This window comes from Periplaneta americana, chromosome 3 (genome assembly GCF_040183065.1).
Source record: "Periplaneta americana isolate PAMFEO1 chromosome 3, P.americana_PAMFEO1_priV1, whole genome shotgun sequence".
Taxonomy (NCBI): domain Eukaryota; kingdom Metazoa; phylum Arthropoda; class Insecta; order Blattodea; family Blattidae; genus Periplaneta; species Periplaneta americana.
Window position 1 is genome coordinate 150,244,378 of NC_091119.1, and position 144,179 is coordinate 150,388,556.

Genomic DNA, 144,179 nt, shown 5'->3' on the forward strand with positions numbered 1-144,179 from the left:
TCTATTCCTATTCCACTTCCCTTTGACATTTTCTTCTCCTATCCTGACTTTGAATCGTTGTTTCTAAAGGTTGGAGAATAGCCTGATATCTTTGCAATCCAGACCCAATTTCTTCAGGATCCCCATCAGTTTACTCCAATTAACTTTGTTAAAAGCCTTTTCCAGGTCCACAAATACTACAACATACATTTATTTATCTTTCGCAGCAGTCTAATTGCATCTCTCGTACCTTTTACCCTCTCCCCAATATATATATATATATATATATATATATATATATTGGTTATTTAACGACGCTGGACCAACTACTGGGTTATTGAGCGTCGATGAGATTGGTGATAGCGAAATGGTGTTTGGCGAGATGAGGCCGGGAATTCGTCATAGATTTAACTTTACGTTTGGGGAAAACCTCGGAAAAAAATCCAAGCAGGTAATCAGCCCAAGCGGGGATCGAACCCGCGCCCGAGCGCAACTTCAGACCGGCAGGCAAGCGCCTTAACCGACTGAGCCACGCGGGTGGCAATCTTATAGCCATAAATGTGTACGTATGCTTTTTAATTATCACTAACAGTTCAGCTATCCGGAATTAATGAATTTCGGAGGAATGACTTTCGGAATTTGATTTCCGGAAATTGTAAAGTAAAATTACAGCTTTTCGCAAAAATGTACGGGAATCAATAATAATGGCAGTGAAAAATCAAGAAATTTGCTAACAATTTCTTTGTTCACATACAGATATCGGATATGCTTAGGCCTACTATTACATCGTAAATTCGCGGGTTCAAACCCGGTCGAGGGCGATGGAGATTTTAAGGACGATAAAAATAATGAGAATGGCTTGTATGAAAGGGAAGTACAGCTGGAAGGTTCGTGTCATAAATTTACAGCACATAGAAGTCCCTTGTCCTTAGATCACATGGCTCCAGACAAAATTCCCGGTCATTTCTTGTTCACGAACAAACACGAAGTTATAATGGGTTCATAAGAGATGCTGAAGTGTACCATTGTGGCCGAATCCTACTTTGGTGAAAATACTTTAATCTAGAGAACCAACCAAGGATTCTGCTTATCGTTTAATCTTACCACTGTGATAGACCTATTTACGCATAAGGAGAGGGAGTGCGCCTCCGGTGTACGTACAGGGTCTCAGTCACTTCCTGCTGCTACATAAAACCCAGTCCATGCACATGGCTAGTCGTCAGTGCGGATTGTGTTGCGGTTGTGAATGTGCTGCGATGATGTAACCATCCTGCAGCAGAATCCGAGGAAAGCGTGCCACTGAGTGAAAGAGGTGAGCGTAGATAACTCCTGAAGCAGAGTTAAGTGATTAGCGGTGCATATAACAGTGAGATGCAGCGAGTAACAGATGAATGATAACCTATAAGAACCAATTCCGTGGTGAAGTAGGCCTAATTAGGGAGTCTCAAGATCTCATCATAAAAAAACATGGAATCGAAATGAAAAGTAGGATTTTTGTTATAATGTTGTAAATTTACAAACAATCTAAAAAATGTAAAATATATCTAATGAATTTTTATATTTTCAAACAAATTCCAAATATTGCACAATTACGTGTAATATGTTGCAGGCCATTCTACTGTAAATTTTTACTCCCTCAGGTGGAGTATAATCAGAAAGTACATGGTGTGATGCTCTGCAAAAATAAAATCGATTCCGAGCTTTTGAAGGAAATATTTCAGCACCCTCAATACCGAGAAAATATTTTATTTTCTAGCATGTCTTCAGTGTGGCCTATTGCGATTTTCCTCAACTAACATTAAGAATTTTGTTTTATATTCAGTGTCTATGCGTTAATCATTAAGTGCTATTATTTATATTAAAATAATGAGCCTATATTTGAGAAAGTAACATAAAATGGTGACCGATTCTAATTATTATTTTATAGTTTTGATTAAACATTTTATAATTACAAAGATGAGATAGAGAGATATGGATAAATGAATGAATGAATGAATGAATGAATGAATGAATGAATGAATGAATAAATAAATAAATAAATAAATAAATAAATATACAAGTAGGTATAGACAGACAATTAGGTATAGACAGACAGACAGGCAAACAAAGAAACAAATGAATGAATGAATAAATAAATAAATAAATAAATAAAAAAAATATATATATATATATATATATATACTCATTATTGCATTACTGTATATGCATATAAGCTCAGCACTTTGGATAAAAGGAATAGAAATAAAACCGTGCTATTGCCTGGGTTAATTGCAATCTAGAAATATTCCTCCGGATAGAGATGGTTGCAGGGGTGTAGTTGTAAATAAAATTGTATCAAGGCGCTTGGCGTTATGTATTTATTATTATTATTATTATTAATATTATTATTATTATTAGTCATCTTATTAGTAATGTCATTATTACTATAAGTTACATATTACTAATCCATAGTCTACTTATAAAATAAGTTGGGTTCCTTCCCAGGCAGGATTCGAACCACGAAAGTTTTAATTACCAGCCTATCGTGCTCTGGAGTGAACAAGGCTCTGAAATCAGCTACAAGGGTCGGTCCGGTTTTTTTTTTTTTTGCCATTACTGTACAAGAATTGTCAAATGATATTCGTGATATTCCACACAGTTTATTGTTGGAAATGTCAAACCACATCTCAGCACATGGATATTTAGGTTCTACTATTATTTATTATAGTAAAAAAAGAGTTACGTACATATTATGTAACACGATAGAAGTTTCTAAATCTGGCGGATAGTTGGCAACACTGAAGTCCCGGCATGAGTCGCGCCATTAAACTGATTTCGTTGCGGTTCAGAGCTACCCGCTCACGAAGAAATTCAGTATATATGAGAGCGTTAATGGTAACATTTTGACTAGCAGCAAAAATATAAAATGTAGTTTGCAAAAATTTTGTAATGAATTCAATCATTTAAAGAAATTATTTCTTTTTAAAACAGGGATGTCCAGCGCTGGTAATTCTAGCCCTTAAACGAGGTGCAACAGTGATGTAGAATATCTCTTAAGCGTGTGTCTGCACGTGACTCTGAGATTCTACGTCACTATTTCACCTCGTTTAAAGGCTAGAATTGCCCGCGCTGGGGATATCTGTTCTAAAAAATAGTGACTCGGCTATTCAAACGTTTTAATGATATTATTAATGATTTGCTATAATGGTAGATAAGTGCAATGGATTTAGAACCTTTATATACAGTTATATACAGTTATATTACCGGTTGTTCTGTATGGTTGTGAAACTTGGACTCTCACTCTGAGAGAGGAACATAGGTTAAGGGTGTTTGAGAATAAGGTGCTTAGGAAAATATTTGGGGCTAAGCGGGATGAAGTTACAGGAGAATGGAGGAAGTTACACAACACAGAACTGCACGCATTGTATTCTTCACCTGACATAATTAGGAACTTGAAATCCAGACATTTGAGATGGGCAGGGCATGTAGCACGTATGGGCGAATCCAGAAATGCATATAGAGTGTTAGTTGGGAGACCGGAGGGAAAAAGACCTTTAGGGAGGCCGAGACGTAGATGGGAGGATAATATTAAAATGGATTTGAGGGAGGTGGGGTATGATGATAGAGACTGGTTTAATCTTGCACAGGATAGGGACCGATGGCGGGTTTATGTGAGGGCGGCAATGAACCTTCGGGTTCCTTAAAAGCCATTTGTTGTTGTTGTTGTTGTTGTTGTTGTTGATATACAGATTTTCTATAATCAGTTTAAGAAAAATTTTTGGATTACTTCTTGTTTTTATTTTATTAATTATTTTGTTATAATTAGTGTACCTTTTTGACTTTATTGAAACAAAGTTCTTGGTTATATCCTAGATCATATATACCGATATTGCTCGGCCTTATAGGCTTTGATGGTAACAACTTTTGTCAGGTTTACTATGCTGCCATCTAGTTGTTACATAAGGAGTCACGTCATAACTCCCATTTGAGTTGCATTAGCGACTGTACTGCCATCTTGTGTTCGTTTACGGCGGACGGGTGGCGATCCTGGCGGTTGTTCTCTTCAAAGTGCTACCGATTTTAACATAGGGATGAGCAATCTATATAATGATCTAGGATTATATTCATGTTCGTAAAGATCCTAATAAGGCCCGTAACACACTTGAAGAGTTTTCGCTAGCGAGAAATGTGTTGCGAGAAAGAGGCGAGAGCCTTCCTCCACACACTTGGCGAGTTCTCGCTATCACAGATCACACCTCGCTATGATCATCTATGCACTGCCTTCATGGAGAAAGCATGTATCTGATTATAGTAATGACTCGTTGGGGGAAATATTATAGGTTATGTATTTACGTATATTGTCGTACTTAAATATATAACCTGTAAGTATATTGTCGTACTTTACAAATTACGTACGAGCGCTATGTTGAATTCTAGTATTCAGATGATGAGGAAATGGAATTACATGAACATATTTTGTTCATGAAAAGAAGAAGTAGGCCTAAAATTAAAGCCAGAAATATCTGAAAATCACATTGTATCTTACGAAAATAAGGGTGAGTTTTGGACACTGGTTTTTATTTGAATGATGATACGTTTAGGCGTTATTTCAGGTTCAGTGGACCACATTTTTTTTTGCCATTCATGATATGATAGAGAATTCTTTGCTATATTCTGATTAAAATTACGTAAACTGTTAAGACATAAAGATATATTATTTCAAAAGTTTAATCAATACTATTAAATCCCATCAAAATAAAATATAGCCCTATTTATTTTCAGATAATCTGATATTTGTCTCCAGATTTCTTCTTTAAGTTTCGTGTTTTTATAGTTTTCATCCCGTGTATCATATATGCCTACGGGTGGCATCGTACAAGTTCGATAGTTTCTGACTGCAATTGTCAGCCATCTTTCCTCATTTTCAAATAAAAACAATACAATTCATCGCCACCTGTGATATCTTTTTCTACATTCAATCGTCATAAAGAGTATAAATGTCAAACATCTTTGATAAATGTGTCAAGAAAATTCGCTGAGCTACCGATTCCAGCTAGAAACTCGCGCGAGGTTTTTGCCTCGAGCGAGAATCTCTTCCAGTGTGTGGACGTCCATTTGAATCCATGTTATCAATTTTTTAATTTCTCGCTGGCGAAAACTCTGCAAGTGTGTTACGGGCCTAAGGCTTGTTTTATTGAGAAGCGCCACGGGAAGAAAGCTAACCTTTCACACTACACATGCTATCCAGTAACAATTGAAAGACGAAATGGCGATAGTAAATAATGATGACATATCATAAGTAGAAAACCGAAATAATCATCGCATTGGCCACCACAAAATTAATCAGTTGTGTAGCGATCATACAAGAAGTTGTCAGTTGACCGAGCTGAGGCTGGGTGTGCAAGACTGGGTGCATTTAGTGACAAGATCCTACACGAGAGAGTTTACTTCATCTAGATCAGGAAAATATGTCTTGAACGCTTCCTCCGTTCTATTCTTGTAATTTGCTGCGACTGGCTGGCGCACTAGAGCGGGGAAGCACCGCACCGATTCGTCACTGACCACTTTTCACACACTCGTGGTGTTGTTGCCTTTGGCGGCAGCTGCTTCTCCTTTACTTCTGCTGAATCACTCAATTTCGCCTCCGTTAACACATGAACAGGGTTCTCCAAACTGCGACCATTCTACGCTACAACACAACGCGTAAACTCATACACTTTAATTTTATTTCGAGTACACACACGTGCTTACCCAACATATGCAAGCATAGTATGCATACGTACAGTACATCATAATATACAAGGTGGAAATGAAAGAGCCTTGCAGATTTCTAGAGCGAATAGTGCATGTTGTATGTAACAAAAAACTATAATATCATATTGGTGGAAAGTTCACAGTTTCCCCCCCTCCCCCAAATGTTTAACAATCTCTTATTCAGTAACTATTGCGAGTAGGATCGTGATTTTTTGTCCATGTCGATAGGAAATCTAACGAAGAATACTTTGTCCCTCTGATGTATTTCAATAGCGTGCACGGTTTTCGTGTAAATTTAATTTTAAAAACCCCTAAATTCATATCATTGCACGAAGCGAGCGAGTGGAACGTCTTGGCAGCTTGGCAGATTACGTACGGAGACTCACCGAGTACGTTGACCTCTTACATCTGTATCACGAGTAGAGTGTATTAGTGACAATGTTGCCAGACTGCTAAAATTTAAAACTGTGCATTTAATTACAAAATATAACATAGGTTTTCTATTTATGTACGTGTACCCTATCGTCCCTTTCAATCTGCAAGGTTATTTTACTTCCACTCTAGGAGTCTATACATATATAGGCTACAATACATAGTAGATACATACAGTCGGTCTGGGTAGCGCAGTCGGTATAGCGCTGACCTTCTATGCTCGACGTTGCGGGTTAGATCCCGGCCCAGGTCGATGGAATTTAAGTGTGTTTAAATGCTACAGGCTCATTTTAGTAGATTTACTGGCATGTAAAAGAACTCCTGCGGGACAAAATTCCGGCACGCCGGCGACGCTGATATAACCTCGGCAGTTGCGAGCGTCGTAAAATTAACCATAATTTATAGTACATACAGTACTATATATATATATCGATGGTGTGTTGTAAGAAGGGCGTTATCAACAATTTTGTGGCTTTACGCTAATAAATGGTTATAAATCATTTATCCATCGACTCATTTCCTTGGTGTATGAAAAATTAAAAAAAAATAGTGAAACGGGATAAAGTAACAGATTTTATGAAATGATGGATCTTAAATATATTTTTTTTATATTACCTGATTTTGTTGATAGTGCCCTTTTTACAAAACAACATCGATATATATTTAAAGAGGAAGGCAGAAAATAGAAAACACTGGAGAATGCTGGACTTGCAGTGAAAGACCTGCCCTTGGGCAGAACACTATGAATGAATATATAGCCTACACACACATATAGTCGACCTGGTTGGCAAGTTGGTATAGCGCTGGCCTTCTATGCCCAAGGTTGCGGGTTCGATCCCGGGCCAGGTCGATGGCATTTAAGTGTGCTTAAATGCGACAGGCTCATGTCAGTAGATTTACTGGCATGTAAAAGAACTCCTGCGGGACAGAATTCCGGCACATCCGGCGACGCTGATATAACCTCTGCAGTTGCGAGCGTCGTTAAATAAAACATAACATTTTTTTTAACACACATATAGGCCTATATCATCATCATCATCATCTGCATTACGATATGGACCATAAGATCCGTTCCACTCCAATCAAATCAAATATATATATATATATATATATATATATATATATATATATATATAGCGAATGGAAGCATTTGAAATGTGGATATGGAAAACAATGTAACGTGTGAAGTGGACAGAGAGAATAAGAAATGCAGAGTTGTGTTGGAAAGAGTGGTTGGAGAAAAAATGATGCTGAAACTGATTAGGAAGAGGGAAAGGAATTGGTTGGGTCACTGGCTGAGAAATAACTGCTTACTGAAGGATGCACTGGAAGTAATGATGTACGGGAGAAGAGTTCGGGGTAGAAGAAGATACCAAATGATAGACGACATTAAGATATATTATGGATCAAATGAGGAGGAAAAGAGGAAGGCAGACAACAGGAGAGATTGGAGAAAGCTGGGTTTGCAGTTAAAGACCTGCCCTTGGGCAGAACACTGAATGAATGAATGAATGAATGAATGAATGAATGAATAGGACACATACATACATACATACATTACATACATACATACATACATACATACATACATACATACATACATACATACATACATACATACATACATACATACATACATACATACATACATACATACATGTCATCGAATTGAATTATGTTTTATTGGATAGTTTGCTGGCTGTTGGCTAGCCTGTTTCCTCTGAGGATAGATCAGCAACACTTTTATTAATCTATTCAGTTCCAGTAACTGGTGAGATATGATTCCTCTATTACATCTTGACAAACACTTGACTGACAAGGTCAATTCTTACTCGAGGTGCAGTGCAAGACACCGATAACGCTGTTAACAGAGGAAATGAAAATATCCCGAGTTATAATGTCACGTAGCATGCATTTCAGTTGGATTCTTCTGTGCTGCGTGAATATGGGCCTAGGACGTAAGAAGACGAAGTATCTGTTTGACCGATAATGTGCAAAATAACTAAATAAAGATACAAACAAATAACAGATGCTAACTCTTCGCAGCGGCTATGTTCCTAGAAAAAAACCGTTGATACAAAGGACGCAGATAAGGGACCGTCCATTCTATGGGAAAAGAGGAGTTTAGATTGCTGTTGGACCCTGTTCACCATACACTACTGCCATCTCGGTGTTGGCGGAATTGTACTTGTGATAGACAAACTCAATGGTTGGGGTTCTCCTGTTTTGCCTCGTTATTTTACAGACACTCAACACAATTCCCTTTCGTCATCATAATCATCTCCGTCTCCCACAACAGGGCACCCTTTCTGTTTGCGTGACGTCGAATCGATCCATCGCCATAGTAGTTTTCCTTGTGATTTGTCCAAAGATTGGAAGATGGCAGTAGTGGTGCAATCTAGTTGACTTATAGATCTGCTGAAAAAATACACGAGCCTCTCAAACTCTTGCTTTCCTGGCAGGGACATAACGATGCATGTAGATTTATGAGGTACGGCAAACCACCTCCAGAGATATGGTAGCGTATACAGGCTTGGTGGCTGGAGAGGAATACGTGGTCAGGCGGATAGTGGAGTCGTCCTAACGAGGAGCGCAATTCATTGTCATGGGTGCATAAAAAGTTATTAGGGCAGATCCTTAGAGATGCTCCATGTTCGTCCGATAAGTACTTCTACCTGTACCGTTCTTGTGAAGAACAGCTTTCTTATTGTAAAAATAAGAACCTAGGAAATATTTTACGGTAATAACAAAATAAAAGCCATGGAAATGTTTTGCGATAGTAGAAAAATAGAAACCATGGCAATCCTTTGCGATACTGTAAAAATAAGAACCATAGGAAAGTTTTGCCGTAAAAAAGTAAAAACCAATTTTTTTGCGACAGTAGAAAAATAGAAATAATGGAAATGCTTTGCAATTCTATAAAAATAAGAACCATGCAAAAATTTTCCGGTAAAAAAAAAAATAAAAAACCGCGGACATATTTTGCGGTAATAAAAAAATAGGAACCATGGGAATCCTTTGCGATACTGTAAAAATAAGAAAAATTGAAATGTTTTGCGGTAATAGAAAAATAGAAACCATGAAAAATTGTTTGCGATACTGTAACAATAAGAACCATGGACAAGTTTTGCGCTAAGAAAATAAAAACCATGGACTGTTTTGCGATAATATAAGAATAGAAACCATGGAAATGGTTGGCGATACTGTTAAAATAAGAACCATGGAAATGTTTTGCGGTAATAGGAAAATAGAAACCATGGAAATGTTTTGCGACACAGTAAAAATAGAAACCATGGAAATGGTTGGCGATACTGTAAAAATAGAAACCATGGAAATGGTTGGCGATACTGGATAAATAAAAAGCATGGAATTGTTTTTCGGTAATAGAAAAATAGAAACCATGGAAATGTTTTGCGATACTGTAAAATAGAAACCATGGAAATGGTTTCGGAAGCGATATATTTAACCTAAGGAGAAAATGTTGTATGTGTCGTGTGTAATTTCAGATTATTACGAACTAAGAAGTACTATTTTGAAAGGCACTGTAATAGTAAAGCACATAAGAAAAATGTTGAACGCAATTCAAAACCATGGAAATGTTTTGCGATACTGTAAAAATAGAAACCATGGAAATATTTTGCGATACTGTAAAAATAGAAACCATGGAAATGGTTGGCGATACCGGAAAAATAAAAACCATGGAAATATTTTGCGGTAATAGAAAAATAGAAACCATGGAAATGTTTTGCGATACTGTAAAAATAGAAACCATGGAAATGGTTGGCGATACTGTAAAAATAGAAACCATGGAAATGGTTGGTGATACTGTAAAAATAGAAACCATGGAAATGTTTTGCGATACTGTAAAAATAGAAACCATGAAAATGGTTGGCAATACTGTAAAAATAGAAACCATGGAAATGGTTGGCGATACTGTAAAAATAGAAACCATGAAAAATTGTTTGCGACACTGTAAAAATAAGAACCATGGAAATGTTTTACGATACTGTAAAAGTAGAAACCATGGAAATGTTTTGCGATACTGTAAAAATAGAAACCATGGAAATGGTTGACGATACTGTAAAAATAAGAACCATGGAAATGTTTTGCGGTAATAGAAAAGTAGAAACCATGGAAATGTTTTGTGATAAAATGAGAATATGAACCATGGAAATGGTTTGCGGTACTATAAAGATAAAAACCATGGAAATGGTTTGCGATACAGTAAAAATAGAAACCATGGAAAGTGTTTGCGATACTGTAAAAATAAAAACCATGAACAAGTTTTGCGGTAAAAAATTAAAACTACGGACTTTTTTCGATAATATAAGAATAAAAACCATGGAAATGGTTTGCATTACTGTAAAAATAGAAACCATGGAAAAGGTTGGCGATACTGGATAAATAAAAACCATGGAATTGTTTTGCGGCAATAGAAAAATAGAAACCATGGAAATGTTTTGCGATACTGTAAAAATAGAAACCATGGAACTGGTTGGCGATACTGTAAAAATAGAAACCATGGAAATATTTTGAGATACTGTAAAAATAGAAACCATGGAAATGGTTGGCGATACCGGAAAAATAAAAACCATGGAAATGTTTTCCGGTAATAGAAAAACAGAAACCATGGAAATGTTTTGCGATACTATAAAAATAGAAACTATGGAAATGGTTAGCGATACTGTAATAATAGAAACCATGGAAATGGTTGGTGATACTGTAAAAATAGAAACCATGGAAATGTTTTGCGATACTGTAAAAATAGAAACCATGAAAATGGTTGGCGATACTGTAAAAATAGAAACCATGGAAATGGTTGGCGATACTGTAAAAATAGAAACCATGAAAAATTGTTTGCGATACTGTAAAAATAAGAATCATGGAAATGTTTTGCGATACTGTAAAAATAGAAACCATGGAAATGTTTTGCGATAGGTACTGTAAAAATAGTAACCATGGAAATGGTTGACGATACTGTAAAAATAAGAACCATGGAAATGTTTTGCGGTAATAGAAAAATAGAAACCATGGAAATGTTTTGCGATAATATGAGAATAGGAACCATGGAAATGGTTTGCGGTACTATAAAGATAAAAAACCATGGAAATGGTTTGCGATACACTAAAAATAGAAACCGTGGAAATTGTTTGCGATACTGTAAAAATAAAAACCATGGACAAGTTTTGCGGTAAAAAATTAAAACTATGGACTTTTTTTTCGATAATATAAGAATAGAAACCATGGAAATGGGTTGTATTACTGTAAAAATAGAAACCATGGAAATGGTTGGCGATACTGTAAAAAAAGCAAATTAAAGGTAGTTATTTTAACACAGATTAAATTTAACATTCCGAAATAACATCTCACATTCCGAACCCCCAAAAACACCTGTGATGGACTTCTTCTTGTTGTTAAAGTATACTATCGCGAAATGATTAAAACATTTGGATAATTCACTTAACACACAAAATAATCATTTTTAATGTTGCATTCAATTAAAAACAATTAGCACCATAAAGCGCTGCCCGATCAGTAGTGAACATAAATTTCTTTCGAGTGAATAGATGAGTAAAAGAATGAAGCTGATCTTGATGACACACATATGTAATGCCTTAGATTTTTTTATCTTTCTCGAGATTTAAATTTCAAGGAAGAGATTTAATCACGATAACGCATTTATCTATGCCAAATGACACACTTCAAATACCTTGTGGTTCGCGATATTATATAGACTATACTTAGCAAGAATTAGGTATTTATCGTAAGTGAAAAAAAAAAAAAACTCATCTGGGTGCAGTAACGGCCGATAATGATTAGGCTCTACATTCAGGAACTTACAACATAAAACATGAACAAACGAAGACTAGATTGCGAAAATTTCAGATCGAATAAGATTAAATGCGGAAGAAAGTAAGCATTTTATCAAGTCGTTGCAATATTGTGATGACATAGTAATATGAATAATCACGACTAAAATAAGAATGTGTGTACGAGATTGCAAAGAATGGAAAGAAGAGTGTCGAAGAGCATTTATGGCGTACGAAAGGCAGTATTATTACAGATCAATCAGTACAAGAGTAAAAACTGATTAGAAAAATAACACATACATGAAAAAAAATAGGGCGGATGCAAAAATTGCTATAGATATTACGCCGAAGAGAATGCTGTTTTATGCAGTTAGTGTTCTACCCAAGGCAGGTCTTTCACTGCAAACCCAGCTTTCTCCAATCTTTCCTATTTTCTGCCTTCCTCTTTGTCTCCTCGTATGTCTCTATATATCTTAATGTCGTCTATCATCCGATATCTTCTTCTGCCCGTCCACCACTCCTTCCAGTGCATCCTTCAACAGACAGTTTCTTCTCAGTCAGTGACCCAGCCAATTCCTCTTCCTCTTTCTGATCAGTTTCAGCATCATTCTTTCTTCACCCACTCTTTGCAACACAGCTTCATTTCTATTCTGTCTGTCCACTTCACACATTCCATTCTTCTCCATATCCACATTTCAAATGCTTCTATTAGCTTCTATTCATTTCGTTATGGCTGCTAGGCCTATAAGCTAATAATTGCGGCAGAGGAATATAGATTGAGAACAAGGCATAGGACTGAATACTGTTTCAAAACGTTGCCGTTCTTTAATTGCATATTTTTGCTAAGGGTCCATGAAAAATTTGTTACTTGAAGGGTCTTATCTTAAATTCAGATATTTTTCTCGACCAGATATTAGACCAATATTTAGTGTTGTTTAAAAGTCAGGAAATATTATTTTTCCACTACTTTATATGTAACATTCGGGCCGAAATATTTTTTAGTTGGTTATTTAGGTTATTTAGCGACGATGAGATTAGTGATAGCGAGATGAGGCTGCGGATTCGCCATAGATTATCTGGCATGCACCTTACAGTTGGGGAAAACCTCGGAAAAAACCCAACCAGGTAATCAGCCCAAGCGGGGATCGAACCCGCGCCCGAGCGCAACTCCAGACCGACAGACAAGCACCTTAACCGCTGAGCCACACCGGTGAATGGACCGAAATATATTTTCAATTGTGAATATTCGAATTTCAATCTTTTCAAGAACTTATATCATTTACTTCTAAACTCATTTTCACTTTGGTAAAATATATCTATTTATTTTAGAACGTTAATTTAAATATTCAAAACTCTGCAAATAGAAGTAGTGAGCTTTGGTTTTAACTTTTTGGATGAAAAATATATTATGAAACAAAAAGTAGGCCTATCTAGAATCTAAGTGCATTTTACTTACTGTAAGAATAATCTTCTGTTGCCCATAAGGTGACTTTAAAGAAATATTGTGTTTGTTATTAAATCCAAGTGACAGTATATTTTGTACTTGAGTAGCATTCTCATTGTTCAGTGCCTATAGGAATAAGCAGATGTAAACATACGAAACTTAGCGGGAAGACGAGTAAAAGCTCTCCGTTCCAAGCGAAGCTACGTAGTAGGCCTATGATCATGGATGGGCAACTCGTGCTCCCAAAGTGCTAAAAAAATCCTTGAAAGAGAGAAAAGCAGACGGAGGCAGCCGCAGCAGTTACAAGTTGTTTGTAGTTTCGCTGCAAAAGCCACGGTGCGCTCTGGCGGCTCATGCAGTTGATCGTGATATCTATTCCATGATTTGAATTTCAGAATGACGCATGGTACAATAATTGTAGTAATTTTAGACAGACTATACCTGAACACATAACAAAATTATATTATTTTCTAGCTTTGTAAATTAGTTTAGTATTGGAAACACAAACTGAATACAACCTTTTCAAGATACAACAAATATAGCTGCAACACTTATTTATTATTACAATATTTGTTAATATTTCTTATTATATGTCTTATTTGAAACGTAGAACGCTAGAATTTACAAGTCTTTATACATTAAAGAGTATTCCTCTGTTCTCAGAAAGGTAATAGTCTGTATTCGCAAACAATAACAAATTGAAGGACGTATTTTTTACATGTCACGGCAGATGAAATAAACTTACTTCTGAGCTCTTTCTTTACTTTGAGAGCTTTTACACTTCTTTCTTGTATTAAACTCTGCCTCAAGCACATATAATATATATGGAAGCAAAGAGTTTATTTGAAAATTCTACTTAAGCAACATTACGAACAGTTCGATTCCTGATTTTGCTGGAATCTGAGTGGCGTGCTGTTCTGTAGATTTATTAATTCAAGCTATAAATTTTCAGGATTTTCTATCGGCGTAAGCCTTTTTGGCTTTTCAATTGTCACTGTTTCTCCAAACTCAGCAGTGAATTCTGCTGTAGGTTTGAAGTAGGGTCTTATATTTTATAGGAGGATTTTATCACTCTTCAAGATAGTTTATAGTCAAAGAAAGTGAAGTTCTCTATGTTCTACATCATACTACCACATTTCAAATTTATCCATAAATGTTCTCAGCTAGTCGATTATATGTCGTGCAATTCTGTAACTCGCACGCACAACGTGATAATGATAACTTATTTGATATGTCTCACCTTGTTGATATCTCATTTTTACCTTTAGCTGTTTTAAAGCAGATGCAGACAGTATTTCTTCACTAAAATCTTCACTGTTTATTTGTAACATAAAATGTCATGCGTAAGAAAGTGTAATAGAATACAAGCTTTACCTCTCCTCTTAATAAAAAAAATTCTCTTTTTACTCGTAACTAAAGGGAAATGATCTGGGAATTATATTGTTTTTCACTTAAAACGAGACGCCACTGACTGCAGACGCGATCGAACTTGTGTCTTGAAAGAACCGCACACAGACAGTACAGCTAGTACAGAGTCCGTTCTACCTGCATTGAGATTGTGTTGACACTTTCAGAGCACGAGTTGCCCACCCATGCCTATGATCCATGCATACCTTAACTTGTACTCATAGTAACCAAACGCAGGACTCTACTTACAATGAATAGAATGAAGGTTGTTGATTTTTTTTTTTTTTTGCAAATTCATAACAGAAAATAATGATTTGCCTCTACAAATACGAATTGGCCTTATTCAGTGTTATAATGAATACAATGAAGGTTATTCCAGCGCACTGAGAAGATCCATAACTCTAAATGGAATAAGCAAGTACTAGAGATGAACAAAACTAACTGCCGCTCTCGCTCGCTGTGTTAGTTGCATTTGTCTTTCGAGTCTGTTCTCGTCATTCTCGTGCGCTTCGAGCCTCGTTCATCTTTCTCGAAATAGCATTTGGTCGGGGTGGAAAGATTTCGTAACTGCGAATAACATACATCTTTGAAATAAATAATATTATAAATGTTTAAATGAGACAAAAAGACAAAACAGAACAGTATCTTAGTTAACAAAATGTTCTGGTTCTATTATTATTATTATTATTATTATTATTATTATTATTATTATTATTATATTACCTATGGATATATAAATAGAAAAAAAACAATATCAAATAAATTTGCATTTCTAAGAAACATAAAACATAACGTTCATATCTTTTTACTTCAGATTGCACACTTGATCTCAAACAATTATGAAAATAAAATTCCTAGCCTTTTAATAAGGGCCTAGTAATTATAAATAAAGACTGGGGAACGGATTATTATACACTGAAAGGTAGAGATGATGTTCCAAATAGGCTACTTGATTGTTTATACGTACATAGTATAACAGTTGCCAAAGAAGATAAAAGTTCAGTCAGGTATAAACAACTGTGGCGATTCAAGGCTGCTTGACATTCGGGACTTCGGGAGTGATCAATCTCGACATCTCGAAACACTCACAAGCAGTGTTTACGTCAATGACGCGACGTATACAACATTGTCGTGCGGGTTTTCGGCTTTGCAGGCGCTGTTAGTCTTGCTTTCTCGATCGTTGTTCATCTCTAGTAAGTACCGTGCAATTTGTCGTCATTGTGGAAGCTTTCAAAACAGAAGATATTTCGCAAGATTTTCTTCTGACCGCTGTTCACTTCCTAGAAAAGAGACTACAAATGATAAAGGAGAAAAAAAGACGACCACTTTCGAATGCTTTGAAGTTTGTGTACACGTGAATAAACTCCATTCTTTTATGAGCAAAACTGTGTAGTTATTTTTCTATAAATTGACTTCTAATAAAGAAAGGGGTCTTTCAAATCTTTCTTGATTTTTGAATAAGCCTATAATTTAACGTTGGATCTAGCCCACCTGAGACAGCACATATCACATTACAAACGGGCAAATGTCTTATTTCCTTGTAGGAATTCAATCCGCAACTTTGACTTTCAAGCAGAATTAAAACTACGCCATATCCATTGCCTAAACCACGCCCAGCTGGTGCACAAAATTACATACCATACATACTTTTTTACTTGGACTGCATAAACATGGCAGACTCGTTTGGTCAAATACTTCTGTTTTATGACGTGCATGCTCTGGAAATTCAACTCTCCATCCCACGTGAAACTTATTTCGAACAAAGGATTATTACCCACACTGGACATTGGTGAACCCTGCGCAAGGAGAATGTTTGAACGTGGGTGACAAAGCGGTTACTAGGGTTACGTCATGGTCACTTGACATGGCACCCAACTAGACCACAAGGCCTCACTGTCCATACACTCACCTCACTTAGCACCCTCTCCTCCCGCTACCGAGGCGCATCGTGACAAACTCTGCATGATAATTGCTGATTACCTTGTGGAAATCACAACAAACATTTATTATTCTCGCCTAGCCGATCTAATGGTTGCCCATGTTTGCTACTATATGTTAGTTTCGTGGATTCAGACCTGGCAGAGAGCGATACAAATTGATATCACGGCTTAATTCGGGAGAGAAGTAAAGCTGGGAATCCCGTGTTTGCAGATTGACGGCACGAAAAATAGTTCTGTTCCTAAATTAGGCTTACCAGAATTTTTATGATCCAGTAGGGGACATCGGCAATTTCAAGAAAAATCTCAAACGCTTACCTAGTCACTCTCAGTTGAAAAGTTTTAGAAAATACATGTAACAGTAGATACAATGATAGAACTTTTCACACTAAATTTGTAGAGTATCTTAATTTTCTGAATTAAATGAATAAACACACGTAACTCTTAGGCCTGTACATAATTATAACCTCTAAGAATTCAATTTGAGTACTGATGCATGCATGGAAGTCTTTCACACAATATTGTACACGCTGAACTCTAACACACACATTTTACACATCACACTACTAGTAGCTGTTATTCAATCTTAGCATGAAAATTGGCTATTCAAACATTCAAGCCGCAATGACGATGGAGAGGCACAATGTATAATGTGTAAAAAAACACATTATTTGTAAGAAATTTATTGTACAGCGACTATACAATGCAAGTTATAATATAATTTCTATGAATGTAAGACAGTCGCTGAAGATGACAGGATGATAATGATAGATGATTATAGAAAAAACATTTTAAACTATAAGGAGTCCAGAATTTTACTAAAATATTGAAAATCTAACTAGAAGTTATAACGCTTTGTTGATAACAATGCTAAACGTTTTACTGTGGTTATTATTTATTTGTTTAAATTCCATCTCGCTAATAGCCAGAGTAGCTGACGCGCCCTTTTTAAACCCCACTATCTATGCATCTCGCTCGAAAGTTTGCAGATAAAGTAATGTCAATATTTGGACTTACAGGTGCGAACAGATTTTTTACAAATGAATCTCAAACGAAGACCACGTTTGACAGATTGAGGATAGTTTCCAGCAAGACTGACATTGGAAGAATTATTTGTAGAAAAGATCACAAAAGATTGAAACTTTCACGATTAAGAACAAACCTGGATGTTTGTATATGTGTGTAAAAACAAAAGAGATTTGAATTATTTTAGCTTTATTTTGAAAAATTCGTCCATATATAAAAATTTTGAAAAGGTGTCAGGATATAGCCTATTGCGCTTTTATTCATGAATGGGTAGTATCATTCAAAATATAGTAATATTTCAAATTGTTTGTGTTATAATGTGAAATAATTTTGATTAAGACTTATTGTCAAGTATACCTCCAAAGAAATATTATTTAACATGTTTGTCGAAACAGAAATTTCCTAAATAAATGATCGTAGTAAGACTATATATAGCCAAGTATTAACTTTACATTGCTGTAGTAACTTATTCTCTGTACATCGTACATCCATGACTGAGGGTTTCTCTTAACGTTCACTCAAACCACAGTTCTCGCAAAGTGCACTCTGATAGACAACAGTTGCCAGTGTCCTTGACATGTCTGCTCTACATGTAGGCGTATCTCCCCAGTTTTCACAAAGGAGTTCCTGCAGAGTTTATAAGAGAAGATATTTCTTTATATGGTTTATAGTTCTAAAGTGAACAGATAAAAATCACACAACTTGAGGTTGCGAGAGGGATTTCCAATTGCATCCAACTTCTCTTCCGTTAGCAGCTGTTTCCGTTTTGTTTTAAAATAGATTCTTACAGTCCTACACAGTGTAGTTCTGTGGAGATTAGCGATATCAGCAAATGCTTTGTGACTTATTCTATTTCCTGTTGTCAATGATGCAATTTTAAAATAAGGATCGTACATGCAAAATTATTCTCTATTGCTTATCGAGTAGCCCATCACTGACATCACACTCATCAACTGAATATTATCGACTAACATCTTGTTCTTCGCATCAAATTGATATAAAATATTGTTTATTTGAACTTTAACTGTAAAAATTGTAAAATATTGTAAAAATTGTAATTGCAATTGTAATATTGTAAAATTTTGACTTGTTCCACATTTAAAGCTTCATTGCTAATGTAAGATCTATGGAATATAATAAATGAAAAGAAAAAGAAAAGCACTTGGCTTAACAGTATGTGGATTATTTTTTTAAGTTATTGCATTATCCAGAATGGCATGTCGCGTGTTTCCAGGCCTATGTGAAGGTCTGCATAGCTATGCGATCTCCTTGCAGCTGTTGTGTAATTCTGAAGACGCCTGTACACTGAACAGAAAAATTTAGCTAATTCGTCTTTTCTAGCCAAGCTACTCTACCGGCTTGTTTACAAGCAGGAGAATTTATATCACAGAGAGCAGAGGTAGAGTACCATTATTTCCCGTAACTATGGTCCACGATATAACCATTCAAAGAACATTGTAGAAGTAACATAGACCGTTCGTAGATAGCTGCAGCGACTTAAAACTACAGTACAACAAAAATATAGATAAACGAGGTACTACGTTATTGAGTACAAAATTTGAATGATTGTATCGTGGACTATAGTTATGTTCCAGGACCATAGTTATGGGAAATGACGGTACTCCTAGGGAAATTCTAACTAGATCGCTCTACGACCTGTGTACACTGGAACGACCTGTGTACACTGGGCTACTAATACTGTGGTAGAGCTATGGTAATGGCTGAACTATATATAGTAAAGGAGGCAAGACCTGTCCTGTGACCTTATCACGCGCAGTGACTATTTTTTTATTTTATTGGGTTATTTTACGACGCTGTATCAACATCTAGGTTATTTAGCGTCTGAATGATATGAAGGTGATAATGCCGGTGAAATGAGTCCGGGGTCCAGCACCGAAAGTTACCCAGCATTTGTTCGTATTGGGTTGAGGGAAAACTCCGGAAAAAACCTCAACCAGGTAACTTGCCCCGACCGGGATTCGAACCCGGGCGACCTGGTTTCGCGGCCAGACGCGCTGACCGTTACTCCACAGGTGTAGACGGCAGTGACTATATTATCAGTGGATATGGAGGAGGAAAATAAAGTTTCAGTCTGAATTGAATTTCCGTGTTGGTAGATTCGTCTAATATTAACCAAACCGAAACAAATTTTGTTTCTGAGCTCCCATTCTTTTCCCTCTTGCGCAGCTCACATGCCAAGTCTCGCCTCTCGATCTGTATACTGTAAGCATCATGCCAGACCGGAGAAAACGCGTCGCTGCTACTGTTGTTTTGATCAGTTTGTTAAAGAAGCAAGATTCAAGGAGAGAGAAGAGGTTATGGGCGCGGAACTGGAGCTCAAAAAGGGAACAATAAGGGGCACACGTAAAGTTGTTGAACGAATTAACTACGAAGACACCAACTCATACGTGAATTTCGTACGAATGTCTATTAGCCCCTAACGATTTAAAGTGTTTGTTGGAATTTGTTATTCAAAAAATTAAAAAGCAGGACACTGCTAGAAAAGTGATTTCGCCTTTGGAACGATTGCCAGCAACATTCGACATCGAAGATAATGTAATTTTCTTGTAACTTCATCGCACATACTTTCAAAGATTTCGCAGTAGTCTCGACCGTCTTAGCTTCCTGTTGTCGGTCCCTATACTCTTTTAGCGAACAATTCCACATGTCAGTTCACCGCTGAGGAGTAACTATTACCACGTCTGACCGTCAAACGAACGGGTCCGGTTCAAATCCTGGTGGGGCAAGTTGCCTGGTTGAGTTCTTTTCCGAGGTTTTCCTCTGCCAATTGAAGCAGAATTGCTGGATAAATTTCGGCGTTGGACCTCGGATTAATTTCGCCATCATAATTACACTAATCACACTTTCATCATCATCATCATCATCATCATCATCATCATCATCATCATCATCATCATCATCATCATCATCATCATCATCATCATCATCATCATCTCCGTTTCTTTCCTAGGTTTCGGGCTTGCTCCGATGTTGAGTTGATTGCGTGCAGCCCTCGAACTTGGATCCCGTGGATATGTGGTCAGTCGATCGTTGTTGGTGGTTGAGGGACCGCGATGAGGTGGTTCTCCACTGGGCTCACGCCTCAGGGCATACACACCATTTCATCGCGGGTTGTATTGTATTGTATTTATTAACATTCCATGGTATTCATACATGCTTACAGCTAGAATATGGAACAAGTCAAAAAACTTAATACTATTATAAAGTCTTAATTTATAGTCACAGTCTAGATGAAATATATATATAGACGAGATTTACAATATAGTCTACTAGTACAACAGAAAGTTTTAGTATCAATTTCATGAAGTGTTATTGAATGTCATGAATTCACCTACAGAATAGAAGGCGTGAGAAATTAGGTACTTCTTTAATTTGGCCCTAAATAATTTTATGTTTTGAGTTTCATTTTTTATATCGATAGGGAGGCTATTAAAAATTTTTACTGTCATATAAAGCACTCCTTTTTGATAGCACGATAGACTTGTCATGACTTGTACAATGGGCCCGAGTGAGGACAGTCCAAACCGTACTCTCTCCTAAAGGGGGTATAATATTCCAAAATTCAGGATGTGATTCAACCAGTGCTGATAGTTTTCCGATAATTTCATTGAGTTTAACGAATGTTTCTTGTCATGATAATTATTTCGAAGCCGAAGGTCGAGAAATAATTAGCTAATGACAAAAAACATGAGTTTAAAGTGAAACGAAATTATCTATAGTAATCTCAGACCACGAGTGACATTTATTAGGAATATTTCGTGAATAAAATAAAAATGTGAATAATATGTCCCTAAAATTCGCTCACAAAATGTTAATAATTGTATACTTATGAATATTTAACCTATTCAGACATTGTGAAGTCGAAATAGATGAATAACGATTACTGCAAGAAAGAAATTGAATGTTATACAGTAATGCCAATTGAGAAAAGCGAAATACAGGTTTAAAAATCTTAATTACATGTACTGCGCTTTTCTCTTCTTATTATAACAGAAATGCGTTTTCATTATCTGCCGAAATCATAATTTAATTTAAACATTTTATAGTATAATTACTAATAATCTGATTAATACATTAATTAAATAAACAATTGTTATGAAGGAGTATTATTTTCTTGAGATACAATGGACATGGAATTAGAAGATGAAGATATAGATGTGGAAGTAGGATTTCGCACTTTACACTTATGCTCATCGATTTACGTGGAAACAGTTGGCGACACTGACTAAACAAAAGAACGAGGTGCAGAAATTATCGCGATGTATGACTATGATTGGTTGGAATTCAAAATTTCATTACACTTCATTGGCCGAAAATGGAATGACGTCATATAAACGAAATAGTCATAGAAAACTACACCACGAGTGGTTTTCCGATAGATATTTAATTTCCACGTGAAAAATTAAACTTATTACATAAGTGTATTCCCTTATTATTTTTTTTTGACAAAGCAGAGGTTATAAATACATAACTAAGCCTCGGATGAAAAGCTTCCAGGCAAAATTTAACTACCATTTTTCACCCACATCTAAATTAAACTCTACCGACTATCAGACTATTATCAGTTCTGTCTATCACTCTGTCGTCGGGGTAAAGAATTTTGCATCACAGCTGCTCCGACCTTAGAAATGGAATTCAAATTACCAGCGTAATATAGTGCAGTAAAGTATTTATCTATCATACTTCAGAAATGTTTGCCGACCAACCGTAACTAAAATATTCCCATTACAGATGTCACGTCATTTTCTCAATTTTCCTCTTTCTACAAACATGAAAATACTTGTTTCTAATGCACGTCTCTTTTTTCCAATGAAATTTTCACTCGCTGACAACAAAAGGAAACGGGCTTATCAATTTGACGCTCCTTCAGAAAAGGAAGCTTATTTTCTCTCTCATAAGATAAGAGAAATAGGAAGGAGGAAACAATTCTCAACTCGGGGGATCCACCACTCTCCTCTCTTGCCTACACATCCGGTCAAGTTTCATGAACACCCTGGGAGGTAAAATAGAAGATTTTTATATATCTGAGGTATTTGAAGACATAACATTCTAAATGTGCTAAGTGCCGAAAGCAATTTTCTGAGATACTTGATGAAAAAACTGCGAAATTCATGTTGAGATACCTACAACACCATCTTTTGGCTCACGAATGAGTTACTTACAGTTGAGCTACGACAAAGACAATTTAGTACATCGTATACAACCCTAACATAATAGACAACATAATACGTAAGACAAAACATATTCACAAAAAATATAAGAATACAACACAAGCACAAAAACACAAAAAATACATCACACTAACATACGAAAACAAAAACACACACAAGATTGCAACCTCATTCAAGAAATTAAATTACAATATCGCATACAGAACAAATAACACTCTACAAAAACATCTCAACACACAAACAACGCAAACAAACAAGTACAACCACACAGGTGTATTATAAGCTCAAATGTAACACTTGCAACAACTTCTACATAGGACAGATAGGCAGATCATTTTAAACACGTTACAAAGAACACATCACAGCCATAACAAAATTATAAAACACCTCCAAAAATTTCACAGCAAAATCCATTTTTATCATTAGTCTTTTTGGTCAGGTTAATGCACACAAAAAGTTTCATTTATTTTGGATGAACATATTAAAAAAAATGCACCGGAATAACTTTTTCGCAGTTTTATACGTTCCATATTAAAAAAAAATATATCTCAATACCTGTTAACACTTTTCAATTTGTAGTAGGTATTATTAAACATTTTCTAAAAATCCTGTTCAGATACCTGTAACAGATTTTTAGTAACGTGCACCCAAACTTCAAACTTCATGAAATTAAGTAAATTGAGCTTCCAGGTATAACTCCTTGTAAAGTTGATTTGAATAATTTGGAGAAAAAATTGTTCCGGGGTCGGGTATCAAACCCGGGACCTTTGGTTAAGCATACGAACGCTCTACCAACTGAGAAACTCAGGAACTCTACCAGACACCGATCCAATTTTTCCCTCTACATCCACAGACCTCAAAGTGGGCTGACAACCGTCAACCAACCAACATTGAGTGCACACTAACTCTGTGTGACTTAAATTGTGGTTTTCTGTTAACGAACAGTGACGTGTATTATGCAAATCGAGCTTTCAGATATAACTCCCTGTAAAGTTGATTTGACTAATTTCGAGGAAAAACTGTTCCGGGGCCGGGTATCGAACCTCGGATATAATAATAGGCATAGTAACTGTTCGATCACTGAAAACAAACGAAAAGAACTGTTCTATTGTTGAGACTGTCACTATTGTTGTTAATTAGATGACGTATGTAGATATTATTGTTTTGTTATGAATATGATTTTGGTAATGAATGAAGCAGGTGATATTCAGGGATGTTGTGGCCCGAATTTCCTGGCATTTGCCTTACGGTTGAGGGAAAATCGTGAAAAAACTCAACCAGGAAATGCAACCCGACCGGGAATCGAACCCAGTGCCTCTCCGTAAGAGAACAGCATGCTAACCTCTCTACCACAGAGGTGGTAAAAAAAATGAGGAATTTGCCTGACAGACTCTATGTAAAACTCCAGACTCAAACTGAATTTTGTACAGAGTTGTATCATCATTCGCAACGAGTAAATCCCCTTGCAATAGCATGGTCATCATGTGACATGGTGCAATATGATTAATTTTAGACAACAGGTTTTCACTTGTTACGATCTCAAACGGATGGAAGAGTCTTAAGTCATATAAAATGAACGTGGGAAGAGCAAAAAATCTGGTCTTGAATCATGTACGAACTATGTGATCACTCAATTTAGAAATGTTGCGAATATATTCTGGAAGCGAAATAAAATTCTTGGTATTGTACTGTATCTCAGTCAGTAATCATAAAAGTGTTAGACCTACAGTTTCCACGCGTTTCCTTGTTCCTTGTCTAATAATTGCAGGAGGTTGGATAGTAAATGGGCGCCTCCAAAGTAAATATCATGATAATATGTTATAACAATGTGCAACATAACTTTCTTTCTGCGGTATGCAGCTACTGCGCGATAATTACGTAATATTGCATGCTATGAATCTTATCATAATAATAGTCGAAAAATAATGATTTATTAATTAATAATATGTTAATTATCTCTGCTTGAGATTCTGGCTGATATGTAAAGTCTTACACAAAAAATGAACGGCTGCCATATGCTAAGTTCCCTTCGGAAGACTTCGGTTGTTTCCGTGAGAGCTTAGGTTTACTTACTTACAAATTACTTTTAGAGAGCCCAAAGGTTCATTGCCGCCCTCACATAAGCCCATCATCGGTCTCTATACTGAGCAAGATTAATCCAGTCCCTACCATCATATTCCACCTCCCTCAAATCCATTTTAATATTATCCTCCCATCTACATCTCGGCCTCCCCAAAGGTCTTTTTTCCTCCGGTCTCCCAACTAACACTCTATATGCATTTCTGGATTCGCCCATACGTGCTACATGCCCTGCTCATCTGGATTTAATGTTCCTAATTATGTCAGGTGAAGAATACAATGCGTGCAGTTCTGCGCTGTATAACTTTCTCCATTCCCGTGTAACTTCATCCCTCTTAACCCCAAATATTTTCCTAAGAAACGTATCCTCAAACACCCTTATCTCTGTTCCTCTGTCAAAGTGAGATCCAAGTTTCACAACCATATAGAACAACCGGCAATAAAACTGTTTTATAAATTCTAACTTTCAGATTTTTTGACAGCAGACTAGATGACAAAAGCTTCTCAACCGAATAATAACAGGCATTTCTCATATTGATTCCGCGTTTAATTTCCTCCCGAGTTTCATTTATATTTTTGTTACTGTTGCTCCCAGGTATTTGAATTTTTCCATCGCTTCAAAGGATAAACTTTCAATTTTTATATTTCCATTTCGTACTATGTTCTGGTCACGAGACATAATCATATAATTTGTCTTTTTGGGATTTACTTCCAAACCTATCTCTTTACTTGTTTCAAGTGATATTCCCGTGTTTTCTCTAATCGTTTGTGGATTTTTCCATAGTAGGCCTACAACAAATAATCTGATATGTCATTCCCATCTAACCTAACCTCCTGTACTCCCACAAAGTCTATTACTTTTGCTACTAATGTTACCCCTTCTGTTCTATAAAGAGTGACATTCCAAGTAAGTTACCAAATCTCAATCTTATTCCTTTACTGTGGCGTGCCAAAGAATCAGTTCCATTCCGAGGTTTATGTTGGGGTTTCGTACCAAGCTCTTTTCTTTACGGTGATGGATTTGTTAGATTTTCGCTCAAGCCCCAATCTGGAGAATTACCTCTTATCGGCTGTCCGTGACTACTTATTCAATATATTCGCAGTTACCCTCCATATTTGGAGGCCGTCTCCTCTGTCCGCAAGGTGAGGATGCGTCATGCCGTGGTGATAAGGACCCACAATACATAAGGGCGGAGATTATACATGAAAAAGTTTCTTATGCAAGACTCCTCTCCGTTTTTCCTTTGTTTTGTTTGTTTGTTACATTTTTTGTCTGTTTATAGGTCAAGTGTTATCTACAGTGTGTCCCACTCGAAGATAACCCCATTAGTTTGAAGAAAGTACAAGTACAAAAAAGTACAAACGTATCATGAGATTGTCACATTAGGTGCTGAAAATGTCCTCCCTGAGTGTTAATACACAACTGAACACGACGTCGTATGTTTCTGAAGGTTGAAATCCTTCAAATATTTGTAACAGGAAATTAATGCTATCGGGGCTACCTTCGAGTGGGACATCCGGTATAATGAAGATATATTCAATGAGTAAGTTAGGTGCAAAATAAACATCATTTTCCACGTATTATCAGATAGTACATCTCACTTGCCGATATGTGTCAGAGCAAGAACAATAGTTTGTATAGGTCTACATCTGAAGTATGATTATACTAGTCAGCGATATATGCAATGGAGGGAGGAAGGAACTGGCCAGCCTGCCCATTATCCGCCCTGGCTTAGTTGCCTCACGAGTGATGTCTCATTAGCAGCACTTATGTGGTTGCAATAGGTCTGCAACAAAAACAATATGTTAATATTGTTAGTTAATTTAAATATAAGGAGATCCGTCCATTTTCTTTTAATTAATCAGTGGATCAATTTGATGTGTTGAAAATTCAGGAGATATGCCTATAGGTCTACTGAAAAATCAGTAGAGTTGGCAACAGTGATTAAATGTGTAAGCACTTCCTGTTACAGAGTGAAATAGAGAAACTGCTCGAAGGAAAGATAATGCCTTACATCAAATCTCAGCAGAGCAATACGTCGCGTCTCGTCAGAGGAAGTTCCGCACACAACATAATGTCCTTGATGGTGAAGTTTACTGTAGGCAAGCAATCCCAAATATAGCTCGCCGGAGCTATTCCTCTTACGTTATATCATTCCCTGGATTTGAGATAGCTCGATGCGGTAAACCTGTTATCAAATAAATGTCTATTCAATGACGGAATCTCTCCATATACGTCTCATGGCTAGTCTCCTTCTCTGCCTTTCAAGTGGTGCATTTAGTATAGATTCCAGGCGTTTTCCCGGTTCTAGATAACTTCTCCGTTTCCTATACCCTGTGTGTTGTCTACATTCAGGGCAGTTCAAAAACTTATTGATTGCCGCTTGTAGATGTACAATAGTGGCAAAAAAAACCGGACTGACCCTTGTAGCTGATTTCAGAGCCTTGTTCACTCCAATACTTTTCGATTGCAGCGATATTTTACTACTTAATTAACTTATTATTCCCAGAACGTGAATTTTACCCGCAATCGAAAAGTATTGGGAATAAATTTGAATAAGGAACAAAAAAAAAAATTCCTTCCCAGGCAGGATTCGAACCACGAAAGTCTTAGTTACCAGTCTATCGTGCTCTGGAGTGAACAAGGCTCTGAAATAGCTACAAGGGTCGGTCCGGTTTTTTTTTGCCACTACTATACAGATACGGAATTAAAATTTGGAGCGAGTCTTGATGGCAGTTCACCTGTATGCAATAATTTCGCACACGTAGCATATATATATAGGGGCTCTTGTTTACTGCACATACGCAGTGTGTTGTAAGCGAAATTTAACAATAAGGGAGGTCAAAATTTTATTTCCGTATCTGTACATATCAGCCAGATTTAAGGACGTAGATGGGTAAAATTTCTAACTTCTACAAATTTTTAACTAGAGTATTTTTTTGCACATATGTTCCTCTTGGAATACGTAAACATGCTACAAAATTTTATTCATGTCACTTGCTTTTTAGTTATACATTTTTCTAAATGTGACATACTTTCAAAATCTATCTTCTTTCACAAATTTTAAGTATATGATCCGCAACTTTGTGTTTAGTAGGCCTATATTTAGAAAAACGCTGAGATTTCATATTTAAAAAATATGTATGAGAAAAAATAAAGTAAATATTTACTCGCTCAAGACATAATTTTCCAGTTTTTTTGTGCCTATTGTACAGATATATTCTATTAGAAAAACTTACTGAAATACAAAAAAAATCTCATATTGTATTTAATTAATCATAGGCTACTTTATAGAGCACAGTAAGAAATTCAGCCCGATAGTTTTAAAATTGTAGAACCCTTTAGATTCTGAATATCTAGTGATATGCTCAAAACATTATTTGCCGAAAAATCACTTTCGAAGTATAGTATAGCAAACAATGAAGTATTTAAAGAGCGTGGTGTACTGACAATTCCAAGTGTGGTAAGGTTTAGAGAGCTGCAGAATAGGGATTAGAACTGGTTTACATTCACCGATCAGAGAACATCCCTCAAAGTCAAGCACCCTACCAAATGTTCAAACTTGAAGCGGTTACCCCTAATGTTTTACAGGTTAGACAACACTAAGCGCACTTCGTACGGGAACACTGACATTTTCCGAGTACACAAACGGAGTAACAATAAATTGAGGGAACTTTACTTTCCGTAACTAAAAAAAAAGTGTTTCAAATTCAAAATTCAAATTCAAATTTATTTACAATTTACATTTGAAATGAATACATATGTATGGATACCCGAAATGAGCATATGCTCGTGCTCGGGTAGAGTCCAGTAGTCTACATAAATTTTACAGGGATCAAATAATAATGCTGATGATAGAAATAATAGTAACAATAATAATAAAATAATAATAATAAAATAATAATAATAGCATAATCGTGACAGAAATGATACAAAGATTGTAATACAAAATAATTCATTAATAATAATATTAATAATAACAATAGTAATAATAATAAATTGCTTGAAATAGATCTACAGTTGATTGGATATTATTTTGAATATCATGTAATTTCATAACTCTTAATAAATGAACGAATGGACACCGGTAATAACAAAGGAAATAAACACAGACCTAATGCATAATGTTAAGTATGTTGTGTAAACATACATAAAAGTATAATTAAATTACAAAACAAAACAGCAAATAAGAACACACATTCCATTGTAACATTTATGCTTTAAACTCAAAATATATTCCTAAGAAGTAAGTAGTTGTTCATAATGCTTCTTAATTACTCTAATGAATTATTATGTCATTAAGACTCATTTTTAAGAAGATGGAATGTTATTTTTGACCGGAAATATTTACTTATTAATTTTTTTTCTGCCTGCAAATGATTAAAAGGCTAGAAATTATGAGAAGTCTTGGAAATTAAGATTAAAATTTAGTTTGTATTTTTAACAAACCAGGGGCCACAAACGTAAAAAAATATAAAAATAAAGACATTGATAAACGTTATCACCCTTTGACACAAATGTACAATCTAGAGCGTGCATGACCACTTAAAAATAATAACAGAATGACAAGCTATTTGGTGTCATATTATGACGTGGTTTTTCTTTAATGATAATTACGTAGATTTAGCGATTTTTTTAATACAAAAACTAAATTTGTTATATTTGTTACAATTTTGTTATTTTATATAGCTATGAAAACACTAATTCTTTTTGTGTTTGTATTTGCAAATAATTAAAAGGCTAGAAATTATGAGAAGTCTTGGAAATTAAGATTAAAATTTAGTTTGTATTTTTAACAAACCAGGGACCACAAACGTAAAAAAAATATAAAAATAAAGACATTGATAAACGTTATCACCCTTTGACACAAATGTACAATCTAGAGCGTGCATGACCACTTAAAAATAATAACAGAATGACAAGCTATTTGGTGTCATATTATGACGTGGTTTTCTTTAACGATAATTACGTAGATTTAGCGATTTTTTATTACAAAAACTAAATTTGTTATATTTGTTACAATTTGGTTATTTTATATAGCTATGAAAACACTAATCTTTTTTGTGTTTGTATTTGCAAATGATTAAATGGGTAGAAATTATGAGAAGTCTTGGAAATTAAGATTAAAATATTAGTTTTAATATTCGGACAAACTAGGAGTCATAAAAGTACAAAACAAAATCATTAAAGTACTGATATAACCAGGTTACAAGAAAGATAGGCTCATATCCATAGTATAAATTCCCCCATTGTATTTTAAAACTACTTTTGTTTGAAATAATTTTTTATTTGGCGCGTAAGAAAACATTTATTTTGGGCAGAAATATAAATAAGTCAGTTTGTATATATTTTATAACTCAGACAATAAATATCTTAATTTTGAGTTACTGGCGTGTCTTTCAAATGTCAATGCCAGAACATAGAGCGTCAAATTATTTCGAACGCACAAAACGTGTAATGAGAAAATATGTAATCCTCGTGACAATCATCCTGTAATTTCCTATGTTGTTTCTCAACCGGAAAGTATGTCCGTTCCCGGACAACGAAGCTGCGACACAGTCTGCACGACTCCACTGTTGCAATATTCTCAACGTTGAATGGTTCCTGAATTTGTCACGGGATTTAAGTGACCCTGAAGTCTTCGCTATTGCCGTTAACCGCATACTGATCCAATAACAACCTATTGAAACTTATACTTTCGTCACAGCCGTCATAGTTCAATAAAAGAAGTTATTTTGCGGTCGAGAGGTTACGACATGCCGACTCAGAGCGCCTTCACTTTAGGCTACCAGTCAGGCTCGCGGTTACGAGGGAAGTACAGTTACCCTGAAAAAGAATGAGACGATTCTTGGTCGTCGGAAGTTAAAGTTCTACAGCGCGGTTCACTCGATATCGACGTAACGATATATAACATGACAAATAGTACAAGAATTGTTACAAAGACCACAACAAGGACAAGGATCAGAATAAGGATCACGAAGAAGACTGCCATTTAAGGCCAGGATTTCACAACATAGCTCGAGTCACAAAATATCATTGCTTCACTGCACCGAATGGCAAATGCCTGCTAAGGGATCTACATTCTGGACTGCTGCTGTCACTGTCTTGTCTCGTTAGCTCATATGGTTGCGTGTCGGTTCCACTGTATAACCGAAACGTCTCGTGTTCGATCCCGGGTAAAACTTTTTTTTTTTATTGAGGTGTAATTTTATTAATTTACAAATCCTAAGTGTTTCCAATGTTACTGAACAATTTCAAAATATTAATTTAAAAACTAAGAAAGGATCGTAAATGCTGTATCTAGTGATTATTCACATTTATGTCTACAAAATGAATCTTGGAAAAACATATATGATACTGATAATACTGATATTAAGAGTAAATGCATTGAATTTTTCATTTAATGTCATAATCATTTCAGTGGATGTTCTCCACTCAATGTTGTGAAAAAATTCAAAAGTAAAAACATGTAGATAACGCAGGGACTTCAAAATCTCATGTATTAAAAAGAAGAATCTATATGTAATGTGTTGCAATGTAATGATCCTCATGTTCTTAAATACTGCAAGAAGTACAGTGTAATTTATAAAAAATTATGGAAGAGGGAAATAGAATATATTTGAATAGAAAAGTACAAAATTCAGATAATACAATTAAACCTATTCGGAATATTATTAAATTTAAACTTGTAGATATCCTAAGAAAGAAAATATTTTTTCATTAAAACCAATGATTATAAAGTCCCAAATCTATTGCAAATTCTTTTAACGTATTATAGTATATAGTACAGAAATATTATTGGCAACTTAAACATTCAAGATTTTGCAAAAGATACTACAATTGGTTACTTAACAGATGCATTTAATAATTATTATTAATATATGTAATTAGTCAATAACTGCAAGAGTGCTTTTTCATTCAATCATAACATGAATAAAATTGAATGCACATTAAAATAAACACTGTTGCAAACACGTAGATAAAATAGTTAAAAATAACTGAAGGGGTGAGAATGAAATAATCCAAAGCCATACTTTTAACAAAAATTGTTTTGTGCGAGTGCATTTCTTACACATATGGGAAAGCTATTAATAAAATATTGTAATAATTACTCAACAAATGACTTAGCCTAAGGACTCTAAACCTTTGTAAAAGTTTGTCTATTATTACATATATATTTTAATTTCTTTTTAATTGTTAGTTTTTAATATTTAGTGTATGTATTTACATTGTATATGTGTGTATAAATGCATTCATTAGATTAACGTTTATAATATTATAACTTGTAATTTTGTATTGTTTGCGATCATTAACACTTAATCTCAGGACTTTGTAAATCTCTATTTCAACGTTACTTAGCTATATCAACGTTATTTAGACAAAAAAAATCGTCGTGTAGACTAAGAATCGAACTCGCACTCTTCTACACAACACGCAGAAGTCTTACCGTCTGAGCTATTGAAACGACATGAAAGCGTTCCTTTCTGTGCGGAGTGTCGATCTAGTCATGAAGGTCCATTGTCGATTTAACTACACGATTTATGTATATATTTATCTTTTATTTACGTAATATTATCATATTTTTTGCAGTTTTTGAAGTGAATTTCGGAACGATGCTAGTAACAAACCAAATAGCCTGAATTTAAGTAACCCAATATTCGTTATCTTGTGTATCAGTGCTCTGGTCTCCGATCATGCGCAGTGTCTTACATCTGAGACTTAGGAATATTCAATCGTCTCATCCTTTTCCAGGGAAACTGTACGTTATGAAGAGCGCCTATGGAATTTAAAGTGGGGAATTAAAATTTTCGTGCTTTAGTGTAATGTATAATGCTCTTTTTTAATCCAAAGGTCATACTTTTGTATGGGTCAATGCAGTTTATCAATATACTCGTATTGCTAAAAAGAAGTGAAAATGAATTACAGAATTCAATAATTAAATTTAATAAAATAGTTTCATAGTTATATTTCGCACCAACCTGACGGTCGTCGATCAGTCAGACAGATTAGCTATTTGTAACGATCCTCACTGTAGGTTTTCATCTGACGACCAAGAGAGAGCCACTCTTCGAAACGCTGTGTTACAATTTTTGAAAATTAGCAATGGAAAAAAAGTCAAACAACTCAACCATTGAAAATAGTTCCAAAAATTTAAGGTGAAACTTCAACATCCAAAACAGTTTTATACTTTTAGAAGAAAGAAGTCAATGAGAAAAGAAAGTAGCTTGCGAAATAACATTTTACAACTAATTTATACATCTGGAACATAACATTTTTATAATCCATGGTAAGGGCATATAGGTTATTGTTTTTTTGTATCGTATGCAGTTTTATAAACGAACTTTAAGAAAACTCAATGAAAATCCTTCAGTATTCTGGAACTTAAGAAATAAATCGTTATAAATACAAATTCGTAGGAATATGATTTTTGCAATCAGTGAAACTGCTAGAATATATTGTAATAATAATAATAATAATAATAATAATAATAATAATAATAATAATAATAATAATACAAGCTGCCTCATCAATGATGTCTTACTAGTGTCACTTATGAGGTTCAAACCTGTCTGTTTACTAAACACAACACAACAAAACCACTAATAATAATAATAATAATAATAATAATAATAATAATAATAATAATAATGATAAGCCTAATAATAATGGTTTAGTTAAAAATAAACCCTTTTGAACATCCTATAGAATATCGTAATTATTCGTTTTTAAAATACAATGCCGGATTAAGGGGAGGGGGAAAAGACCAGATGGCCTCAAATTTTCTTCAGTCCATAGAGCGATTTTCATCAAAAGACAGTGCTGGATATACAAGTTCGACACAACTTCTTCATTATGAAATCACGATCATGAAGGCAGGGCCATTATTTGCACGAGTAGAATTAGCTTTCAAAGATACGAAAGCGCTATTATAAAGTGTGAGGTCATAGAATATTGCACACTTCTCGGTCTAGTGGTTCACCGCTGTGGTCACATGATAATCGCGTTTGTTGACTTTTGCAGATGGATGAACTCTGCAGTAATATCCTGTACCAGACGCTGCACTTCTCTGGCTGTGATGCGGATGCAGATCGCCCTGCTCTCTGGGAATACCTGCTGGAAGTTTTCAACCTGGACAAAGTCATACACAAGAGTCTGATCGAAGGAGCGAAATGGAGAGCGGTAAACAATATTTGCCACAATAGTTTCGTATAATTCTTGCTAATAGCCTCTTATCCTACTGTCTCTTCACGGACGTTCAATTTATTATTTATCTTAAGGTGATTAATTTCTTGATCCCAAAATAATCTCTCGCTGTCCATTCTAAACATTCTAGATATTCCATTCTTTCCTTACTCGATTATCCATTCGTTAATTTATTTGATATTTATATCTTATATTCTGAATTATAATTCTCTCTCGTAATGTTTTACTTATTATTCGTCCAATATGGCTTCAACATATAACTTCACCTTTGTTCTTGCCCTCCCTGATAATCGAACCGATAAGTAATTCCGTAACGTTGCATGCTTCTATGTCTGAACGGTGCAAACACCCAAAAATCTCGCAACACATTGAAGTCTTAAACCATACTTGCCATTAGAACCATCCTCTATAATGACTATATATATGTAGGCTACTCTAAAAAAAAACACGTAGGTTACCCATACTAAATTTACTGGACTTCTGTTCGGGAGGTCACGAGTTCAAATCTCGAGGTCTCCTATCTCATCGAATGTTCATGTTTCATCATGAAATAACTAGGAAACTAGTTCATTGAAAGAAAAATACCTGAATGTTTCTTCACTTCTACTATATATATATACACGCACACACACACACACACAGATACCTTCTCCCAAGACCTGATGCTTTACATGTCTCAAGAGTGGCCATTACATGGCAACATATAATATGAAAATCAATGTACCATTAACAACTGACAGTCGCTGTATGTTTCTGCAGTTAAGGCGACTATAATTAAAAAACCTAAAATAAGTAACAAATGTGCCACCTGTTGAACAAGGTTTAGCAAATAATTAATCGATTAGTGGTTCAAAGTATCTTCCATAAGCAGTAATGTAATTATCGGCTCTGAGCCACCGTGAAAATTATTATTATTATTATTATTATTATTATTATTATTATTATTATTATTATTATTATTATTATTATTATTATATTTGTATCATGTGTCAAGTCATAACATATGGGGCAAAAGTCGTTTGTTTGTTTTTTTTTTTTTTTTTGCGAGGTCCAAAATTTCGAAATATGCAAATGAAAGGACAGGGTTTGTGTACGAGAAGAGTAGTTAAGGTATGGATCTTCTTCTTCTATGGCTTCATAGTTCGGGATCGAACCTTAGCCTCTTTAATCATCTGCTTCCTTATAATCCTATCCTTTGCGGCGGATATCCACCGTCTGATTTTAAGAAACGTGTTGGGATCCTTTAACACTGCATCAATACAGAGATCCCTGGTCTTCCAATAGTGTTTTCTTGGGTATTCGGTTGTCTCCCATTGTATTTTTTGTAGTCGGATGGTAGTAGCTAAGTCCTGATCTTTATATAGGCTATATAATTCATTATTATATCGTATTCTCCAAAGTAGGTATGGATGAAACATCCATGAACGACACAGCATCATGCTACTCGTGTTTATTACGGTAGTTGGAATGTGCTATAAAGCACATATACCCACCCTAAAAACCCACCAGGTCATATCTATTGTGCACGGCAGTCGACTTACAGCAGCATTACGCATTAGGACTACGCGTAACATCACCCTCTCTTGCGATTACACTCACATCTAGTGATGCGACCTTATACTCGTACTATGGATGTATGGCACGGTGGTCGACTCTCAACTGAATTCATATTGCTTTCTGTGCGATAATCATACATCACACTGCCACCCAGTGATGCGACCATATAGATTCCATACGACAGACCTCGTGATTTTTTTAATTAGGGTGGAAGTGAAATAGTCCTCCAGATTGAAAGGGACGATAGGATACACTTAAATGAACAGAAAACCTATTACACATTTTGTGATTAAATGCACGGTTAATTAGAAAATTAAGTTGGAAGTTCCAGCAATCTGGCAACATCGCCGCTAACACAGTCCCCTTTCTCCTCGTAATACAGATGTGAGAGGTCAACGAACTCAGCCTACGTGAACTGCCTCCCTACTCTCTCTCGCTCTCTCTGACTACAACGTTGAAATCTGGTTGCATTGTTCAGTGGCTTGAAATCTGTGGATTTTCAATTAAATTTACGCGAAAACCGTCCATGCTATTGAAATATGCCAGAGGGATAAATGATTCTTTATTAGATTTTATATCGAAATATACAAAAAAAATCACGATCTTACTCGCAGTAGTTACCGAATAAGGTGTTAAATATTTGGGGGGGGGGGAATTTTTTTTTCTGAGAAAACTATGAACTTTCCACCAATATGGTATTACACTTTTTTCGTTACATACAACATACCCTATTAGAAAATTTGTAGGGTTATTTAACTTCCAGCCTATATATATATATATATATATATATATATATATATATATATTCGTATGTGACTTATCTCACAACTTTCGTATCACATCATAATATATCTTATTATATATCACATCACGTCATATAATATCACATCATATCATATGTTTTATCACATTACATTATATTATTATAGGACTATTTTAATAGTTTCTGTTTCTGCGTTTTTAAGGTTTCACGGTGAATGTGATCAGAAATAGACCTTTGGGGATTCCAGACATAACGAACCCTCCCCCCCTAGTCCTATCTATCTTCCCTGATGATGGATCCTGTATGTATGAGTAGTTCCGAACGTTGGAGTTGAATACCCGAAAATCTATTTATAATGATTATATTATATTATACTATTAGGTACTATTATTACTACTACTGTTATTATTAATCAATTAATCAATTTGCTGAATTAATAATATTGTACCAATTTGAAATTATTTCAGGCACCAAAAACTCTTCTTAATGTAGAGGTGATTCAAGCTAACATTCTCAAGTCTAAAGGTATGTATGTTATATTGTATTTATTTCTTTTGAGCAAGCATTTTCGGCGATGATTTCATATTACCTCCACGAAAATTGTAGGCGGCAAATAAGAGGAGAGGAAATAAAGTTAAGCCACAAGATACATTTTTCCAAATAGTATAATGCTTTTTTACTTCCATATAACAGATACAGGATACTATTCATCATCTTTTTTATCATGAGTGATACCTTATTAGTGTCACGAGATTCCAAACCAGTCTTCGGACTGCTCACTAAATAAACATCCATATCATCGGATGGATAGATTATAATTTACAAAGGGGAGATCACTTGATTTATATGTAGAAAAAAACGAGTAAAATAATAGCTAAAATATATGCCAATACAAATTTCTTTAAGTAAAGAAAAAGAGAGAGAAACATTATTATTTAACCTGACCTCTGTATGACTGAAAATAAGAGATTCGTCAATTTTTAATTCCATCTGTTTTCGTAAATCTGTCAGAAGTACGGGGGCGCCATTTCAGTTTTTGCTTGGAGAGGACAACATTTTTTAGGAAAGACCTTATAGGATACATCGCGTGGCATAGTCCCTCCCTATGTCCTCTGAAATCAACTAGTTTCCATACCGCTGGGATAAAGTTGATCATAAAAGAATTAAAATATTATATCAGATACACTGAAGTTCATTATTCTTCTCTATTTCTTAAGTATTATTTTTATTATTTTAAGTCACAAACAGGACTGATATCATGATTTAATTATTTTTATTTTATGGTCAGGTTTACCCCACGGTGCATTACTTTTCTATTCTCCCACATAGTCTCAATTTCTTATCCTATTTATACGATACATTACAATGTTGTTAGAATGACGTAGTTGCGAACAAACGAACACATACACAATTTTGATAAAGGAATTTAAATTTCAGTTAGCAAGAAAAGAAATTGTACTTTAATCTGCAATAAGTAACAATCACTAATGTAGTAAAGGCTAACGCCTTATTTCAATTAGCTAGATCTTCTTTAATTCTTAAGGGTGCTATTCATAGACATTTCGCTAGCCCGCGCTACGAGCGTGCTAAACTAGCCCTGGCTATCGACTCGTTACTTGTACAGGATTCATATCATATCATATCATATCATATCATATCATATCATATCATATCATATCATATCATATCATATCATATCATATCATATCATATCATATATCATATCATATCATATCATATTATCATATGTCATATCATATCATATCATATCATATCATATCATATCATATCATATCATATCATATATCGCTAACACTGGTTTATGAATACGAAAAACGTTAGTTCGCTGATCATCCACCGGAAGCCCGCGCTAAGAATATCTATGAATATAGCCCTAAGCGTTTATAAAAGTGAAATATCGAGTGTCTTAATATTATGAATACACTGCTTGATTTTTTTCTTTTGTAGTACCCATACTACTCAATTGCTACCTGTAATTTATTCAATATTAAACTCAGGGGGGGTAAATGGGCAATGATATCTCTGCATAAGTATCTTAAAATTAAATTTTAGACTTCAAATTTCCGCAAAGGAGGAGGGGACATTTCTTTAGCCGACCGAAACTCTGATTTCATCATAGTAAATGGTAATTCTCAATATATAACAATAATATATTAAAGTTTTATTTAAATTAAATATAATTTAACAGCGAATTCTAAGTTCATTTTTAAGAAAGAAACAATTTGTAGTTTTCATTTTACGTCACATAGGCTGTAAAGATATGGGTGCAAGAATGGAACTTGGAGTATTTACAATTTCGGTACTTTATTTTACAGGACTCAGTAACCCATTCTGCACTCTGTACCTGACATCAAGTAGCACTAATCAACACAGCACTACAGTAAAATCAGAAACATTAAATCCAATATGGAATATGGAATTCCAGATGTGAGTAGTTCACTATAACCTTTATATTTTGGTGTAACAACAGACTGAAATCAAGTAGTTCTACATTTTAGTTTGTAAAGTGAATACAATACATGAAGACCAACTGCAGTCCCCATTTATATTTGTTATTTATGTATTATATTAAATTAAGTATATAAAACAAACAAAAAAGCTGGAGTACCCGTACCGGTACTTCTAATGTTGTAAACATGAGTATGTGGTATGTAATCTTTAAGATTTTTGTGATAATACTTCAAAATTTGTACGTTTATGTAAATGTAAACAAATTAAACGGGTAAGAACTTTACAATATACAAATCTCGAATTTTATAAAAAAATTATCATACTTTCCCGATATTTCAATTAGCCTACGCTACTATGGACTAAATTGGATTTATGTCAGTATACCAACATATGGTACCTTATTATTTCTTACTTACAAGACAATAATGTTAATGACGAAAAGAAGTCTATTTACAATCCATGTATTCTTCACTTTAGTGAGAGATACAAAATGAATATTAATATATATGAAGTGAAAGAACTTCTTTTTGGTGCGAGGGAAACTTCATTTAAGTTAACCAAAACCATTCTTCTTCCTCTTAAATTTTCTAACGAGGACATTAACAAAATTTTTCTAATGGAAATGAGAGATTCATTGTCTATTTTACACAATGACTTTCATAAACACTGCATAATATTATTTACTTCATTTTAATTATTCTTCATTGTACTTTTATCTCATGTTTCTCCGTAAATCAAATTGTACTTTACTTTTATGTTTATCGTTGTTTTGTATTCTCTCCCAAAATCAAATTGTACTTTATTTTTATTCAACCTTTGCTTTGTATTCTGGATCCTAGTGGTCAGCCGTAGATGTCGGCCAGATATAGGCCTATAATTGTGGAAATAATAAAATGCAATGCAATCTGACACAGAATGTACAAGCATAAGAAATAATTATTTTGTGAAACTGTAATAGTTTTCGCTTCTCTTTGTACTGAAAATTTAATACCTTTAATATCTTGTAGAGAGAACCAATACTGTAGATAGACAGTTTTATATAAATGAATAAAATTTCATATTTGTTTAATTTATTTTCAGGCCGACAGACAGTTCAACAGATGATGTCCTTTGTGTCGAAGTCTGGTAAGTTAGACTAAATATTAAAATTGTTTAAAATTACTTACCGGTACTGCAATCTTAATTCTTAATCTTTTCTAGTAATCGACAGTATAATATAGGAACAGAGACTTTCTCTAACCCAGAACCACCATTTCAATTTTTGCTTGGAAAAGCGCAGGATTTTTCAGGGAAGACCTTGTAGGGTATATCGCATGGCACACTCCCTCCCTATTTATTCTGAAATGAACTATTTTCCATACCGTAAACTTAGGTAAACTTGACCCCTGGGGTAAATTTGACTATAAAATGGGGGGGGGGAAGATTTAGGTCTGTATCATATCAAATGCACTGAAAATATTTTTAAAGTTAGTTTTTCTTTCTCCAATTCTTAAATATTTTTATTACTTTCAGTCACAAATAGGACTCATATCATAGTTTATTTTTTACAGTATATTTACAGTTCTCACACACAGGCCTAGTTTTAACTTATTATCCTATTTATACGGTACCTAATTTACATGCACTTGCTATTAATATGATTATGTGTGAACAAATGAACACAAAATATTTTACTGATAAAAATGTTAATTTCAATTAAAAATTGTTCTTTTATTTACAATAGGCAACAACCACTACAGCATGATGCAACAAAGGGTAACGCCTTGGTTTCATTTGAGCAAAGTCATTAACTAGATTGTCTTTTATTTCTTAATCGTTTATAAAAGTGAAATATTTTAATATCGAAAGTATAGTTCTCACATTTTTTTAGCAGCTTACTATTCGTTTATTATTATTTTTAATCTTAAACTCAGGAGGGGCAATTGCCACTGTCCGACCTCCCCTAAATCACGCCTCTGCTATAACTCAAAACATTGTTCCAATTTACGAGTTTATGGAAATGTATTCCTTAATTTAGATCATGTCCTCAATAAGTGTCACGTAATTACCTAATAAATGACAACTTCACGTACATGTTTATTTTACAATTTCATTTAAATTCTGGCGTTACGTTCTCTGTTTGAATTGTTAATTAAATCATAAATAAAATAAAAACTCACAATATCAATTGTGAATGCTTACATTTAAATACATTTATTTTAACATTATTTCCGTTCTCGTTCTCGTTGTAGTTTCCGTTCCTGGTTTATTGTGAACCAGCCTTTAGGTACAGTAACTAAACATGACAATGTGAGGAGAACAGTATTACAGTGTTGTACATGCTCGTTCAATGAATATCTGATATTTATTTACAGTATAGAAGGAACTTGTTCGAAGGAACTATAGTAGCTTACATAATAATTTGAAGTATGTATTCAGACACTCCACTTAAACAACTTTAAACTTGTTAATGTGTTGTTTTACAGATAATGAATACTCCTAATTTAGAAATATGTTACAATAGTTTCATAATAAAATTGGATTAATTTTATCTTTTAGGAATTTTAAATCAGATCAGAGTAAGAAGAAAAAGGGTCTAAAAGGTATAAAATCAGCACTGAAAGACGTCACATCGCCTACTTCTCAAAGCAGACAAGACAAGTTGATGGGAAGCGTTTATATTCCCTTAAAGGTAAGTTGTGTGCAATTGATTAGATATGTTCTCTATTTAAAGATGATTATACAGAACATTAATTTCAGCAATTTAACTATAATAAGTAACTATATACGACTAATATACAACATTTTATACAACAATACAAAACAAATTTCGGTTGCATAAATTTTATACAACTTATACCACTTTTGACTTAAACATTTAGTCGTGTTTACTTGTGGGAAGGGGAAGCAACTTAAGGTTTAGACAGTTTGTGTGGTCTAAGACAAGTCAGGTATGAATAGCCGACATATAAGCCTAAGATCGCAATTCAAAACTCAGCTACTGCAATCAATTAAAATTTGTAGTAAGGGATGGGGAGGGCTCATGTCAAATAATCGGTGTATGGCACGCATAGAAGCTGACGAGGTTTCATTTGACTGCAGGAAGTCGAAGCATTTTTCTCCTTTCTTATAAAAAAATAAATTTTCATTACAATTTAATTTAAAATATATACATTTTAAACAATTTCAAAATTAATTAATACACTATTCAAATGCACCAAATGAGCGATATGAACATCACACAGAAAAAATAAATAAGAAAAACTGGAGTGTTGCTTTTAGGCAATACTATGAAGTACAGAAATAAATCTTATATAACAACTTTGAGATTCTTTTAGTTTGAAGGTGGTAGGTATAAATATGCCAATTTGGTCCGAAAAATGATTTTTTCATACACAAGTCAAGAGACTAAGGAATATTGAAAGCTCATCATATATGTATACCACCTTTTGACAGTGTTAGGTATGTAATATCAATGAAATTAAACATAATTTCTTAAAATTATTATTTATTCCTAAATTAGAATCAGTTCAATCTAATTTATCGTAAGCAATCTGATCTTCTTTCAGGACATTCCAGCAGCAGGACAGGTTCTATCATACGCTTTTAACAAAAAGAATAAAATAAAAAAGAAAGGTGAAATTAAGCTCTGTCTAACTTTTCATTATGAAAAGAACAAACAAGCTGCATTCCAAGAACATAGATATCTCATTGAGAATGTCGTTCTTCATGAACTCAAGTCTTTGAAGGTTGGTACTAATATCTACATTTATACTCTGATAATGTAATGATAGAACTTTCTGCAAGCACATGTCAGCAAAATAAAAGCAAGAACAGAAAATGGTGTTACATAATATATAAGCATAAATATATTTTAATTTAAAAAATATTCATGTATACTTTCACAATAAGTCTTTTATTCTTATAGGTGGAACCCCAAAGTTGGAATGGAAGTTTATCATCCTCTGGAGAGAAAATATTAGTTCAACATCGAGTCCAGTGCAAAATATCTAAACTAACCGAAACACTGGCACAGTGGGTTGAATTCAGTAACATCCATTCAAAGCACCCTCTTAGCTTCAGTATTTTCCTTTCGTTACTACAGAAGTTAGTAACATCCATTGAAGACAACTTGCTTACCGACGAAGAGGTGAGCATGTTTCAATTTCAATATGCTTTATACAATCATTAATTCAATTTGTTACAGATTCAGACGTTATAATTTATTTACATCATATATTAATTCGATTCAGACTGTATCTGGATTAGTGCCAATATATTATGTTTGAAAAATATTTAACATTTACTGCTTCACATTCTTTAAGCAAAAGTATAAAACATCATTCCACGCTAGAGATCTGAATTCATGATGGAGTTTGTGACAAAGAACATGTTAGTGCAGGAATTATTTTGACTTTGTCTCTCTTGTTTGTCATTAGTCTATTACTTCCATTATCATATTATTACCCTTCTATTCCGAAAAATAAGAATGACATGCTTTCTTTTATGTCTAACGAAAATTGTGCTGAAATCTCACGGAAAAACTGGAAATGATGATTAGGCCGATTTACACTTTGAAGAGAAAAATATGAGGAGCTCTTTAAAGCAATAAACTCAATATGGAAGTTTTGTGGGTTGGACCATTTGTGCGCTGAGCGCCTCAAATATGTTTACAAGTTTATTGAACCATTGATTTTGTTTTATCAAATTAAACTCTTATAAATACAGAGCTCCAAATACATTTTTAGATTAGTAAAATTATATGTAGTTTTAGAGAGAGACATATAACCATTACGAAAAAGTAAATAGTGCTAATTAACTTAGTTTCATTTTGAATGTAGGTGATGTTTTAGTAGAGCAATTGATTTCTTCAATGCAGCTAAGATTACAATCGGAATAATAGATGTAGGTATTCTAAGCCTCTTAAACACATCTTTCTTGAAGACAGTAGTGGTAACTCTTGCTCCAACCAGAAGTTCGATTACTTCAAACTGTTTTAGCAGGTAGTTTTGGAGGTAATAGGGAATGGTGGGGATTGTAGATATACTTTTTTTTTCCTTATCTACTTTTTCCAGCTTTTCCCCATTCGTTTCGAAATGCACAGTGGGATAAATTATGAATCCAGACCTTGTAGATTCCTTGAAAGCTTTCATATCTATACGTCGTGTGCTGCCAGTGACGCAAAGATCATGTACTTCTTCAAAGGTGTTGTAGTCGGCATCTTTAAGGGCAGTGGATATATTAGATCGTACTTGATGGTGTCTAACGTTTCGCAGAGCTTCGCTGTGCGGAAGGATTCCAGGACGTGTGCAAGAGTTTCAACATCGTTTTGGCAATGTCTACAACGGTTGTCCTGTGACCTCGGCACATCACGAATTGTAGGAACATTTCCAACCATTTAATGCCATCGCGCCATACAGTAATTGACTAAAACTGCTTAACGACAAAATTAATTTCCTTAGCTTTTTCTCATAAAACTAAATTAAATTTAATCCAATAAATTTATAAGAAACGGGTGAATAATTTCAGAAGTGTTATTCATGGTTTTATAAATGTATGTCTACAGAAACTACTGTTTTGGAATGCGACTGTCACATTGCTACCATCTTGCCTCTCTGGAGTTAAGAGCATACAAGTACTGACATCTAGCAACAAAACTATAAATGAATCTACCGTCATTTTAATGTAAGTTTTAAGGTTTTAAGAAACACTTTTATACAGGTCATGATTTTAAAAATGAAAGTGAGGTTGAGAGAGTAAATTATTAAGACTTAATGTTATTTTTATTCTCAATCTTTTAAAAACGTGTCTTTAATATTTTATTGCTTGTTAAAGTTCTTTAACAAAAATAAGTTAATTTTATTAAAATATTGGTAGAGTATTATTTAATGTAATTTTCGACAAGGACATATCCTGCAATGAATGTTATAAACACTGATTAAAATATTAAAAAATATATATTGTTTCAGACTTTTAAGTCAGTTAGCCGAATTAAGTCCCCCAAATGGGATAGACTTGTTTCCAGCAGCACTGCACGATCGACTGACAAGGAGAGAAAACCAGACTTATAGTGATATTCGAACTGCAGTTGTTCAAACAGCTAGTCAAGGAGCAGAAGAATGGTAGGATATTTTGTTATCATTCTTACTTAACTAAATTAACAAAATTGAGAGTGTTCAAAAAAGATTCATTAGATTTTTGTTTCTTAAATAATTTGGTTACTATCCCTCCTGGAATAATGAAAGTAGTATTTCGTACTCATCTCTTTTGTCTCTTTAATTTTGAAAGTTTGCAACACAGAAGAAATAATATTGATATAAAATGCCTCCATAATTTATTAACAAGTTCTGTAAATAGTCATCTACTGCCTAGGATAGCAATACATGTGCCAAGAGAGAACTGTAGCATCAGTAAAACATTTAATATAAACTATGCTAGGACATCTTATTATAAGTACTCTCCACTTCTTAGAATCTGTTCCTTCTATAATAAACTGAGCAATATTGACATCTTTCAGGATAGAGCCACACTCTTGAGAGAAATAAATACCGGTAGCGTTCAAAACACTCCATAAGTATTTTGCTAATAAATAGGTCTTAACTGGTTTGCATATTGTATTTTTGGTCTTCTTTCTTAAATTATTTCATATCAATTATCATTACTAACTCACTCCTAATTCTGACTTAACGTAGGTCTAGTCTCTCATCAGTTATTGTATTATTTTTACTAATCTGTGACTAGTTATTTGCATTTCGTCACTGGCTTTATTACTTTAATATAATCTAAGTTTCTTCATACTGTAAATACTTTTGTTTACCGAGATTTACATGTAATATTTGCTTGATATAATTTGTTGAGTAGTATTGGATTGTAACTGTTTAAGTTTAAGTTTAAATTACCATTATTATATGTATTACTACTGTTATTTTTTTCTCTACTCTGTAATTACATTGTTGAGTGGATTAAATAAATAAATAAATAAATAAATAAATAAATAAATAATGTAAATGATGCTATTTTCTGTCTAGAGTCTAGAGTCAGTTCCTTTTCCTCTGCCTAGAATTTGAATACATTATTGGTAAGGTCTCTATTATAAAAAAATGTACAGAAAATTAATGAAAAATAACGAAGCAATGTATTGTAGCCTACTGTGAATAATATCGTCGATTTCTTGGTAAAAGTGACCAAGTCCAAAATGCAAAATTGTTGGGAAAAGGCATTTAAAGGTTTAATGATCAATCCAAAGATAACTGTACTTCTTTAGATGTTAGTAATAAGTTATTTTGAAGGTAAACGTGCTATATTATTAGTTTTTAATATTAAATTATGTCTTAAATTTTCACAATGCTTGGAAGCCTTGGAATGTGACTTGGTCCTTTTACCAAGAAACCGACGATATATGTAAAATTTCTGATTGTTGTGCGGAGCTGATCGATTTTTTATTATTTTAGGCTCTCTAATCTAATTGAAAAACATGGGGTAAATGAATCTACAGAAGAGGAAGAGAAGATAACAGGGCTACTTCAGGTGGTCAATGCTGCGTTGGAGTCACTGAAGAAAGCTATAGACTACCATGATGCAATATTCCAGCAGTGAGTATATTTATATGTACTTTGCATTTTGTTAACGCATTTTAAAATGTTGACAGTAGCTGCAGAGTTGGTACTCACTGTAAGACAGTCTCATTGTTATTACTTAATGTATTCCTAAGTTAAATACAGTATTATACTTTTACCCCATATAGGTTTGATCCAACAAGCAATTCAGAACGTGTTATGAACTAATACCGAATATCTTTCGACGCATGCACCAGTTGTGTACGTTCTCAGAACTATATAGATCGAGATTTTAAGTTGTTGAAACCAAGTCCCCAAACTGCCAGCTGCGCAGAAGATACGACTGGATCCAAATTGAAGCGATCGCTCGCCGCCATCTTGAGGCGGACGGAAAGCAATGCTGATAGAACGCAATCGTAAAACAAACTAAGATTTATTACTATACAACATAAAAACAACCAAACATGAGCCTAAGAGTAACAAGGATAAAGACAAATATAAATAGTAAAACGTAATTACCTGCATTCTTGTGGTATAACATCAAATAATCAAAGATATTAATCCTGCAACTGTCAGTCAATAATCTTCGTCGTCTTTGTGACTTGGGCGTATTTATATTTACATAATTCATCATATCCGTAGGATGGGCTTCTGAAATATATTTCAATAACCGAGTGAGAACATTAACTTAATCTTGCACATTGTGTGCATCTTGCAGTCGTGAAAAATAGCGGACGAAAAGTAATGCTGATAGAACGCAACCGCAAAAGACACTAAGATTTATTACTATACCATAAAAAAAACAACCGAATATAAGCTAAAAGAGTAACAAGGATAAAAACAAATATAAACAGTGAAACGTAATCACCTGCATTCCTATAGTAGTCTACAACAGCAAATAATTGGAGAAACTGGAACTGTCAGTCAGTAATCGTCATCTTTGTGAACAACAAATATTAAGCTGTTATGCTAAAACTGTCAATTAAAAATTCTTGTCTTCGTGATTAGGCCTATTCATATTTACACAATTCATCAAATCTTTACCAATGGAGTTCCTGAAATATGTAATTAATCGAGTTAGGACATTAACTTAATCTTGCACACTGTGTGCATTTTGCTTAGGCCTAATAATAAATATTTCAATAAACAAGGAAATGCATCAACTGTTATTATTAAATCGAATATGTGCAAGAATGTCAAAATATTGTAACTAGGCCATATATAGATAGTATGAAAATACTTAACCAGATTTATTTTACACTCACTTATTGATTCATAAATAAAATTGATTTAGAGAGATGCTGTCTAACTATCTTCTTGTGCAAAGCAATACTGGTAGTGAATTGATGGTATAAATTTATCGCATTTAACAGCAGACAACCATTTACTGAGAAGCTCAGGCTTTTGCAATGGAAACCTAAAAGAAAGTTTGCGCTTACTCCTATAAAACATTCTCTTCTATTAACACCATAAATATGTACTAATGTTCTCAGTCATTTTACAGTATCCTAATACAATATATGTAATTAACTTACTTGTGAAAAGAAATTTGCGAATCCTTCTTACGTCGATTCGTACAGTTGTATGCGGCACAATTATGCACCATGATTCCACTTACGGAATTTATATAGGAGTACGATGAAAAAAAATGATAAAAGAACACTATTTGTACAGTTGTATGCAGCACAAGAGCACACGATGGTTTCACTTATAACAAATAAATATGATTAAAATATTATATAAACACTATTTGTATAAGCCTCATATGTAGCACAGTAGTGGGCCTACACTGTGATTTCACGTATACACAGGAGAACGATTCATTTAAACTATAAACACTATACACAGACTATTGATTAAATTAATACGCACTTACTCCTAACACATTCAATAATACTGAATAACCTTCTATGTTATTTCAAATTAGGCGGAATTGTAATGTAAACATATTGTAGTCACATGGCACTCACCCTCAAGATGGAGATGCGCGAAAGTGTTCAATGTTTGGTCGAGGAACAGCGCTCGTAGTGAGTCTAGGTTAAACTATAAAACGTCTTTGGTTGAAACGTCTCTTGAACTGCTTTTTCACGGCCTTCTGAATTTCTTCTCATCAGAGTTTAGTATATACTGTCACGAAGCTCAATACGTAGGAAATATGCATCCATAGATAGTTGCTAACCACTAGGATCGCTACTATCGTCTCATCACAGACAATGCGAAATAGTACCTGCACAGTCTATTGGTCCTAGTACCCTCATCAACTCTAGCTTCGTGACTGTATATACTACTAGACTGTGCTTCTCATATTAAAATTATGTTCATCTTTCGAACTTAATTCGTCATGAAGTATATCACTATCACCTTCCGAATCACACCGTGATCGACTATTTTTAAATTTTAACCTGTCCAGTCTCGAAACGTTTTAACCTCACATTAAACCATCTGCGCATGTGTGAGCAGTTCCTGGTCTTAATCGAGAACCAAACGCGTGTAGTATTGCGTTACTGCAATAGAGCATGTTTAATAAAAAGAAAAAAAATTCACTCGTTCCGAACGAGTTCCAAAGCACTTTCGAACAAGAAACTGGGAGTTCAGAATCGATTCTGAATCAGTTCAAGTCTTGTTGGAACACGCATTGAGCTACTGCGCAGGAGCAGAAAGTTCAGAATCGATTCCGAACCGTGCTGGAACAAACCTATTATAAAGTGTATTTGCATTCTCATTTAAACTTTGTGGGAAATTTCAATTCTCCTTTAGGAAAAAAATAATTAACTTTTGAAAATGTTTAAGTATTACAAAAGACATAGAACACAGCAAATAAAAAAAAAGGCATTTTGACAATTACTACTGCGAGAAGTTTCAGTAGAGATAGGAATTAAAACGCAGTCAATATATGGTGCAAAGATGCATTTTCAGACAATATATTATTATTATTATTATTATTATTATTATTATTATTACTGCTTTGGTGTTTTACTTAAGTTATTTAAAACATAATTCATTTTATCTTATTTTTCTTTAATTTAATACACTGTACTTATTAATGATGTCAGGATTAGCTACATTATTTTATCAGTCAATTTTCTCAACTTCTCTCTTTTTTGTTTATGTAAGCAGCAGTCATAAATTATGTTCACTCGTGTCATAATACTTGATATGAGTCATGTCGAACTACATACAAATAAATAAAATTATAATTATCCCAAATTTTGAAAAGAATATAATAAAACAAAAGAATATACAATACACAGCCACGTATTTAGGTAGTGCTATGTCCATGGGCCCGCCTATACGAATTTTCCGCTTTGGGCCCGGGCTAATGCGTACATACGGTCTTGCACAATGCACATATAGAATTAAAATTAAATTATGACAAAGTTACATATCCTAGTTTAATTACAATCAATCTATCATTTAAAACAGTGTTTAAGTAAAAATATGCGTGGATAATGTTTGGTTTATGCTTGAAAATATTCTTGTATAAACATATTACATCATAAATGGAAAAGTAATTCCTTTTAGGTTAACGTCTGAGTCTATTGTAAAATGAATTAGATATTACTCGACCAAGGCGAGTGGAGCCGCAGGCGTAATGTGAACTATCGCGATGCGGTATTACGAACGCAGGAGCAGTAGCACCACGGCTCCGGGCTGCAGGACTTCACTGGTTTTGGTCGAGTAATAAAAAGCACGCACTCATGCACACACACATACACATACGTGCATATGCAAATACATACAGACAATTCTAATGGTTCTCATTTGTAATTAATTTAAGGACCAATTTTGTATTTCGTGAGTTACTCGAAAATACTCAGTAGGTCCAATTAAGCAAAATCAAAATGGAAATGAGTATACAGTATTACACAACCGGAATGGATTCTACTAGTAAAAATCTCGTAATCAAACGTAAAGCAAAGTAGGCTATATTCCACATATTTATAATAGGCTTATAATGTTGGGACCGGTAGGATGCGTTACGGTGGTTTCAAGTTGACTATCCGTTCACCAGTCAGTACTCTAGCAAACATAAACAGTGTACCTGCTGAATAATCCGTTCGCCAGTCGCTACTGTAGCATGCGTAAACAGAGTACCTGCTGAATAATAATGCCAAAGGTTAAAGGTTCTCAGGCGCATATTTTTGCAGCGGAATTTGGTGAGTGTTTTAAAGTGAATAGCGGGAACATTATATGTAAATTATGTAATACAAACATACGAAGTGACAAGCGATATTATATACAGAGGCATTGTAGCAAAAGAAAAGAAAGGAGGAAACACAAACCCACAAATAATTCTATGCTAATTCTTCCGCACATAACGAAAAGTATATAAAAATATATGTTTGTAATGCTATGTAGCGTATATTTACTTTCAGAACTGTCCAGATTTGTTTACGTGCACTTTGTTATTCCCGTAATCGATCGCAGAACCAAGTCAATGTCCTCGTACTGGCTCACTTTTCCGGCCTATGTACCATGCTGCAGTTAACATTTGTAATCGGTCTCCAACATTACAAGCCTAATTATAAGTATCTAATTATCAGATTATGATTATGTTTGTTACTCATCAGCGGCATATTATAGACATACATGAATTACTTTTTTCAGGTATTTCCATTTCACATATGCTGCTACACTCTACAAATTAGCTGATGCAAAAGTAAGTATAAATAATAATAATACGAGTAAAATCTGTAGTCTCAGTACAGCAAGCGAGATTCGCGATGTGAGGCTGTGCTTGTGGGTTGGCTCGAATCCTGTTTTGGCTGTTTATATGGTTAGGTTTTTCCGAGATGTTCCCTAAAGGCGAGTCTCAGATAATTCCGTGGCTAGTCCTCAAATTCCCATCTCCTAAAAACCATCTTGCTATCAACAATCCTTGCGATGCTACACAACTGCACAGATCATACTGCTATGCTAAATAACCGATTAGAACTTAAACTAATTATTTGAGGAAATAAGCCAGTGTAAACACCATTTATGCCTAGAAGTGGCAAGGTAGTAGAGCTTCCACGTTTTCTGGCTCTTGACATTAAAAGAAAGCAATATTTGATTAGCAATTTTTTTAGAGGTGTGATTTTATATACTTGTTTTTTTGAAAGACAGGAGCGTTGCGATCGGAAAAAACAACTGAATGCCACATAGCGTGGCAGGCCTGTTGCTATGGTAACAACGGTTGTGTTGCCAAAGTTACATTTCCCACGTGGCGAGTGCTTAATAGCTCTCTTGGCAACATTTATTGTGCACACAATGTTAGCATTGGTACGTTTCACCTTTGATTCTCTGTCGATTTTTCTATTGCTTTCTTACCTTCGCGTCAATTGTCGATGAATGTTTTAACGTCAGCCATCTTAACGAAAATTGCTAGCTTCCATCAGCTGGCAGCGTGGTAGTCCATATTGGCAATATGACACTGTAGTTCCAAGCTCGGCCGCTTAACTGTCATGTCCCATCTTAAAAAAAAACGAGTATAGTGATTATTTTACCTTGATTCCAGTGATAAAATGGTTTAATTTCGGACAATATTTCGTAAAAAACAAGCAATTTCGTGCATTTTGCGCACTCTAAAAACTAAAAAAAAAAAAATAATAATATAGCGTTTTTAAAACTATTATTGAAACATACCCTTTGAAACTAACAGAAAATTGTTAGCACCATTACTTAAATTCACAATTCAATTTCATTCGACTGTGAGGAGGTGACGACACTGCCTTCTATATCTCACGAAGGCGGGAAAGAGAAATGACTGTTATCTGCTTGCGCTGTTCCGAGGAAGTAGTCCCTGAAACTATGCGTACATCGTTGTCAGATGTCATACGCATGTAATGCTGAACGATGAAACATGTAGAAACGTTCTTGTATATTTTATAACGAAGAAAATTTTCACGTTTTATTTGGGAGAAAGAATCATTTTTCGTGCGAATTCTACATAAAATATGTTTTTTTTTTGTTGAAAATCATGATTATGAAATAATTTCGTGAATTTCTATCAATTTCGCGAAAACTTGCAGATATATTTCACTTAATTATGGATTTCCATTAAGATATTTGCATTTTTCATGCGTAAAATTGAGTTTTTAACACATTTCGCTATAGTGTTAACGCCAAACAATCATAGCTCTAAATATGGCTCCTTTTACCCCCGAAAATATCCAATACTCAATTTTAAAGGAAGTTGAGTGAATCCCATAGTTTTCCTGGAAACTGCAGTAAGATGAAATTTCGCCTTCCTTGCGAGATTGATCCCTAGAATATCCAGCCCATGTATCATCACAAAAAAAAAAAAAAAAAAAAAAAACAGAATCATCGGTGACTGAGAAAGATAAAGTTTTCCAACGTAGGCCTACTGAGAAATAATAATATTCTGTGATGTGTGATATACGGAATGTAATACTGAGACACAAAACACAAATTAGTTGTAGCAACATGGTTACCATACTTCAGACATATCACATTTAAAGTTTCCGCCCATTACGTCGTGTGCGGTAGAAATAAGTGTTTCTAAGCACAAATATATGTTTATCAGAAAGAAGAGGAAATATTTAATTTGAAACACTTAAAATACAGGGTGGGGCATGGGAACCAAGTGTTTTTGGAATGGCTTATATTCGGTCGTTATGAAAGGGAGAGACGTGCGGCATGTGACATTCCATTCCGTGGCTCATAGCATTTCACCTGCAGTCGGCATTATGGAGCAGTGGACGCAAGTTTGCGTATGATTATTTTGTTAGGAATGGCGAGTCGGTGACCGCGATACCGCGTGAATTTTGCTACAGATTCACTATTAATCGCAATGATTCTGTTCCCTTGCGTGACACAATCTTATGTTGGGTTAACAATCTTTGAACAAAAGGCGCAATACTGAAGAATAAACCGCCCGGCCTCCAACGCAGAGTGCGTACTCCAGGAAATTTTGAGTCAGACAAGCGATACTGCGCTGCCCAGGTCCTTCTGCTCATAGACATTCAGCTGCACTTGGAATCAGCAATCGTACGGTAAGACGGACTTTGCATGATGATTTACATTTAAACCCATACACTCCACAAGCAGTATGAAAACATGATGGTTGCAATGAGTGATGAAGCCCATTTCCGTCTTAATGGAGCCGTTAACAGATAAAATTTTCGGTATTGGGATGCTGAAAATCCGCATCATTTACACGAAAAAAACTATGCATAGTCCTAAAGTAACAGTTTGGTGCGTGGTGGGACAGTTTGGCTTCATCGGTCCCTACTTTTTCCAAGAAAATAGGATTACAATTACTGTAAACTCTGTGCGTTACATTGAGACAATTCAAACCTTTTTCATCCCTTAGTTACAAAGAAGAAGCGACTAACATTCAGCCCATATCATAATTGAAGAATATGTTAGAATTTTTCGGATCGAAATTTCATAGAAATCGATTAATTTATTAAAAGTATTGCAACAGAGATCTCCTAGAAAGAACAGAGGTCAATTTTCGTCAGCGCTTCAACAATGCGTCAACACAGACGGACATCACATGCCAGATGTAATTTTTCGCTCATAATTGAAATGGTATGTTCTCACAAACGTTGTTCTACCAATAAAGTGTGTTGAAAACAAAAACTAACTATTTTATAGTTATTTTAAAAATACTTGGTTCCAATGCCCCACCCTGTATATACACGTTGGAACTTTTTACTATGGATGATTATGTGGCGGTGATCTACCCTTTGAAGCCTGAAGAGCACACATAAGCGGCTAGAGTGCATTACATTTGTGTGTGGTGTATATTTTTACTTGTTAGCACTAATAAGTTAAGTATTCTTTGACTGATTTATACTATGCAATAAATAATGGACTACATTATTATGTTAATATATTTTTCTTTGGATAGTTTTCAGAATTAATTGAACCAGTTGTTACCTCTGTATGGAAAACCATGAAGCCATTGAAGTTCAATGATAATACAGCAGAGGGCATTTACGATGTTGATCCACTATCTCTTAATTCATTGTTATTTGAGCTCTACATCTGCCTACAGAACTTAGCCTCGTAAGTAAACATCACTACATATTTATGGTGTAAATAATTCTTAGTAGGTACTCTAAGAAAACGCATTCTAGTCCTCGACATAGGGGAAGAGATATGAAGTTATGAAGTTTTCATGACAGAAAGAACTTTAGATAGAATATACACTTTCATGATCTATTGGCTTTTGATTACGGATATTTTTTAAAAGACTTTTGAAAATTTTCATCTATGGTTGTATCTTCTAAGAAAGAAATGAGAATAATGTATTATACATGTTTGCAATAGCAATTGGAACAATTCAAGACGCTCATCACTCCAATAAAAACATCAAATTATTGTCTGGAATGCAAATATTTTTATATATTTTTATTTTGATATACATCAGTGTAACATGCACAGATTTTCTAAAATTTTAATTTAGTAAAAAAAGAAATCAGGACACTGCTCCCAGAAATAAATTATTTTTCGCTATTCTCACTGTTATCACTATCACAGACAGTGCTGCCACCATTGTCGTTCTCAACAACAACGACGACAACAACAACAACAACAACAACAACAACAACAACAACAACAACAACAATAATAATAATAATAATAATAATAATAATAATAATAATAATAATAATAGTCATAGTCGTCACCATCATTAAATTCTCAATCAATTCATTTTTATCTACATATGTCACAATCCTCAATTCTTTTTATATTCTTTTTATGTTCGTCTGGAGCCATGTTTATGTAACATTTTTGATCGTCTACATGTGTGGAATCCAACCCTTAAATTTTGCCGGGTATTTCTGAAACACTCTGTACATTATACTCTTTCCACTACTTTCAATTACAAAAGTGAGGAAAAAAAGATTTGTTCTTGATGAAAACGTCTTACCCTATTATCTTAGTCATAACTGTATTAGTTATTTTTCACAAAACTTATAATCAAAATATACAATAATTATAATTCTGGATCCACAAACCATGATGAGATGTAACGTTATGAACTGAAATTTTCTAAACACTTACGTACACTTACTGAGAAATAGCGCATAACATGTTCCTTACTTACAGAGAAAGTTTATTTTCAATTTTGCCTTTTTATCAGAGCTTTTTCATATCGATAAATCGGTGTGTATCTGCTGTACAGTAATCTCACTAAAGGTTTTGATTTATCTAGAAAAAATCAAAACTCGAGTGAGATTTAATTGACACGATTAGAAGAAAGTATAAAAAGATTAGAATAAATAAAGTACTCTAACACAATAAAATATTAATTGTTTTGCGAAAATACTAAACTGTCTTGAAAGTGTATTATTGCACCATCTTATCATTACAAATATTCCGCTAGATGGCAGCGACTGTGTTATGATCTGCTGTTCTCTTGTCACCAGTTGTGCCAACTATACAAAGATTACTAGTCAAGAAGGCTTTGTTGATTCAATTTCACTTTTATTAAAACAGTTGCATTTCACTTCAATTATCAATATACCGGTATATTAAACAATCTCTGATACTTGACTATCCATAATCTCATACAGCAGAAGCTACAACATAACCTAAATAATATTAAAAAAATAAATCATAGAAAAACTTTAATTAAGGATGATGAGATAAACATGAATCATTTTAAAATGTACACTTATGTTGGTAAACAAAGAAACAAATGCTAGGAAGGTGATAAAAACAAATGCTAGGGCGGTAATAAAACAAATGCTAGGGAGGTGATAAAAATTATAGAATAAGCAGCAATGATTGGTTGAAACACGTCGTTCCGTACTGATTTATTGGAAAAATTAGTAAGAAGTAGTAAAAGTGTAACAGTCATTATAAAATTATTGTTATTCCAATATCATATTTCAGTTAACAGGGTGAAGAAACTTTGTTATGTACAATTGTTTAATTTAACAGGTTAGCTCAGACTGTGTGCTTGCCAGACCTGCTTCCCAACAAGTTTCATCTGTGGTTCCAAGCGGGAGTAATCCACTGGCTGTTTACCTCACAGTACAAAGCAATGCATGCAGTACAGAGAGCTGTAACATTGGATAACTTAGTTCCTATGTACAATGAGACCAAATATAGTTCATCAGCCTGTGATATCCTTCACATAGTCAATCAGGTAAGCATGAGCTTTTAAAGCGTTTCTTAATGTTAAAGTTCGTACCACACTACCGGTACTTCTAAGAATTTGTAATTGGTAATCTATGCTAATAAATAAATTCAGGACCTATACAAGATTCTGACATTGCCAAAATTTTAAAATTACAAATTTAAAAAGAGATGTCTTGATAATCCATGTTGAATCTTTCGTACACTACTTTTAACACTTGAATATAAATAATTGATTAAATGGCGATCTTACTCGTGTTAATTATGTAAGCAGAACACACACACACAATTTGACACAACTCTTCATCACACGAACGCACCCACACAACAGGCAGCGAAGTTGAGATGACGCCGAGACATAGAAGGCTCTGAGGATGGTGTGAAGTATCACCGAAACAGCCGTAAGCCGCACATGCTTACATAATTCAAGAACTCTCCATTGTTTGTTATGTGTAATACTTACAACTCTCTGTCTTTAAACTGTGATTCTCAATTAGATTTCAGTTTAACAGTTGAAAAATTTCATACAATATTAAAAAGAATTGTATTTCCTTAGATATTTAAATTATGAAGAAGTGTATTATAATGTTTTTACTTTAGTTTTTAAATAATTTTGCATCATTATATTGACATTTGGCACTATATTAACTGTAATATTATATTCTAGCATCTATTACCATTATGTATTTTCTTTCTTCCGTTTGTGTTGTTTGTTTTGTTTTTTTCTCTTATTATGTATTTTGTGTATAAATCTGTGTAAGCCACCTGTAATTGGAAGCCTGCTTCTGTTAGTGGTGGATTTAAAAATAAATAAATAAATAAATAAATAAATAAATAAATAAATAAATAAATAAATAAATAAATAAATAAATAAATAAATAAATAAATAAATAAATAAATAAATAAATAAATAACACGAGTTAAATCGCCATTTAATCAATTATTTAAAAAGAGAATTACAAATGAATTGGTAGACTGAAATTACACAATATTATTGAGAAATAACAAACATTACAAAGACTGAAATATTCTACAAAATGACTGAGAATGACAAAGATTTTATTGAGCCAACCATAAACAGAAATTATACAAAATAACTGAGATAAAATTAAGAATACAGATGCAATTTAGCCGACTCTTCGGAGAGTACAGAAAGGTTTCTTAGTTGGATAGTTTTTTAGCTATCTTCTAATGGTGTTCTAGTTTTCAGCATTAGTGGTGTTCATAATTTATTATGTAGCAAAGTTCGATCAGTTGTGCATGTTTGTCAGTAGTGAGCTAATCATTTTTTGAAGTTCTGAATGTGATTGTCAAATTTATTTCTTGTAGCCTACCCTGTTTATGTATACCTTTTGTTAACTTTTGTTTATCCTTGACAAATACTGTGACTTTTGTATTCAGAGAGAGTACAGGGTAAATATTTTATTTATGATAAAGAAACTTCGATAATATTCTCCATGATCCAAGTTCTATATTATTCCGATAAATTTCTTTTGTAGCCTGTTTACGTGCATCCCAGCTACATTCCCAAATTTCTAAACCATTAGGCAGATAGAGCTATATTACAACATACTAATTATTGTAAGCAAGTTTTATGGTTTTGATATTTTTTTACTTATCTCGATAAACAAATAGATTTTCTAAATTTTATTTCATATTACGTATACTGTATGGTATGTGGCCACTTCAGATTAGGTTCTTATCTGCCCATATCCCAGAAACTGATGCTAAGTAACATCCTATTTCGATAAGATTCTCCCCGATCCAAGTTGTAGGCCTATATTATTGTTGTGCATTTCTTTTGTAGCCTGTTTATGTGCATCCCAACTACATTCCCAAATTTATAAACCATTAGACAGATAGAGGTAGGCTATATTACAACATAGTAAGCAAGGTTTATGGTACTGGTACTTTTTACTTATTTCGATAAACAAATAGATTTTCTAATTTTATTTCATATTAAGCTTACGTATACTGTATGGTGTGTGGCTACTTCCAATTAGGTTTTTATCTACCCATATCCTAGAAACTGGTGCTACGTAAGTAACATGCTATAGTGTTTCCATTATTTACAGTGAAGTTCATATCACAGCGTTCATTTCTTTTAGCCAGTTCAAATGTCGTAATTTTTTTCTCTAAGTTACATGTCAAATTATTTACTTAAAATATATACAGTATTCTGCGGTATGGGCTAACAATTCATTATTTACTTTCTAACAATTTCCTATTATATACAAAATAAGAGGCGTTTGTATTATCTAGATTCAAAGATATGAAATATGAAATAATATGGGTTTGAGTACATAATTTTTTGGTGAATCTTTAGTCAACTGGCACCTTCAGTGGTAGTTTTTGAAGAGACCATTGTTCAAATTTCGAATATAAATCCAATGAATTTATCTACAAACTATCAAATTGGTACATACAGAATACTGGGATCTTTCGTTTTTGCACTCCAATATGTTGACTTTAGTATTGCACTTTGCTAACTTACTTATTTATGTTGTATATTGGTAAATATACGAACTTCTACATTCATTTCGTCAACTGTTTTTTTAGTTACGTTGCTTTATTCTACCTTACATATTTCTTTCAGATAAAAATATTCTGGAGGAAGCTTGAATGGCCAAATACTGAAGAGCTAAAAGAATTTGGAAACAAAATAATAAATGTAAGTACATCGTGGGGATTATATATGCTGGAGTTTGGCAGTAATTAAAATATATTCAGAGAAAGTACGAAGATTTCATGCAATACCCATGATGACTATTTTTTCTTTCTTTTTAGGATATCTGTGAGTGTATAATGTTCTTTGCCGAAAAAATGTGCCATAAAGTAGAGGAAATATGTAACTGTGAAAGTCAGAATGATAAAATGACTGAAGTGGTAAGTATAATACTTAATCTATATCATGAAAATTACTTACTACTTACTTAAGGTTTTTAGAGAACCCGGAGGTTCAGTGTCGCCTGTCATCTGTCCCTATTCTTATGTTAGGGTTTCGTAACAAGCTGTTTTTTACGGTGATGGTTGTTACCCCTTCACTATACCTCCTAACTGGAGAGATTTCCCATAATTTGTCATTATATGTAAGAACAAAAATATTCCTGTAGACGTGTAGAGCTTAAATCTAACATGATGGTTTGACCAACAATAAAATACTATTGTGTTTAGATAGTTTGTCCGGTGCTATGCGCAAACATTTGAGTAGGGATAATGTGGAGTGAGTCAGTTCCTCATCATATTCAATGGCGCAGGAGGGGGAAGGAGGAGAACTGCATGCATGCTGATGTAAGTTATGTTGAAAAACATTGGTCTCGTGCCCTCACTCCATGGGCGATCACAGTATTTCACTCACTGTTATCCAAACACTCATACATAACACATTGTAGTCTTTTCTTTCACTCTTCCTCTCACAATAAAGTAGGCTAAATTAGAATGTCTTTATCGGATCCGTTACATTACTAATGTTTTAGCAATAGTTAGTATACTACTCACTTGCACAAGGAAGAGAAGTGAACTCTACAGGAGCTGCACAGTGACTAACCCATACACCCCTTTTTTCCTTACAAGTATGAAATGGACTCGTCTGGCTAACTGCGCAGAATGTTATGACCGGCCAAGCCATCTAAATACAACAGTAGAGTTCGTGAGTATTCATGCCACATCAGGAAAGCAACTCTCTACTGAAGTTAGAACCAATAAGTTACTGGTTTGAAAACAACGGAAACAATTTCTTCAAAACACGATGTGAATACCCAAAACTTTTAACACGCATCTACGCACACATGTGTATAAACACACAAATGCACAGTTTGAGAAACAGAATGTAGAAGAAGAATCACACTATCATAAGAATATGATTGAAAATGTTTAGTTTCCTAGTGTATTTAGTTGTATTAGGGAAATAATTCCTTAAAGTTGTGTTGTAAATGTGATCAGTTCCTGACCTCTATTGTGTGTAGTATCATGAGTTTTAAGAGTAATTCACCGTGTCCAAATTCTCTAAGTAAAATATTACATTAGTATAAGATGCTCACATAATTCTTATTTCGTATTCTATATTTCAGAGATTAATTTCAAGAAATGTTTCTCAAAATAGGCATTTTGTGAGGTTTTGTATCGCTTCTTCAATAAGATGAGGGACCAGTATCGTTGTGTGCAAAATTTGCGCTTCAAAATAATAATATTATTATTCATAGACATAGTACCGGTATTAATATATTTTTCTACAATAATGATAAGCGATTTTTTTAGACTAAGCCTACTGTTTACAAATGTATTAACAATAAACATAAATTATGAGTTTATCTCCGTAATAAAAGTTATAAAATGTACTAGTACCTACATATGATTATCTGAAAATACATTCTTATTATTTATTCTTAATTTCATTATGACATTTATGATAAATGCATGGTATAATACAAGCAAATAATAATAAATTTATAATTCATGTATTAAAGAGAAAGACTCAAAATCGTTGCTGTATTTGTTTCAGTGTTGCATCGCAGTGACAAATATGGACTATATTCAGAAGTCGCTGTTCCCTATTATTGACGAATTAGGAGTGAATACGGTTTCTGCACCCCACAACAAAGATGTAACTGAAGCTTTAGCTTATGACAGCGAACAGACTGTGAGAGATGTTATTAACACGACGATTGAAGCTGCTAGAGACAAATTACACAATGCAGCTGCCCAGAAGGTACTGATATTCCAGAAGTTATAGCTTTTGAACGATTTCTTCTTCAGTCACTTTCATTGCCTATAACAACTATGTGATTTCCTTTCTTTCAGATAATGGCGACAATTGGTAACATTGTTACAGAAGTATTCGATAATATAGATTCAGAAGAAAGACTGCACAAACTGATGAGTACACTAGATGTAGTGTTGTACAGTCTTCAATCTTACCTCAGTCGCAGTAACTTCAATTCTATTCTCAACATCATCTGGAAGGACTTGTACAGAAGGATTAGTAATATTTTGGAAATAAACGTAAAGGTAAGGCACAGTAGGTTAAATTTATTACACGTAGTCTATCAAGAAATAACTGTAGCAGTTCTCAAACTAATATCTGTAAGATGCACATGAGTCTAGTTTCATTCATACTTTCCACAGGTATTTCACTGCAAATTCAACGTTCTCCACTCTTCCCTATTTTCCACCTTCCTCTTAATTTCCACATACGATCCATATATTTTAATGTTGTCTATCATCTGATATCTTTTTCTGCTCCAAAATTTTCATCCGTTCACCTTTCCTTTCAGTGCATTCTTCAGTAGGCAGTTTCTCCTTAGCCAGTGACCAAACCAATTTCTTTTTCTCTTCCTGGTCAATTTCAGCAATACTTTTTTTTAGCACAGTTTCATTACTTATTTTGTCTAGCCATTTCATACGCTCCATTCTTCTCCATATTCACATTTCAAATGCTTCTATTCGCCCCTCTTCACTTCGTCGTAATGTGCACGTTTTTATTCCCATACAATACCGCACTCCACACAAAGCATTTCACTAGCCTCTTCCTTAGTCCTTTCTCCAGAGGTCCGCAGAAGCAGCTCCTTTTCTATTAAAAGCTTTCTTTGCCATTGCTATCCTTCTTTTGACTTCCTGTCAGCAGCTCATATTACTTGCTCACATCCCAAGTATTTGAAGCTATCCACTTGTTCTACTGCCTCATTTCGAATTCCACGTTTACATTCTTCATTTTTTCTTCCAATGACCATGGTATTCGTCTTGTTTGCTTTTATCTTCATTCTATAGTACTCACAGCTGTCGTTTAGCTACAGTAACATATCCCTTTTATATAGTACTTACTTATTTATCAACAGTAATCCCACTAGAGGGTTTAATTTGTCTAGAGAAAATCAAAACCGAGTGGAATTTAATTGACCATTAGGCCTATACGATTAGAAGAGATAAAATACTCTAATACAATAAAATATTGACTTACTGAAATTCTATTTCACTAATTTTAGCTTCACCAAAACGCTTCAATGGAGCTGCCATTTTCAGTTAACTGTCTATGCTCTAAACAAATGATGATCGCCAAGAATATTTTATAGTACCGTAAAGAATTTGCAGTTTGAAATGTTGGAAAACAAAGAAATAAATATTAGGAAGGTGTTAAAAACAGAAGAAAATATATAGAGATAAGAAGGAATAAAGCACTCTAATACAATAAAATGGATATTATTTGAGTTAATAAAATTTTATTTCACTAATGTTACCTTCACCAAAATGTTTGAATGGAGCCGCCATTTTCAGTCGACTGTCTATGCGGGAAACAAATTACGATCGCAAAGCATGTTTTATAGTACCGTAAAGAATTTGCAGTTTGAAATGTTGGAAAACAAAGAAACAAATGCTAGGATAGTGATAAAAACAAACAAATGCTAGGGAAGCGATAAATTGTGCGATAAGCAGCCATGATTGGTTGAAAGACGTCCTTTCGTACCGTTTTATTATTCAAAAGTAGTATGACGTAGTAGAAGTGTAATAGTCAAGATAAAAATCACAATCTTAAGACATCATCTAAACATATTACTGTCTCAATGAAAAACAAGAAATTAAATTTAATAAACCAATAACGGTGAAGCAATGAGCGTTCATTATAAGTTATTATGTTACTAGAGTTCGGCATGGATCCTTATAGGATTCTAGGATTCGGCTCTCTATGTCATTTCACCTCTTGCGGGCATGGACATTCACTGTGCGAAAAATCCAGAGCTGTTACATTTTGAGAGTTCATTGAATAAGCAGTGCCATGTCAAGCCATGTCATAAAGAAGGTGGAGAATTACGGCTCTTTTACCTGATGGGTGAATGGATATAATTTCTCAGCAGACGTTGAAAGATCGAACTATAAACTGAGTCTCCACATTCCGTGTTTTAAAATTAGAAGCAACTTCAACAATCGCTATTGTCTGGTGTAGGTTGCCGATGTACGCCAACTTATTTTCGTAAAACGTTTTCGCTCCTATGATTTTTCCAAACCACTTTAAATATCCCACAAAGCATTACTTTCTTCCGATATACGCATGATCCAAAATTTTGGATGTTGTAGAGAGTAGGCCTATTGATCCATCAAGTTAATTTCAATATTCGTTTTATAAAGAAATTCTAATAATAGGCCTATCTAACAGCATAATTAGTAGCCTACAGTGTTGAAAAAAGCATTCAATATTTTGAGAGGTAGTATTATTTATCAAAATAGTAAAAATTCTTACTAACATGGGTCCTAAAATTAATATTCTCCAAGATATGAGTACTTGTTCATAATCTTAATAGGAGATGCTCAACGTGATTTTCATTCATTGTAACGCATTCTTCTGCCCTACGTATTAGGGAATCACACCTTCTTGCTATCTTTGTTTACTGCATTTCTGATATGTTACTGTATGCCCAATAAGAAACAAGAAAAGAGCTCACATTAGAAGATATGCTGTTCATACAATATCAGTTTCAAAGCCCTTCTGTCGTACAAAATTTAATTTTAGGAATTATCCTTATTAGACATTTTTTGTCTTATTATTTTGATGTACCGAAGTACATATGATATTTCCGTGCAGGAATTCTGCGTTATCATATGACGAAGGATCGGTGGAGCGGAGAAAAATTCTCTCCGGCAACGGGATTCGAATCCGGATTTTCAGCTCTACGTGCTGACGCTCTATCCACTAAACCACACCGGATTCTAATTCCGATGCCGGATTGAATCCTCTCAGTTTAAACTCCACCTCTTAGTTTCCCTTTAGTGGCCAACCCTCATGCACTGTGTCACAGATGTGTGACAGTGGCACAATGTCCGGCATCGGAATTGGAATCCGGTGTGGCTTTGTGGATAGAGTGTCAGCATGTAGAGCTGAAAACCCGGGTTCGAAACCCGATGCCGGGGAGAATTTTTCTCCCCTCCACCGATCCTTTATCATATTTTTGTCTTGTTTTGATTAAGACCATCACCTCTCAGAGTATTAAATGCTCTTGTTTAATGAACATCACCACACCACACTCCTACGACAAACACACATCTTACACTACCTCACCCCTTCATACCCTCCCCCCCACACACTTCACCAGCACGCGCGCGCCCACACACACACACACACACACACACACACACTCTCCCTCCCTCCCCCCCTCTCTCTCTCTCTCTCTTCCAAGGAATAAGTTGTTAAAATCTGCAAAGGAATTTTAAAATGTTACATTGGTTCGGATTAAATTTCTGCACATTTAAAGGACAGAACTAAAATTCTTTCAATTATTTATTATCATAATACACTCTCTTAAATTGACTGAGCATATTGGGAATTAAATCAATGGATTTCCCAAAACACGCTATAAATATTTCACATAATTTTTTTTTCTCAGAAAGGAAGCAAAAATGACGAAAATGGTATTATTTAGTGTTTGAAATATCTCAAAGAATAACCCCCTGAAATTAATAACATTAGAAAAGGTTCAACCTGTATACTTTATAGCTATATTGCAAAGCAGGCCACATATTGACTGCGGGTTATGTCACTGACACAAATGCTTTCCAATTCATGTCTGTTACACCACGTTTCTTTCAGACCTTGTAAAAAGCATTTAATTTAATAAAATAGCCAGAGCATATCGCAGTTAAAACAACACTTATATTAGGGCTAAATTATATTCATACACGTGTAAATTCTAGTTATATCCACGTAATTTTTCCATTGTAATTCCAGTTGCAATGGGAACAATGTTCAAAACCAGTGCAGTACCGTAACCTGCCTCAGAACAAGTTGACGCTGTTACTGCACACACAATGATACTAACATCACTGATACCTATTATAATAAGTTTAATATTATATTTGCTTGTTTGATGCATTAGTAAGTAATATGTATTTAATTATTTACTTTTCAGACTGAGAGAGAGCAGTATTTTTTCAAGAGATCGAACGAGATTCTTGGGAATTTAGTAGAATTCTTCAAGCGCTTGGATGGAAATATTGATATGAGCAATGTGTCAGACTTGCAACAGGTGATTCATTTAAACGCAATGGACACCTGGGAGTTAATTCATCAGTATAGGTTAGACCAACTTTCTGAGCAGAAAGCAATCGAGACACCAAAACATGGCGTACTTGCAGTGAGAATGATGTTCATAGAAGACATGCTGAAAGTTGAAATCCTGAATGCAAGAAATCTACAACCAATAAGCCCAAAAGGTATAAAAGAAATATTTCTTATTTTAGGTTGATACATAAGTCCGTAGCGTTTTTGTTAGTTAACATAATACTGCGTTGTTAGGAGATTGTTTACCGTTTGTCATTTGTCATTTATTATTTGGAGTGTTGTGCTTGTAAGTACACCTTGAATTTTGCGGATTTGAAGAAAATTTGTGCTATTTGTGGGCGAAGGAAGCTGGAGTGTAAGTGAAAATAAACGAACAGTTCCGATATAATATCCTCCTGTTCTATTTGAGTTCACTAGAAAAGCAAAGGCAGCGGGGGTGGCTCGAAACATTTGTGCTATGTACGGAGAAAATGCCATCAGAAAAACAACACCTTGTACAAAAGTTAGGTCCATCCAGAGAAGATAATATTTTGCGTCTGGTTTGTGGTCGTGTACTACGAATTGCTTCCCAGGACTGTAACCATAACTGCTAAATTTATTGCCAACAACTCAGACGCCATGTGGCCGCAATTGAAGGAAAACGACCGGGAAGACTTCATCAAGTGCTCTGCAACACGATAATGTACTCCCACAATCCGATAACATGACGAAAGCAGCTATCCAAGAGCTTGGTTGGAAAGTGATTCCACATCTCCCATATTCCCCCGATCTTGCTCCATCAAATTTCCACCTTTACCGTTTTCTATCCAACGAGCTTCAAGAGAACTCCTTTGACAACAAGGACGCTTTGCTTATTTGGCTTGACGAATCTTTAACTCCAAACTAGAAGATTTATTTCTGACGTGGAATCGAAAAACTACCCCAGCGTTGGCAAAGAGTTATAGATAATGTAGAAGGATATATTATTGATTGATTTTTGTTTTCTATTCATCTTATATAAAAACTTCTGTCACAGCCGTAAAACGCTACGAACTTTTTCATTAACACAATATTATTTACCCTTCCAACATTAATTTACTGCATTTTCAAGTTTTATACAGAGCATTCAGAAAATTCCGTCTAAGAACAGCATTGTAGGACGAGGGATTCATTGACTGGCTTCACGAGAGCTGTATCCGGGATGGATCCTTACACTTAGGCCATTTAGGCTCATTGTACGCCTGATAAGCGATGACTGTCTAAGTCCTAGGGATGGCACGGGTGGCATTCGTGAATCCGACACTGACAGGCGGGCCATTCTTTCTGGGCCCTGCAGGTAAGGTCCCATCGGCTACTGAAGAGCCCGAACCCAGAGTCCGGAGCCCCAAGCCCTTAGAACCCAGATCAGCATCGGAAACCTGTACTGCCTCCAGACATCATACCAGGCTATTTTTACTATTTCAGATAATATGGCTGAAGTTAGAGTAAAGTAGATTGTGTTGCTGAAATAAGAAGGGAAATGGGAGTATCCCGAGAAAAATCCTCTGCAACGTCTGTTTGTCCAACACAAATCCCATCCAGACCTGATAGGGGATCGAGCCACAGATGTTGCGGAATTTGGGATATAATCAGGGCCGGGTATTTACGGAGATCGCGAAAATCATGACATAATAGATATACGATAGATTTTTACTAATATTTACAAATTAAGTGATTCTGATTAAAAATATGCAGATAAAATAATTGCGACAAATCGCGAAATAGAGTTCAAATAGCGAAATACAAACAAATTCGCGAATTATTACGATTGCGTCGTTTTATAGCGAATTTCATATTCTGAGTTCTTTTTTTCGAATTTTTTTTTCACTTGAATGTGTTAGATATCCAAGTAGACTATATTACATGGTATTCCAGGTGTTCTGATTGCATTAGTGAACTCAAAAGACGGAAAATTCAACATTTCACTGATAATTTGAAAGTGTTAATTTGAGGGATGCAATTTTTTTTTTTTTTCGTTTTTAATGAATGTGTGTTAAATACAGTCTTAATCCAACGAGTACAAATCAATCTCCAATAACTTCCGCCGACACCAACATTAAAAAACACAAATGATAAAATTAATCTCCATAAATACCTGCCCCTGGATATAAGAGAGATTAATGAGAATACAATGCGTGCAGTTCTACGTTGTGTAACTTCGTCCATACTCCTGTAACTTTATCTCTCTTAGCCCCAAATATTTTCCTAAGCACCTTATTCTCGAATAACCTTAGTCTTTGCTGTGACCGTGCCAGAGAATTAGTCCCATTCCGAGGCATATGTTGTGGTTTCGTAACAAGCTGTTTATGGTTACGGTGATGGATTGTCAACCCTTCGCCCAACCCCCATGCTGGAGTACCACCCCGTCTCCTCTATCCGCAATCAAGCAAGTTTCTATCACGATTTTATATTATGTTGATCTCCTGTATCATCTCTTGTCTTCTTGGATGGAATATTTCGAAATTCTCTGTTTAATACGCGTACATTTCAGAAACAATTGTGTCTGAAGAAGTGACTATTCCCAAGCAAAAACATTCTATTATACATTTATCATGAATGATCGCATTTTTTACGTATAACTTTCATTCAGTAATAAAATATATTTATTTTATGCATCGTTACTCTTAACTTCTTTAATTGCTTACCTATTTAGAGAATAATTAACGTCACTTAATTGAAGTCATGCGTATGTTTTAACTTGTAAAAACAAAGAATCCGCTTTCATGCAATTGAGATTTTGGAGACGGCATCACAAGTAAATGATATCTTATAGATGTTATGTCTAAATGCTGGCTTCTGAAATATACATTCTTAAATTAAGCGCAAAGGATAATCTAACCCTATTTATTATTAATTTCAGGTTGTTGTTATCCATATGTTAAAATCTATCTGCTGCCTGAAAACAAATTTAAAGGTGTTCGTCAGCCAAAGACGAAGACCCACAAGAATACTGTGTTTCCATTGTTTGATGAAAGTTTCATGATGTAAGTAAATTATATTTTAATGATTGATATGATAGTGTACGTGCCTGTATCAGAATAAATAGGCCCATACAGTAAAACTCTTCATTACAAAATATAATTCAGAAAAAAAAATAATTTCCAGTGTAGGATCGGCGAGGAACAATAAGCCTACTGGAACCTGTAGTATTACTCTCGCAAAAGGTTATCTCTGTACAACAAGTACAGGGTGTTCCCGGGCTAGTGTTACAAACTTTCAGGGATGATGGGGAAGGGCACATGTATCAATTTGAGATAAGAACCCTAGTCCGGAAATGACTGAGTCGAAAGTTATAAGCAAAAATAGTTGAGTGAAAATGGAATTGTAATTTCGCACCACGTGCCCTCCTACCCTTTACTTTTGGAACAGTCGTGGAAAGATGGTATAGGCTGGATGTCTCCTACGCGGGTACTAGGCCCGATACAATCTGTGAGCTTGTCTACTGTTCCCATTGGCTCATCCGTATTCGAAAATCATGTCTGCATATTCCGCTCTCGTGTACTCCTCCATTTCACTAGGACTGATCGACTGGACACTGCAACTTGTACACATACACTGCTGTCTACAGATGTGTATATCAGGACTGACCATGTCCGTTACACATTACGCTATCTGCATTGCATTAGTGTAGTTTCCTGTCCCCACACCTCTGACAGCGCACTGAATGAAATACTATAAGTAGACAACGTAAACAACGTCAGATGAATACAGTATGTGTAAGAATGTTAAAAATGTTATGTTTTATTTAACGACGCTCGCAACTGCAGAGGTTATATCAGCGTCGCCGGATGTGCCGGAATTTTGTCCCGCAGGAGTTCTTTTACATGCCAGTAAATCTACTGACATGAGCCTGTCGCATTTAAGCACACTTAAATGCCATCGACCTGGCCCGGGATCGAACCCGCAACCTTGGTCATAGAAGGCCAGCGCTATACCAACTTGCCAACCGTAAGATGTACAGATAAATACACATACATAATGTGTACAGAGGAATAAAATTATTTCATTTCCACACAACTATTTTTGCTTGTAACTTTCGACTCAGTCATTTCCGGACCAGGGTTCTTCCGCAAAAAATCGTTGCGAGACAAAATGCTGCATTTGGTGTGCGCCCGGCCTTAGTATGATTGTGTATGTATAGTTTGTTAATTTGTTATAATAATTCTAAGTTGTATTTTGTCAAATTTAATGCTTGAAAATTAATGACGTAATAAAAAATATCATCCTTAGCTAGATAAAGACAATGTTAATAAACAATTTGTACATCGATTTTTTTCAGACAATTGAAGCCGTCGTATCAAAGAATTGAAAATGCAATGGTGATGCTAATGGTGAAAGAGAAATCATACCTAAGAAAAAACAGATATCTTGGAGAAACTTTGATCTCCTTTGATGACATTCCTAGATTTGATGGTTCCATAAAATTTTACGATTTGGAACAAATGCATTTAAAACTGAACCCGCCAACAAGATTGGGTAAGGTCTACTATATTTTATTTTTTCATAGTCATATCTTATAGGAGACAGTACAAGAAATACACTAAATTTCACCTAAGTTGTTTTTATTATTTATATATTATTTTTCAGATTCTGGAGCATTTGTAATTCTTGAACATTACCATGAAAGAATGGCAAGGGAATTCATCAAGAATAGGCAACTGAGGAAACACAAGAACAAGGCTGCATCCAAATACAGTACACAGGCTATGTCAGACGTCTGGAATTCAATACAAAACATTATAGGTTACGTTGGGAAAGGTCCATTACCAGTCAATTTTTCACTCTTCATACCTTCTATAACATTTCACAGCAGAAAGAGTGGAAATCGTTCGAGGAAATAAGTGTAATCTGAGTTACAACTAGCAGTTAATTACAACGAACTTTACTGAAAACATTGTTCACTTCTCAGAACCAATCTAACAGCTATATGAAAAAAAAATCTTTTTATGATTAAAAAAAATTATGTACGTTTTTTTTTTTTTTTTTTTTTTTTTCAAAATTCAGTTGGTGTGCAGTGATTAAGGATTTCCCACATAACTAAAAAAACCTTACAACATTCTCTGATTAAATTTTTTGTGTGTATTTATGCATGTCATATCTACAATATGATGCAAGATCACTTCTCTACCTTTGACAGATTGTCTGATAAAAATAAATTCATTTTAAAAAATGGTCAAATATCAGTATTTTCTTCGAAGACAAAATAAAAAAAAATATTACTTACTGGCATGTAGTTGAAAGATCGTGATATTGTAAACATGAGTTTCAGCAATAAAATAAAAGAGAGAGAACATAAAAAAGTTAACAAGTTTATGAGTTATGAGGGAAACGCTTCATCTCTGTACAGTTAACTGTCACAACTTTGAATTTTGAAAAAAGAAATTTTTTTTTTTCATTCGTAAAAATATGTTTTTCATTTAGAGACGGATAGTGTTTTACTCATACCAATTTTAATTACTGTACAACATACAGCGATGGAGGAAAAAAATGTTGAATATTTCCAAAAATTTTACTGCTGTGAGCTAGCTGTACTTAATCCCTTAATTGAGATTAACTAAAACTATGGAAGTTCGGAATACTATAGATCTACCTTGGATCTTACACGGAGCACACAATGGTGATTGCATATGAGGGGGTCAGAAGCAAAGGAGTATAAGTGCACTTAAGTTATTTATAAGAAAATGTGGTTGAAAGGACTAAAGCTTTCGTAAATTTCTTGAAATTTTTTATTTAAATTTCAGTGTGCCATGTGGTTAAAATATGTATACCTTTGTCAATAAAATTTCAGATGATTTAGCTTGCCCTGGAAGCACCTAACTCGTGTTCTTGGAAATGTCACTCGTACCCTTTGCCTTTGACTCCCTCATTTGTTTCTTTTTAAATTGTAGCAGAAACTTTTCACGCATTACCACTAATTTAATATCTGGACCCATAAATTATTTTCTATGTTTAAAAGTTCATATTTTTTTCAATTTTATAAAATCTATGTCTGCCGCATACTGCAATCCATATGATTATTAAGCCACAATGTGTAATCTTTCCACAAATTAAAACTTACTCTTCTTAAAAAATAACAAGTCTTTCATGATAATATCACAGTCTAGTACAGTATATACCGTCACGAAGCTTGAGTTGTGAGGGTACTAGGAACGATAGAATGTGCCGGTACTATTTCGCATTGTCTGTGATGAGGCGATAATAGCGATCCTAGCAACTATCTATGGATGCATATTCCCTACGTATTGAGCTTCGTGACTGTATACTAGACTGTGATAATATCATTATAAAATATTATTCAAACAGTGAAAATTAAATTGGTATCTAATATATTAAAATAATATTAAATCATTACAAATAAAATTATCACATTAATACATTTCAATGCACACATTTTATTTGTCAGTATGGATAAAGCTCTTAAGATTTATAACAATGACATCTGTTTATGATGTGAATTGAAGTTTTGATTATTTGAGTATTACTTGAGAATTTTCTTGAAAGTAAATATATTTACTTTCTTTAAAATGTGCTTTTGCTACATATACTGACATTGTTCACTGCATTTTAGTTTCACACGAATGACATATATATATATATTACATTCATATTTTTCTGCCCAAGAGTAGGTTTTTCACTGCAAACCCAACATTCTCCAGTCTTTCCTACTTTCTGCCTTACTCTTAGTCTCCGTAGGTCTATATGATCCATATATAATTAAATTTCTACCTGAAAAATCATTCAAAACAACATACAAATAAAATACTAGCATAGTTAGCCCAGGGAACTGATGCAAAACCACCATTTCTTTATTCAACATTAAAACCCAAAACTAGGTCTGTTGTGTAAGAGAATGGTATAATGACTGTAATATGTATCCTGTTTATTTAACACCATGTTTCAAGCATTGAGAATTTTTTTTTTTCAAAACGAATTGACGAAACGAAAGATGTAATTGGCATAGTAATAAAATTTAAAATTTTATGATTCTCCAGTACTTTTCATTAAAAAAAAAAAACATTTTTACAGTTATGACATTTTTGTATGTTAATATACAAAACGAAACTACCCACAGAGATCAACGCTACAATGTATTACAAAGTTTTCATATAATGATACATTTTAACTCCTAATGTATATATATTTTTTATTCTCTGCAAATGACGGTTTGTTACTATTAGTATGTATATAATATTGTGTTATTTGTAATTTTTATATATTAATAAAAAAACATGGAAATGTAATGTACGAGTATTGTCATTGTAGGCGTTAGCCTATGTCGCTATCATAACATGTCAATAGTTCCAAGACAATTTAGTTAAAACTGTACATGCATCATACGCTTATAGATTACTGAAAAGCATTATTTCAAGAGAAAATATATCCTGGGCGGGAAGAGTTTTTTTTTGTTTGGTTGGTTATTTAACGATGCTGTATCAAATTTGGGTTATTTAGCGTCAATGGGATTGGTGATAGCGAGATGAGACCGAGGATTCGGCATAGATTACCAGATATTCACCTTACAATTGGGGAAAATCCCGAAAAAACCCAACCAGATAATCATCTCAAGTAGAAATCGAACCCACGCCCAAGCGCAGGCAAGAGCGTCAGATTGAGCTATGCCGATAGCTGGTAAGAGCTGTTACGAAAGGAGCATAAAAAAGGGAATTCTTGAATTTGTTAACATTCCTTGTAGATGCATTGACATTAACACAATAACACTATTCTATAGTCATGTTTGTGCTGGCTATAATTTAACAAAGGGCTCGGAAAAAAAAAGTGGGACGGCCAGCTGAGAGATACGGATCAGGGTTAATCCGGTTTTCGGTGGACAGAGGTACGGTTAATGGAGGTTTTACTGTAATTCGTAATTGTTTCCAACAAGACGGTGCAACGTATTACACCACAGACGAGTGGTTCCCAAATGTTTTTGATCGCAGTTCCCTTTCGACTCGAAAAAATATTCACGGATCCTCAAATTAAATTAATTTAATTTAATCACTAGATTAATAGAAATATAAATTTATTATGTCTCCATATTTATATTCTGTACGCATTTAACATCTACAATATATTTACAACTACATAAATTATCATGCATAGCCATGAGTTCATAAACATGCAGTAGTATTTCGTCGTTGTTCCTGCAATAACTCCTATGTGCAAAATATAAAATTTTTCAGTAGGAAGAGAAAACACATTTATTCATCCTATGGCAGCCGTACATAGGAGACTGTGAAGTCTTACATTTTAGAAACAAATAAATATAATTACATATAGGAGATTTCATTATTTGCTGTATCACTATTTAAGTTATTTAATAGAGCAAAAATCTGAAAATCGATAAATATGTCACATAGGAGTTATTGCAGGAACAACGACGATTTATAAACTGCGTGTATTTTTTTAAATAATTACCTACATGTATAAATATAAAAATTACCTTCGAATTGCTAATTTCAAGAATGATGATATTTCCTCGTCTCACAAATTTCATTGTCGGTTTTCGCACTTTTCACCAACATATTCTGACACTGTTTTAACCCTTCAAGTTTAAGTTGAAAAAATGTATGTTTTTGTTCTTACGTTCGAGGTGGTTTGTTTCCAAATCAAATTCATTTTATAATTAATTAATTAAGTCTCCGAGCACATTCACAATAACTTATTCGTACACTGTTGGTCTCGAGAGAAAAAAACTGCAAACATTCACACACACCAAGCATATAACAATTAACTAATAATTCGCCATCCTCGCCAAGCAGACAAACGATTTTCAATAGAATTAACTACTTTAACTGAAAAATAGAAAGTCTTGTTTTTTTACAACAGCTCGGGCCAGCTCAAGCAAGGGTAAGATCGGATCATCTACCCTTGCCGATATACTAACTTTCACAAATACAGTCGCGTACATTACTGTACAATCGCGTCGAGACAAACGGCTGTTATTTATTTCAAAATAGGCCTATATATTAGTTTAGCAACCGCGGATCCCCTGATAAGTGTTGGTGGATACCCAGGGATCCGCGGAGCACACTTTGGGAACCCCTGCCACAGCTGACGATAGCATAACTTACGAGAAATAGAAAGTATTTTTCTGAAACCGAATAATCTAATAAAGAAGGTCAAGGTTGTTAGGTTTAACACTGCCAAACCTCTACCTAGGCAGTCTGCTTAAGCGAAAGATACACAGAAAGAAGCCTTGCTTAATTATAGACTGATTCGGAGCGTCCTCGGACGTGGGTTCGATTCTCGTTTCGACTGATTAACTGGTTGGGTTTTTTCAGGAATTTTTCCCAACTGTAAGGCGAATGTCAGATAACCACGTAGCGAATCCTCAGACTAATCTCGCCAAACACCATCTCATTATTACCAATTCCATCTATGCTTAATAATGTAATAATTAACATATCGTCATTGAATGCCAGACTAAAAACAATTGAAGATTGTGATCCCAAAACACATTCAGCTCATTTTCATGAAAGGACTGGACTAGTTCTTTTTTATCCACCGGTCTACGGACTGAGCGAGTTTTCAAGTGACATGCACAATAACACAAACTCTTAGACAAGTATTGGCTTTGTTTTGAGAGAAAGGATGGTTAAAATATATCATGATAGAGGTCTAAAAATTTGTAACCCTTTCTCTTGTCTTTGTGCCATGATAATAAAATAGCTTATCTTTCTTTGATTAATAATAATGACGCTGAGTGTCACTGTTATTGTGTGTCTGTATTTGTTGTATACGATTTTATTTTATTTTTTTTGTATCATTACTTAATATGTTAGACTACTTTTTATTATTTTCAATTTCTTCTTTAATGTTCAGTTGTTGTTTTATATCATATTCATTGTCACACGTTATTACATTAGGCAACTTGCATGATATATAATTTTTCTTGAAGTTACATTGTATTTCTGGTGGTGTGGAAGAGAAGGCCTGATGGCCTCAACTACACCACGGTAAATAAATAAATAAATAAATAGCCGTCCAAATCCTGAATTTAAAATGTCGGCATCCTCAACAGTTCAAATGAACAAAAAATGTAAATTAAAGTTAGAAATATTTATAATAATAATTAAAAAAAAAATAATGATCTACAACAAGATGTGGTAGCTATCAATACGATAAGAATTTATTGAAAAATAAATTATATACGGTTATATATTATAAAGATGAATAGAGATGGTGATTTATGATGTTCAATGAAGATTTTAAGATGGTTGATGCAATTTTGTTTGAAGAGTCTTTAATTTTCTGAGAATCTCCAATGTAAATTTGGCAATTGTTCCGCGCGCTCAATAAACGAATGAATGAATGAATGAAGAAATAAATAAACAAATAAATAAATAAGTAAATAAGTAAATAACTAAATAAATAACTAAGTAAATAAATAATTAAGCAAATAAATAAGTAAGTAAATAAATAAGTAAGTAAATAAATAAATAAGTAAGTAAATAAATAAGTAAGTAAATAAATAAGTAAATAAATAAGTAAGTAAATAAGTAAGCAAGTAAATAAGAAAGTAAGCAAATAAGTAAGTAAGTAAATAAGTAAGTAAATAAGTATATAAGTAAATAAGTAAATAAATAAATAAGCAAATAAATAAATAAGTAAATAAATAAATAAATGGATAAATAAATAAATAGATAAATAAATAAATAAATAAATAAATAAATAAATAAATAAATAAATAAATAAATAAATAAATAAATTCTGTCAAAGAATGCCACACTGCACATGGTCCGAGCCAAAAGCTTTGGTTTATGCGATGTGATATTCGTTTCGTTTTTCTGTGTAAATATTATGTATCTATGCTGAGAAGGAATTAAAATTTAGCCTCTTATGAACCGCGCTACAGATCATGAAACATTCTGCCCGCTCAACAATTATTCTGTCCCTCACGTACATTTACTGTAGCTGCAGGTAATACAGTATTCCATTCGTTATGGCATGCGAATGTAATTGTAAGGAAACTGTGTTTATCACACTGCGTTCCTTCCGGTGGGCGCGGCAGAGTCTGGGAAGCACAAGCGATACAAATCAAACCACTGAATTTCCGACAGGATGAAACAACTTTCTTCATATCGTGTTCTGGAATGGAATCTGGACTCGGATTTACGTACTTTGTTTTCAAACTTATGAGCCACTTCCGTTTCATTAACTCGGCTGTCTTTGACAAGTGAATTGAGCAACATCAACGAACGTTTTGCTTATAACTAATTAATCAGAGTAAAGGCTGGTCCACAATAAACCGAAAACGACAATGAGAACGGAAATATTGTTAAAATAAATGTATTTAAATGTGAGCATTCACAATTAACGAGAAGCTTGCCGGAGCCCGGGAACGGGAACGTGAAAATTAAGTGTGAATGCACACTTTAAAATATGTTTATTTTAACAATATTCCCGCTGACGTTGTCGTTTCCGTTCCCGGTTTATTGTGAACCAGCCTTTAGAGGAGATCCGGGACGGATTGAGGATGTAATTCCTGAAGACATATCAGAGGAAAGAAATTAATGTAGGTTTATAATATGCAATTTGATTTTTAACAACATGGGTACCCAAGTGACTGTTGAATTGAGAGTTCTGTTTTATTTTATTAGGCCTATCATCAAACTTCACTTCCTTTTAAAAATAATTTCCACATAATGCATCAAAATATAGCCTATAAATTATTCTCGAGGAAAAACACGTTCATTTTTCAGCCATATTTAAAAGACTCTCTTACTCATCTCCATGAGTTATTATTAATATTAGAAACAGTAATAATTGAGTAGTCGCCTAGAAGTAGGTTGTAACCAGTAAATACGATATTCTTTAAAAAAAATCCGGAAAAACACAATGTACAGTATATACTTTTAATTTTTTAGAGCAAGGTTGGCAATCAGATATGTGTGCTGATTTTAATACAAATACAAACAATACACATAACGTATCTTTAACAACCATTATTCACGAAAAGTCAACTTATGAGAAATGAGGGTTACAACCTTGATCCAGGTGGCTATTCAATTGCAAAAGCGAGATAGGTTTAGAAGTAACTCCGGAAAAGACAAAGTATATGATTATGTCTCGTGATCAGAATATTGTACGAAATGGTAATATAAAAATTAGAAATTTATCCTTTGAAGAGGTGGAAAAATTCAAATATCTTGGAGCAACAGTAACAAATATAAATGACACTTGGGAGGAAATTAAACGCAGAATAAATATGAGAATTGCCTGTTATTATTCGGTTGAGAAGATTTTATTATCAAAAGACGAGAAAGTTAGAATTTATAAAACAGTTATATTACTGGTTGTTCTTTATGGTTGTGAAACTTGGATTCTCACTTTGAGAGAGGAACAGAGGTTAAGGGTGTTTGAGAATAAGGTGCTTAGGAAAATATCTAAGAGGGATAATGGAGAAAGTTACACAACGCAGAACTGCACGCATTGTATTCTCCACCTGACATAATTAGGAAAATGATATCCAGACGTTTTTAGATGGGCAGGGCATGTAGCACGTATGGGTGAATCCAGAAATGCATATAGTGTGTTAGTTGGGAAGCCAGAGGGAAAAATACCTTTGGGGAGGCCGAGATGTAGATGGGAGGATAATATTAAAATGGATTTGAGGTAAGTGGGATATGATTGTAGAGACTGGATTAATTTTTCTCAGGATAGGGACCGATGGCGGGCTTATGTGAGGGCAGCAATGAACCTTCGGGTTCCTTAAAAGCCGTAAGTAAGTAATAGCAATAGCAATAGTAGTAACAGTAGTAATAGCAGTAACAGTAATAATAGTAACAACAGTAGCAATAGTAATAACTGCATCGGTGGTAATATTAACAGTGGTAAGAGTAGTAATAGTAACAATAACAGTACCAATAGTAATAACAGTAACAATAGTAACAGTAATAATATTAATACCAATTATAGCAGTAATAATGATAGTAACAGTAGGGCTAAGAATAAGAATAATAATATTAACAGTAATAAAAGTAGGTAATTACAATAATAACGACAATTTTAACTGCAAAGGTAACTTAGCGTTAAAATTCAACGTGGGCGAGAACTGGTAGACTAATTTTTCCTGACGTCCCCTACCACGACGTTGGTTTTTTCACGTGCCATTACTGTACGACACGTGATCCGAAGCGTTACTTCTCTCTCGAAATAGGCCACGCTAAGGATTTTATTGCCCTATAAAATCCAGCACTCTCGACCAGATTCGAATCCGCGAATCCTGAGTCCAACGGCCAGCATGGAAGCCGGATACCTCCGGTGACGACTTCTTCAGATGGTGAAATGGAAACTTTCCAAGGTTTCGAAAATACTTGCTAGTTGAATCTTCGGATAACATATAATTATAGATAAAATAAGCACGTCACACATATTTCGACAGTTCCTAGTGCGTAAAAGATTAAGCTATAATGTTCTAATGACTGGCGCAGATTTCAATATACGTGAATCTTTTCCGTTATCTAGAGTATTTCCCTGAAGACAGAGCTTATGAAGAGTTACGAAACGTTAAATACCTTTCATTTCATCACAGATTGTGCTGTACTACAAAGTAACACGATATTTTGTAAAATTCATATACAGAGTGTTAAAAAGTATATAATATTTTAGGAGGTGATAGTATGCATCAAACCAAGAAAAATGTATAATAAAAATGGGTCCTACAACACATACTTTCTGAGATCTGATCACTTGCTCATAGAAGGTGCTCAGTGTGACGTCTATTTATGGCAATGCATTTTTCTGCCCTACAATACATCAGGCTACCAGATAATCATACCGTAGTTGACACCCCTGGCATGGAATGCTGTTACGTCGCAAGGAATACTGAAAACAAAAGTTTGGTTGCGGGTATGAGCGGGGTTCAGCAGAGTTGGTGTTGTGAATTTTCGTAATTAGCATGTGTGGGCTGATAAAAATTTCCATGCAGTTGAAGAAATAAGGCATCAGAACCGATTCTCAATCAACGTATGGGCAGACGTTCTTGGCGATAGATTAAGGGCTATAAATGCTACTACATAGATTAACTGGGGCTAATTATCAGGACTTTCTTATTAACGTATTGCCTACCTTGCTGGAGTATGTGCCATGTCAGCAAAGACTACAGCTGTGGTTCATGCATGATGCCACACCAGCACATTTTTTCCGCAGTGAGCGTGAACACCTGACGCTGACCTTTCAGGACCGCCTGGATTGATTGTGGAAGCCTCACACCTTGGCCTGCTCGTTCCTCAAATCTAAATCCCCTAGACTTTTGGTTATCAAGAACAACCAGGTCAATTTCAAAGAGTGCGTGATTCCTTACGCCGAAGGGTAGAGGAGTGCACTGCCATGAAAGGACATCACATTGAGCACCTCCTATGAACAAGTATACATATCTCAGAAAGTATGTGTTGTAGGACCCATGTTTATTAGACATTATTTTCTTGTTTTGATGCATACTAGCATCTCCTAAAATATTGGATACTTTTTTTAATACCCTGTATATATGAACACTAACCTAATCTATTTCAAATTCGACAGTACGCTCGAGCGTGGGTTCGAAAGTTGCTTGGACTGATTACCTGGTTGGGTTTCTTCGAGGACTTCCCCAACTATAAAATGAATATCAGGCAATCACATGGTGAATAATTTCATAATGTTAACAAATTATAAATTAACAATATACGAATCACAAGTAAAAGATTACAAATGCTTGTAAACTCCGTTGTACAATGCAGTCTTATTAATTTTTAAAGTTGAGAAGTTTTGCAAAATCAGCTACAGACATTTACAAACGGGAGTTTTCATTATGCACTATCACCATCGACAGTTTGGAAAAAAGAATTTCTAAAGGAGAAGATCTAAACATATTTTAAACAATATGAAACATAACATCGCCAAGAAACCTGTAAAAGTCTCTAGATTTCGCTATACTGGCAACTCTGGAGTTCATAAGACTAACGCATTAATTGGTGTACGACTCACATGACCGCCAAATTCAACAGATTCAAAAGTTCAGCATGATTCCTTTCCAGTTTACTAATGAAAATGAAATTGCAGTTTTTCCAGAGAAAAGGAGGGGGGAAGATATCATCATAATGAAAAAAAGGGGAGACAATGGGAACAAAAGGAAGATAAGGGGTGCATGAGGAAGACTAGGAGAAAAAGAGGAGAACAAGGATAAGAAGAGGGGAACAGAAAGAGAACGTGGAAAAGACGAGCGGAAGGCAAGGAGAACAAGAGAAATAAGTGGAATAGTAGGAGAACAAATGGAATGCAAGATGAGCAAGGAAAATGCAAGAGAACAAGGCAAATACAAGGAGAACAAGGGGGAATACAAGGAGATTAGGGAGAATATAAGGAGAACAGGGGGATACTAGGTAAACAGAGGGAATATAAGGAGAACAGAGGGATACAAGAAGAACAGGGTAAATACAAGCAGAACTGGGGGAATACAAGGAGAACAGGGGGAATACAAGGAGAACAGGGGAATGCAAGGAGATTAGAGAGAATACAAGAAGAACAGAAGGATACAAGGTAAACAGAGGGAATATAAGGAGAACAGGGGGATACAAGAAGAACAGGATAAATACAAGGAGAACAGGGGGAATACAAGGAGAACAGAGGGAATACAAGGATAACAGGGGGAATACAAGGAAAATAGGGAGAATACAAGGAGAACAGGAGGATACAAGGTAAACAGAGGGAATATAAGGAGAACAGGGGATACAAGAAGAATAGGGTAAATACAAGGAGAACAGGGGGAATACAAGGAGAACAGGGGGAATACAAGGAGAACAGGGGGAATACAAGGAGAACAGGGGGAATACAAGGAGAACAGGGGGAATACAAGGAGAACAGGGGGAATACAAGGAGAACAAGGGAGATATAAGGAGAACAAGGGAGATATAAGGAGAACAAGGGAGATACAAGGAGAACAGGGGGAATACAAGGAGAAGAGGGGGAATACAATGATAACAGGGGGAATACAAGGAGAACAGGGGGAATACAAGGAGAACAGGGGGAATACAATGATAAAAGGGGGAATACAAGGAGAACAGGCGGAATACAAGGAGAACAGGGGGAATACAAGGAGAACAAGGGAGATACAAGGAGAACAGGGGGAATACAAGGAGAAGAGGGGGAATACAAGGAGAACAAGGGAGATATAAGGAGAAAAAGGGAGATACAAGGAGGACAGGGGGAATACAAGGATAACAGGGGGAATACAAGGAGAACATGGGGAATACAATAACAGGGGGAATACAAGGAGAACAGGGGGAATACAAGGAGAAGAAGGGAGATATAAGAAGAACAAGGGAGATACAAGGAGAACAGGGGGAATACAAGGAGAACAGGGGGAATACAAGGAGAACAGGGGGAATACAATGATAACAGGGGGAATACAAGGAGAACAGGAGGAATACAAGGAGAACAAGGGAGATATAAGGAGAACAAGGGAGATACAAGGAGAACAGGGGGAATACAAGGAGAAGAGGGGGAATACAAGGAGAACAGGGGGAATACAATGATAACAGGGGGAATACAAGAAGAACAAGGGAGATATAAGGAGAAAAAGGGAGATACAAGGAGAACAGGGGGAATACAAGGAGAAGAGGGGGAATACAAGGAGAACAGGGGGAATACAATGATAACAGGGGGAATACAAGAAGAACAAGGGAGATATAAGGAGAAAAAGGGAGATACAAGGAGAACAGGGGGAATACAAGGATAACAGGGGGAATACAAGGAGAACAAGGGAGATATAAGGAGAACAAGGGAGATACAAGGAGAACAGGGGGAATGCAAGGAAAAGAGGGGGAATACAAGGATAACAGGGGGAATACAAGGAGAACAGGGGAATACAAGAAGAATAGGGGAATACAAGAAGAACAGGGGAAATACAAGAAGAACAGGGGAAATACAAGGAGAACAAGGGAGATACAAGGAGAACAAGGGAGATACAAAGAGAACAAAGGAGATACAAGAAGAACAAGGGAGATACAAGGAGAAAAGTTGGGGTTGAATTTTTATGTGACAGTCAATTCCAAAGTTACCCTCCCCCTACCAAGTAAGGAGGAAAACATAGTTCAACCTCGAAAGAGGACAAAAAAGAAGAGGAAAATAAGGAAACAAAGAAGAGGACTAGGATCGGATAATGAGAAGGAGGAAACGAAAACAAAGGTTAACGCCTAAGAAGACAACGATTTATAGGAAGATGTAAAGAAATAGGGTGAAAATTAGAAAGAGAAAGCCTCTAGAGATAGTATGAGATAGGAAGATGAAGGAAAATAACACGGAGCAAGATAACTAGAAAGAGGAGAAAAAGATGTAGGAAGAGGAATAATGAGGAGGATGAGGCAGGGAAAGACTAGAAACAGAGGAAAAGAGGGCGGAACACTAGTAGGAGGGAAGGAAGCAAAAGAGGTAAGGAACAAAAATAGAAGAAGAGATGGACAGAAGAAGTCGAAACCTTAGGTATTAAATTATCTCTCAATTTCTTTACAGGAAAACGAAATTGTGGCGATAATATTAAACAATGAAGCGTGAATCAAGACTTCCACAATAAAGGGAAATCATAGGAAATATTAAACCTCAGAGGATGTCCTATTTCTCAAGACAAGTTACGTCCTGTTATCAGCATTTTCTTGCAGATAAATTGCTGCGCTTTATTTTAGATTAGTGAGTCTGGATTTGGTGTTTGCAAAATGAAGGTCTTGGCCCTCGCTTTGATATCCTGTGGTAAGTAAATGCGGCAATTAACTTAATACGATGTGTTTTAATTTGTTAAAAGCGTTAAATGTAAACTATACTATGTCATTGTATTTATGTGAAAAGATGTATGAACTTCTTCAAAGCACAGTGTTTAATAAATTGTTACTCAAATTTTTTATTTATAATAATCAGTTGGAGGAAAACGTAGATGGATATTTCAAGAAATTAAATATTAATCAAATCGACAGTTTAGAGGTGTATAATGTAGTTTAGTCAATTGTCCGAAGACAGATCTGGACCCCACAAATGACATCAACAAGGCATCATTCATGAGGCAACTAGGCCAGGATGTAATGGGGTAGGGCGGCCAGTTTCTTTCCCCCTCCATTGCATAAATCGCCGACTAGCTACATATGCAATGAATTAACAAATAATTATTGTAAGTGTCCATATCTAATACCTTCCACACAAATTGAATATTTAGAAATATTTATAGATCAGCATTTATGTTGGGTTAAACAAATTGATTTCATGTGTACAAGTCTGTGACCGGGAGGAAAAAAGTCTTAACTCAATTTTTTGTGAAAATGAGATTTTTATATATTCTGAGAGTGGAAACAATTCTCTACAATCTGGTAAAACGGTTAAAGTCAAATAATACTCCTTACTGGATTTATAGAGCGTTATCAAATATCTTAAGTACTTTTTGAATCGAACACACACAGAATACAAGCCTTAAGAATATTTAATATTTTATTCCTTACAAGCCATCACATGTTTACTTTCCATGCTTCCCTATTAAAAAGGTCTAGCTTGTATTTCAGCCATTTTATCACATACTGATGCCCTTTCCTTTTAAAACTTTAGCACCAGGGTAAAAAGTCCTATATTGTTTAAGACCTATTTTGCATTCCTAACAATTTATATTTTCCATTTTATTTTGACATGAAAAAGGTCTTATGTTTAAATAGTTCCTTCTTCTCAGTTTGGGTTCTAGTCTTAAAAGTGTTTAAGTGCGACTGTTTTTGAAAATAATCAATAAAATTGTTAAATGAGCAACATTGCCTATTTTAAAAGAAATATAAACAAATAATATGCAGGAAGAACCTCTTAACCCAGATAAGCCCAAAAATTGTTTGTGATAAAAATACAATAGCACATTAGTTACTCTCAAAAATCGGTTAAATGATGTTGAAATAAACTGAAACAAGGAACGTATATTTTCTAAAGCTAACAAATACTATCAACATTATCGCACAACTTATAAAATGTCCCTAACACCAACAATGACATAATATCCGAAGGCACAGCAACTGTCCTTAAAAAAGGACGGTGGGAAAATCTGGGTTAATTAAAAAACTCTATAATTGACACCAATTTCAATCTTTCTACTGCTCTCCTGAAAAGCATAAAATTTTTACTTGAGACCTTTTTCCCTTCCGGCCACAGAAATATAAGAAAGACAATTTAAGTTCATAATATTTCGAAATTTTATCACTAAGGAGGCATTGAGAATAATATTTTTAGCTTTAGTATAATCATTCATACAGTATGGTATAATAAATTGGGGTGGAGTAGCATCATCTATACTTAATCCATTCATTTTATTACACAGAAGATTAATAAAAATTTGTCTGACGAAAAATATAGATTATCCAACAAATTTAATTTATATAGATTTTGAAATATTAACTAATGAAGTAGCCACTGGCGTGGCTCAGTCGGATAAGACGCTTGCCTGCCGGTCTGAAGTTGCGCTCGGGCGAGGGTTCGATCCCCGCTTGGGCTGATTACCTGGTTGGGTTTTTTCCGAGGTTTCCCCCAACCGTAAGGTGAATGCCAGGTAATATGTCGCGAATCCTCGGTCTCATCTCGCCAATTACCATCTAGCTATCACCAATCTCATCGACGCTAAATAACCTCGTAATTGATACAGCGTCGTTGAATAACCAATTAAAAGAAGAAAATTATAAATATAGTTTACTAACTTACTACCACAGAAATCAAATAAAACATAAATCTAATCGACATGAATATCATACTCGAAGACAAAAGTCTACTTTCCCATTGATTGAGCCTAAATGTAATGCAAATGCAGCACTTAAACATGGTGCTAGTTTCGGCCCAAGACTTTATAATAAAATTGCAAATCATTTTCAGAATTTGAAATATTTTAAAATTGAACCTTTTAAAAAACAAATTTATAAAATTATTCATGGTATATAATATTAACAAGTGTGTGTATATTTTACCTTTTCATTTCTGTCGACTATATTCATGTTTTATTCTATGTGATAGTCAATTTATACTAAATGCTTTTTTTTCTCTCTTTTTGTCTTTCTTTTCTCTCTTGTGTGTCGGTTAATTATCGATCTAAATTAAGTTACTTACTGTATTTAGTAAACTGTCCTTGTAAATTTTATGTTATATTATTGGCTAAGACCACACCGTACACGGATGTGGCTCTTACGGTATTGGCTAAAAAGATTTTTTGTTGTATACTTTTGAATTGTACTCACTTTGCTTACTAGCTAAATAAATAAAAAATATTACATTACTCAGACTTCAGATGTATGCAAACAATTGTTCTTCCTCTGACACATATCGTCAAGTGATATGTATTGACTGGTAATAGATAGATTTATAATATGCTTTTGTTCAGTCAATTGTCTGAAGACAGGTCTGAACCTCACAATGATACCAACAGTTGTATATATAACGTAGACGTCCAATTCCTAACAGAAAATGTTTTCAGAAAATAGATAAGACAGCCCAGCCTTTACTGAGGGGCCATCAGAAACAGGTGGGGGAAACCGAGATGCTACATAACCAAACGGACGCATAGTACCTGTGCGAAAATATGATTCAATAATGAATACTCTTTCTTCACTAAAAAATGCGACCATATTTCTGGAACGTACTGTACTCACTCACTCAGTACTGTTTACTATGACCGTAAGACTGCATATGCGGCCTTGGTTCTGTGTGGATGGCGGGTGGAAGTTTACTAGTAGAGGGGATGGGAGTGAAGTACATTAAAAAACTCAGGTACAATAAAAATTGAAATAAAAATAAAATGATGTTCCTGTATATTTGAATTGAATTTAAGGGAGGGAGGCACTATGGCCCAGTACTGCGACCTAGTTCAGCTCTATTGCGCTAGCCCTCTGGTGACGCATTCCCAAACCCACACGGCCAGGTTTCGAGCAGGCAACCCCATTCGTCCCTAGGCCAACCCCCTCCATGCGTCGCCGGCGGCGTTCGGGGAACGCTACGGAATGATAATGAAATGGAGAAATGGTGACGGGATGATGTAAATTCCTAATTTGGGGGAAACGGGAGAACCCCGGGAAAAACCCCCAACTGCGATCTTGTCCGCCACAAGTGTCACTATGGATTTGTTCAATGAAAAAATGTCAGACCTAACCGGGAATCGAACTCGGGCGCCTACGCGAGTCTAAAGGTCTGACATTCAGCTACAGCAGAGCTATGTTCCTGTATAAGGCAAACATCATAGCTTTTATGAACCTTCGGCTCTCGCAGGTCGCCTGAAATCCATCATTGATGCACAGTGCATACTGTCCGTTTGTTTATAAGACAATGTAAGCAAAAAGAGAATGGGAAAAGGTTTCCACTTCCCCGTTGTATTATCCAGGGCGTCCACACCTGTGGAGTAACGGTCAGCGCGTCTGGCCGCGAAACCAAGTGGCCCGGGTTCGAATCCCGGATGGGGCAAATTATCTGGTTGAGGTTTTTTCCGGGGTTTTCCCTCAACCCAATACGAGCAAATGCTGGGTAACTTTCGGTGTTGGATCCCGGACTCATTTCACCGGCATTATCACCTTCATATCATTCAGACGCTAAATAACCTAGATGTTGATACACCGTCGTAAAATAACCCAATAAAATAAAAATAAAATTATCCAGGGCTGTTCAATGGCGTTTTAGATTAAACTTATTTTTTATACGATAGTGCGTGAAGTTGCATTTTACCCTCTGTCATCAGTGCCTAAAGCAGGGTTGCAGAACTGGGGAAGAAAGGGGTGGAAGCATGGAGAAAGAGTTCGTTCCCCCATCCACAAGACCGCAGCTTTCAATGATGTTCCTCTCCTCCTACCGTACAATGACCCGAGGACTGCAGGGAAGAGATAAGTTACGTGTTCCGGTTTATGACGTGTGCTTCAATTGTAGTACAGTTTTGCATCCCTGGCCTAAAGTGAGTCTCTATAACACTAGGGCCGTATTCATAGACATTTTTAGCGCGGGCTTCCGGTGGATGATTAGCGTTTTTCGTATTCATAAACCAGTGTTAGCGATAGCATATGATTTGAATTCTGTACTAGTAACCAATGGATAGCCGGGGCTAGCTTAGTACGCTCGTAGCGTGTGCTGCGTAATGTCTATGAATAGCACCCCTAGTTGCCTAAAAAAAGTTAGTAATCAATTTAGACACTCCTATTCATTTTACACACTGCCAAAGGAAATGTAATATTCAATGTACAAACTTCATTCAGTAAGAAATTAATACTTTATCTCGATCTTTCATTACTTAAATATTACACGTAACACAAATAAGTAACAAATTTAGTATTCATATCTACATTTTAGCTCTTATTATTCTGAAGTTGCATGTAGTACTCATTGTAACAAAATTTATTTAAACTGTTTCTAACAGCTTTGTTGATTATATGGCCGGTTTAAACGGCCATGAAATCTGAAACATGAATAAGACAGACTGCCATTCCATGGATACTTACCTGTTAATGGTTTTGAGTTTAGATGGCCATGACATTGTGATCTTATAACCTCTCCAACTTGAAATATTTATTTATTTAATGTAAAGTTGTGGTATCGTAGAAAAAACATTGTATAACACACATTCGTAAAGTCATATTTTTGGCCCTCGTGTGTTTGTGAAACTCGGCTTCGTCTCTTTTCATAAACTTTACATTCGTGCCAAAAAGAGAACCTTTACGAACTTGTTTCATAAATAACTATTATTTCCAATGACGTATAGAAATATAGAACATGTTAATCATCAGGAGAAAAATCGTTGGTGTGAGATGATAATACCATTGCGAAAGCAGTCGAGTAAACGTGGATTTAGTCTTTGCAAAGATCTCGGAGAACAGCACACTATTCATTCCCAATTTCGTCCTCTGTGGTCCTCGTGTTAGCCTCTGAATCCGTTTCTTGGATCCTAGACTGACCAACGGCGATATACAGGATGTTTCTGGGCTGGTGTTACAAACTTTCAGGGATGATGGGGAAGGGCACATGTATCAATTTGAGATAAGGAACACTGGTCCGGAAATGACTGAGTCGAAAGTTATAAGCAAAAATAGTTGAGTGAAAATGGAATTGTAATTTCGCACCACGTGCCCTCCTTCCCTTAACTTTTGGAACAGTCGTGGAAAGATGGTATGGGCTGGATGTCTCCTATGTGGGTACTTGGACCGATACAATCTGTGAGCTTGTGTACTGTTCCCATTGGCTCATCCGTATTCGAAAATCAGGTCTGCATATTTCGCTCTCGTGTACTCCTCCATTTCACTAGGACTGATCGACTGGACACTGCAACTTGTACACATCTACTGCTGCCTACAGATGTGCATATCAGGACTGACCATGTCTGTTACACATTACGCTATCTGCATTGCTTTAATGTAGTTTCCTGTCCTCACCCCTCAGACAGCGCACTGAATGGAATACTATAAGTAGACAACGTAAACAACATCAGATGAATACAGTATGTGTAAGATGTACAAATAAATACACATAAATAAGGTGTACAGAGGAATACAATTGTTCCATTTCCACACAACTATTTTTGCTTGTAACTTTCGACTCAGTCATTTTCGGACTAGGGTTCCTTATCTCAAATTGATTCCTGTGCCCTTCCCCATCATTCCTGAAAGTTTGTAACACTAGCCCGGAAACATCCGGTATTTTGGACAACAAAATTCTTAGCATGGCTTCATCCGAGAATGAAGTGAAGCTAGAAGCAAGTGACGTATATTTACGGTACCGGTACATAAAAGAATACTTTCTCTGACAAAGTTCTCCAGACAGAATTTGTCTGTAATTTCTCTTCGAGGATGAATTTCGATGCTGAATAATCTCTTCAGCATCGTTATATAAATCACCATTACTACCAGCCTTCGAAATATTATGTATTACATTTCATTAGTAGTATAGAGTGCGGCAGTGGGATATGACGGTTTTAATAGCCCTGTTGTGGGACACTCAAGACGAATTAAAAGAAAACACATATACTGGAAGTAATCTAGTACAATGCAATTTGTTAATGTATGATTACTTTCTAAAAACTACATTTCGTAAATAGCCTCCACCGCAACGAATACATTCCTGCAATCTCCTATGAAAGTTCTGCGTAACTCACCCCAACAAAACAGGTTCGATGGCACTAATTTCGTTCCTTATGTTTTGTTTCAGCTGGATGATGGAGCGAGGCTTGTTGCGATACATCTTACTTTTGAGACAACCCTATAGGAAGTAATCAGCTGCAGTCAGGTCAGGAGATCTTGGCGGCCAGGCAATGTCTCCAAACTATGAAATTATTCGTCCTGGAAACACGTTTCATAGACAGTTCATTGAACCTTGAGCAGTGTGCGCTGATTACTTCCTATAGGGTTATCTCAAAAGTAAGATGTATCGCAGCAAGCCTCGCACTATCATCTAGCTGAAACAAAACATAAGGAACGAAATTAGTGCCATCGAACCTGTTTTGTTGGGGCGAGTTATGCAGAACTTTCATAGCAGATTGCAGGAATGAATTCATTGCCGTGAAGGCTACTTACGAAATGTAGTTTTTTTAAATTAATCATACATTAATAAATTGCATTGTACTAGATTACTTCCAGTATATGTGTTTTCTTTTAATTCGTCCTGACTGTTACACAACAGGGCTATAAAACCGTCATAATCCACTGCCGCACCCTATACAAATGCCCAATCGAAACCCTATTAGAATTAGTTACCGGTATTAATTTTATAAATTGTTTCTCATTATACCATCGCTTATCTTACAGTTGTGCTGCTAAACGTAGGTGTCAGTGGAAGGAATAGACACCAGCGGCAGAATGAATGGGAAGACTTTGAACCCTGGTGGCCACCGCAACCAAATTTTCCACCAATACCGGACCTTCCACCAAGACCGGACCTTCCACCAAGACCGGACCTTCTACCAAGACCGGACCTTCCACCAAGACCAAATCTTCCACTGCTATCAACTCGCCGGCCTCGACCAACTCCTCGACCGCGGCCAACAACTCCAGCAGTAACTCAAACCCCATTTGACGACGGCGCCACCCCCGCAGTGGTGGACGGAAACGGTTCGCTGCTGGGCTGCGATTGTCCAGCACCCCCGCAATTCAACCCAGTCTGCGGCAACGATCGAGTTACGTATGGAAATATGCAGAAGCTCAACTGTGCACGGTCGTGTGGACGAAGTAAGTCTTGCCTCACAAGCAAACGTTCTGATGGGGGCAGATAAAAAAGTTAATTTTTTTTCTTCCACCATGTTAATAATGTCAAAATAAGTGCTTATACAAATTTTGGCCACTCGACCGCAATTACGAGGCCGTCCAGAAAGTGATTCTCCCTGAGGCCGTTTACAGAAAAAAGCACAATTGCATGGAAATATTTATTGAAACAGATATAGCAATTGTTGCGCTATTTGTCTACTGGAATTGAGACATTTGTCATACCGTGGATCAATTTTTGTGTCGTAGAAGTCAGCCGCCTCAAATCGGAACCAGCGTTTGACTGCGTCTGCACCTCTCTCTGTCGATCCCATGATATGATAAATGTCTAAATTCCGATGGAAAACATGTTGAAAAATAGCTCAGCAATTGCTGTGTCTGTTCCAATAAATTTGTCCACTGAAACCGTGTTTTTTTTGTTAACAGCCCCTGGCGAACTTATTTCTTTAATGCCTTCATAATTGCTGTCGAGTGACTAAAATTTATATAAGCACTTCTTTTGACATTATTAACATGGTGGAAGAAAAAAAATTAACATTTTTATCTGCCCCTAACAGAACGTTTGCTTGTCAGATTCTACTCGTATTGAAGTGGAATGTACTGTTTGTTATGAAGTAAAGTAATTTTCGATTTTCAGGCTGGTTTATTCTGTATGATAAGACCTAATAGCTCCAATACTTACTTATTTACATATGGCTTTTAAGGAAGGTTCATTGCTGCCCTCACATAAGCCCGCAACGTTCCGATCCTGAGCAAGATTAATTCAGTCCCTACTATCATAACGCATCCCCCTCAAATCCATTTTAATATATTTTTTCCTCCGGCCTCCGAACTAACAGACTATATGCATTTCTGGATTCAACCATATGTGCTATATGTCCTGCTCATTTCAAGCGCCTGGATTTAATGTTCCTAATTATGTTAGGTGAAGTATACAATGCGTGCAGCTCTGCGTTGTGTAACTTTCTTCATTCTCCTGGTATTACCGTACTTACTGTTCACCCTATATAAGTAGCCTATGAGAATATATTAAAACTTTACTGAGTGAGAGGAAGATAGGTTTTTTGCGTCAACGTATTAAAAGGGAATGTTCGTGGACAAGTTGCTGCACAAAACCGGTCATTCTCTCGCTCAGTAAAATTGTAATAAATTCTCAAAAAGAACTATCACAATATTATTCTATCACAGTATTACCAATCTTTACCCTATGTATCATTGTTTACAATAGCAGTACATACAATTTACAATAAAACACACCGCTGATTAAATAGTTATTGCAATGTCAGAATGTAATTTACGTTATACATCCTTTATTTATATTGATGGTAAAAAAATTTGTCTGCAAAATGAGGTCCGATTATTCCTGCATTTGCGATGAATCTGCTATCGGGATCTTTACTTTCCTCTTTCATCTTCTAGTATTTCCCTTATATTAGATTACCAAGTTAATAATAATTATTTCCGCAAAGTTGTTTCTCGATTACTTTCCTGTTAGTGTAACTTTCCATGAAAGCTGCATTACAAAGACATTGTAGTTTTAAATGAAGTATCAGCATACTAACAATAGACAGATCTTTATCGAATTTTCGACTGATTGCTTGGAATTGATGGCATTGAAGACATATTTTTCTATTCTGTTTTTCTTAACAATTTAATATAGTCGTTGTACTGGTATTGCGGTAGAAAGCATCGTTTGCACATTAAATATAGACAAAGTGAAGGTGCTTTAGGCTTATCTATTTTAGTTTCTATAATTCGTAGTTATGGTAATGATTATTTTCAATCATATGTTATATTGCAATGTTAAAGTTTCTAATATATTTAATTTTTTTAATCCCTTTATGCTTATTAGGTAATTCTTTTATTCTCTAAAAGCCTATTTTTTAAATAATGATGCAATCGTGCTCCAAATTGTTTAGGAACTAAGATATTTTAGTATTGAAGTATTTATTTTATATTTTAATATTTTGACAATATTTTCTTCATATTGTGCTGGTCTCTAACCATAGATAACATTAATTCATTTTTCCTTCTTATTTTCCAGATGTTCGGCTGAAACATTATGGTGCTTGCCTGGCTAGATAGATGATTTTTTTTTTTCACTGCACTACAACATACGTTATTGTATTATTGTATAATAGCCTACATCGCTGCACATCTATTTTTTTTTTTGTTTTACGACAGCAATAGGCTGTTGCTACTGTAAAGCGGACTGATTTATACTTGTTTGATGTAAATGTGCTTAAAAATCCCCTATTCTGATGGAATAGATCTTCATACTGTATTATTGTTTCTTGTAACGTAAATTCAATATTAAAATCTATCTGTAATGCAAATATAAGTTATGAATAAACATATAAAGTGAAAAACCTTTTTTATATTATTTCTGCATCACCTTTCATATGCAAAAATCCCTTGACCCCACTCCTAAGACTGCCTTTCCACGATCAGATTCTAATCGATTATCTTATTATTTCTGCCATGTAATGCAGTTACTTTTCTGTGATGGAACAGCCAAGAATATTTCCTTCATCATGCAACAACTATTAAATTAATAAAGGTAATGCGGGAATGTAACGACATAATGGCTGAAAAGACACTTGCGTGAGACAACTACTAATTGTTCTATTAAAGAAGGACATCGTGCTTACAGTACGATTATTTAGTCCTGACAGTCGCCGGCGATCTGCGCCTGGGTCAGGCGAGTCCATTTAGCTACGCCAAGGGATGTTTGGGTTAGTCACTCGCTTGCCTTCGGAGCATTCGGATGTCATGCGTGCGGTAGAGCGGTATATTTCTAGTACAATTAAGCTGTACTGCATTCCTTTACCGACAGCTCGCCCTTATCTCTACTCCGGAGCTCTCCCCAATACTCCTACTACTTCCCCTCTTTCGCGTCGTTGAGCTGTCAGGACTAAACAATCGGTCTGTACCTCAATTCAGCAGCTGGGCTAATTCAGAGCCTGAAGGAAACGTGGCCGTCACAGGTCCCTCGGAATGTCAAAGCTGGTTTATTTCCCCCGTTCCATACTCTATTCCATTTTCAACTGGGGAATCGTTGTACACTAGTGTCTCGGGAATGATCCGCTGGTAGGCCATGAGAAAATAAAAATAGTAAAGGATGTCGTAGTAAATTGGAAAAATAAAAGTGAAAAGTATAGTAAAAAAGTGTGTCCCCAAGAGCCAACATACAGCGAACGCGCACAATCCATTCAATAAAGGCATTCCCTCTAAAACCCTCAAAATTTCTCCTTGGTTGGGAAGCACTGCTTTAGAATATATGAGTGTACCGCGAGATTTTAAATTACGCCTTTAGTGTGTCACATGTTGAAAATGGTTGAAAAGCGCTGCTCTACTTCTTAGTAATAGAATACCATACAACTTATGCATTAACCTATGCTTTCGAATTAAAAGAATAGGAGCGGTTTAATACTTTAATTAGGGGGGTTCCAGTATAATTTGTAGCAGCAGCAGTAGCAGTGGCAGTAGTAGTAGCAGTGGAGGAGGTGGTGGTAGTGGTAGTAATAGTGGTGGTGGTGGTGATAGTAGTTGTTTTATTTCTCCTGGCAGAGTTAAGGTCATAAGGCCTTCTCTTCCACTGAACCAGGTTTCAATAATAAACATGACAGAAAGCAGGGTAACCTCTTAGGACACTACTTCTGAGAGTATCGAATTTTGTCTCAAACTAAAGAAAATATTTTGAGAAAACGAGAGAGACTAGGATGATGATGAGGAGGATATATTATAAAGGAGTAAAAGAACAAGATAGTGACAAATTAGGAAGAAGAGAAGGATCAGCAGAAGAAATATGAGGAGGAGGATATAAAGGAGAAAGAGAAGAAGACAGTGGCAGACTAGAAAAAAGAGAAGGATGAACAGGATAAAACTGAGAACTAGAATATAAAGGAGGAAGGAACGAAGATAGAGAAAGGTTAAAAAAAGAGAAGGATCAACAGGATAAAAATGAGAAGGAGGATATAATAGAGGAAGAGAAGAAGATAGTGAGAGATTAAAAAAAGAGAAGGATCAACAGGATAAAAATGAGAAGGAGGATATAAAAGAGGAAGAGAAGAAGTTAGTGGCAGATTAAAAAAAGAGAAGGATCAACAGGATAAAAATGAGAAGGAGGATATAAAAGAAGAAGAGAAGAAGATAGTGGCAGATTAAAAAAAGAGAAGGATCAGCAGGATAAAAATGAGAAGGAGGATATAAAAGAGGAAGAGAAGAAGATAGTGACAGATTAAAAAAAGAGAAGGATCAACAGGATAAAAATGAGAAGGAGGATATAAAAGAGGAAGAGAAGAAGATAGTGACAGATTAAAAAAAGAGAAGGATCAACAGGATAAAAATGAGAAGGAGGATATAAAAGAGGAAGAGAAGAAGTTAGTGGCAGATTAAAAAAGAGAAGGATCAACAGGATAAAAATGAGAAGGAGGATTTAAAAGAAGAAGAGAAGAAGATAGTGGCAGATTAAAAAAAGAGAAGGATCAGCAGGATAAAAATGAGAAGGAGGATATAAAAGAGGAAGAGAAGAAGATAGTGACAGATTAAAAAAAGAGAAGGATCAACAGGATAAAAATGAGAAGGAGGATATAAAAGAGGAAGAGAAGAAGATAGTGACAGATTAAAAAAAGAGAAGGATCAACAGGATAAAAATGAGAAGGAGGATATAAAAGAGGAAGAGAAGAAGTTAGTGGCAGATTAAAAAAGAGAAGGATCAACAGGATAAAAATGAGAAGGAGGATTTAAAAGAAGAAGAGAAGAAGATAGTGACAGATTAAAAAAAGAGAAGGATCAACAGGATGAAAATGAGAAGGAGGGTTTAAAAGAAGAAGAGAAGAAGATAGCGGCAGATTAAAAAAAGAGAAGGATCAACAGGATAAAAATGAGAAGGAGGATTTAAAAGAAGAACAGAAGAAGATAGTGGCAGATTAAAAAAAGAGAAGGATCAACACGATAAAAATGAGAAGGAGGATATAAAAGAGGAAGAGAAGAATATAATGGCAGATTAGAAAAAGAGGAGGAACAACAGGATAAAAATAAGAAGGAGGATATAAAAGAGGAAGAGAAGAATATAGTGGCAGATTAGAAAAAGAGGAGGAACAACAGGATAAAAATGAGAAGGAGGATACAAAGGGGAAGAGAAGAAAATAATATCAGATTATAAAAAAGAGAAGGATGAACAGGATGAAAATGAGAAGGAGGATATAAAAGAGGAAGAGAAGAATATAGTGGCAGATTAGAAAAAGAGGAGGAACAACAGGATAAAAATGAGAAGGAGGATATAAAAGAGGAAGAGAAGAATATAGTGGCAGATTAGAAAAAGAGAAGGATCAGCAGGATAAAAATGAGAAGGAGGATATAAAAGAGGAAGAGAAGAATATAGTGGCAGATTAGAAAAAGAGAAGGATCAGCAGGATAAAAATGAGAAGTAGGATATAAAAGAGGAAGAGTAGAATATAGTGGCAGATTAGAAAAAGAGAAGGATCAACAGGATAAAAATGAGAAGGAGGATATGAAAGAGGAAGAGAAGAATATAGTGGCAGATTAGAAAAAGAGAAGGATCAGCAGGATAAAAATGAGAAGGAGGATATAAAAGAGGAAGAGAAGAAGATAGTGGCAGATTAAAAAAAGAGAAGGATCAACAGGATAAAAATGAGAAGGAGGATATAAAAGAGGAAGAGAAGAAGATAGTGACAGATTAAAAAAAGAGAAGGATCAACAGGATAAAAATGAGAAGGAGGATATAAAAGAGGAAGAGAAGAAGATAGTGACAGATTAAAAAAGAGAAGGATCAACAGGATAAAAATGAGAAGGAGGATATAAAAGAGGAAGAGAAGAAGATAGTGACAGATTAAAAAAAGAGAAGGATCAACAGGATAAAAATGAGAAGGAGGATATAAAAGAGGAAGAGAAGAAGTTAGTGGCAGATTAAAAAAAGAGAAGGATCAACAGGATAAAAATGAGAAGGAGGATATAAAAGAGGAAGAGAAAAAGATAGTGACAGATTAAAAAAAGAGAAGGATCGATAGGATAAAAATGAGAAGGAGGATATAAAAGAGGAAGAGAAGAAGATAGTGGCAGATTAAAAAAGAAAAGGATCAACAGGATAAAAATGAGAAGGAGGATATAAAAGAGGAAGAGAAGAAGTTAGTGGCAGATTAAAAAAGAGAAGAATCAACAGGATAAAAATGAGAAGGAGGATTTAAAAGAAGAAGAGAAGAAGATAGTGGCAGATTAAAAAAAGAGAAGGATCAACAGGATAAAAATGAGAAGGAGGATATAAAAGAGGAAGAGAAGAATATAGTGGCAGATTAGAAAAAGAGAAGGAACAACAGGATAAAAATGAGAAGGAGGATATAAAAGAGGAAGAGAAGAATATAGTGGCAGATTAAAAAAAGAGAAGGATCAACACGATAAAAATGAGAAGGAGGATATAAAAGAGGAAGAGAAGAATATAATGGCAGATTAGAAAAAGAGGAGGAACAACAGGATAAAAATGAGAAGGAGGATATAAAAGAGGAAGAGAAGAATATAGTGGCAGATTAGAAAAAGAGAAGGATCAACAAGATAAAAAGGAGGATACAAAGAAGGAAGATAATGGTAGATTAGAAAAAAGAGAAGGATCGAGAGGAGAGAAATGAGAAAGAAGATGTAAAAGAGGAAGAAAAGAAGAAAGTGGCAGATTAGAAAAAAGAGAAGCATCGGCAGGAGAAGAATGAGAAGGAGGATATAAAGGAGAAAGAGGAGAAGATATTCGTGAATTAGAAAAAAGAAGGATTAGCAAGAGGAGGATGAGAAGCACGGAAGTGTAAAAGGAGGAAGAGAAAGAGATTACAAAAATGAGAAGGATCAACAGGAGGAAAATGAGGAGGAGGATGTAAACTAGAAAGAGAAGATAATTGGAGATTAGTAAAAGGACAAGGAGAGACATGAGGAAGATATGAAGGGGATTGAAGTGGGAAGGAAAGTGTTAGTGACAGATTAGAAAGTGGAGAACGATCTGCAGGAGGAAGATGGGAAGCGAAAGGATGTAGAGGAAGAGGAAAAAGTACAGAAGGTAGTAGAAAACTATGAGCAGGATAAGGATAAGCCTAGAAGGAGGAGGAATACAAAGAATAGGAGGAAAATGAGAAAAATAAGGAAGGAAGGTGAGAAGGAAGTTGAAGAGAAAAAAAAACAAGGAAAGTTAGATGGAAGAGAGGGTCGAGAGACGAGATAAAATGTCCAGAAAAAAAAAGAACCAGGCTGAAGATGAATAAGTATACAGAACGAGGATGGAATTTATTAAATTATGTTAATGTCTTTATGCGATGTCTTACCTCGTTAGGTCTGAGTCAAGACTTCCATCATCAAGGGAAATCCTGGAATTATTAAACTTCAGAGGATGTCCTATCCCTCAAGAGATGTCACGTCCTGTTATCAGTATTCCCTGGCAGATAAATTTGTTCGCTCCATTTTAAGTTAGTGAGTATGGATTAGGTGTTTGCAAAATGAAGGTCTTGACTCTCGCTTTGATTCTCTGTGGTAAGTAAATACAGTTATTAACTTAAAACGATATATAATTTGATGGAAATGCTGAAAGTAAACTACGTACATGATGTTGTATCTGTGTGGAACAATTTATAAACTTCTCCAATGGACAATTGTTCATTTAAAATTATTGATTTGTGACAATCAGTAACACAAAGAAATAGGTGTAAGTTAAAATAACTAAATATTAACCAATACAAAAGAGTACAGTTATAGAATCGAACATAATCATTACAACACATCAGGATGTTGTAATAAAATAAAACAGAAGTCCACCTCGACGGAGAAAACCTGATATATCGCTACTTTAGTACAGTAGTGGCAAAAAAAAATTGGACCGACCCTTGTAGCTGATTTCAGAACCTTGTTCACTCCAGAGCACGATAGACTGGTAACTAACACTTTCGTGGTTCGAATCCTGCCTGGGAAAGAAACTTTTTTTTGTTCCTTATTAAAATTTATTCCCAACACTTTTCGATTGCAGCGATATTTTACTACTTAATTAACTTATTATTCCCAGAACATGAATTTTACCAGCAATGGAAAAGTATTGGGAATAAATTTGAATAAGGAACAAAATAAAGTTTCCTTTCCAGGCAGGATTCGAACCACGGAAGTCTTAGTTACCAGTCTATCCTGCTCTGGAGTGAACAAGGCTCTGAAATCAGCTACAAAGGTCGGTCCGGTTTTTTTTTTTTTTGCCACTACTGTACAAATGTGTTGCATAGCAGATATTGAATCCAGCTTTTTACTTTCTCCTGATATAAAGTGTAACAGAAGAAGTATTTTAGCTCTTTGAAAAAATGTATTTCGATATTTTCACAGATATATACTTTTTATACTTTCTTATGCCCAAAATTGGTTTTATGCACGCAGTCAGTGTTCACTACACATAGCGGTTTGTCCTGGAGTATTGGTCGGATTTTGATCATATTCAATATCTAAGAGTGGAATTAACAAGGAGTTATACGGGGGAATATATTAATTGGTTTTAAAAATTTACGGGTATTTATTTGAAATAAAAATATAATTGCGCTCAGATTCAAGAATCATCGACGAATTTCTTTATTACACGTAATTTTAAGAACTGTAAACTAGCAAATGAGACAGGCGAGTTGGTATCATCTGAGAAATATTCTGTAAGAGAAGTTAACAATTAAATATAATAATAATCATTTTTAATTTTGACTGCACATTTGTCACCGTCCATTCCACTCAGAGGGTAGGGGAGGGTAACGAAAGCTTTTCTTACACGTGAGTGACTCTCTAAAGCAAATATTATGAAAATTTCTACATGGTCAACATATGGTCCGATTAAGATTTGTAAATTGCTGCACAGATCAGGGTCCCTCTGAAAGGTGGCATATAAGTTCCTACACGGTCAGAGAAAATACAAATATCTTCAGGTCTCTGCACTAAACAAAATTTTCCCTCCCATCTTATTCAGGCTTGGGAGTGGCAACCAAATAATTTGGGAGAGTCTAAGTTACGTGATAAAATGTTCAAGGTTTCCTATAATTTAAAATACTATACGAGGTCATATCTTGCATTTACACTTAGTCTGTTTAGTGATGAATCCATTTTTACATAAAACTGCCTTAACGTAATCAAATTGTGATATTCAGCCTTGTGAGTAGTACCGGTAAATTTTTGGGTGTATTACAGTTTCTTGTGCGATTTCGCTGGACCGAATTTCTAACCGAGCACTACGGATTTTAATGTATGCTTTTGTCTGTAGTGATTTCAAAACTTTCAGAAAGTTAAAATTGTGTGGGTGGTGATGGTAAAGTTGGAGTAGAGAGACGAATGAAAAGGTTCATACGCGTTAGTAGTCTATAGTATTGTACTGCAGGCCTATATTTTGTACAAGACCAAATACGTAGTTTCTTCTCTCACCACAATCATCATCCCCACAATTACTACCTATCATCATCATCACCATCACCACCATCACCACTACCACCACCTACAACCACCACCCAACACCATTACCACCCGTAATCATCACCACTTCGTATCCAAAACCTACCACCACCACCTACCCACAACCACTATCTATTACCATCACCAGCACCACTACCCGCAACTATCACCTACCACCTCTGCTCCCGCAACCACCACCACCCCACAACCAGCACCTTTCCACTACCACTACCATTACTCACAACCACTAACTACCACCACCACTCACAAAGACTATTGTACCACCATCACTCACAACCATTAACCACAATTGTACCACCTAAAGCGCCATCCGTAACCATCATCTACAACGTCATCTACTACCGCTACTAGCCAGCATCCAATACCATTACTACACTTTCATCACTACTACCTCTAACAATAATAAGTACTGACAATACTAATACCAATACTATCGATATTAATAACACCACCACTATCACGAATCATCGAAACATGTTGCACTCTATGTTTCATCGGTGCCATTAATACAAAATATCTAATCGAAATCTTTTGAGAATTAAATATTCGTTTGATAAATTGTTATTTTTCACACTCCCGCTTATCTTACAGTTTTCCTGCTAGACGATGGTGTCAGTGGATACCTTCCACCGAGACCAAACCTCTCAACTAGACTAAGAGTAGGATCAGGAGTTCCATCAATATCAAGACCAATCCCACAACCACCACCAAACCATTCACTACTAAGACCAAACCCTCCACCAAGACTAAGAGAACCAGGCGGTCCACCAAGACTAAGAGGACCAGGCGATCCACCAAGAATAAGAGGACCAGGCGATCCACCAAGACTAAGAGGACCAGGCGATACACCAAAACCAGGACCAGGCGATACACCAAAACCAGGACCAGGCGATACACCAAAACCAAGCCCAGGCGATACACCAAAACCCGGACCAGGCGATACACCAAAACCAAGACCAGGCGATACACCAAAACCAGGACCAGGCGATACACCAAAACCAGGACCAGGAGATACACCAAAACCAGGACCAGGCGATACACCAAAACCAGGACCAGGCGATACACCAAAACCAGGACCAGGCGATACATCAAAACCAGGACCAGGCGATACACCAAAACCAGGACCAGGCGATACATCAAAACCAGGACCAGGCGATACACCAAAACCAGGACCAGGCGATACGCCAAAACCAGGACCAGGCGATACACCAAAACCAGGACCAGGCGATACACCAAAACCAGGACCAGGCGATACACCAAAACCAGGACTAGGCGATACACCAAAACTAGGACCAGGCGATCCACCAAAATTGACACCAACACCAAAACCAACAAAAAAACCAAAAGAAAAATCAGACTCTCCTGGACCAGATCCACCAGGATCAAACGATCCACCAGGAGCCGTCGATCCACCAGGAGCAGTCGATCCACCAGAATCAGACGATTCACTAGAATCAGACGATCAACCTTCGTTAACAACTACTGGTCGCCCACGAACAACTGCTCGATCGCGGCCAACAGCTGTCCAGCACTCCCCAATTCAAAGAAGTGTGCGGTAACGACCGAGTTACATATGGAAATCTGGAGAAGTTGAACTGCGCACGGCATGTGAACGAAGTGAGTCTTGTCTCTGGTTCTATTCGAATTGAAAGGGTATATTACTTCTCACTGTTGTGATACAGGCTGTCTACCCAACCCCTTAGGACTTATCCGTGAACCGGTTACGTGAAGAGTAAGGTTCGGATATAATAGCTTTATCAGGATAGGCTGTTTAACTGTTAGGATACGGCCTTGACTTGCTTCAGACTAAGTAAACACTATCTCCTTCCACTAGCTAAAACTCTACCTGCTAGCAAGAGCGCTCTCCATCTCCTAGCTAAAACATCAGTGAATGAACAGTACAACCGATAGGAACTGAATATACGTCGTCACTACCTACTACTATCGGTGGGAAACACGCGACAACTAGTTAATGTTCGTAAACAAAACGCACGGATCAAGGATGCCTATTCTGAAAAAGTTACTTTATCGGAACCTAAGTGATAAGGAATCAATATAATCAGGAGGAAACTGTAGGGTTGTCTTGTAAAAGCAAAAACAAAGATGTACACGATAACAATATGCAACAGGAAAGCAACTTTAATAAAATACGCTGGCTTGAAATACTGTTACTTCTGAAGGATGCACTGAAAGGAAAGATGAATGGGAGAAGAGTTCGGGGCAGAAGTTATCAGATGATAGACGACATTAAGATACAGTATATCGATCATATGCGGAAACTAAGAGGAAGTCAGGAAATAGGAAAGACTGGAGAATACTGGATCTGCAGTGAAAGACCTTCCCTAGGCATGAATAAATGAATATTTTCAATTTAAAACTTTCATACAAAATATTTATACAATTCAATTTCATATATTGTAATAGCTTTTCATTTATTTGAACAATTCATTCACATAACAGACAGTCGTATCCAACAAATAAAACAAATATTATATTAGCCTACGTATCGAGAACTGTGACATGGGAAACCGAGGCCTGATTCGAGATCAGACAAGTCATAGTTTGCGGTTAGTGAATAACTTTTTACAATACTTTAAAAAAATGTATAAAGTAACTTAATAATAAATCAAAATTGCATTTCTAAATTTTGCAATAGGCCTAGATTCATTAATTCAAGTAACACATGACTTGGTTGCTATGTTACTGTCAAACTAGTACTGTAAGTATTTCAGACCTGTCAAACTAGTACTGTAAGTATTTCAGACCTGTCAAACTAGTACTGTAAGTATTTCAGACCTGTCAAACTAGTACTGTAAGTATTTCAGACCTGTCAAACTAGTACTGTAAGTATTTCAGACCTGTCAAACTAGTACTGTAAGTATTTCAGACCTGTCAAACTAGTACTGTAAGTATTTCAGACCTGTCAATCTAGTACTGTAAATATTTCAGACCTGTCAAACTAGTATTGTAAGTATTTCAGACCTGTCAAACTAGTACTGTAAGTATTTCAGACTGTCAAACTAGTACTGTAAATATTTCAGATCTGTCAAACTAGTACTGTAAATATTTCAGACCTGTCAAACTAGTACTGTAAGTATTCCAGACATGCCAAACTAGTACTGTAAGTATATCACAGATTGTTCAAGAATTGTTGTCATAGCAATTAAGAAATGAATTGTAAATTTTACTTTCACTGCCAAATATATGCTAAAAATAATTAACTTACATGTCAAATATTGCAAAAAGAATATAAAAACACGGTCACCTAAAAATTACACATAGCCATTAACAAAATGACAAACGTTCAGTTCGAAATTAATACGTAACTAAAATAATAATAAATAAAATAAATATATAAATTATGATTGTGCAAAAAATAATATGCAATACAGGGGTGTTAAGTGCATAACAAAATCTTGGGAATTAAAAGAACTCGGCGTAAGCGCCTGTTTTTTCATACTTTCTCCCGCCTCTATTATAGAGTACTTACCAATCTAGTATCGCAATATACTATTTACCACTCCTAGTCTAGTAAGTATATTGTTATTACATTGTTTCAAGGAAGGAAGTCTATTTTACCGTCACTTCTTTGGTTTCTATAGGCAACGGAAAGGAAGTAAAAACAAATGTCAGTATACATTCATTAACTCTTCTGCCGACAACTAAAATTTATAGAAACAATAATTGCAATTATCACATTTATTATCTATTGAAAACACTAGATTTTTTCGGTTTTTTTACCTGTCATTCTTTCGTTTCAAGAAAGCTTTCAGTTTAGGGTATTTCTAATACGTCAATATTATCCTCAATAAAAAAAAATTGCCTTAACATAGAATATTCACACCACAAACTAGCCGGTGAGTTTACTATTTACGTCTTTTCAAAGAAATATCCTAACAAAGAGGTTTCACAAATAATCGTCTCCTTAACACCACACCATTTCTTAAACATCTTGTACGAACGATCATATCGTTTTTTTTTTTATTTCTGCGGCAGTAAAAACTCACAAGCAGCCTTTGATGCTTCTTCAACATCAACTTAATTCATTTTTAATAACTACAATGCAATGTTCAAAATGTCTGCCACACTTCTCTATGTGTAAACAGTTTTACAACTCCTATAGCAACAAACAATGTAATAAAACAAAACAAAAAAAAATACTGAAACGCGTTCACTGTTATTAAAAGATGTAAATCCAAACCAATTTTTTTAATAAAACAAAAGAATACTATACGCGTTCACTGATATCAGACGTAAATCCAAGCTAATTTTTGAAAATACTGTATAATATTTTTTTACTAGAAGTGGGAAACATATTATATGCAATTCGGGAGGTAAGTAGATTTGACCATTCTCGGACTTAATTGCCGCTCTCACTAAAGCTCGAGTGCAAACTCGTCCCCGACTGGTAACTACTATTGAGGCTACCTTCCTTGTGCATAAGTAACTATTCATTCAACGGTAATATAGCAAGAAATAAAAGAATACTCAAAACTCGACGACCCACCCAACAGATCTGATATTAAATCGTGAAAAATAAAGAAATATATTTTTATACGTAAAATGAGGGAGTGGAAAAAACATTATTTGCAATTCGTGAGTTAAATAGAATTTGCTAGTCTGGACTACTTAATTGCAGTCCTCACTATCGCTTGGGCGCAAACTTGTCCTCGACTAGGAAAAACTACTTACCTCTCTTGATACATAAATAACTATTTTTCTCTGCAATGTAAAAAATCTAGTTACCTAATTTTTCCATTCACGTAAACATTTAATTATGTCGAAGAATTGTTTAATTATACAGGTTTCTTGCATTTTATTTGGTAGAATATTAAATATAGACAAAACTATTATTCTCTAAAGGTTTATTTTGTAAATAATAATAATAATAATAATAATAATAATAATAATAATAATAATAATAATAATGTAATCGTGCTCCAAATTGTTTAGGAACGAAGATATTTTAGCACTGAAATATTTGTTCGATATTATATTTTGATATTTTACCAAAATAAATTTTATATTCTGGCAAAAATTTCTTCATATTACTCTGGTCTCTAACCATAGATAACATTAATTAATTTTTACTTCTTATTTTCCAGATGTTCTACTCAATCATTATGAAGCTTGCCTGGCTAGCTAGATGATATTTTTTTTTTCACTGGTCTACAACAAACGTTATTGTATTATTGTATAATAGCCTACATAGTTATACATTTATTTTTGTTTGACGATAGCATTAGGCTATTGTTACTATTAATCAGATTGATATTTTTTGTTTGATGAAAATATATTTAAAAGTGTCTTATTGTGATCGAATAAATATTCATGTACTGTATTATTGTTTCTTGGAAAGTAACATCAATGTTAATATTTATCTAATGGAAACATAACTTATGAATAAACAAATAAAGTGGAAAAGCCTTATTTCATATTACTAATGCATCACCTTTTATATACAAATCTCCATTCACCGCATTCCTAAGACTGCCTTTCCATTATAAGATTCTAATAGATTTTCATATTATTTTCACAATGTGATGTAAGTTAATTTTTGTGATAGGATTATGAAATTAATTTATGCTCGACCATGCCGAAATGTAGTAATTATACACCTGGCAGCAGCCCTTTAATGGACCTCATTAAAGTACACCTATTCATTAAAGTTCAGGTGTTCCACCAATCAGAAAATACCATTGTAGCAATATGAAAGCGCAAGTATCGATTATTCTCGGATATGCAATCGAAAGACAACTGTTTTCGCAGGAGTTCTGCGACAATTTTTAGTAGACGCTGGCGGCGACATCACAACATTGAAACGTTACGGAGGCTGGAAATCCAATACTGTCGCAGAAGGTTATGTTGAACAATCGATCCAAAATAAAATTGAAATCTCAAATACAATATTAAACTCAGTCGAAAAAAAAACACACAAATTAACATCAATTCACAGTCATCTTCCAGCCTTTCACAAAGCACATTCCCGCAAATTCATTTCACCAATTGCACAATAAATCACCTATATTTGAAATAAAGTCAGTTCTGTTACTATAATAATTAGCGTTAATTGTAAATAATATTCAAATAGGTTATATCAAGATTAATATTTATTTTACTCTCTAGATTATACCAAGGTCAATGTCGACATTTGTTTCTCGGAAAAAATCAATACTTCCGCGTCTGCGCACATCCCACAATTTACGAGATATTGTACAAGGTCAGTTCCGCTCCTCAGTCAGATAAGAATAACATGAATACTTATGAATAATTTCAAGTTACAAATATGGTCGAGCATAAAAAGTCGTATGAAACTTGACTATAATGGTAATTAAGACGCTCGTATGAAAATTATGAAACTCGCTTGCGCTCGTTTCATAAACATACTCGCGTCTTAATTACTACCATTATAGGCTCGTTGCATAATGTACTATTTTGTAAGCTCAACATAAGACTTTTCCAAAATAGAGTAAGTATCTATTAAAAGGTATTAGACAATTATGATGACGTAATGGCTGGTAACACACTTTCGAGAGACAACTGCTAATTGCTTTATTAAGGAAAAACATCGTAGGCCTACTTACCTCAGTCCAGCAGCTGGACTAATTCAGAGTCAGAAGGAAACATGGCCACGCTGCATAATTAATAAGCGTATACCGTATAATTTATTACGTTTTGTGTCAGACACGAGCTTGAGAAAGACGTAAGTCCTTTTAAAATTGGTGACAACTATATTTAAGTTTTTACATTTGCGGCATTGAATATAAAAATGTATGACATTTCGAATTTAACTCTATAGATTTTACAGAGACAGTATTACTTCCAATACCGAAGAAAAATAATGCCAAGAAATGTAGCGAGTTCAGGACTATCAGCCTGATATCATACTCGGCGAAGATTCTCCGGCGAATACTGAATCGACGTTTTTATTCTAAGATGCCAGAACAGTTGTAAGAAGAGCAGTTTGGCTTCAGGAAGAGAAAAGGTATGAGAGATGCAATTGGACTGCTACGAATAAACGGCGAAAGATACCTCGAGAAGAGTAAAGAAGTGTATAAAGTATTTGTGGACCTAGAAAAGGCTTTTGAGAGAGTGAACTGGGATAAATTGATGGGAATTCTGAAGAAAATTGGTGTGGATTGGAAAGAGAGGAGGCTGTTCAGTAACCTTTGTATGAAACAACGAGTCAAAGTCAGGATAGGAGAAGAAGGAAGTGAACTAGGGAGAGGAATACGACAAGGATGCCCTTTCTCACGTACCCCGTTCAACATCTACTTGGAGGATTTAGTGAAGAACTGTTTTCAGAACATGGGATGAATGATGTAGGAGGAAGAAGAAAAAAAAGTGCATAAGATTTTCTGATGATAAAGCGTTGTTAGCAGAAGAGAAGACGATACTAAGGGTTACGTTACTATAGCTAAATGACAGCTGTAAGCACTATGGAATGAAGATAAATGCCAACAAGATTAAGACTATGGTCATAGGAAGAAAAATAAATAAGGTAAACTTGCGAATTCTAAATGAGGCAGTAGAGCAAACAGACAGCTTCAAATACTTGGGATATATTATAAGCAGTAACATGAGCTGCAGCCAGGAAGTCAAAAGGAGAATAGCAATGGTCAAAAAATCTTTTAATAGAAAAAGGAGCATCTTCTGCGGATCTCTGGAAAAAAAACTAAGGAAGAGACTAGTGAATTGTTTTGTGTGGAGTCTGGAATGTGTGAAGTGGACAAACAAAATAAGAAATGAAGCTGTTGTTGGATAGAAGGGTGAAGAAAGAATGATTTTGAAACAGATCAGAGAGAGGAAAAGGAATTCCTTGGGTCACTGGTTGAGAAGAAACTGCCTACTGAATGCTACACTGGAAGGAATGATGAACGGAAGAAGAGTTCGGGGCAGAAGAAGATACCAGATGATGGCGACACTAAATTAATATGGGGATCATATTCGGAAACAAAGAGGAAGGCTGAAAATAAGAAAGATTGGAGAATGATGGGTTTGCAGTGAAAGACCCGCTATTTGGCAGAACACTATGTATGTATTCATCTTAAGATGAACAAAAAAAAAAAAGTTGGAACGAGAAGGATAGCCTACTCTATAAGAGTGTCACTGCTTTTATTTTAGGCATTGTTATAATGCACTAAGAAAAATGCAGCCGTTAAAACCACCACCTCACAGCACAAGAAATCTTGCTGATGTAAGATAGATAAAGAGCACTAGCCATTAAGAAACAAAGCATGCACTCGCTGGAGACATATTGATGATTGTAAACTAAAACAGAGACAGAGTATGCTTATAACATTATAAATGCTTGCTGAATAAACGTGACGATAATTTACAAGGCAGAGCTATGTCATATTTTTTTATCTGTTACATTCCGGTGATGATTAATCTGAAATAACGTTTTTGTCGAAAACTATTTAATGAACATTTTTATGTGAGTAGGCCTATTTGAAAATATGTATTTACATAAAATAATTTTAATATATATGTCTTTATATGAAACAAAGTTAAAAATATAGCCTATCTACTCCGATGACCTTGTCCGAAACTTGAAATTCATTTCCCAGTCTATATTTCAATGCAAATAAGATATTTATTTATATAAGAATCCTAACTTTATTAATAATATGTATAAACATTAAACGCTTCATAATGTCTTTATAGGAAGACTAAATTATGGCGATTATGTCATACACGAAGTCTGAGTCAAGATTCCATCATGAAGGAAAACCGTCAGAATTAATAATCGCCAAAGGATGTCCTATGACTCAAGAGATATCACGTCCTATTATCAGTATTCCCTGGCAGATGAACTTCTTCGCCGAATTTTAGGGTAGTGAGTATGGATTAAGTGTTTGCAAAATGAAGATCTTAGCTCTCGCTTTGATTCTCTGTGGTAAGTAAATGCAGTTATTAACTTAAAACTATATATATATTTTTTATGGAAATGCTAAAGATAAACTACGTACATGATATTGTATCTATGTGGAAAAATTTGAAGAGTAGCAGTAGTAGCAGTAGTAGTAGTAGTAGCAGCAGCAGTAGCAGCAGTGGCAGCAGTAGCAGTAGTAGCAGCAGCAGCGGCGGTAGCAGTGGTAGTGGTGGTAGCGATGGTAGTGGTAGTGGTAGTGGTAGTGGTAGTGGTAGTGGTAGTAATAGTAGTAGTAGTAGGTTTATTTTGCCTGGCAGAGTTAAGGCCATGAGGCCTTCTCTTCCACTCAACCAGGTTTCAATAATATACATGAAATACAATATTAGATTACAAAACAACAAACAAGAAAATCCTTAGAAATTACATAAAATATAGTAGAAAATTACAAATATTCAAGATCAGTTACATAATATAAAATTACAAATAGTCAAGATCGGTTACATAATATATAAAATAAAGTATAAAATTACACATAATCAAAATCAGTTACATAACATAAGGGGAATATACACGTACACACTCACACACACACACACACACACACAAACACACGATTTATAAGACCTAAAATGCTCGAGATAAATTCGACGATTATTTCACTTGAGATATATTATACAGTTAATATACTAATAGGAGAATACATGTGGGTTACAAGACATAAAATGTTGATTAGAGTCCACTGCAAGAATGATGGATGTCATTTGGAATATATTTTGCAGGAGAAGCAATTGAAAGTTTAAAATGCTTAGCGCTCAAAGTTTAACTGAGATTTTCGGATCATTACTGGACAATGACTATCAGTGTTAATGCCATATAACTCTCTATGTACATTCTATATGTCCTCATACAGTCCTCTCTGTAGATTGAAAACTCAAAAAAGTTTCATATCCATTCTTCAAGAATTAAAACAGAAAATCAATATCCCGAATTTAGAAGAAACTTTACAAATTAAACCAAACCCTTTAACTCTATTAAATGTAGAATATAATCTAAATTTAACAGAAGAAATGCTGAAATCAGAAATAAACACTGAAATTCTAAAACAATTGTCTTTAGAGACAATTAATATTAGGTACCCTCCACAAAACTAGCTTCATTTATACACCGATGGATCCTTGATCTCCAGAGAACAAGGTGCCGGTACAGGTGTTACATGCTGTCTCTTCTCACTTTATAGATCTCTTGGGTATGAAACAACAAGTTTTGATGGAGAAATCATTGCAATAAGTGAAAGTCTCAGGAATATTCTATGCCACATCAATAAATTTAAGAATGCAGTTATATTGTCAGACTCCAAAGCAGCTATTGTATCAATAGTCTCTAAACACACACCTTCATCTCAAACAGCAGAAATAACTAAAATGCTCTCTCAATTAATATCACTCAATAAAAGAATTGTATTCCAATGGATACCATCCCACTGTGGAATCCTGGGAAACGAGAATGCAGATGCTTTAGCAAGGAAGGGCAGCACTGCTACTTACAGACCTCTTACTAAATCTACGTATTACTCTGTGAAAAGATTTATTAAATCTACATACTTAGACTTCAACAAACAAAATTTGATAACACAATCACAAGGGAAAAAATGGAACTCTCTGCATTATAATCCACAGTTAATTCCCGATTTACCACGAAAATCGTCTGTAGCTGCATTTAGATTGGCAACAGGCCATGATTGTTTGGCCAAACACCTGCATAGAATTGGAATATATCAGTCCCCTAACTGCCCATTGTGCAACTCAAACCAAGGAATGGATTCGGAACACCTCAAAATCTGTGCTTCAGTGGCTGGCCATGATAATATCTTTGAAAAATATTGGAGTGCAAGAGGTCAAATGACTTTATTGTCAAACGCCTGGCATTAGAAAACAACAACAACATTCTATATGTCTTAAGCTATGCATTGACAGTCTCGGTTCATTTTCGACAAAAAAGTGACATCCAATGCACAATTCTTTAATTTATTTAAAATTATTGATTTGTGACAATCAGTAGCATAAAGACACAGATGTAAGTTAGAATAAGCACAAATTAACCAATACAATAGAGTAGAGTTAGAGAATAGAACATAATCATTACAACACATCAGGATGTTGTAATAAAATGAAACAAAAGTCCACCTCGACGAGAAAAATCTGATTACCGCTACTTTAGTACAAATGTGTTGCATGTCCGATACTAAATCCACTTTTTACTTTCTACTGATATAGAGTGGTTTTGGAAAAAAAGTGCATTTCGAGATTTTCACGTATAATGTTTTATTACATGCAAGTCGAAAAATTGCTTTTGGATATGCAGTCAGAGTCCATGTACACATAGTGATTTATCCTAACTGATCGGATTTTGATCATTTTCAATACCTAGGAGTTGAGTTATCCGGGAATTGTGCAAGGAAATATAATAACTGGTTTTAAAATTTTATACATCTTCATTTGAAATAAAAATACAATAGCGCTCAGTTTCAAAAATCATCGGAGGACTTTCTTTACTATCTTTAAAAGTATATATAATAAATCTACAAATGAGAGAGACGAGTTGATATTGTCTGAGATATACTGGGTGTTCAGTTCAAAGTGTGTCATGGCTCGCTGTATGCTGTCATGTGGTTAGTCGATGAGCCTAGAGAATTCAATCACACTTCCGCAGAGGTGTATTACTTATGTGCCAGCGAAGTTGCCTAGCAAGTACGGCGTTCATTCAGAAGAGTACTTACTGATACGTACGGTAACGCCGGTAGTGGCAGGAATGTGAACTGTTTCGAAACATTTACTGAGATTAGTTTTTTCTTACTGTCGGGATATGGGGAGAGGGTTAAGACGATTACTTACGTATTTGTTGACAGTAACTTCGACGGTCAACATGGACACGGAGCATTTGATTTGTGTTGTGGAATATTACCGTACGCAACCGATGATAACAAATACCCTGCGTACGACTTGCCCGCGCAAAACACAGTTCGAAAGAGGTTACGGTAGCACACAGACTTTACAGACCGCCATCTGTTGCTACGACGTTCAAGTTATACCGTACACTTTCTGAAGTTCAGATTGAACGCCTTGATTAAAAGGCAACTTCTCTGACACAAAAGCTAAAAGTCGCTTCAAATCGCTGATTCATCAACAGTGACGTCATGACACACTTTGAAATGAACACCCAGTGTTTTGTAAGCGAAATTAACTGTTATGTACATAATCATTTCTAACTTTGGTTGCAAATTTGTCAATGTCCATTATAGTGTATCGGAAAAGCCTGAAAACAATTTTTTTCGAAATTACTAATTTAAAGGTTCGCAATAGACTAGTTTCATAATGATGCAAACGTTTCGCACAAAAATTTCGACCTCGCAGAAGCACTTTTAAACCAGCCGCAGAAGGGTTCTTTTTGATTATTTATCTTATTTTTTTCTAACATAAGCAAGTTTGCAGATCTTCACTTCATGAAAACTGATACGATGTGTTATTATTGAGAGGTAAAAGGTAAGGAGTATTAGTTTTAAGTTCCAAGAGATCACAGGAATACAAAATAAAAGGTAGAAATATGTAACAGGCTGCAACAACCCAGAACTTAACAAGGGGAGATGGCTGCTAACCAATTCCACCCACCCACTACTATTTGTTTTAATCGTTTGTTCATTTTATTTTTATTTCCATTTTGCTCTTCGTGAAAAATAAATTGCCTTCTTCTCACGGGATTAGATTTGCTTTTTGTACCCTGTGTGGACTTTATAAAAGCATTTCTCTTTTTTCACCACAAACTGTAGATCAAGGATCACAATCTTCACCACTCTCTCGACCGATTGTGTGTGGCATGGGAAGCAAGAATTTTTTTTTTTCAGAAAATTTCTGATCATACATCATATTCTGCAAATCTTAAGTACTCATATAACGGAGGTTCTGGATAATTAATTTTATGATAAGGGAAGGAAAAATAATGAGTTCTTTCCTCTCTCGATCCTCAAATTGATTAAATATTATTATATGTTCATATTATTGTGATGTACCGAAGTACGTATGATATTTCCGTGCAAGAGTTCTGCATTACCCATATGATGAAGGATGGGTGGAGCGGAGAAAAATTCTTTTCGGCACCGGGACTCGAACCCGGGTTTTCAGCTCTACGTGCTGACGTTTTATCCACTGAGCCACACCGGATTCCAGTTCCGATGCCGGATTGAATCCTGTCAGTTTAAGTTCCACCTCTTAGTTTCCCTTTAATGGCCAACCCTCATGCACTGTGTCACAGATGTGTGACAGTGGCAGAATGTCCACTACACTATGTGCAGAGGTGCACTCATTACGAGTGACTAAGTGGCCGGGATCCGACAGAGTGAGCGCCGTCTTAAATCACTGAGTGCATCTCTGCACATAGTGTGTTGGACATTGTGCCACTGTCACACATCTGTGACACAGTGCATGAGGGTTGGCCACTAAAGGGAAACTAAGAGGTGGAGCTTAAACTGACAGGATTCAATCCGCCATCGCAACTGGAATCTGGTGTGACTTAGTGGATAAAGCGTCAGCACGTAGAGCCGAAAACCCGGGTTCGAGTCCCGGTGCCGGAGAGAATTTTTCTCCGCTCCACCCATTCCTCATCATATGGTAATGCAGAATTCCTACACGGAAATATCTCAAGGATGTTAGCAAACATCTTGCGATTAGTTTGTAATATGAAATAAGACGAAGTTTGTAAAATCTTGGCTGCCGCTCTCATGTTCTAACATTGCAAGACGCTATTTTAAACCGCTTAAGAACTTGAGCACATATCCTGTGATTATTTTCTATAATATTAAATAGGACGAAGTTTGTAAAGTTTTCGTTTTCTCCATTATGTTTGCACATTGTACAATACTAGTTGATACAATGAGCATATGTGGTTTTTTCTTTAACATATTTTGTTTGATTTATTTATACGCATGTTTTTGTGAATGTTTAGTCATATTAATAACAACAAAAATTACCTGTACTCATTACTTCACAAGATATGTCCCTGGCATCCCTATGCAGCTGAAGCATAAAAGTGCAGAGAGAGGAGGAACTAAGGACAAAGGCACCGAACGTATATAATGAAGGGGAAAGACTTAAGAAACGTAAAGTGAGCTTCGGGTCTACAGAAACTCGGCAAACTTGAACTGAACATAAGCCTTCTGACCGATTTTCAACTGACTCGGTTATTTTAGTTTTCATGCTTCATTTCCATAGGCTGGATGCCTATGGAGTACGGCGAAGTTCGTAATATCTTTATATCCCCTCTCATGTTTGAACATTGCACGACACTAAACCATACCCACAACTGAACCAACACTACTGCCGCTGCTGTACCACCGCCCACTACCACTAATACTTCTATCAATTTTAACAAAATATTGCCAATATCAATACCAGTGTTAATATCTCCACCACCACTACAACAAACCATCGAAACATGTTGTGCTCTATGTTTCCTCAGAAATACAAAATGTGTAATAGAAAACTTTTCAGAATTGATAAATAGTTCTTTTCACACTCCCCTTTATCTTACAGTTCTCCTGCGAAACAGAGGTGCCAGTACATACCGTCCACTGCGACCAAACCTTTCAACAAGATTCGCATCAAGGATTCCATCAATACAAGGACCAGTCCCTCCACTAATACCAAATCGTCCAATAGGACCATACCTTTCTCCAACATTAAGAGAAAATTCATTCCAATTACCACCGCCACATCACCCACTTGACGGATACATTTCACCAAGACTAATAGAAAATCCACTCCAAACACGACCGTCAGATCATCTACTAGGACCAGACTTTTCACCAAGATTAAGTCGAAAACTAATGCCTCGATTACCTCATGACTATTCACTAGAACCAGACCCTTCACCAAGACTAAGAGCAGAATTAATCCCTAGACTATCGTCAGATCATCCAATAGGACCTGGCTCTTCACGAAGACTAAAAGCAAAATTAATCCCCAGACTATCGTCAGATCATCCAATAGGACCTGTCTCTTCACGAAGACTAAGAGGAGAATTAATCCCAAGACTACCGTCAGATCATCCAATAGGACCTGCCTCTTCACGAAGACTAAGAGGAGAATTAATCCCAAGACTACCGTCAGATCATCCGCTAGGACCAGACCCTTCACCAAGACTAAGAGGAAAACCAATCCCTAGGCTACCACCAGACAATCCACAAAGATCAGATTCTTCACCAAGACTAAAAGGAGAATTAATCCCTAGACTACTGTCAGACCATCCACTAGGACTAAACCTTTCACCAAGACTAAAAGGAAAACTATTCCTTAGACTAGCCACAGATCAGTCACTAAGACCAGATCTTTCACCAAAACTAAAACCAGACGTTCCGCCAAAACTAAGACCAGATGTTGTACCAAAACCAAGAACAGACGGTCCACCAAAACCTAAACCAGACGTTCCACCAAGACTAAGACCAGAAGTTTCACCAAAATCAAGACCAGAAGTTCCACCAAAACCAAGATCAGAAGTTCCACCAAAACCAAGACCAGAGGTTCCACCGAAACCAAGACCGGATCTTTCACCAAAATCAAAACCAACAACAAATCCAAGATCAACAAAAGAACTTAAAGAAAAACCAGGCTCTCCATCTGAATCAGAATCTCCACCTGAATCAGAATCGCCAACTGAACCAGACGATCCATCAGAACTAAAGGATCCACCAGGAGCAGACGATCCTCCAGAACCAGACAAATCATCAGGATCAGACAATCAATCACCGTTATCAACTACTGGACGCCCACAACCAACTGCTCAATCGCAGCCAACACAGCCCCATTTGATGACGGCGTCAACCACGCAGTAGTAGACACAAACGCTTCGCTGCTGAAATGAAACTATCTAGCATCTGCCAATTCAACCAATTGCGCGGTAGCGACCGAGTTACATATGGAAATTTGCAGAAGTTCAACTGCGCACTGCGCACGGCGTATGGACGAAGTGAGTCTTGTCTCAGAATCTATTCCAATTGAAGCGGTGTAGAATTTTTGACTATTATAAAATGTTCGGTTCCGAGGGTATTTGTACTAAGAAGAAGAGTTTTGGATTTCTCTCTTTATGTTCTTAATGAGAAACATAGGCTTGTTTTGATAATACTATTGTTTAATTTAGGAACAGTTTTTTTTTTTAGTTTTAATATCAGGTCATATTCAATTTTATACTTGTTCTCAAAATATTAAAGAAAATAAAAACAACTTTCGTCTAAGTATGTTATCGTGAAAGACAAAATAAAAATAATGTACTGCATTTGTAGACAATGACGAATACTCCTTTTGCCTTTGTGTTCGAAAAGGACTGAATTCTACTATCACAAGTAAGCCTAATTAACTATTTTAGCAAGAAATCTTTGAAGACAAATTTATTCACGAGTAAAAATAGTTTCTTTTTCTGTTTGTATACAAAATCGATGTTGATGGAATTGTTTGTTTATTGGAAGATGAATTTTTAGTTTTATTTTTGTAGACTTTTGCGTATTGGTCTCAAATACATTTACCACACATTTCTATTGATAAGATTTTTTATTTAGATTACCGTGAATTTTTTACATTTCATTAAAATATTTGTATTACATAAATAATATAAAATATCCTGATTAAACATTTTGTCGGTTAAAATACAATGAATGCGTCATTTCCATCTTCTTATTCTTGCCGATCTAAACTTTATGTACCAAATGTTTCCTTCGTCCAGTGTGTTCGAATAACATTACTTATTTCGAGCCTTAGCGCTTTAATTTTCTTGAGTCAAAGTTAAATTATCTAGTGGAGTAGGTATAGGAAACTCTGATCCGCGAGGCACCAGTCCAGCGATGTCAAGAAAATAGCACATGAATGACCTTGCGTGCGGCAGCGTGCTACCTGGCTAGAGTGATCTTCTGTCGACCACGAAGAACGCAAAACAAGGATGAGGAAATGACGGTTTAATTTCCAACGATTTATAGTAAAACAGTTTTGACATTAGTTGAAAATTATTTCATTTACCGCATGGTCATTCATTGTGGTATTTAAAACGGAAAGTTAAGTATTAATGTGATATCCAGAATCCAACATTCCTTTTACAATATGCAATTAATATCATTGCAGAAGAATACGTAAATAAAACTTCCATAGTATGAACTGCCTCTATTTAATCCATCATTATGCCGCTTCAAAATCATCACCTGTATTTGACGAAGACCCAGCGAATCCAAAACAACGGTGTTCTAAAATCAATCTTGTTATATCTGTGAATACGTTATTTGCAGCGGAAAGACGAACTGTAGCCCACATAAAGTATTATCATAGGATAATCTTGATCTTAAACATGACTTCGTTAGTTTCATTAATGAAAAGACCTGCTCACACATCAGCGTTGGACCACAGTTTAGTATATACAGTTGCAAAGCTTGGGATGATTATTTGCATTTCTCGCGATAGTTGCTAGCCGATTGGAGCGCTGTGAGTACTAGGGACAATAGACTGTGTCACTGCCATCGTGATCTACAGGCCGAAAGGCAAACCATGTGACTCGCTTAACTCGATCATGAAGGGTGGCTTTTAAATCAAATAAATTAGTTGGAATGTACAAAGAATAACATATATTTCTCTAAAATGTAGTGAAATTGCAATAATAAAATTTAAAACAATGATTATGAGACATTTTAGACATAATTCACTTGCGAGTTAAGGTGAATTATTAATTTGGTGTGAAAATTACGTTGTTCTTATGTGTAATACCTCCCTTTATTTGAATTAAATATTGCTAAATTATGTCTTTGTTCACTGGATTACAACATGCGTTATTGTATTATTGTATAATAGACTGTATGCTATAGCTACTATTAATTAGACTTTTTTATTTTTCTTAATGAAAAATGTTTTAAATATCCTTTATTTTTATCGGGTAGGTCTTCATGATACTATATTATTGTTTTCTGATGGGTAATATCAATATTGAAATTTGTTTATAACGAAGATGAACATATAGTAGTATGTTTCGACCGTAAAGTTATTCCAGTCTCCAGATATATTACTTAAGCCAGCGGTTCCCAAACTTTTTCAGCCACGGAGCCCTTTTTGAAGCAAAAGTTTCTCGTGGAGCCCCAAGATATATTTACTTCTTAGTTTTATCTGTCTACGTTCTATGAAGCATATTTCACACGATACATAAACGGAAGTATGAATATATATATATATATATATATATATATATATATATATATATATATATATAAAGGAAACAATAGTAAATAAGTACAGGATATAATTTATTTAAATCTACAAAATGATATTAACACGTAGTTAAGATATTTAAAAAATGTTACAATGTAACATGTACACCCGAAGTTGTTAAATTGTTATGTTTTATTTGACGACGCTCGCAATTGCAGAGGTTATATCAGCGTCGCCGGATGTGCCGGAATTTTGTTCCGCAGGAGTTCTTTTACATGCCAGTAAATCTACTGACATGAGTCTGTCGCATTTAAGCACACTTAAATGCCATTGACCTGGCTCGGGATCGAACCCGCAACCTTGGGCATAGAAGGCCAGCGCTATACCAACTCGCCAACCAGGTCGACCCACCCGAAGCTAATGTGAAGAATGTGCCTGTTTCTTGCGACAGAGTTCGTCAATATCCGGTGTCATAGAAGTCAGTTGAAGACATATATCGTCTTCTGTCTCCAAACAAATTCGATATTTTGTTTTTGTAGCCGTGTATCTCGAAAAGGTCGTTTCACTGACGTACACAGTACCAAAAGGCAGTGAGAGAAATTTAGCTTTTGAACTTAATATCAAAAGACCCTCCCCTAACATAGCCCAAAATTTCGGAAATGGTTTGCTTTTAAATTATGCCTGACAGTGGCTGTTCGAAACCATGTCTATAAGGACCTCATATCTGAAGCAGTGATGGCTGCTGGTTTTGACATCACTGGAAATGGATCTACAAGCCACTCATATTTCTTTATAATCGATTCCTGAGTGTCCCTTGGAAATTATGAATTCATATTTTGAAGCAAATTGTCAAGGTGTTCTTTCATTATTGCTATGAATGAAACATTCATTGTCATGTTCTTTTCTTCTATAAAGTTTGAAGTCAATGAGAAACGTAAGATCCTTATTGTCGACGCTTTCTATGTAGAACGCTATATTTTTCTTCAGTGTGACAATTTCGTCATCAGCATCGAATATAATCTTCCGTTTACCTTGTATGTATGTGCTGAAAAAGTCTGCCAAGTAACATAATTTGTACAACCATTCCTGATCATTCAAATAATCTGCTAGCAAACTGTTCTGGTAATTCGAAAGTGAATGAACTTCCGCAAGAAGTTCATGTAATCGGGACAACGCTTTACCACGCAACAACCATCGCACTTCTGTGTGTAATATTACTAACAATGACTTGTGTAAGCTACTCATATCTTCACACAGGATTTTAAGTAGTTTACACTGCGAAGGTCGTGCCTTAACAAAGTTGATAATTTTGACGGCGTTGTCTAGTACCTGCTTTAATAAGCTGGCATTTTTTCGTTGCAAGGACGTGTTGGTATAGTACACAGTGACTACTTGTTCAGTTTTTTAAATTTTCTTGATCCTTGTAACAGCGCCACCAACAGGACCTCCCATGGCCTTTGCGCCATCTGTGCACACGTCAATGCAATTGTCCCAAGGTATCGACTTTTCAATGAAGAAGAAAAAATTTCAGTTCCGCTTGTAGAGGATGGCAATGGCTGCAGAATAAAATATTTCATGAAAGAACCTGAAAATTAACACCGCACAAACATCATTAACATAGCTAATCCGGCAAAGGCCGTGGATTTGTCAAATTGTAACGAAAATTTCGTTTAACTGATACGGAAAATCATGATATTTTTTACGTCTTTTCATATATTCTGGATTCCATCATGCACAGTGTTATTTGACAAGGGCATAGTGGATTCAAGTTTGCAGTTTTCTCGTCCACCATGCACTTCACTACCTTCACTAATAGTGGTTTCATAAGAGTTTCAGCAAGGGTGAGGTTTACCAGGAAGAGCCTGGTCATGACTAACCAAGTACGACGTTTTCAGTGCTTTCTCGTTGTTTATTTTTACACGAGGTAAAATTTTGTCTGAACTGCATGGAGTTCGTCACTTTTTCTTTCGAAGTAGTCTACAGTTTTATTTTTAAATTTTTGAATTGAGAAATGCCGTCTAAGCTTGGCAGGAGACATAAAACTATTGGGAAAAACTTTGTTACGTATCACACACTGTGGACGTTCATCAGCAAACTCAGTGAATCCCATGTCCAAATATAAATCACAATATTTTTGTTACTTTCAATACCTCTACACTAGGCATCGTAGACTCAGAGACAGGATCATGTTCAACATATTCGCACTATCTTCTTTGAAAGTAAGGTCATAGCTGTTGTTATCTCCCTTTGACTGAGCAATGGTTGATGGCTAATGACTCTTAGGTTTTAGGGAGCCCGTCTTAAGCCACAGTTCCGGTTCAATGAAAGTTTAGCCAACACATCTGCTATCAAATTAACATGCTGGTATACGGTATATATTTTTTTGAGGTAACGTAACAGTCAATAGATTGTACAGGGACATAATTTTATTTTTACTTCAATTTTTATTGTACCTGAGTTTTTGAATGTACAGTTACCCTGAAAAAGAATGAGACGATTCTTGGTCGTCGGAAGTTAAAGTTCTACAGCGCGGTTCACTCGATATCGAAGTAGGGATACATAACATGACAGATAGTACAAGAATTGTTACAAGGACCACAACAAGGACAAGGACCAGAATAAGGATCACGAAGAAGACTGCCATTTAAGGCCAGGATTTCACAACATAGCTCGAGTCCCAAAATATCATTGCTTCACTGTACCGAATGGCAAATGCCTGTTAAGGGATCTACATTCTGGACTGCTGCTATCACTGTCTTGTCTCGGTAGCTCATATAGTAGCGTGCCGGTTCCATTGTATAACCGAAACGTGTCGTGTTCGATCCCAGGTAAAACTTTTTTTTATTGAGGTGTAATTAATTTGTTCAGAGTTCCTCGACTGTCTAATTTGTCGAAAAATATGGAATAATTTATGCCCAATTTCTGGGTCTTACAAGTGGGCTGAACCTCGTCAAAAAAAATAAATCTTACTTGGAAGTTAAAAGTATTCTTCCTCAAACAAAAATCATAAGAAACAAAAAGAGACCTGTTAACATAAAATCTTGTCCACATGCCATCAGCTTCTATTACAGCTCTAAGTCGATCCGGCATGGATGTCACGAGATTGTGGAATAAGTTCTGATCCCCGGCGAGATCTTCCCAGGTGTCAACAACTTGATCCTACAATTCGTCTCGATTTCGAGGGCGTCGGTGGGCATAGGTGGCTATCCTTCTCTTTTTCAATTCCGCCCATAAATTTTCGATGACATTCAAATCAGGTGACTTCGGAGGCCAATTAATGATTTCGATCTCGGGTCTCCTTTGAAACCATCTTTGAATGCTTGCAGCATAGTGCACGGGATGGTTATCCTGCTGGAACAGCAATGTTCCTTCGGGAAAACGTTCTCGGGCGGAGGGAAGGAATATATTTTCCAGAATTTGCTCGTAAGTTCCCGCATTAAACCGGCCATCGATGCGTTCTATAACGCCAGGTCCATCGTAAGACATCCACCCCCAACACGATATGCTAAAGCGCCCCGATCTTTCACGTCGGTGCACATAGCGCTGATCATGTCGGAGACCATCCTCACGATAGACACGGACAGGACCTTCGTAATCACTCGAGATGGTTGTTTCGTCGGAGAAAATTACATTTCTCCAATCGAAATCCACTCGATTGGTAGCGAAGGCAAGATGGTCGACAGCTTGTGCTTCCCCCAATATTTCCATTTGCGCAGCCCTCCGGCTCCTAATACCGCGGTTCCTCAACCTGCTGATCACAGTCTGTGAAGAGCCGGGAAAGTTAGATGCTGCTCTTATTTCGTTAGCAGTCAGAAAGGAGTCCTGTCGAACTGTCTCGAATAAAAGAGCATCCTCTTCCAATGAAGAAATCCGCGGACGCCCAGGAATAGGGCGATTTTCGACCTCCCCAAAATTTTGGTAACGATGAACCCATCTCGCGGCTGTACTTCCAGGAACACCGACCAAACGGCCAGCAGATCTAGCCCCATATCCAGCCTCAACTAGAGCTATAACTCGCTGTCTCATGTCACGTCGGTTCGCCATTACGATGAGAAATGAGAGATGACGATAATACTTTAGTGTAGACAATGACTATTTAACATGATATAGAATTATTGAAATAAGAGGCATCTTGCATAGTAAGAGTTAATAAATCAACCCTAAATTAAATATCTAAATAACAGGATATAACAGGAAGTCCAATTGTTGCGAAACTAATCAAATTAAATCTAATTACATTAAATAAACAAACCCCAAGTTATTACACCACATTGCTACAGCTAAATTGTATGTTATTAACATAAGCATTGAATAGGTCCGTGGTTGTGCGTTGGACGACAAAACCAAACATCGAAAGTTCGAATCTTGCCGAGGAATGTAACTTCTTGCTTTTTATAATGTAAATCAGACTTATAACTACAATCATTCATATTTCTTACATTATTTATTAATATTTATAGCCAACATTGAATTTGTAAAGAAAAGACTTTAGAAATCTCATATGGAATTTGTGATCTGCAGTGACATAAACATAGATTATCTTTCGGAACTTTTCCGTAAAAGTAAATTAAATTCACTCCTTGAAACTGGAAACCTTATTCGTAGGGTCATTTTCCCATAGCATACAAGCTGAAGTAGCACAGCCATTGATAAACGTTTTGTACACAGAATTAGACTGAATTCCTATTCGACAGAACCTATAATCAATGGCTTGTCTGACCATGATAAACAAATCCTATGTGTTTCCAATGTCACTGAACAATTTCAAAATATTAATTTAAAAACTAAGAAAGGATCGTAAATACTGTATCTAGTGATTATTTACATTTATGTCTACAAAATGAATCTTGGAAAAACATATATGATACTGGTACTACTGATATTAAGAGTAAATATATTGAATTTTTCACTTAATTTCATAATCACTTCAGTGGATGTTCTCCACTCAATGTTGTGAAAAAATTCAAAAGTTAAAACATGTAGATAACGCAGGGACTTCAAAATCTCATGTATTAAAAAGAAGAATCTATATGTAATGAGTTGCAATGTAATGATCTTCATGTTCTTAAATACTGCAAGAAGTACAGTGTAATTTATCAAAAATTATGAAAGAGGGAAATAGAATATATTTGAGTAGAAAAGTACAAAATTCAGATAATGCAATTAAACCTATTCGGAATATTATTAAATTTAAACTTGTAGATATCCTAAGAAAGAAAATATTTTTTCATTAAAACCAATGATTATAAAGTAGAGGATCCCAAATCTATTGCAAATTCTTTTAACGTATTATAGTATATAGTACAGAAATATTATTGACAACTTAAACATTCAAGATTTTGCAAAAGATACTGCAATTGGTTACTTAACAGATGTATTTAATAATTATTATTAATATATGTAATTAGTCAATAACTGCAACAGTGCTTATACATTCAATCATAACATGAATAAAATTGAATGCAAACACGTAGATAAAATAGTTAAAATTAACTGCAGGGGTGAGAATGAAATAATCCAAAGCCATACTTTTAACAAAAATTGTTTTGTGCGAGTGCATTTCTTACACATATGGGAAAGCTATTAATAAATTATTGTAATAATTACTCAACAAATGACATAGCCTAAGAACTCTAAACCATTGTAAAAGTTTGTCTATTATTATATTTTTTTTAATTTCATTTTAATTGTTAGTTTTTAATATATATGCATTTACATTGTATATATGTGTGTGTATAAATGCATTCATTAGATTAACGTTTATAATATTATAACTTGTAATTTTGTATTGTTTGCGATCATTAACACTTAATCTCAGGACTTTGTAAAACTATATTTCAACGTGACTTAGCTATTTCAACGTTATTTAGACAAAAAAAATTGTTGTGTAGAATAAGAATCGAACTCGCACTCTTCTACACAACACGCAGAAGTCTTACCGTCTGAGCTATGGAAACGACATGAAAGCTTTCCTTTCTGTGCGGAGTGTCGATCTAGTCATGAAGGTCCATTGTCGATTTAACTACACGATTTATGTATATATTTATCTTTTATTTACGTAATATTATCATATTTTTTGCAGTTTTTTAATTGAATTTCGGAACGATGCTAGTAACAAACCAAATAGCCTGAATTTAAGTAACTCACTATTCGTTATCTTGTGTATCGGTGCTCTGGTCTCCGATCATGCACAGTGTCTTACATCTGAGACTTAGGAATATTCAATCGTCTCATCCTTTTCCAGGGAAACTGTACTTCATTCCCACCCCTTCTACTAACGAAGTTCAACCGTCCTCCACACAGATCCAAGACCGCATATATAGTCATAGTAGCCTTACGGTCATAGTAAACAGTACGTTCCAAAAATATGTTCGTATTTTCCAGTGACGAAAGAACTTTCAATATTGCATCATTTTCCATTTGCCTGCGTCGCATCCCGGTTTCCCCCACCTGCTTCTATTCGCCTCTCTGTAAATGCTAGTGGCTGGGCTGTCAGCTCTTTTCTGGGAACATTAATTTCTGTTAGGAATTTGACGTCTGCGTAATATTATACCCATACAATTGTTTAAAATAACTTAAACAAAAGGACCTCGTTAAGTAATTAACTGTCACGTGATTTCCTCTCTTTCTACGACGCTGCCACGTAACCGCTTGGACGGACAGTAGATAGCATGTCTGAGTAATTTTATCCTTTCGGATCGGGCAGAAGTGAAGATTGAATTTAAGTACGTAAGGTCTCTTTTATAGAGTAGGTACAGAATTATTTCGACATGAGTTACTAGTACGAAGTACGAACCTGGTAATTGGAATTACGTACAATAGTCTATAGTGCGATAATATGCACAAAAGAATTGAAGCTTGTATCAAAATGAACGGCCACCATTTTAAAAAATGTGTTTAAATATCTATATTATGATTATTTTTCTATTTAACTTCATTCTCTATATTGTACGCTAATGTGTTGTAGACAGTATAATATACACTGAATAATAAATACGTCCTCATGGATAACTCAGTTCGAGAGTAAAAACACTCATTGTTAATACTGTACTGTATTTTGATTAAACAAAAACCTAATGAAAATTATCAAACTCAAAATCGCGATATTTCCTAGTTTACGTAAATGGATGAACTACTTTTCTTCCCTTCTGTACCTAGTAAAGTGATTTGTTTGTATATTACGCCAGTATAATCGAACTCCAGTCGTGGAAGGGGGTAGCAAACGGCGTTTCCGGTTCTTAATTGTTGGCCCAAAGGTATAGCCAGGTTAATATCAGAAATGTTAGTAAAAATAAAATGATGTCCCTGTAGATTCCACGTACCACGAATAATAAATGCTGCCTGTCCACTATATAAAAAATAAAATAAATTTCGAGAATCATTGAGTACTTGGCAAGCAAGAAAGATCGAGATAGTTCCAGTGACCAGTAGATCTAATATTAATGCTTCAATGTAGCAAGAAGAACGCAAACTACTTTCTCAGAAAGTATTTTTAGCTTGATGGAAGTAGTTTCCGTTTTTCCCGCTAGAGACTAGATGGAATTAGCAATTTTTGTCATCTTCATCAATTCCGCGGACGGAGCCCCTGGGAATCATTCGCGGAGCCCTAAGGGCTCCGCGGAGCACACTTTGAGAACCGCTGACTTAAGCAAAAGTAACAGTCTGTTGAATGATTCTTGGTTTCTGTTGTATCATCAAAACTGCAGAAGGCTTGAGATGGGTTCAGTTTAATTTTATTTCAACTAAGGACCAAGAAGTAAATAATTAGGGTAGTCATGTAGGCTGCATCAATTTTTTTCATCTGTTTTGATTTACATATCGGACGAGGAATATATTATGGTCCATATAAATTTTTACACACCTGATATGTAGGAGTAATTATTTTATTTCTAACAGTAACAGCCTTCATAGGTTATGTAGGCTACTTCCATGAGGACAAATATCATTTTAAGGACCAACAGTAATAAATTACTTAATGATTTAGTGCTAATATAATGTAATGTCATGGTATGCTTTGGTCACTGTTTTAGTTTTAAGGCAGTCACAGCATAGATGGTAATATAAACAGCATAGATAGTTACATTAGTTTTATATTATTCAAATTTGTGGAATAAATACAAGAATAATGCACTCATTATTTTCTTCCTTGCAATTTGTAAGTTTTAAAATGTGCAGTCTGATGCAACCAATTGAGTACCAGACACCTGTACACTCCTTCATCTATTTGTGAATTATCATCAGATCATGTTCCTGAGCTCCAGGCGTAACCAGAACAAGCTATGCTCCCACGCACAATAGTGGCACATCGATCTTTTTTATTTCTCACATGCCTGCATTAGTATAATACGCTAATAGCCTATATATACAGTAAACAAAGCGGAACTCTAAAGACTGGAGGATATCAGAACGATTCTGGCTTAATTTTTTAATCAGGTGCAAAAAGTATACAGGAAACAACAGAAATTATACATTTAAGATATTCACTGTGAAGTAATGTTATGATAACATAAAAATAACATTAATTAATTTTTTCTTGTTCTTTTCCAGATGTTCGACTGAATCATTATGGAGCTTGCCTGCCTAGCTAAATTATGTCTTTCTTCACTGGATTACAACATGCGTTATTGTGTTATTGTATAATAGACTATGCTATAGATACTATTAATCAGAATTTTTTTATTTTGTTTACTGAAAAATGTTTTAAATATCCTTTATTTTTATCGGGTACGTCTTCATAATACTGTTATTGTTTCCTGATGGGTAATATCGATATTGAAATTTGTTTACAACGATAAGATAACTTATGAATAAAAGCGTGAAGTGGAAAAACTTTATGTCATACTATTTCTATACTATCCTTCATTAACAAATTATCTCTTAACTTCTCGCATAAGATATCCTCTTGAAGATCAGATTCTAATCGATTTTAATCTTATTTTTGTGGTGTAATATAAACTCACATTACTGTGACTAAACAGCCAATGCAAGTTATTAATTTAATTGTATAAGTCTAACATAACATTTCCGCAAAATAAAGTGATTGAAGAGTTTTCTCCCAAAAAGAGTTAAGTCCACAAAATGAAAAAAAAAAAACTTTTTGCTGTATTCCTAGCATTCTTTGCAATCTTCAGAGATATGTTGTATGTTTTCCCTCGAAACTCATTTCCATGAAATAAATAGAGGCACAAATATGACGATTTCATGCCAAACAATTTAAGTCTATAGCTCGATTTCCATCGAAACACGTTAAGTCCTGGCATTTGTGCAGAAAACAGAAGTATTTTGTACCTTCGCATTTATTCAGGAAACAGAACTCCTTTGCGCATGCACATTTGTTCAGGAAACAGCTGGGTATGAAGATGGCTGCTGCCTGCCAAGACATGTGGAACGACAGAGGTTTTTATAGTGACAAGTCAGAAGTTAACGACCCAAAAAATCACAGAAATATAACCTATAAAATAACCTTACATTTCTGATAATATGGCATTAAACTTTAAAAAAAATTGCCATGATTTTAATAGTAAAAGACAAACAAAATAATAGTATAATTTCATCCGTGGAAAATATATTTTCACCAAACTCAGTCACTAACTGTCGGAAAAAACTTTCTCTCCTTTGTATTTTTTTCGGCATTTTTACGTCTTCACTTGTGTGATAAAATATGCTGACTGCAGGCACTGCGGCTGCAGTATTTGTTCTGTTGCGTTGAATGGGGGGGGGGGGGGAAAGCATGTAACACGAGTGATCAGGAGTCAAGGCAGATGCAAAGCAAGATACTTGTAAGGCGAAATCGAATTGCACAAGCAATCTGCAGTAGGTTCTCGAATATATAGTCCGGGTCAGCTCACTTCATACCATAAGGGTGAAACCTAACCATTTTTCCCCCATTACTACATATGCTAATGGATTGTGATGATTTTCTAGTTTGCAGGTTGAATTTTCATATGCCAACTTAGTTTCGAATTTCGATGCCGACAAATACTACAAATGGTACTGATTTTGTAACTATTATGTTGGGAACTGAGACATGTTTTCGGTACTGGAGTTCCATTAAATTTAAATTGTACTAGATTTCTGAGCTGGTTACTGGAAACTAGTGAAATTTGAACATACTAATAATTAATTAATATCAGTATTAACATGTAATAGTTATTTTATGTGTTGCGTTGTGATTACAATTCAAGACTATAGTCAGGTAAGTGTAAAGAAAATATAAGCCCTAACATATGTGGGTTTGATAATGCAGGTGGGTAATCGATAGAGATAGCATTTCACATTTTAATGAATTTCTTTCGTGTTTAGATATTTATTACAATAATGTCAAGGAAAGGAAAAAGCATGGCAGCGACTCCACCAAGATAGCATAAAGCGTGCTGCGAGAGTGGGGATAACTTCACCTACTTGTGTTCTGTTCTTTCAGATTTAACCGGAATAAGATAATGAAGAAGGAATTATGCTCACGGAGATAGCAATTATAACTAGAATAGCAAAATTATTAGGAGTAAGTATTCTTAAGCATACATTTTGTGGTTGTATTCGGTTTTCGGAGTTAGTATTAATAATTTCATGTGATTAAACAAGATACATTTTTAAATTAGATCTCATGAATCAATTGTTCAGTCAAACCAATGATGTCATATTGCCAGACAAAATACTTAACATGTTGATCCCTTTCTCGTATAGTTTGCCTACGAAAATATGTTACAAGTTATTGAATTACAGTATTTAGAATATCCTTCCAACATAAAGGTGAAGTACGGTAAGTAAATAAGTCATTCAGTACGTAGGATCGTGATGTTACTTCATATGGTGATATCTGGTAACGGTTGGCAACACTGACAAGACTGCAATATTTGCTGCTTAGAAACTGCTCTTACGTGACCATCACTATAGAATAGACTACGAGTAACTTTTACCGTAAAAAATGTTCGTTCATAAGCAGAAAAGGGCAAAAATGCAACAAAAATTATAACATTACCTAATATATGATCAATAGAGAAAAAAGACCGAAGAATGCAAGAAAAATGCAAAATTAAAGTAGGCTATATTAGTTCGTGTTGAAGTGAAACGAGTTTAGATTGCAGCCTATATTGTCTTTTATGTCTCATAAAAAATGATTTTTCATGAACTTCCGAGCTCCAGTTATAAGTGAAACAGACACTGGCGATTCGAATTATCAGCCAGAAGATATGCAGAAGACAGCAAGCGAGTACGTGGTGAGTCAAAGCATCATGTTTACATGGTTCCGCGAACTGCTAGAAGTTTCGCCCTGTTATTGTCAGATGTGTGTCGTGTGTTGGGATGTTGGGTGGTGAGATGTGTGTGTGTGTGTGTGTGTGTATGTGTGTGTATAGTAGTGGCAAAAAAAAAAAGCGGACCGACCCTTGTAGCTGATTTCAGAGCCTTGTTCACTCTAGAGCACGATAGACTGGTAACTAAGACTTTCTTGGTTCGAATCCTGCCTGGGAAGGAAACTGTTTTTGTTCCTTATTCAAATTTGTTCCCAATACTTTTAAATTTCTAGTAAAATTCATGTTCTGGAAGTAATAAGTTAATTTAGTAAAATATCGCTGCAATCGAGAAGTATTGGGAATAAATTTGAATAAGGAACAAAAAAAAAAAGTTTCCTTACCAGGCAGGATTCGAACCACGAAAGTCTTAGGGTGGTATTCATAGACATTTCGCAGCACGCGCTACGAGCGTACTAAGCTAGCCCCGGCTATCCACTGGTTACTAGTACAAATTTCAAATCATATCCTATCGCTAACACTGGTTTATGAATACGAAAAACGCTGATAATCCACCGAAAACCCGCGCTAAAAATGTCTATGAATACGGCCCTTAGTTACCAGTCTATCGTGCTCTGAAGTGAACAAGGCTCTGAAATCAGCTACAGAGTTCGGTCCGGTTTTTTTGCCACTACTGTACAGTATGTATTCGTATGTATGTTAAAATGTGTTGAAAGGTAGAACGAAAACCCTTCAGCGTGTAAAACGTACATTACAGGCCTATTAAGAGTATAACATTCCTCAGGATGAATTGATTTGACTAGGTTTTGCGAAGGCTGGATCGGACACGTGTTCGTACGCAATTAGGTACGCATTTTCCATTTGCGTCTCGGTTATATGACTCCTTCACAAATACAGCACCTCACAAACTCTGCTTGATAATTAAGTAATTAAAAAGTCCAGGAGATTCCAAGTTAGGGTTTTTCATATTAAGACAGGAAAATCCACCAGAATATGAAACCTCAAAGGATGTCCGATTTCCGAAGAAAAGAGCTTCCTGTTATCGTTATAATCTGTAGGAGATAAATTGCTGCAGTTACATTCTAAGTTCGTGAGTCCAGATTAATCAGCCCGCGGTGTCTGCAAAATGAAACTCGTGGCAGTCGTCTTCGTTTCCTGTGGTAAGTCAATAAAGAGTTAATTGAAAATTAAGTCTATCGCATGAGATAATGAATTATTGTGGAAGTTATAAAAAATTAAACATTTTTATCAGATTTAGAAAAGCTTCGTATTTATTCGAATATTTTTCATTTAACTAAATATAAAGTTCTATGGATTTTATATCTCTGTTACTTTAGTTATTTTGCATAGTGTTTATACAGGGACATCATTTTATTTTTACTTCAATTTTTATTGTACCTGAGTTTTTGAATGTACTTCACTCCCACCCCTTCTACTAATGAAGTTCAACCGTCCTCCACACTGATCCAAGACAGCATATACAGTCATAGTAGCCTTACGGTCATAGTAAACAGTACGTTCCAAAAATATTTTCGCGTTTTCCAGTGACGAAAGAGCTTCCAATATTGAATCATGTTCGCACAGGTACTGTCGTCCATTTGCCTACGTCGTATCCCGGTTTCCCCCACCAGCTTTTATTCGCCAACTAGTGGCTGGGCTGACTTAGATATTTTCTGAGAACATTAATTTCTGTTAGGAATTGGACGACTACGTAATATTATACAACTGTTTACAATAACTTAAATAGAAGGGCCTCGTTAAGTAGTTAACTGTCACGTGATTTCCTCCCTTTCTAAGACCCTACGACATAACCACTTGGACGGACAGTAGATAGTATGTCTGAGTAATTTTATCTTTTCGGATAGGGCAGAAGTGAAGATTAAATTTACAGTACGTAAGGTACTCTTTTATAGAGTAGGTACAGAAATATTTCAACATGAGTTACTAGTACGAAAGACGAAACTGGTAATTGGGATTAGGTACAATAATCTATAGTGCGATAATATGCACATTAGAACTGAAGCCTGTATCGAAATGAACGGCCACCATTTTAAAAAATGTGTTTAAATATCCATATTATGATTATTTTCAATTTAACTTCATTCTCTATATTGTACGTTAATGTGCTGTAGACAGTATAATATACACTGCATAATGAATACGTTCACATGGACAGCTTAGTTCGTGAGTAAAAACACTCATTGTTAATACTGTACTGTATTTTGATTAAACAAAAACCTAATGAAAATGATCAAACTCAAAATCGCGATATTTCCTAGTTTACGTAAATGGATGAACTACTTTTCTTCCATCCTATACCTAGTAAAGTGATTTGTTTGTATATTACGTCAGTATCATCGAACTCCAGTCGTAGAAGTGGGTAGCAAACGGCGTTGATCCAGAGGTATAGCCAAGTTAATATTAAAAATGTTAGTAAAAATAAAATGATGTCCCTGTACATAGGCTATATTTATACATACTGATGCGCCAAAACTTCTGGCGACGCGGAAAATATGCTAACCACTACTGTAGATCGACTGACATCACCCTGCCGCTAAGTCCCAACTCGTCATTGTTAGCTTGTTGAATTTCTCTCCAGTGTCACCTACTCTCGATTAGTGGCCGACATAACATAACATAATGATGAAAGATGAGTGGAACGAAGAAAAATTCTCTCCGGCACGGGGATTTGAACCCGGGTTTTCAGCTCTACGTGCTGACGCTCTATCCACTAAGTCACACCGGATTCCCATCCCGATGTCGGATCGAATCCTCTCAGTTTAAGTTCCACGTCTTGGGTTCCCTTTAGTGGCCTACCCTCATGCATTGCGTCATAGATGTATGACAGTGGCACAATGTCCATACATGTGCAGAGATGCACTCGTTATGAGTGACTAAGTGGCCGGGATCCCTCATAACTCATAAACTCGTTAAATTTTTCATATTCTCCCTCTTTTATTTTATTGCTGAAACTCATGTTTACAATACTGATATTTGATCATTTTTTAAATTTATTTTTTATCAGACAATCTGTCACAGGCAGAGAAGTTATCTTGCATCATATTGTAGATATGATTTACATAAATACACACAAAAAATTTCATCACAGAATATTGGATAGTTTTTGAGGTATGTGGGAAACGCTTCATCACTGCACAGTGAACTGAATTTTGAAAAAAAAAAAAAAAAAATGTAAATAATTTCTTTTAAATCATAAACATATTTTTTTTTTCATATAGCAGAAGGACAGTGTTTTACACACTAATTTTCATTATTGTACAGAATACAGTAATGGAGGGAAAAAATGTTGAATATTTACAAAATTTTACTGCTGTACGTATGTTATTTCCTGTATCTGCGGTAGGTTTTGGAAGTATCCCACACAGATATCGGAGGATCTCTGTAAATACTGAAAAATTATGTAACTGAATTACACCAGTCGCTGTAGTAGCCCACATTTTCTACAGAGACATCATTTTATTTTTACTTCAATTTTTATTGTACCTGAGTGTTTGAATGTACTTCACTTCCACCCCCTCTACTAGTAAACTTCCAATCGTTTTCCACACAGAACCAAGCGTATACAGTCAAAGTCGCCTTACGGTCATAGTAAACACAAACAGTATTGAGTTAGTGAATATAGTACGTTCCAGAAATATATTCACTTTCAATATATTGAATCATATTCTCGCACAGATTCTGTCGTCCGTTTGCCTATGTCGCATCCCGGTTTCCCCCAATGGCTTCTGTTCGTCCCTCTGTAAAGGGTAGTAATTGGGTTGTCTTAGCTCTTTTCTGAAAACATTAATTTCTGTTAGGATTTGGACGTCTACGTAATATTATATAACTGTTTAAAATAAATAAAAGGGCCTCGTTAATTAATTAACTGTGACGCGATTTCCATCCTTTCTACGACCCTGCGACAAAACCACTTGGACGGAAGTAGATAGCATGTCTGAGTAATTTTATCTTTTCGGTTCGGCCAGAATTGAAGATTGAATTTACAGTACGTAAGGTACTCTTTTATAGAGTAGGTACAGAATTATTTTAAAATGGGTTACTGGTACCAACGACGAAACTGGTAATTGAAATTAGGTACAATAGTCTATAGTGCGATAATATGTAAAAAATAGCTAAGCTTTTATCGAAATTAACGACCACCTTTTCAAAAATGTGTTTAAATATCCATATTATAATTATTTTTCAATTTAACTTCATTCTCTCTATTGTACGCTAATGTGCTGTAGACAGTATAATGTAGGCTACACTGCATAACGAATACGTCCGAATGGAGTAAAAACACTTATTCTTAATACAGTACTGTATTTTGATTAAATAAAAACCTAATGAAAATTATCAAACTCAAAATCGCGATATTTCCTAGTTTACGTAAATGGATGAACTACTTTTCTTCCCTCCTATACCTAGTAAAGTGATTTCTTTGTGTTTTACGCAAGTATCATCGAACTCCAGTGGAAGGGGTAGAAAACGGTGTTTCCGGTTTTGAACCTTTAATCCAAAGGTATAGCCAGGTTAATATTAGAAATGTTAGTAAAAATAAAATGATGTCCCTGTACAATAAAACCAATTAACTTATCAGTTTTCCTGCATTTGAAGAGCTCACCGTTTCCCTTGCAGTTCTGTTGCTAAGCGACAGCGTCAGCGGAAGATCGCGCATGCGTCGCCAAAATGAATGGAATGATAATCTTGACACTTGGCAGCCATTTCCGTGGGACCCCACGCCGGTGACGCCGATTCCTTTGGACGACGGCGCCACACCCGCTGTGGTCGATGGAAATGGCTCTCTGTTGGGATGCAACTGCCCCGCACCCCCACAGTTCAACCCCGTGTGTGGCAATGATGGAGTAACTTACGGAAACTTGCAGAAACTGAACTGCGCACGATCTTGCGGCAGAAGTGAGTATTCCTCAGACTTTGTAGCATGCTGTGAAACCAGAGGCGTACGCAAGGAGAGTGGGTTACAGGGTTAGAACCGCTCTGTTAAACTTAAAAAAATGACATATTTAGATTTGAGTTTTTTAAATCCATAATCGTTTTTCCCCTTCTCTAATTTTTTCACTGTCAAACTAACAAAATCTACATCGACATAAGGCATAGTACTCTAGTTATGTATCCCGATCCCAGTGGTCGAGCTACGAGCCCCAGAGGCTCAGAACTTAGGGTTTTAATAAGTTCATAGTAATATCATATAAGGGTTTTAATAATTTAATGTTAATATCATAAGAATTATTCTGGCCAGACATATAGTCTGTGCTTTATCATTAAGACAATAACCCCTGACTTGAAGTCATGCGTCTTATCATCTCACGAGGGTACGAGTCACAGTTCACCCTAGCTGGACTCAAATAAGATGACATCCCATCACGGGGACATGACGTCAATATGCAACGTCATTCTGTCAGACCATATAAGTTTGACACCAGAATTGACACGTGACCCAAGCCTGGGAGAATTGAATAAAACCGAGGGTTTTGAGCTAATCGCCCTCTTTCGTTTAGTTGTCGTCGGAGTTGTAATAACCGACCAACAGGCATCACGTATCAAGTCTTGGGTTCAAACCCTGACTTTGTCCCTAACTGACATGTAGTTCAGATTAAGGGAATTGTACACCACAGAACCGGCAATTCAGGATTTAAATAAATCAAGTTTCATTAAAACTGGCTTCTCATTTCGGTGAATAAGATATCACACAGCGCGACGTGAACCAACGGAACCGTGGCTTCAAGTTCGCGAAATATAAATACTTGTTAAGCTGCAGAAACTTAACTCTCTTACCCCTCCTTCAATATATTCATCATGCCAGTTTCATTCTTCATCCTTGGTGGGTTCCTTGTCTCATTACTGTGTTGAATTACATTTATTTCTATATATTTGATTTTTTCAATGCATTTTCCTGTTAATGTAAAGTAAAGTGTCTTATCTATCATATACAAATAATTGTTGACTAAATGCTATACAGAGTGATTCGCGAGGATTTACCGTCACTTACGGAGCTTATTTCCGAAGACATTTTGAACAAAAAATATCATATAAACATGTATCCTAATCTCAACATTTTCGGAGTTACACTAATTTGAAGTTTTTGTAAAATACCATTATTCTTTAGCTTTAAGGGTAAAAAAAATATTACAGATAAAGAATGAACTATTCTGGAGTATCATTTTTAATTAGCTAATATTCTAAAGCTAAAAATGTGTTGTGAATTCCATAGTTGCTTCGTACAGATTTTTTTTTCGATTTTGAACAAAAAAAAATATTTTTTTTTTTTACGCATCTATCACAATAATTATTCTTGGAGAGTTAATTTTAAATTCTAAATATAACTTTACTTGTAATATTTTGGTTATTTTTTTCTAGACTTACAAGCATATTCAATTTATTTTTCAGATGTTCGACTTGCCCACAACGGTGCCTGCTTGAATGGCTAACAACTGGTTATCATCATATAATATTTAATATTTGTATCATATATAGATTCATGAAAGTGTATCATTTTACAATAAAACGTATAAATTAAGCCATTATTCTCCTTCCTGACTTATTTTACTCATATTTATTTGATATACCCTCCTTAGGGATAGGCGAATTAAAGAGACTAATGTGATGAAATAAATTGAGAAAATGAATGCAGAAGCATCGAGGAGGTATGTACGATTCCCTTTCTTTCAATAGAAGTTAAGTTGAAAGGTTCATCCTCTTCTTGCAAGTGAAGTTGGTAGACTCGTATGATAACTATGCGAGTTCCAAGCCAGTAGGACATTTGTCTCACTTAGAATTTAACTATTTCTGAGGGAAGAAAAGGCCGAGAAAAATAAAGTAAAAAAAATAGTCACGAGTTTGTGCTAACCCATAATGTACTAACATGTAGAATTCTTTTGAAGGGTCATCTCATCACAGAGTCCAGCGAGTATAGGCTATATCTATAATAAAGAGATTGTTCTTTAAATTCCATAATGTGTATTGAATGTACACAAACCTAATTAATTTATCAATATCCATTCCCAATGCAAATCATAAATACATTGCCGCCAAATTATAAATCGATTAATAATCGATAATGATTATAGCAATCATTATGCAGATGTAATCTGTGATCTAAGGTCCAAGAAAATTAAATTGTTCATTTTCGTCGCTTTGGTCATTTATTTTTGCTTTTATCGTTCCTTCTGGCTCATAGGTATGTACAGGCTCTGACAGGGAAAGTGGTCGCTCTCCTTAACGTGAATTTTTCGACGTGTCGTTCGGGTTAACGCGCAATGCACAATGGGAAATATTTAGCTCTGAGGTCCGGGGATGAAATCAAGTCATAGCAGCGAAGTATCTGTATATCACGAAACGACATATTCCCTACGAATCCTTTATGGCTTAGCAATAGAGCTCTTTCTTCTCGATACAAAGACCGGACTTCGAATTTCTCTATGTAAAACGAATTCATGAAAAACAGCACATACGATGATTCTCGAGCTTTTCCGAGGTGGGACAATCTCTGAACAGCGACCCGTACCAAAAGGTATACAACTGTATAGCTTTCATCGGGCAGTGCATTTCACTTCACGATGTGAAGAGGAAGAACAATTATTATTTATACAGGTATACAACTGTATAGCTTTCATCGGGCAGTGCACTTCACTTCACGATGTGAAGAGGAAGAACAATTATTATTTATACAGGTATACAACTGTATAGCTTTCATCGGGCAGTGCACTTCACTTCACGATGTGAAGAGGAAGAACAATTATTATTTATACAGGTATACAACTGTATGGCTTTCATCGGGCAGTGCACTTCACTTCACGATGTGAAGAGGAAGAACAATTATTATTTATACAGGTATACAACTGTATAGCTTTCATCGGGCAGTGCACTTCACTTCACGATGTGAAGAGGAAGAACAATTATTATTTATATACATCTGAAGTCTGATTAGTGCAATATGTTACTGGTCAGCAATGTATGCAATAGGAAAGGAACTGGCCATCCTGCCACATTATCTCTTGACCTAGTTGCCTCACAAGTGTTACCCTATTGGTGTCACTTATGGGCTTCAACATTCCTTCAACTTGAACACTTCAATGTACAGTGCATGCTTCCATTTCCTCTGATAAAGCATCGCTGTTTTTAGTATCGTTTGTCGTCCCTCCAAAATGTACGTGTCCTTAAGAAGCAAAGGACATCATGTTGAATATCCAATCCTGTCTGTGAGTTGGAACCCACGACCTATGCTTTCATGCTACTTCAAATGTGCGTAACTTAGCCATTGCATACAACTAGATTGCATCTTTGTATAATAATAATAATAATAATAATAATAATAATAATAATAATAATAATAATAATAATAATAATAATAATAATAATAATAATATTATTATTATTATTATTATTATTATTATTATTATTATTATTATTATTATTATTATTATTATTTCAGATTTTTTGTATTCGACAGATATTGGAGAAAAATGGGAGTATAACGGTACAGTACATCAGTTATTCATACTTACAAAAAGGCATTTCACTCGGTTAAGAGAAAAGTTTTATATAATATTCTTATTGAATTTAGTATTCCCAAGAAACTAGTTCGATTAATTAAAATGTGTCTCAGTCAAACTTACAGCAGAGTCCGTATAGGCCAGCTTCTATCTGACGCTTTTCCAATTCTCGGCGGGCTAAAGTAAGGAGATGCACTATCACCTTTACTTTTTAACTTTGCTCTACAATATGCCATTAGAAAAGTTCTGGATAACAGGCAGGGTTTGGAAATGAACGGGTTACATCAGCTTCTTGTCTATGCGGATGACGTGAATATATTAGGTGAAAATCCACAAACGATTAGGGAAGACACGGAAATTTTACTTGAAGCAAGTAAAGCGATCGGTTTGGAAGTAAATCCCGAAAATATAAAATATATGATTACACTGTATGTCTCGTGACCAGAATATTGTACGAAATGTAAATACAGAAATTGGAGATGTATCTTTCGAAGAGATGGAAAAATTCAAATATTTTGGAGCAACAGTAACAAATATAAATGGCACTCGGGAGGAAATTAAACACATAATAAATATGGGAAATGCCTGTTATTATTCGGTTGAGAAGCTTTTGTCATCTAGTCTGCTGTCAAAAAATCTGAAAGTTAGAATTTATAAAACAGTTATATTACTGGTTGTTCTGTATGGTTGTGAAACTTGAACTTTCACTTTGAGAGAGAAACAGAGATTAAGTGTGTTTCAGAATAAGGTTCTTAGAAAAATATTTGGGACTAAGAGTGATGAAGTTACAAGAGAATGGAGAAAGTTACATAACGCAGAACTGCACGCATTGTATTCTTTACCTGACATAATTAGGAACTTAAATCCAGACGTTTGAGATGGGCAGGGCATGTAGCACGTATGGGCGAATCCAGAAATGCATATAGAGTAAATAAAAATTAGACAGAAAAAAATACATAAAACTAAAAAAAAAAAATTAAAAATTAAAAAAATTAAAAAAACAAAAATAAAATTATATTACGAAACATTTTCTTGTAATTAGAGCTACACGGTTTTATGTTCCGTTAAGTTTACTTTCATATAAATAAAAATTAGAAACAAAAAGAAATTTACACAAATAAAACTTACAAGAAATGAAATGAGAACTATATTCCGAAATAAATACAGAGCCCGAAAGAAAGAAAGAAAAAAACTTTTTTTTTCGCCTGAAACATCATTTTTACTTTTCTAATAGCAATACAGTATTACACAATGACGATAGCATTATAGGAGCGTATTTAAGGTCTTTTACACGACGCTTGGCATTCCCACAACTAAGAAAATATTCACATTGGACAATATTTGTCTTACACTGAATCTTCATGAGCCGCCGGGACCGGTGAGCAGTACAATGATGGCATGTTCAAGTTATAGCCTCCATCTACTGTTTAACTGGCGCATTAACTTGGAGAGTGAAATCTCGCTGGATTGCCGATTGCATGTTACGAAATGTGAAATGAACACAAGTCAGTGGCTGTTTCACGGGCTATCTAGCTGATTATGAATTATTTTCGGAAACTATTTCAAAGGGGATTTCTGTTTTCTCCATATCTTTACTACCATTTCTATTATCATCTCAATAATGCTCTCTCATTAGCAGAAGCGTGGCCTTGCCTGCCAGGTTACGACAATATCTTCTGACAAAATGTTATTTGTCTATCTATTCCGAGCTAAATTAAGGCTGAAAAAGCAGACGTTACAACTGCCTAACTTGAACTCTACATGTAGAGATAATAACCTACGGTATTTCAATACACAGAGTGATTCTGGAATTAATGAGACGAACTCCTGGAGGAAGTTAGGAAATAAAATCCATATCTCCTGACTTCGTTGATATTAAGTCAACTTAAACTGCCGGTACAATGACAAATCTATTACAATATACATAGTGATTTTAAAATTGAACTTTGGAAAAATTTAACAAACAAAATCCATATATCCTAAATTAAGGCTGGTCCATAATAAACCTGGAACGGAAACGACAACGAGAACGAGAGTGAAAGTACATTTATTTTAACATTATTTCCGTTCTCATTCTCGTTCTCGTAGTTTCCGTTTCCGGTTTATTGAGAAACCAGCCTTTAGTCGGTACTGTACCAAATTAAGCGAACATTCATTATCGGTTACGTTGGTCTCGGTTGCGCTCAAATGAAGTTCTGATCCCACTTGGGCATATTATTTGGTTGTGTTTTAATAGATATTCCCAAATTAGGTTGGGAAGGTACAACAGAATCTGTTCGGTTCTTCCTGAATCAACTTAATAAGAGAACAATGAAAATTTGTTTAAATAAGCATTTAAATTATCCTCATATACATATAAAAATATAGTTTATTTAACGACACTCGCAACTGCAGAGGTTATATAATATTAGCAAATGTATGTATTTTTTACCTTTTATTTCTGTCGACTATATTCATGCTTTTATCGAATATCACTGGCTTCTGTCCGATTGTCAATTTATACCAAATGTGTTTTTTTTTTTTGCTCTTGTGTGTTATTTATAGGTCTGAATTAAGTTACTTACTGTATTTAGTAAACTGTCCTTGTAAATTTTATGTTATATTATTGACTAAAACCACACTGTACACGAGCCTGGCTCTTACGGTAGTGGCTAGAAACATTTTTGTTTTATAATTTTAATTTGTACTCACTAGCTAGCTAATTAAATAAATTAAATATCAGCGTCGCCGGTGTGCCAGAATTTTGTCCCGCAGGAGTTCTTTTACATGCCAGTAAATCTACTGACATGAGCCTGTTGCATTTAAATAAACTTAAACGCCATCGACCTGGGCCAGGATTGAACTCGTAACCTCGAGCACAGAAGGTCAGTGCTATACCGACTACGCTACCGAGGCCGACTACATATATATATATATATATATATATACATATAAAAATTTCAAAGTTTTAGACATAAAAAAGAATTAAGAATATACTGTATATTATTAGCATATTATCACAAAAATAAAACTAAGTACTCGTAAAATTATCATATTGTACTTATTCTACAAGAAGGTACAGGCCTACTATTTCTCCCCACAAATTCAACCTAAGTGTAATGTCGATTCTTGTCTGAGGCATAGTTCCAATTTCGCCCCAAGCCTACACAATTGTCTTATTGATGATTATCCTCACCTAACATTATTTAATCATTTTGGATTTAAACGGAAATGTATAAATTAATTATTTTTTAATTATTTTTGTGAACTGACAATAAAATAAATAAATAAATGAATAAATGAATAAATAAATAAATAAATAAATAAATAAATAAATAAATAAATAAATAAATAAATAAATAAATAAATAAATAATGTAATTTTGAAGAATTTACAAGAGTGGCATGATTTGTAACAATTGTGATAAATACGTAAGAAAAATGTAATTTTGTAGTTGAAAATCGAAAAAAAAAAAAAAAAAAACTCTGTACGATGCAGCTATGAAATTTACAACACATTTTTAGCTTCAGAATACTAGCTAATTATATAAATTAAAGAAATTACTGAAAAATAGACCCTTAAGAACTTTTCCTGCATTTTTATGTTATAATTAATCTTATTTTATTTCGAATGTACGCTGTTTTATATTTGTATATTATCTCAATGTGATAAATGTATATATTACTTTTACTTTCCAAGAACGCTCCCGAGCACAAACTTTGACTTTTTCGGGAAGGGAAATTGAATTTGCCTTTATGTTCATACCAGGAAGTTAAACGATCCAGAACAGAGACCAAACCATCGTGCTCGAAAGAGGCTCCTCTGCGTTTCGTAAACCGACGATCAGAGAAAACTAAAGAGTAGTTAATTATATGAAGATAACGACAGTACGATGAAGATGCCTAATATCAGAAAACAGAGAACCCTGAGAAAAACTGCAAATTTACAACGAAAACTCCCAGACCTTACCGGAACTTCAACCAGAATCGCCTGCGTGGGAGTTAAACTGTCGGTTCATAAGTTTGTAATACTATAACACTTAGATGTTAGCCTATACGAAATGATCCTAAAATAATGTATAATACGTCAAGATAGAGTTAACAGAAATAAAATGAAAAATAATCCATGTTCTGACTGCGTCGGTATTAAGCAAACTTGTACTATTAATAACCGATTACGAAATGATTCTGCAATAATGCAACATAAGTCTAGATTTGTAAACAGAGATAAAAAAAATTTGTTTTGACTACGTGAGTATTAAGTACTCTTGTACTACTAACAACCTATTTCGATATACGAATTGATTACGAAGTAAAAGGAAATGCGTCTGGATTTGTAGACAGGGATAGAAAAAATCAAATAAAAAAATCATGTATTCAGACTGCGTCATTATTAAGCAAAGTTATTATTAACAGCCTACTTAAATATACACAGCGATTCTGAAATAGCTCGACTAATAATACAAATGACTTTTAAAGAACCCAGAGATTCATTGCAGTTCTCATATAACCCGCCATCGGTACCTATCCTTAGTAAGATTAATCCAGTCCCTAGCACCGTATCCCACCGTCCTCAAATTCATTTTAATATTATCCTTCCATCTACCTCTCGGCTTCCCCAAAAATCTTTTTCCCTCAGGTTTTCCTACTAACACTCTACAGGGTGTTTCCGGGCTAGTGTTACAAACTTTCAGGGATGCTAGGGAATGGTACATGTATCAATTTGAGATAAGGAACCCTGGTCCGGAAATGACACAGTCGGAAATTATAAGCAAAAATAATTGTGTGGAAATGGAATAATTTTAATCCTCTGTACACCTTATTTATGTGTATTTATCTGTACATCTTACACATACTGTATTCATATGACGTTGTCTACTTGTTTACGTTGTATTCCATTCAGTGCGCTGTCTGAGGGGTGGGGACAGAAAAACTACATTAAAGCAATGCAGATAGCGTAATATGTAACGCACACGGTCGTTTCTGATATGCATGTCTGTAGACAGCAGTGTATGTGTACAAGTTGCAGTGTCCAGTCGATCAGTCCTAGTGAAATGGAGGAGTACACGAAAGCGGAATGTGCAGACCTGATTTTCAAATACGGATGAACCAATGGGAGCAGTAGACAAGCTCACAGATTGTATAGGGTCAAGTACCCACGTAGGAGACATCCGGCCCATACCATCTTTCCACGACTGTTCCGAAGGTTAAGGGAAGGAGGGCACGTGGTGCGAAATTACAATTCCATTTTCACACAACTATTTTTGCTTATAACTTCCGATTCAGTCATTTCCGGACCAGGGTTCCTTATCTCAAATTGATACATGTGCCCTTCCCCATCATCCCTGAAAGTTTGTAACACCAGCCCGGAAACACCCTGTATATGCATTTCTGGATTCACCCATACGTGCTACATGTCCTACCCATCTCAAACGTCTGGATTTAATGTTCCTAATTATGTAAGATAAAGAATACAATGCGTGCTGTTCTGCATTATGTAACTTTCTTCATTCTCCTGTAACTTAATAATATTAATATTATTCGTTTCAGTGTGTAGTGGAAACAGAGCTACTATAAAATATAGTTTGCTTTGACATGAAGTGATATTCATATTTTTCTGTAAAATTGATCAGTTTAATCAATACCTAACTGATGAGTAGGCTTCGAGACTTCGGACCCAATAGAGCAGTTCAGTGGGAAATCCGCATAACGGCGTACTGAGTATAGTGGTAAAGCGTACAGTCGGTGGGGGTACTGTAGAATGAATGACAACAAATAACGCAAAGGAAAACGCTCTGGATTTGAAGGTTCTGACGAATAATTTGGTTTTCATACAAACTGTATCTGAAACTATTACACGGTTAGAAAAGTCAGAGCAAGAGACGCCGGAAGCTCTCAAATTGATTTATAAAATGACACAGAGAATTA

General features: G+C 35.3%; 5 protein-coding genes across 5 annotated transcripts; all 5 read left to right on the forward strand.

Moving 5' to 3' along the window:
• The first annotated feature begins 1,155 nt into the window (after nt 1-1,155).
• On the forward strand, nt 1,156-70,650 carry LOC138696618 (protein unc-13 homolog 4B-like). The gene is made up of 22 exons (XM_069821804.1): nt 1,156-1,291; nt 34,062-34,220; nt 37,032-37,089; nt 38,901-39,012; nt 40,117-40,161; nt 41,575-41,707; nt 42,585-42,764; nt 42,944-43,165; nt 44,582-44,700; nt 44,985-45,137; nt 46,467-46,607; nt 51,180-51,231; nt 54,430-54,587; nt 56,472-56,679; nt 59,266-59,340; nt 59,457-59,555; nt 61,171-61,377; nt 61,470-61,676; nt 65,564-65,867; nt 68,594-68,717; nt 70,013-70,209; nt 70,321-70,650. Exons 2-22 carry the CDS (start codon nt 34,062-34,064, stop codon nt 70,572-70,574), a joined length of 3,207 nt encoding a protein of 1,068 aa, XP_069677905.1. The 5' UTR covers nt 1,156-1,291; the 3' UTR covers nt 70,575-70,650.
• Nucleotides 70,651-83,300: 12,650 nt separating this feature from the next.
• On the forward strand, nt 83,301-93,304 carry LOC138696619 (amyloid beta A4 precursor protein-binding family B member 1-interacting protein-like). Its single transcript, XM_069821805.1, has 3 exons — nt 83,301-83,457; nt 90,483-90,902; nt 92,980-93,304. Exons 1-3 carry the CDS (start codon nt 83,424-83,426, stop codon nt 93,018-93,020), a joined length of 495 nt encoding a protein of 164 aa, XP_069677906.1. The 5' UTR covers nt 83,301-83,423; the 3' UTR covers nt 93,021-93,304.
• A 5,022-nt stretch (nt 93,305-98,326) lies between these two features.
• On the forward strand, nt 98,327-105,839 carry LOC138696620 (small proline-rich protein 3-like). The gene is made up of 3 exons (XM_069821806.1): nt 98,327-98,462; nt 101,004-102,029; nt 105,518-105,839. Exons 1-2 carry the CDS (start codon nt 98,429-98,431, stop codon nt 101,969-101,971), a joined length of 1,002 nt encoding a protein of 333 aa, XP_069677907.1. The 5' UTR covers nt 98,327-98,428; the 3' UTR covers nt 101,972-102,029; nt 105,518-105,839.
• A 3,320-nt stretch (nt 105,840-109,159) lies between these two features.
• LOC138696621 (protein TonB-like) lies at nt 109,160-129,840 on the forward strand. The gene is made up of 3 exons (XM_069821807.1): nt 109,160-109,311; nt 114,870-116,301; nt 127,059-129,840. Exons 1-2 carry the CDS (start codon nt 109,278-109,280, stop codon nt 116,165-116,167), a joined length of 1,332 nt encoding a protein of 443 aa, XP_069677908.1. The 5' UTR covers nt 109,160-109,277; the 3' UTR covers nt 116,168-116,301; nt 127,059-129,840.
• Nucleotides 129,841-130,777: 937 nt separating this feature from the next.
• LOC138696622 (agrin-like) lies at nt 130,778-136,305 on the forward strand. Its single transcript, XM_069821808.1, has 3 exons — nt 130,778-130,920; nt 134,399-134,677; nt 136,169-136,305. The coding sequence occupies exons 1-3, from the start codon at nt 130,887-130,889 to the stop codon at nt 136,207-136,209; spliced, it is 354 nt and encodes a 117-aa protein (XP_069677909.1). The 5' UTR covers nt 130,778-130,886; the 3' UTR covers nt 136,210-136,305.
• The last annotated feature ends 7,874 nt before the right edge of the window (nt 136,306-144,179 follow it).

What these genes read in the sequence shown, in the direction of transcription:
- LOC138696622 (XM_069821808.1), top strand. Translation starts at nt 130,887, where the DNA reads ATGAAACTCGTGGCAGTCGTCTTCGTTTCCTGTG. An exon ending in AGTCGTCTTCGTTTCCTGTG is followed by an intron (nt 130,921 to 134,398) that starts GTAAGTCAATAA and finishes TTTCCCTTGCAG; the next exon opens with TTCTGTTGCTAAGCGACAGC. An exon ending in CGCACGATCTTGCGGCAGAA is followed by an intron (nt 134,678 to 136,168) that starts GTGAGTATTCCT and finishes TTTATTTTTCAG; the next exon opens with ATGTTCGACTTGCCCACAAC.
- LOC138696621 (XM_069821807.1), top strand. Translation starts at nt 109,278, where the DNA reads ATGAAGATCTTAGCTCTCGCTTTGATTCTCTGTG. An exon ending in TCTCGCTTTGATTCTCTGTG is followed by an intron (nt 109,312 to 114,869) that starts GTAAGTAAATGC and finishes TTTATCTTACAG; the next exon opens with TTCTCCTGCGAAACAGAGGT.
- LOC138696618 (XM_069821804.1), top strand. Translation starts at nt 34,062, where the DNA reads ATGGATGAACTCTGCAGTAATATCCTGTACCAGACGCTGCACTTCTCT. An exon ending in AGTCAAGGAGCAGAAGAATG is followed by an intron (nt 45,138 to 46,466) that starts GTAGGATATTTT and finishes TTATTATTTTAG; the next exon opens with GCTCTCTAATCTAATTGAAA. An exon ending in TGCCTACAGAACTTAGCCTC is followed by an intron (nt 54,588 to 56,471) that starts GTAAGTAAACAT and finishes TTAATTTAACAG; the next exon opens with GTTAGCTCAGACTGTGTGCT.
- LOC138696620 (XM_069821806.1), top strand. Translation starts at nt 98,429, where the DNA reads ATGAAGGTCTTGACTCTCGCTTTGATTCTCTGTG. An exon ending in TCTCGCTTTGATTCTCTGTG is followed by an intron (nt 98,463 to 101,003) that starts GTAAGTAAATAC and finishes CTTATCTTACAG; the next exon opens with TTTTCCTGCTAGACGATGGT.
- LOC138696619 (XM_069821805.1), top strand. Translation starts at nt 83,424, where the DNA reads ATGAAGGTCTTGGCCCTCGCTTTGATATCCTGTG. An exon ending in CCTCGCTTTGATATCCTGTG is followed by an intron (nt 83,458 to 90,482) that starts GTAAGTAAATGC and finishes CTTATCTTACAG; the next exon opens with TTGTGCTGCTAAACGTAGGT. An exon ending in TGCACGGTCGTGTGGACGAA is followed by an intron (nt 90,903 to 92,979) that starts GTAAGTCTTGCC and finishes CTTATTTTCCAG; the next exon opens with ATGTTCGGCTGAAACATTAT.